The sequence below is a fragment of the Hetaerina americana genome, unplaced genomic scaffold, assembly GCF_022747635.1.
Source record: "Hetaerina americana unplaced genomic scaffold, ioHetAmer1.1.p SCAF_7, whole genome shotgun sequence".
NCBI lineage: Eukaryota > Metazoa > Arthropoda > Insecta > Odonata > Calopterygidae > Hetaerina > Hetaerina americana.
The window spans coordinates 56,189,790-56,311,685 of NW_027287316.1; the positions used below are offsets into that span (position 1 = coordinate 56,189,790).

Genomic DNA, 121,896 nt, shown 5'->3' on the forward strand with positions numbered 1-121,896 from the left:
TACCGCAATGCGATGGGGTTACAATACATTTTCAACATCATTTTTAAAGAGAATTCTATTCTGGCCCCTCCCTTTCCAACATTTTCCTAAAGTATTCCTCTCACTCTCCCTCATGGCCCGCCTTTCTGAATCCCATTGCGTTCGCGTACGGACGTGAGGAAGGGCGATGTGGGTAAAAAGAAGTCCGCGAGTAAGAACTACAAATTATGTTATGCAAAGAACAAACATTGTGTGACACGAAAGAAGTCAGCTATGAATTAATTTTCCTCCTTAACTTAAACTTATAATATATATAACTTAACTATAAACAGCGACACCTCTCACAACAATCGCGTGGTTGATTCCAACGACATTACCGGTTGTGTGCGTAAAATAAGAGGGCAGGGGATACCTGCAACAAGTTTCATTCGGCGACGTGAACACATCAATGACCCTCCGGCTTGCGCACTGATGGCATAGGAAGTGGTATTCTATCAGTTAGAACATTTGGCTATTGTCCGGGGGGTCGGAGTTCTATTCTGGGAGGCGTCTCTGGGGACCCTCAGCTCTACCCAGTCTGATATTCCACGAACAAGATCTTCCTGATGAAACCATAGAATTCACGGGGAAAGGAAATCGCACCCCACCCTGATACCCGAATTTCACACTTTGTATTAGGTGAGCTTTAATCTCGCAAACCAAACCAATCCTAGAGTTGATCATTGTGTTTTTACTGATTGTATCACACATTCCCTGCGAGAGAGTGGACTTCCAATGTTACCAGAAGTCTGCAAGGGACTTTCTAGAGAGGTTTAAAGGGTATCCATACAGACGCCCTTCTATCCCCCACAAACGAGCAATTAAGTGACAAAAATTCTTTTCATTAGCAAAAATATCTACTGCTGCACTACCACGAAAACGATAGGCACCAATATACCAGCAGGAATACCAAACAAAACAAGTTCCCGATTCCCGTCTACCTACGAGAAACATGAAAAAAAATTGCTTCTAAAAACTGAAACTACTACTTTCAGTGCTTAAACATTTTATCACTCCTCTAATGTAAGGAAAATGCTATTTGTTCAATTAAGCTGGTCAATTACTATAAACGATGACCCCAAGTTTTCGGACCAGGAGGTTTTTTTTCGGTGAGCGATGTATTTCTTATTCAATTGAAAATTCGTAGGAAATCTATCGATAATCTACAGATAAAAATGTCTTATATAGTACGTACAGTGAAAAATTGAAATCGCAAATATATATGCAGGCATAGAACGTTTTACCTTCTTTCCCCGTAAAAAAAAGTTATCAAATCAATAATAGACTATATCAATAATCTTTCAGGACTACCGTCAATAACAGAAACACCTGGCAGTAAATATCATTCACAAAGAATTCACCAACTCACCAATCAAATTCACCGTCATAGCTGGTGGCCTCCTGCTGCTACCCCTCGCGATGCATGCATAGAGAATACTCAAAACGTGTATGGACTGTAAAACCTTGGATATGAGTACTAATCAATAGACTGCCGCCTCGAGAGTAACTCCTCGTTTTCTTTCAACAAACTGCTTCTTTCATTTCTATCCTAGCATCGCCGTACCATCGCCCACCATGGCCCGGGAGTAATGATATCAAGCAATAGCGGAAGTGGGTCACCATCAAAATTTCAAAATAAAATGAAGTACCCGCGGGAGTTAGGGTGAAGCTATATGGCAACCATTGTATTTCAAAGGTCCGCACGACATTTTTTCGAGCCTTGCATGCCGCAATGGGAAAACTTTTGGTTAATGTAGGAAATACTTCATGCATTTGAACTAGTTTCTTACTTCACTACGAACATACAGTAAGTAGAGAAGAAATACTTTAAAAACAAAACTATTAAAATTATTGGAAAACGAGGATTTTATTACACGTTTCAAATATCGTTTAATCATTAAAAAAATATCACGATCGTGGGCTGCATAAAAAGCAGCGACAGGCCGCAGGTTGTGCACCACCACCATGTTCTATTCGCCATGAAGCGCCAAAAGGAACGGCAAAACAATTCCAGTTTTGAGGTTTAAAAAAACACACAGAGTTAGTAGAAGAGTGGGAGCCAATAAAATGAAGACTACGACACCAGTTCTATATGCATAGTAGGTCAGTGCAAGACACGGGCTCTTTTTGACGTAGTGTGAGGAGAGAGACAAGAGAGAGAGAAAGAGGAGGGATAAGTGTGGGATCGACCGTCTCCGCCCCTGACAACGTCACCAACAAAGAAATTGAAGACTAGAATGGCAGGGCTGCCAACACAAATTTATAATTGATTTAAATATTTTCTTATAACTCCAATTTCCAGATAAACAGAGGTAAACAATGGATTACTCGCTCGGGAACAGTGAAGTCTCACTTGAGAGAATTCGCTCATCTCCACTAGGGACGGGTCCAGGGTGAACTTAATAGGGCAAGGGTAATACGGAAGTATTACCCCTGCCCCCTTTAAAGTAGTAGGGGCGTAAGGGGAAGAATTTCCCTGAACAAAGAGACTTTTTCAAGGAGGAGGAAGTCGACAAGGATGTTGAGTAAGGATGTCAAAAAAGGCTCATCAAAACTTTGATATGTAGCGTAGTTATGTACGGTGCTGAAACGTGATCACTGAAGCAGGAGGATAGAAGTAGATTGGAGGCTTTTGAAATGTGGGTGTGGAGAAGGATGGACAAAGTAAAATTGACTGAAAGGAAAACAAACAAGGAAGTGCTAGGTATGTTGGGTGAGGAGAGTTGATTGTTCTGGAGAAATCATAAGGAGGCAGGAAAAGTGAACAAAAGGTGTATTGATTGGCAGTGGGATGTTGAAGATTGTGATAGAGGTAAGCATGTTAGGCAAGCGAGGAAAGGGCATGAATAGGATAGGGATGTTGGACGGGATGAGGGGAGGAAGGAAGTACGCAGAGATGCAGAGGGGCCTGCTGTAGAGTAGGATGCTGTATTGTGTTTAGTTAGGAGATATTTGGTAGTTGTGTCCATCCAAAATCTACCTTAACCTATAGATTACCTAATCATGAAACCTTAAGCCCAGAAGAAATGACAAAGCCGTAAATAAATGACAAAGAAGCTTTATAAAGAAACTGCATTATGATGAGGTATCCCATCATATACAAGGTCTGTCTCAAACGTGGTATGACATTGTTCCTGAATCGACGGATAGAAGGGCAGACCAGAAGGCATACGAGATATAGAAAAGCTGCTGGCAGTGGTGTGTGGATGGACAATGGTGCTACTTTTGAAGAGTGTTGAGTGAATGTATCAATTCTAGCATTACATTTTTTTAATCGATTCCGCCTTACTACTTTTGGAACAGACCCCTAATTCATAGGGCAGCAATACTTTTGATTATACTGCTTATTTCTCATGTGTATATGCTCTCACCATCAAAGTGAACTACGGTATTTTCTCATCGATAATGCCCACCTAATGTATAATGCGCACCCAGAACTTTGTAGTTATCATGAATTTTTACAGATACTGCACAACCAGGGCTTCATAGCTATCTTGAACGTGTAGAATTTATAGATGCCGCACATCTATAAATTCAAATATATATGCACGTAAAAATTATACATAGTGTGTGCAAAAATACATCTATATAGGATGTGTGTATCTAAAAATATGTCATGTTTGGATTTTTTTCAATTTTCATTACATAATGTGCAAAGTCATTTTTTCGATCATCCGAACATTTTTGTATAGATAACGCGGGCGTTATTGATGGGAAAATACGGTAATTCCTTCATTTTCATATGCATATTTAATGCATGTATATTGTACTACTCCCATTAAGGAAAGACAACAAGTCATACAGAAACATCAAATACAGAACAGTTTATACTAATAGACACAATGAATACATTTTGTATTTTGTTTTGAGTGGCAAAAAGAACATTATCTTTTTGTCGTTTGATTATTTCTTAGCACATAGCCTGTTAAAGTGTTCATTAAATAAAATTTGGAAACTTCAAAACAATTATCAATCCTACTATTTACCTAGAATAATTACTCATCAAAGTTTATTTTAGTTATCTTACTTGAACACATTTTCTATAAATGCATATGTTCCAGAAGACTACAACAATAGCGTATGATGTGCATGGAAAATTAAGCCTAATGAAAGGTGATCAAAATTTTACCAATTGATGGATTAATTAAAAAACTAAAAACTATCAATTCCTGGGATATTAAAGAGCAAGTACCTCATTCACTGTACAATCACCCCAGTAATCAACCTTAGATTCAATTGGTTAAGTGGGGAAAACCAAATGGCTCTTCATATATTCATGCAGGAGTATCAGATCCTATCCTGTATTAGATACAATATCTCATAAAGCACAGTAAAAAACCATAAACACAGTAATCAATCCAGAAAATTTTAATTTTTAGATTTTAATTTCAGCTGAAATTGATATGGAGGTATCATCTGAATTTGAGAGAGTAGGTAATCCAAAAATATATAACTTCGCAAAGAATTATTTTGAACAGGTTACCACCAGATAGATACTAATAAAATGTCATGAGTGAAATAATTTCTTCATAGTAGGTCAGTATTTTACAACAAGAAGCACTAATATTGCATTAAGCACATAACTTCAGTGCCATACAGCAATTAAAAGATTTATAGAATAGGGATAATGGTAAATTACAAGAATAATGGGAACAACATGTCAATAAAGGGATATCAAAAGTCATATATGAAATGATAGCAACAGTAAATAAGAAATTGGACTTCAGATGAGATGATTAACACAAGAGAAGGAAATGACTATGACAAAAGGAGCATGGTGTGGGATTCAGTGTGAGGATACAAAAATGATTCTAGAGAATGGGGGAAAATGATGTGATGTAATGGAAGGTGAAAAAGCTAAAAGGAAGTAAGATGGGAACATCTGCATATAACGTCAATTTTAAGGAGGGGAAATTATTTATTGCCCCACCAAAGACAGAATGTAATGAGAATCCATACAGTAAGGATATTAGACAAGCAACTTTAGACAGAGAAAGAGTATATGATGCATATGAGGATACCTTAGGTCCAAGTGTAATTGTTTGTGACATATAAAGAGCATTGAGGGACTTGGCATCAAAAAAGGCTACAGGAATCGATAAAATTCCTGCTGTACTACTTCAAGGTTTATGAAAAGGAGGAATGAAAGTTTTTTTGGACTACTTCATACCATTTATGAGTATGGTCAGATAAGTTCCTAAGATCAGTATTAGTTCCTATCCCAAAAAGTGGATAGGCAGCCATATGTGAAGACTATAAGAACAATGATTTAAATTAACATGCATCTAAGGTGGTGCTTAGGATCATTGATAAAAATGATGGAGAGGACAATTGATTACGTTGGGATGACTAGTTTGGGTTATAGAAGGAGAAAGGTATACATGAAGCCATAATTTAATGAGGTCACTACTAGGAAGTCACACAGTACAATCAGGAGGTGTTTGTTTGTTTTGAGGATTTCATGAAGATATTTCACAGAGTAAATTGAGCACAAATAATTCATGTATCTAATACAGAAGAGAGAATTATATTGGAGGTAGAGGCAACTTTCAACCTGTGCATTTCTGGGACTGTTCAGGAGCATGTAGCAGATGAATAGCTGGAAATGGTAGTTCTAGGCATGGGAGTGAGAAAGGGATGCCCACTGTCACCTGGTATTTTCAATAAATATGTGGACAAAATGAAAAGAGAGGCATAGGAATACCTGCAGACAAAAGTAAAAGCTTTGGAAATCTACAGGGTTCGTCCGGAAAATAAGTGTACTGATTTTTTCCCGCCGCTCCAGGCGCGCCTAGCACCTCTCTGACGGGCTGCGATTGGAGGGGGGTATGTTGGCAAGCGACGCTGAAAAAGGCAGTCGGCTCTGAGCTGTGGTGTAGTGAGGAGCTCTGTTAACGCGAACCTCCACGCTCGACCCACGTCACGGAACGCGATGCCGAAGTTTTTGGAGCAGCGTTATTCCATCAAATTTGCGGTAAAGCTTGGGAAATCGTCTACCGAAACTGTCGGTATGATTAACCAGGCTTACGGGGAGTCAGCCATGTACAGAAACATGATCTTCCGGTGGCACAAGATGTTCGTGGAGGGCAGAGAAGAGGTCGACGACGAACCACGGCCTGGACGCCCATCAACGACACTCACCGACGAAAATGTGCGAAATTTTCGCGATGTACTTAACTCTGATCGTCGTCTTAGTGTTCGGATGATAGCAGAGCAGTGTAATGTGCTCGACAGGCTTCGAAAACGAGTCGCCCGCGTCCGGCCAGCGATCAAAAACATCTGGCGGCTGCATCACGACAATGCGCCCTCTCACACCGCGCTTGTCGTGTCGGACTTCTTGGCCAAGCACGGCGTGGCAACGCTGCCGCACCCGCCCTACAGCCCGGACTTGGCACCACCGGACTTCTTTCTGATCCCGAAGATAAAGAGGAGTTTGAAAGGAACGCGATACGGGACTTTGGACGCCGTCAAAGAGGCCGTGACGACGTGTCTTCGAGAGGTTCCCGATGATGCCTTCGCGGGAGCGTTCCAGGAATGGGAACGCCGCTGGAACAAGTGTATCGACTCACAAGGGTCCTATTTTGAGGAATATTAGCTTAAGATATGTAAAAGTGTAATAAATTTTTTTTCCTGAGCTCAGTACACTTATTTTCCGGACGAACCCTGTATATAATTGGTCGCATTTCCAGATGAGTTTAATTAGCCAAGCTATAGTTAGTCAGCCAAAAGATTACAATCATTGACGAACTCATTAGAAAATCAGTATTATACATATGGGATGAAAATTAATGTAAACAAAACAAATGTTATGTTGCTTTAGAGAAGCAAGAACCCTACCTTAAAAATTAGTATTGAATGGAAAAAAACTAGAGCAGGTATAAGCAATTATGCTTCTTGGAAGTGTTTTGGACCTAGATGATTAAAACAGTAAGGAAATCAAATGAAAAATTATGTTAGGCAAAGAAGCCTTCAAAAAAAGGAAGGAATTCAGGACAGGGAGTTTGAGATAGGATACTATACAGACTAGTGAACGCTTCAAAATGGTACATGGTTTTTTATGGCATGGAAACATGGTCATTGAAGCATTATTGGCAGAGATTGGAGGCTTTTGAGATGCAGGTGAGGAGAAAGATAAAAAAGGTAAAATGTACCCATCAGATATCAAATGAAAAAGGACCTGAAATAGTGGGGGAGGAGAGAGCATTGTAGGAAAAAATACAAAGAAGATAGGAATGGTGGATGCAGAGCATTTTGATTGTAGATGGAAAGTTGACCTTGACAGATGGGGGATGTTAGACAGGTGAGGTAGGGGGAGGAAAAGGGTAAGCATTCTGGATCCAATAAGGGAGATAGAAAATATGCAGAATTGAAGAACAGTTTAGTGCAGGGAGCATTGTCAGGTTTTGTCCTGTTTGGCAAAGCTAAAAAATACTGGAGGGTACAGTGTGTCCATCAAAATTGTGTCTCAAATGGTAGACTAGCAAATAACAGTGATGCACTAAACAATACACTAACCAAATAACACATATGCACTAAACTGGAAGAGAGTCTAAGAGAGAATAAAAATCATGAATTGAAAAAGGTTAAAAATGATTATCATATTATAAGAAAAATCATAAACACAGCAATCAAACCCAAGGTCGGTTTAACAGTTGAGGTTTGAGTTCACCCAATACTAAGCCCAACAGCATTTGAAATTCACACATCAGGATAGGGAAGGCAGTCCCTTTCTCTCTGCCACCTATGGTTATTCAGGAAGTTCTGGTCCCTGAAAAGTCATACAGTTTAGGTTAAGCTAAGGGCACACAGAGACATGCCTGGGAATCGATCCTAGGTTCTCCGATCAGTAGTCCAAAACACTACCCCTGGACTACCACTTCCCATATTACTATATTATTGCAAGGTAGGAAATAAAATTTCATATTCTATGGAAAATGGACCTGCATAGTACATTCTCGACCAATTAACAGAAAATTGATTCACCACATGGGTACACTACATACCTGTAGTATTCTTAAGTTTTAACAAGTTCCAAAATGATGCAATGAAATATGTTTTATAGGAAGTGTAGGTACACAAGAGGAATTAGTTTCATGTGGAAACATAATTGGCACTAATTGGTTAATCTTATGATGCCCTCTATATATTTCCCCCCCATAAGCTCAACTCAGAAAAAAGCACACCATTCAATGCAACAAACCCAGGACAGGGGAGTTTTAAAACATGTGTTCTTACAACACACCTGGCTAGCCCGGTAGTATGTTCATTAGAGATGAACATCCTGAAAATGGGTGAGGTGAGATAGTAATTTATGTACAAGTTAAAATCATGATATCTTCCCCAGAAGCAAAAGGAATGCAATAATAGGGATCTGGAAAGGATGAGAAAGAAGTGAAATCCATAATGTTTTTACCTTGTTTGTGATGTACCTAGTATTGATGATCAAAAGACTACTGTATATGTCAATTTTAGATGATACCAGAAAACAATTACACATGATTGGCATCATTTTCTCACCCCTAAATTCTATTTATTCCCCAGGAATTATTATTTCAGTAGTATAAACGTTCTACCACCATCCAAAACACCCAAAATGCCAAATATTTCATCTTTTCCCTCCTCTTCCCCACTTAAACCACATTTTTGCCTTTATTATAGCTTGTTGCATCTCAATACCACCTCAACATCTCCAACATTCACTTTTTCTTCCCTCTTTTTATCTTCTTATGATAACCCATACTTGATAGATCAAAGGTTATGCACCAGGAGGGGTAACCCAATAAGGGTCTGTTATTCCATGAGGTGGATACAAAGAACCTTTCAACTGTAGCAGCCTGATCATTTACTTGTGTTCCAGTGAGGAAGAAAAGTGGTCGAGTGCATCCTTCTCTTCTACAGGTAAAGGTAAAGCTGGTGTAAGACCCTTGTAATCCCCTTATCTTACCTTGCATCCTGAAGGGCAGCCTCTAGATAGATTGCATCTCAATGACCAATCGGCAAAGATTTTAAATTCTAGAAAGTAATTTTCCAATTTTTTGTAGAAAATATATAAAATATTTATTTTCCTTGTAATTATCTGATCAACTTGACAACAAATAAAATGCAAATTTATTAGTTTTTAGCTATGCAATATTACTCTCTGAGAGTAAAAAGCAGTATTCACTGTAACAGAATAACAAAAATAGGATTCAGCCCACTATGCAGACACAGCAGTTGGTCACAGGTCGTCTCTGTGGCTATCACCTCACAAAGTTCTTGTACAGCTGAGTTAACAGCAGTGAAAATGGTGAAAAATTAGAATCACCATTGTTAGAATGGGGTTGTGAACAGGTAGGATGTGTTGAGACTAGGGAGATGTAGGAAAGAAAATGGAAAAATAGTGGGGTATATTAGATCAATGATTACAGCAAGATTAATAGCAGCAGGAACAAATGGCAAGGTTACTAGGTACATTTTCATAATAATAATAATGATTTATTTGATCAAGGACCATAGTAGTAGTTAATATATGATATAAGGCACAGAAATTAAGAGAACAGAAAATTAGGAATAGAGATAAAAAATATAGAGGTCAGTTATAGAATACTTATAGCACATACAAGTAGATCCAATAAATTGAGCCTTAAACCAGATAAGTTGGAAAGTATTCATGCTGAGGAATTCTATGGAAGCATAAGATCAATTGGCAAGCATGTCTGGATATACTCTGGAAGGTAGACCTAGATACTGATAGATAATCAGGTTTAGTAGTGCACAAAAAGGGAGATAAAAGTATAAAGATAGAGGAGTATGGTTTATGAACGAGAACAAAATAAATGTTTTCAAAGTACGTTGGTTGTCAAGAGAACCATTCTGCAACAGAAAGATCAATTAGCAAACATGCCTGGATATACTCTGGAAGGAATACATAGATAAAGATAGGGGATCAGATGCAGTAGTGCACAGAGGGAGAGATAAAAAAATCATAAAGGTAAAGGAGTATGATTTATGAACAAGAGCAAAATAAATGTTTCAAAAGTAAATTGATGGTCAAAAGATCCATTCTGCAACAGAAATCTGGAGAAAATGGTTTAGTAAAAAGTTATCAAGAAAGAGGAGAGTAAAAAATTGAAAATATGTTCCAGGGGATACAGAGAAAATCCAATTCAATCATATCATGATCAAACATAGATCAATGAGTTGGATATTCTCAAAGATCTGGGTGGTAGATGCAAAACCGAATCATAATTTGTTCCCAATGAAATGTAAGTTACATATCATTCATCAAGTTTTTAGTATCAAAGTGGAATTTAGAAGTTTTAAACAGAGCTGAAGGAAGGAATAACTATGTACTAGGAATCAGTAAATGAAACCATGAGGATAATTGAATAATAATATTGATAATTTATTGATCCAAAAGCATACCTACAATCCATATAATAGACAAAGTAATATAATCATCACTCAGCAATTTATCCCTTAACTTAAATCATGTAAGTATAGCTTATAAGGTGTGTGTTTTAAGGGAAAACTATTTTTGTGCCTCTTTTTGGTTCAGCATGACAGGAACTAAAGGAAAATCACATTCAAAGGCAAAATATTGATTAAAAGTTGTGGAAACTATTGCTAAAATTTTCAGCATGGAGTCCAGCAAGACTGGAATTATGTCATGTCGAGCTGTAACTCAAATGAATAATGTCATATCAAGTCAATTTGATGGCATAATTTGGGACATGAAAAAGTATTGCCTCCACCAAAGTAGTATTTCAATTTAGGCATGAGTACACGACTACAGCACTCTAAACTAATTAAATTCCAAAATAGCACAATGATCAGATTTTAAAGGGTCAATAGTATTAAAGCCCAAATTATTAACTTCAAACTAAGTCAGCACAGCATCATGTTCAGACTGAGAATTCTGAGTAGGTACTCTATCCAATTTACTCACCAATCGCTTCAGATTACATGAGTCTAGAAGGCTATATAGTTTCTCCTGCTTTAGATGCTTCAATAATTAACATGTTCAGTTAAGATCTCCTATGGTAATTCTGTTGACCTATACTCTTCAGCAGGTACCAAGTAACACAAAATTCAACCTATTTAGGAGACTACCAAAGCATCAAGATAGAGAATGTACACATGACTATCATAAAATTCATCAAAATTATGGGTTATGAAGTACACTGAAAACATCTCTCATCTACAAGGTATGGAAGGTAAACAATGAATTCATGAAGTTTGACACAAACTCCTCAGAAACTCTACCATTTGTATGCAAGGATATATAGTCACAATATACATATAAATATCCTGGAATAGAAATACAATCATCCCTAATTTAATGTTCAGCAAGGCATCTGGTTTCTGGTCAATTGATAGTCATTCTGAACTTATAAGAGATTGAATATTGGTGAATATTTTTTTCTAGCATAAATACATACTGAGTTGAATTGCCCTTTACACTGAGTAACCTGCCTGATCAGTTGTTACATCAACCCTAATGTTATCTTGCAGAAGAATAAAACATGTCTTACATATATATCACCTGCCCATAAGTCACTGGCATGGAATGCTTAATCTGAAGCTGGAGTGAGTGCCCTGACATTGTATTCAATTGACTGCAATCTCAAATCATGATGAATTCCTGGGAATGAAACTTCCCATTTCAATCACTGTAGTACCTCCATCTATCTAAGGGGTAACCAAGCTTTTTTGACACTTTAAGTCTCTAGCAATCACATTTTTTCACACTACAATTCTGTGGAGTTTTTTGATTATTGATTTTCCATGGCAATCGCTCAAAATTCCCCTATGATGCTTCAATGCACTTTCATTAATACTCATGGAGTTTGCATCCAAAGCTACAGAGTATTTCTCCAAATTACAAGTCTGTTTACAAGTCCTTGAAATTTACAAACACAAGTTCCTTTAATCTTATGATGGCAATAAATGGTGCAACATTTGCTACTAGCCTACATTACATATTACTTGGATTTGAAAGCTTTATATTACATTTAAGACTGCATTCAGAGGACATGTAACTCGACTTATAGCTCAGAGAAATGGGCCCCAGGTCATATTACACATCATCTTTGTCAGAATTAATTATAACACGAAAATCATCCTTAGAAATCATTGGTCCGGAGATCTAACAGAGTTCTATGAGTATTTCCAGAGGTACCAAAACAATTTATGATTATCTCATCAGTGGTTTCACTAACTAACTTGACAGTGACTTGGGAAAGGAATATTTGGCAATAGCTACACAACACTGCTGCACCCTTCCAGAATCCAATTTAACTCCCTTTATATCAGCATCATTTAATGAAAATATTTACTATTGCCATCATGAATTATAAGAACATCTTCATTGTATACAGTGTCCAAGAAACATGTAGGTTTCATATTTTTCAATTCAAGAATATTATCTTTTAAAATTATTCCCCTGGGAATTTCATTAATTCAACTAAAAGAAATGCAGGAAAGGTGGGAGGAATGTGAAAGATCACCATGGCAAGAAACCAGGCCAGGATGCTCAGATTTATAAGTATATTCAATTTAGGTTGTTTGATTTTTTTCCAAATGTACCATTTTCACTTCTCCTGGAATGCTTACTTAAACCATCAAAGTATTAACAAAGGAATTAACTTATTGCACGAGTTATTTATGATTCAATGAATTCCTTTATTCACAAAAATAAAATGTTGCTTCAACTAAAATTAAATGTGTAATGTAATTTTCTATTCTATCATCGTCCCATTACAATTTGAATAAACCAGTTGCATTATGAGAACAGGATAAATTGGTATTTAAGTACTTCAGGCAAAAGTTTCACCTATCACATGTCAAGTACAGTAGTAATGTTAACAGATAGTACATAAATGATATAATACTATCAGGGAAATATAAGCAGATATTTTTCATTTTAATATTTATCATGGAATAAAATAAAGTGATAGATCTCATTATCGTTTGCTTATCCTAGCTCTATTTTTCTAAACAATAATTATTTGGTAGGCTACTATTTAAGGTATATTTTGGATGGACAACAACTTAACATCATTACATTTCTTAGCTACATCTAACAAAATACAACTGGAACACCCTACCCTACAAAAAAATTGTAATTCATTTCCACATACATTCAACTTCACCTCATTCTATCCAAAATGCCTATCCTTTTCCGATACCCTACCTCACCAGCCTATCATCCTCCCATTTATCACATTCGTCAACGTTCCATCTACACTCAAAATGCCCTGCATCCACCATTCCTGCCTTCTTTGTATATTTTCCTACAATACTCTCTCCTCCCCCACCATGACAGGTTCATCTTCATTTGATATTTGATGGGTACATTTTACCTTTTTTATCTTTCTCCTCACCTTCACCTCAAAAGCCTCCAATCTATGCCAATAATGCTTCAATGAACATGTTTCCATGCCATTAAAAACCATGTTCCATTTTGAAGCATTCACAAGTCTGCTTAGTCTCCTCTCTCAAACTCCCTGTCACGAACTCCTTCCTTTTTTTGAAGGCTTCTTTGCCCAACAAAATTCTTCATTTGATATGTTTACTACTTTTACCATCGTGGTCCAAAACACTTACAAGATGGGTAAACAGTTCTAGCTTCTCTGGTTTTTGCCATCCTATTTTAATTTTTAACTTTGCCTTCTTACTTCTCTGAAGCATCATAACATTTATTTTGTTTACATTGATTCTCATCCCATTCCTATTACACTGATTTTCTCATGTTTTCATCAACGATTGCAATCTTTTTGCTGACTGGCTAACTAAAGCTTAATCATAAGCAAATGTAACTCATTATAATGCTTCCCCAAGCTTTTACTCTTGTCTCCAGCCCATTCCATGCCTCTCTTACGTCACCTACACATATTTATTGAAAATAATAGGTGATAGTGGACACCCCTTACTCACGTCCTCGCCTAGCACTGTTCATCCTGACTCTCCATCCACCACACACATCTTAGCATTTTGAGCCATGAACAGGTTTTTTCATAATATTTTTTACTGAGAATGTAGAGTATTCTACAACTTTCTACTAAATTATAATACTTAAGCAAAAATATGTCATTTTGTTAGATAATACTAACCTTATCTTGGGGGATAAGGTCCAGGAAAATTGTTATCACCACATACAATTTTTTGCCTTTAACTTTTTGGTGATTGGCAGAGTGCCCAAAGAGAAAGTTTCTGAAAGTGCTGCTTCAATGCAAAGGACTCCAGGTAGCATTCCCTAAAGCTGCTCCTTCATATAAGTGCCCATTTAGGAAGCAGCAGGGCACAAAAGGAGAATAGTAAAATGCAGGCCGCTCTGACCCAATTAGAGACTGGAATAGCACAAAAATCCTCTCCCAAAATTTCAATTCAGTCTCTGTTTCTATTGCACATACTTTTTCTGTAGGGCCAATTTATCCAATAGATACTTCAAAATTTTCTCATTGTAGAAATGAAACCCAAACCAAATAAGAGAAATGCACAAACTTCTTAACCTTTAAGTGGAGAGAGAAAACAAAACCAATGAGAAGGAGCACAATGGTCACAGTAACTTAAGTACAGCAAAATAGATGTCCCCTCATTCTGATGATTCCTGATCCAGCCAAAAAGTATCAGTGCATGAAAATAGAGAGGAAATTAGTGCATGTTGAAGAATTTAGTTAGAAATTCTAATTCCTCTACACAGACTAGGTCAACTATGAAGGGATATAAATGTGATCACAAAAAGAGGACAGAAAAAAGGTGTTCTCTATTGCAGCACTTTATCCTTTAGTTACTAGTATACACACAGTTCAGTCTGAAAATATTTAGCCTGCTAAAAGGAATAATCATATGCTGTTACTGCCTAGAAATGAGCCAAATGGGGATCGAGATGGTGCGGGGGCTTACATACTTTGCTTCCCACCCAGGGGGCCCGGGTTCAAATCCTGGTGGTGTTGAATATTTTTCAGAGGTATCTTGATCCCTTCTTGAGGTGCTTTATGGAGGGCACTTTGAGTGAATCCGCCATCCATCGGATGGGACGTTAAGCGGAGGACCCCTTGGTGCCTTTCGTAAAGAGTAGGCTAATGCGGACACTGGGTTTCTCTCCACTCTTCATCTTTTCCTGTCCATCCCCTACGGCGCAAATGACCTCAGCTGTCGGTCGCCTCCCCTAAATACTACTACATGAGCCAAATTCATTAAGTTTCATCAAATCATTCACAAAATCTAAATTGACAGATTGCCACATAATTTCATTAAAATTAACTACCCATTATTAAGAGAACTATTTTAACTTCTCATATATTAAGTTCATGACTGGAACTCTTCAATAATTACTATGGTAGAAAAATGCCAAAGAGACCTCTGGATTGAACAAAAATTATGAAGCTATGGATATAGTATTAATTACTTTCTATTCCATATACCCGTATAGATTGGATGGGGTCAAATTGGCTAACAAAAGGAACAAACTGAATTTCCAAGGTACTCAGAGATGCTACAAAATTTCTGAAAACAAGACATTTGCAATTGGAATTTAAAAATGTTTACTGAAGAAATTAATTTCAGTTTTGCATGTTGACGATTGTCAATATTGTGGAATTTCCATTTTGGAAGATGCATTTAGATTTAGAGATTAGCATTTGTGATATTATTACCTCAAAATAGTAAGAAGTTTTAATGCTCTGGGAGTGCATGAATTAACTTAAATAATAAATCACGCCATTTAAAGTGAATTCAGTTGAGAACTATCAATCATATCTCCGAATATATCCGTTCGCATTCATTTGATTGACAAACGGTTTATAGTATTCCCGTTAAAATAAACAGGAAACAGTTTAGCGACACCTTTTTCAAGTCATTCGGTAGGTCTTTAAACTGAAAATATTTTACATCTTACAAAACCGCACATTAAACAGCAGCGATAACAATACCTTCAAGGAAAACAACAGCTTTCCGACGACGCATGCGAGTATAACATTTCTCTCGGATTTAAGAAAACACGTCTCGAAGATTGAAAATGATCACCTTCCCTGCAGACGACGAAGTCTGGGCGAATGAGGTTGGTTGTGGGTGGGGATGGTGATTGGTGAGTGGGGGGAGGGAGGGGGAAGGGAAGCAAGGTAATCACCGTAAATAGGGGTCGAAAAGTGGTGGGCGGGGGATGGTGGCCTTGGAGGGTGGAGCAGCAGCTGAATGTGAAAGTAAATGGTGAAAGAATAAAAAGGTAGATATAAGTTGGGAGGGTAAACGAGTTAAAAGTGGACGGAGAGGAACTTAAGGCTCTTTAAAATGGAGGGATACTATTTACCTCTGCTTTTTACATGCAATGTGACCTTCCCTAATCCTCCTCCCCCAAAACGCTCATCCAAATGGAAACTTTGCCAGGTAATTCTAAGATCTGGAGACCTTGAGAGTGGCTGGACAAAATAAAATGGCAGTTAATAGGGAAAACTAATGGTTTTAGGACACTCCAACAGCCGAGATTAATATTTTCCTAACTTCTTCAATGAAAGACCCAGCATCAATGACAGTTAAGACAATATGTATCAGCCAATTCATCAATGACTCATCCACGGGAAATCCCGTGGGTGAAATCAAAACATCTTTATGCCCGAGTGGAGATTAGAACCGGTTTGGTTCGTAAGGAGGGTTTTCACGAGTGCGTGATGAGGTCGTCCGACCAATTGGCATAAAGGATTTCGATGCAAGCGTGCAATGCGGTGAAAATCGCCGCCCCCGATTGGACGGAAGGCCTTCGCACCGCATCGCCGGTATACATGAAAAAAATCAACCGGTGGGTGCAAGACTGGCTCAGTTCTGAATTTGGGACGACAACAAACTGCAGTTGAATGAGATATGCGAAACAAACGATCACAATTGACTAGATAGTGATGTTTGCTCTATCACTTAGCCAACTTCGACTGCACCGCAATATGGCTTCACATAATAATATCCTCTACAAAGCCTTTTAAGTAAAACTGTTTCTGGCGTGACTTGGTGGAAAATCTTCACATTGAAACTGAAAAATAACCAACTTGGCTTTTCCACATAGAAAATTTTAGTTTATCTATGACCTAGGCTGCATTATGGTATTATATCTTCAGGTCTGAAGATGCTACGCCATAACGAAACCTAGGTCGTAAATAAAATAAAATTTTCCATGTGGAAAAGCCAAGTTGGTTATTTTTCAATTTCAAAAAGCCTTTTGGTACAATCTCCTTTTCATGCAATCCATCGTATTATAACCCGAAAGTTCTTGAACAGTTAATGCTTTCATTTATCAAGTCACAGAAATGATCTTGATTTCTAGGTCAAACTATTTCTTGAAAGAACTGCGGGGCATGCCGCGACAGGTATTTTAAAAGAGTCGTTCGCTGATATGCACCGGATTGTAGGAATTTCACATCTTGCAAAGCATTCGCCTTGATTGTATTTCGAACCAGGTCACATTTTGTTTATTTAAAAAAATATTCATGAACTAAATTTAATATCTTGTGATAGTAAAAATATACTTTTCTACGTGTAAGTGCAATTCAAGATCACCTACAATCGACACCTATGGGCTGATATGTTAAAAAATAATTCCATGGATCATTACGTCTTTTCAAGGCCCAAATGATATCTCTGTGGTAAAATGAATAATACGTACGTAATTGTTGGAACTGAGCTCTGGTTTGATTTATGTATAATGAGATGTGGGCGTGGAAAAGAATAAAAATACCAAAGAAATAAATTCATAAAGATAATGGAAAAAAAGGAAAACAAAAGATAAAGTTCTCGGCATTATAAGGGAAGAATGGATGCTTTTGGTAGAAATTCGAAGAAGGCAGGGTAAGTGGATGCAGAATGTACTTAAAAGACAATGAGATATACGAAGACCTTAATAGATGAGAAAATACAGGAAAGGTGTTGTTGAAGAACGATTGAACAGCCATTTTGGATGAAAATAAGGGGGGTAAAAAATATTCAGAGCTAAGGACAATTGTAATATATAGTACGAGGTTTAAGAAGTATTGGTGTTGTGTTAGTTAGGGTTAACGAGTTGAGTGGTGTGTATTCCAAGGCCCAATGAAAACCTAATCTGAGCCGTGTGGCACCCCAAGACAGTAATGCTTTTTTAAATCCAGGAATGTCTCAAATAACAAGATAGACGCATAATCCGCTTCAGATATTACTCCGTATTTCACGTGTCCATGCTAGTGTACGCATATGAAGCGCAGAGTCGGAGAGGCCATGTTCAGGTGATTCGAACCCAGCAGTTGGTGGGGGACGCGATCGGCCGCCGAATAAATATTACAGCATTAATGATAGGTGCGAATGAGTAAGACGTAACATTTTAGAAACTGAAAGAAGGACATTAAGACGCCAGCATTAGTTGACGCTAAGCAAAAGCGCCAAGCATTTTGATGTAATGCGTGTCATACGACGCATGGAGTACTATCTGATATACACATGGTACAAAAGTAACGGAATACCACGGAGAAGTTCGCCATAGTCATGATTCGAACAAGGGATGGTATCTTAACCTGTTCACATAATATTGCACCTATGAAATCCCGTCCTGGTCTTATCCTAGGTCTCAGATTTCATTTACCAATTCATCAAACTGTCATGCGTCACTTCCGCAAATGCACGTCATTATTTGACAGTCCAGTAGTATGTTTGCTTTTCATGGACATATTTTTAGATGTTTTCCATGGTCAGCAAAAATAACCGTTATTGATCAATAATCGAATGACTCCAAATAGATTTATCCAAAATATCATCATACCATTTTAAGCGATTTTTTATGGTATTCTGATAACACAAAGTTGAAGGGCGACGACTACTATGCTAATCTTTAAGACGTCCTAACTAACTGGGATCCATTTTCTCCGGGTTTCAACCCATTCCAGAAGTCGCCTCTGCTGAATGAGGAGACAAATAGCTTCCACACACTGAAGGGTTACATTTCATCCACGTTTCGTGGGGGATATACCCAACCGTTTAAATTCCAGAGAGCGTGGCATGGGGTCAAAATGTTCCGGGGAGATGACCCGGCCGCCGAACTGGAGAGTTAGCATCACAGAATACAGATTAATGGTAATACTTTTGTAATTACGACAAACATAATGCCAGTCGTTCACTGATTTTATTTGCGCTGATTAAGACGAGGGAGGCGAGGCGGTTTTATGGGAAGACCACCAGGCCACAGGTAGCTTGGATCAAGGATTCCCGTGAAAAACACCAGAGGTAGCATTCAAGCTGTGTGCAACTCTCTGGCTTTCAGAACTTTGCGGGAAGCCGCAGGTGTCTAAGAAAAAAAGACAGGTCTCCCTAACCTGAACGTGTGAACTTCAAATTCCGTGGGACGAGATCAACTATCAATCATTAAACCAGCCTTCGGATTGTTTGCTGCTGTGGTGGTTGTTGAAATACGACATTCCGACAGTTCAAGAGCCGGTCGATTGGACGGGAAACACCTCAGCGTTTAAGGGGTTCTAATATCACATGAACGAGTATGGTAAAACGGAAAGTGTAAACGGATGTGGGAAGCAAAAGCTACAGCTCTCGCATTTAAATACTGCTCATAGAAAAATCTAAGAGAATTCGCAAGAGAATAATAACTCCAAATGACCAAAACCTATGACTGGTCTTCAAATTGGGTTACGCGGACCCCATAAGGGTACTACGGCAGTCAATACTAATGGGATGGGCCAAGTGACAGGAATAAATTAAAGAAGAAAATAAGTTATTTTTTTCTTTTCTTTGTACTAATGAAAATATTACGAATGCATTATCGTATATTAAATGTTTGTGTGTGTGTACACACATAAGGTGTCAACACTATAAACCTTGATATCCATCTTAGGGGTACGCGATCAAATATGTTTTGGACCATTGCTCTAGTGCACAGACATGACTACCAAAACTATTCCCAAAACTCGTGATCCTGTGTTCCTCGATCGTTTAGTTTTTTTTTAAATTCTCAATGACGTTTATTCGATGTGCCCTAGACAGGTAACGGGAATTTTCCAGCGTGTGGAAGTTTATCTTTATTAAAGTTTTGTATTTTATAGATAAATACGCTGATAATTTTTATTCAGTCAGTGATGTAAGACAGCTTGGGCTACCCCTGTCTGACTGGAAATAGCCCTGAATGAATTAGCGTGGCCATGCAGTGGACCAACTCTGAACAGTATTTCTTAAAGCTCCTTCGTATCGCACAAGAAATGTCAATATTCAGCATATCTGTATTTAATAATAATAAGTCCAAAATTATAGGTAACGATTTCATCGTTTTATTTATCAGACGATGAGTGCAAAAGTAAAATGTTGAGCGCCTAAATTAAAACCTTCCTCGAGCATTAATATCGCCACAGGAGTTTTGACGAAAGCACATTTTTCAGGAAATATTTTTCAGCTTTTTAATAACAAATTGAACCAAACGAAAACCTTCTCTTCATTTAAAATTGTCTTTATTTTATTTCCAATAACATATATGGAGGAACACAAAAGTCATTAAGTTCCTCGAGATGATTCACGATAAAAATTGAAGAGCTCCCCGAAACCAACAAATTCATTACTTTTCAGAGCATTCGTTTAATCATATTTTTCATCTAAGTACATGCATGGAAAAGTGTAATGATGTATCTCAGTGCAGTATAAATATCCCATTTAATCATATAGATGAGTAATAACGCCGAAAATGACATGATTATGTAAGCCCAAGTTGACACGATGTTTATCAATATCTCACCTCCACACAATTTTATACATTTCGGACGGAAGCTTTCGATGCCTTGTTCTGGAAGGCTTACGTCTATGTACGAGTACCATAGCGTTTGAATGAAGACTCAACGCAGTGGAACAACTCGAAAAACCCTAAATTTTGATCCTACCACATTATCATTTTGTAGTCTGCCAGTCAAGGTAGGTTTTGGATGAACACACAGACTAACCACCGCTACTTTTCTAGGCCTCACCCAAAACGACACAACACGACACCCTACACTATAATAAACCGTATTTCCACTCAGCATACTTCCTGCCTCTCTTCACTTCGTCCAACACCTATTCTTTTCCTCCCACCAACCTTTTCCTTGCCTAAAATTTTCCCCTCTATCACAGTCTTCAACATCCCATTGCTGATCAAAATGCTGTGCGCCCATCTTCGCCTGGATTTCTCCCAAAAACCATCTCTCCTCCCCCACAAGGCTTATTACTTCTTTGTTTTTCTTCATTTCCATCAATTTTACCATTTACATCCTCCACTCCCACACTCGAAAGCCTCCAATCTACGACACTGATCTTGCATCAAAGACTACTTTCTCTCGTCGAAAAAATTACGCTCCATATCAGAGTTTTCACCAATCTTTTCTTCACTTCGTTACTCAAGGTCCTTGTCATCAACTTTCTTTCTTTGCATGAGTTTCTTTGGCTAACGTGATTTTTCTTCTAATGTTCATACCACTGTCACCATCTTCGTCCAAATCACATCCTAGGAAGCTATGCCCTTATGGTCCACAGTAATCCGTGTATAATCATTATTAATGATGCGGACTAAATCTTCCGAATTCGGCCTTACGAGATTGGCCGACGAATTCGTCTATGTTCTGCCTCTGACAACGATTCCCCTCCGAAAATCTAGTACCGGTCGGTATATGGATGGGTGAGATAATTCTATATCGATGTTTCACCTTTTTAATTACTTCATGCCAATTGTATCACAAGTAGCGATAATTTTGTTCAGATATATGATTGAAAGTACTTATGTTTCAGCGAAGTTATATTTTTTAATGAATGCAATCAGTTTAATTATTGCATTATGTGTTTTTATTAGACCGCGATATCTATAATCGTGAATGATTCTCACGAAAGAAAATTTGCGCATTTGATAACATCATCCATGCCGAATATAAAACGGGAAATTGTAAAATATTGGCGAGCCAGAGTGTGGAATATTGACGTAAACATTTTTAAATGTCACCAAAGAGACTAGCATGTTCCGAATAAATTTGTGGCGGGCGCTCTTAAGATTTCTAAAAATAAGTAGGTACTACAATTCATAAAGTTAAGATTTTTTAAATAAAAGTTAATATTAAATTAAGAATATAGAAATTTCCAGGGACCGTCCATAACCTCCTTCATTGGTAGGTTAACTATACATATTTGGCGATAGAAGCGCTTCATATGTACATGAACAAGCCACCGATTTGAGTGTGTCAAAAAATATTTTTCAAAGATATTTATCTGTTTTCTAGAAAATATCCCCAAATATTTTTACCAGATATAAACTTTTATAAGATTGAGATTCAACCGTTAAATTTAAATTTAAACACTTAAATAAAAAATGTAGAATTTACAGAAACCTTAAATAGAAATTGCACTGGTTGACACGATATGAGTAAGCGGTGTTTATAAACTTGACATGTTAATAAATACTCATTTGCAACAAAACATATACCTTGGGGATATCAAACCTCTTTCGGTTAGAAATAATTATAACTCTGCTACTACTGCAGAATAATAATGAGAGAGAATTTCCCGAATCTTTTTTGTCATACTATTATTTTACGTTCCACGTTAATAAAATTCCTGCTTCAGGCATGGATGTGCTTGTTTGGTTAAATCAGGTTTTCCACTGCGGCAAACAGAGAAGGAAAACAAGCAGAAAAGGAATGGGAAAAACCAGTTTAAAACCCAAAAAAGTGTCGGACACCTTTGGCTGGAGATTACGAAGATATCAATGCAACGAAAGGTAAATTCGCAGCCGAAACTTTTGGCGTGGGCACACAACTCAATGTGACAATTCATCGATAATGTTGAAACGGTAGATAGTATGATCGTGTTGTCAGACATCGGAGATATTGAAGCTGTGGACTGCACTCATAATTTGTTCACCGCTAGGACGACCCAAGCAAAATCATTGAAAGTAAGCAAACATTTCTTCCCTGCCACTCAAATGAAGCCCAGACTTTCGCTGTAAGTAGTAAATACCCGAACAAAGAAGGACCTAATCGATCGTGTAGTTCGGCAGCCCGAAAAAAATCACTGCTAGTAGGGAACGGAAAACTATTTACCATGGGAAAAAAGTTGTCCGGTGAAAAAATACGTGACGGATAAACATTGAGTCGATCTTCATCCTCCATCAAACCTCTCTTTAAAACTTTATTTCCCAGAAATCAGGAAATAGCGCACATTCTTCCAGCGTATAAAACACCAAAAATTTGTAAAATCCAAATTACTTTAAGTGATTCTTTCACCAATTTTCCACGGGAAAGGATAAAATTAGGAAACTTTCTAGTTCCATCAATTTCACGAATCATCAAGCTAGAAAAACCCGTGTGCTATATTCCAGATGGATTCAAGGAACATTAATTTCATCTGGTATTCTCAACTGGCCACCGCTCGATATTTATTTTCAAAACAATATTCTCTAGAATTCTACAGGAACACTGAAAGCAGTGTGAGCACTCAAATCTCGATTATACCTGTACGTATATAGATACCGGATGTAACAATTACACTAGCTGATTATCATTGGATGGGAGGATAAAAAGATATTTTATGGCCTCGGAATGTGCTATGTGACCTTCTGATACACCTTTAATTCTTTGCTCTAAGTGGGCACCAAATAAAATAAAGAATATAATGTTGATTTGATAGATGCATCGCTATAAATCGTCGGATCTCCGCCCAGCGGAACTACGCTTTTGAATGCCATGCACGCGTTAAAATCACCAAATACTTATGTCAGCCATATCACGACGGTTTATCTACTGGTGCTTCTTCATAGGGATCCGATAGTTAAAGCCATACAAGACAACTTAAAGAGAACATTCACAAAGGCAATTAAAAAAGTTAGCATTTTAATTAAACTAGGAAATGATTAATTATGATTAATATTAAGCTCAGTTAGGAGTAGTAAAAGCCCACGAGTAGTAACGGATGCAAATTTGCTCAAATATTGGCTAACTTTTTACACTCAACAACCGGGTTTCCCTTAAATTTACAGGAACTCGAAATCATGCTGGTGTTATATTCTGTGAGTTCGAATAGCGTACTATTTCAAAAGAGAACGGTCATATATATAATTTAATTTTATAGTATTTTTATAATTAGTTTTCTAAAGAACTGCGTCGCCATTCAAGTGTCTTCAATAAGTCTATCCCTTCCCTCTAATACTACAATGACAGAGCAAATAACGAGCCGCTAATTCCCCCATGCCTCCCCTTGAATCTTCTTAAGAAGTACGCATCTGAAAAAGAGATTCCATTACGTAAAAAATAATATTTATGAATGTAAATTAACTATATGCAGCAATGAAAGTACATACAATTAAATTAATCATATGTACTCCAGTGTTGGGATCTTTGCAGCACAGCAATGGTTTCCTACTTTCTATTGAGCTTCCAACACAAACACCATTGGTGACAGCTTCATTTCTGAATTCTTTTTCATCAATTTTAATGCTTTTATGAGCGGCAATCTTAAATTATACCAAATTGATGAAAGAGGGTTCACAGCCTGAAAAATATTGAGATCATATGGTGGAATTCAAGGAGAAATAATTGAAAGAATAAAAACCGTTCTACCCCAAAGAATACATCGAGCCAAGTCATTATAACTAGACAGGCCTTCTGAAGTGTGTCGCATAAGTTTTCCGGCTTATTTACGCAGGTGTTGAACTTGTTTTGGACCGGCTCTCTTGTGCACTGCGAGCAAACAACAGTTTCTAATCATTAACGGAAACCGAAAGAATTGATCGCGCAATTAACTCTGGATTATTTCCAGCTCTCTGTACCATGCGTTACTAATTACTGTTGCCCTAAAAATTTCATCGGAGTAGGGTAGTTGGTAAATCTCGCCAAAAAAAAGGCAATGAAAAAAGATGTTTCCAAGCGGAGTTAGTTAGGTTGCATTTAAATTTTCCAGGAACAGGTGCACGCAAAGTGCGCAAAAAGAAAGGAATTCCTATTACTCAACGTTAAGTGATGCTAGACACGATCTGCCTTCCGGCACACATCCAGTCAAGTACTCCAACTCACCTTCGAGCGTTAATACCAACGGAAGGCTAATTATTTCATACACTTACACGTGTGATGAATTTTACTAACATACTGCTCCTAAAGGAAGGTTTCTGTAGTTACTGCAACGTCAGTTTCCATTCACCACCCTAAAGACGTAAAAATGTTGACGTCGAAAAGTCATATTACCCTGGGAATATCCGTATTAGGTATAGCATTAAAGTGACACCAGATAAGCTCTTATGAACGTGAGTCTGTTTTTTTTATCCTTTTCATCTTTAGGTCGTCATTCACTTCTTTCATTAAACGCCTCGCCCAGACAAGGTGGCATTTGTATTTTTATAGTCAGTTCACATTGAATAAGGATTATTTAACATTAGCATTCCTTCTCCAAGCGAAATCCATATTAAACATCCTCCCTCGGCCCTGATGCATCACTGATTTAACCTTTTATCTTTTTTTACTTTCTTCCTCCTCTGATAGTCTTTTACAGTTTCAAGACCTCACGACTGATACAAATTTAATGCAAAAGGGGAAAAATGAAATTACCGAAATTCGGAGACCCGATATGAGCAATCATCTTGAAGTCGAGATGTATCTTCCTAGCGCATTGGCTTTTTTTCATAAAGGCGTAACTCATCCAAGAAAAACTTTAAGTCGTTTTATGATGCACAACTATAACATATTATCGTTATCGTTTTAATACCGTACAATATTTTATATCCATTTCATCTTCAATCCAGGTTGTAAATGAAACTCAAGAAAAATCTTGATTTTTCACAGAACATTAATTATCACAGACTCGGTAACAGGTTTCGAAAACCAATATAGGACCATCTAATGTAAAACTAGAAAAATCCACTTATTTTAAATTTTCATTGCCATCCAACCCGATTATTTTGGGGAGAGATTGTTGTTTAAGCTGGACGAACTTCTTAATTCCGATAAAAAGCACCTTCAATCAAACCAAACCATTGCATGGCTATAAGACACACTTCGTCACTTCTAGTATAGCTTTTCGCAGTTTACGTCGATTGAATAATAATTTAATTGAAATATTGGCCCTCTGCGATTTTTATTCTGTGTAAGCAGAAAGTTTTGCCTTGCTATACTGCATGTTCCTCCGGGCAGTACAGCCATTGTTTGCGCGGTTGATGTGAGATGACTGGGAAACAATGGTCACCTAAAAAATTGAAATTTATGATGTTGGACCTGTTTTTTAGAATTCAAATAGCCTTATCTCTGATCTGTCTTAGTGCTCGGAAGTTTATAGTCGTCTTCTTTTTGATGTTATCCGGTCGCCTATAGATAATCTCATAGCTCCCCAAATGATTCTTGGATGGTGTTTTGTTTCCTTACAAAAGACTTCTGTGCTCTCAACATAAATGACGCCACCTTCTTTCATACAAGTGTGGTTGTCGACGGGAGAGTGGCACCAATCCTGTTTTGCGATTGCTCGCGAGTATTCTTTTAGTCTGATCCGAATGACCCTCATAGTTTGGCACATGATACCACGTAGTATTTTCCACAACAACAACACATTCGTATACAGCCAAACAATGATGGATGGTAATTCATTTTAAGGATGTCATGGCAGAGCGAAACTGTTGCCGCTTACGTAAAATAAAAAGTCGCCAAAATACCAAAGTTAGTTCACATAATTTATGCATACGAATAATAGCGTTTAATATAATAACAGGGGTGTCACTTTGCTCTTTCAACTTCACGACTCCAAAACCTTCTACATGAGGCGCTGGTTGCTTTTATTTTTGTTCGTTTTACCTTTGAATTTGATTCTTAGATAATGATATTTAAAAGCTTTGCAAACTTGATTGCTATTCAGCTATAGCGGCTTAAAATGTTCTAAAATCTTCTGGCTCCCTTAACCATGAGATCATCATAATTTTTTTTCAATAATTTTGAGCTGTTGCTGTATTTAGAAAACCTATTCGAACGAGAAAACATTAAAAAGTATGATTCGGGCCACAAAATAATTCACTACAGTGCCCCAACAGTGAGTACCACCATGTGCGAAGCAGCTGCATCTAGATGCAAAAAGATTCAGCTCCTACCAACTGTCACTCTGTTTTACTTATTTTACGCGGGATATATGTCCTAAATATACTTGTAAGTGATTTACACCGAAAATCATAAACAAATTCCATAAGGACAATTTTGCACAGGTCAATAAGTGACATCCTATCCCACTGCTCGGTGGAAAGAGAATAAATGGTGACCACTGCGGTCGGAGACGATGCGCCACGATGGTGATACACGCCTCTGCTCGTTCCATGAGGCGGTACCGCTTGCTGCATGGACTCGCCCTCGACATAGTCTGTTGAAAGGGCGTGGAAGACTACGGAACCGGAGATAATGAGCGTTCTTTGTTTACCAGATGAAGGCCAATGGAGAAGCTTGGTCTTCCGAGGCACGGCGACGCCGGAAACTCACAACGGTGGCTCCCGAGTTGTACCACCATTTCCCTAATCCATCGCCGAATGAAATGAAATCTAGACTTGATCTTGAGGATCTAAAGTGCGACTGAATTTACTGATTTTACTGCTAGGAAATAGGGTAACTAACTGACCTCACAGACTTGGCAGGATAGAACACTATTTGCATATTCACGGGTAAAGGAAGGATTGATCACTTCAAATGCGAGAATTTAACAGAGTGAAAAGCACTCGTCTTGAAAGGGATTTGAACCCAGATCCCTCAATATAGGGAAGAGTCACAGCCACAGATGCATCCTCTTGCATTACTATTTTTAAGGGGGATAAAGGAACAATTATGTTCTGATTTATTACCGTGCATACAGTGTCACAAAGGAAACGCAGACGCGAGCATTGCGCAGGCCTCGAGGTTAAAGGCAACGTTTAAAAATATAAGATTATAAACCTTGCCTTTGGACGCCAACACAAACCTTGGCAGATTCAAATAAAGTGAGAGGGATACCGCAAGAGTTACTTTGATTTCTACTGATAAGAACTAATGATTACTACTTCTGATGTGATGTTGTCTAATTCTACAATAGAGGAAAATTAAATTATCATTCAACTTCATTTATTTAGAAAAAAGCTTAATTTTTATGCTGCGCTATGAACGCATCGACTCACGATAGGCAGAAAAACACTTTCCATTTAGTCGCCACATGCATGTACATGAACTCAGGATGGAAGGAGGGGATCCTCCTCATCACTCTTTATCCCCCACACTCTCAGCTGAGCATACGTATAAGGTACGAAACGGAAAGCGGTTTCCTATCTGATGATGACTCTAAGCGAGCGGAAACGCGCTATATCAGTAGTTCCACTGTACGTGACATTGAAAAGTATCAATTTTATTTGTTTAATCAAAATGACTGTGCCTTCGATTTCCCTCCAGCTATTTAACTTTAATGGCAAGGTTTAGTGGAAACCGAGTTTTAGTGAGAATTAAATCTGATAGTCAACGTAAGGTGTATTGATTGTTAGTCTTCATTTTGTAAAAAATCCTAGTCTTTCTATTATATCATTGTTTGAATCTCTGACTGCGAATGGACGTTTTATTGTACCATGGTCAAGGGTGAGCCTAGAAACGAAAACTGGGAAGGGACAGAGTCAACTTATCCGCTTGGGGGAGGTATCTTTTCATAATGCTTTAAACTTTGTCTCATTATTGTAATTCACTATTTTTCACTTTCTCGCTATTAATCATAGCGTAGGTCAGCGGCACGAAGGCTTGCACACCGAACTTGTTTGGTTAGCACCAAGAATTCTACCCAGGAGGGTGAGCGATAAACCTCCTTTATTTCTTGTAATCAGGATTCATGACCCGAAATAAATCTAATCAAACCTGTACACAACCTATATTAAACGCCAAATATGATGATCATTCGCTTCCTCAGAAACTTTTAGCAATCCCTCAAACTCCAAGTTGACAAAATATGCATTGACTTTTCGGACATGAGAAATCATTCAGAATCATTTATTAACGAAAATGATTCTTGTAAATACACATGGAGTTCAATCCTAGAAAATAAAGAGGAGCCGGCATAAAACATTTTTAAACAGCAAAAATCTCGGACAAAAGTACTGCCTTCCTAGACATGGTCTCAGAATTAGAAATGAGCGTTAAATACTATGATATCCTAACACAACGACAGTCTTTTCATCCCCATCGGTCGTTGAAAATTACTTCCATACGGCTTCTTTTCCATTACATACCGAGCTTCTCTACCCCGTGATTTCACCCTAAATTAATTTAGAAATAATGTATTTGCCTACGATATGCTCATGTTTAGGGCTAGAATTGAACTTGAGGAGTAAACAGAGGAAGCTATTTCTACCTATCCAGGTTTTTAGTCGGCCAAATAATTTATACTTCAAAAAGATAATAGAGTAATACTTATCATCATACTTTATCTGTCCATCAATCGTAGGTTTTGAGTGCCCAACGACTGTTTCGCATCGCGTGTAAATCCCCTCGTTTACCCCACATTATTTCCTTCTCCATCTCTTCGTACTACTGCCCACTCACTGCCCACTACTTCCACCTGTCACTTCCATCTGATCCACTTTTATGCTCGCTGCTTCCTGAAGAGAAAATATAAAATGTTCGCTACGAATAAGGTTACGCACATTAAACAACAGGGAGACTCCCTCAAGATGAAAGGTAGTCATGCGTTTTCGTCAATCCCCGTTTCACACTGCCACAGCACAGAGGTGGTTCATCCCGGCAGGATTCCGCCCACGGAGGAAAGACTTCATTTATTTGAAAACAACGAAAAAAAACAAGATGAAGCCTCCTGCCGGTGAACCATCACCGCCTCGAGTTCTCCGAGGCGCCAGAAACCGTGACGTCACGCCCGCGAAAAGAGGCATTTTCGTGGGATGAGGGGAGCGAGATGTGTCGGCGGAGGGAGAGGGGAGGGGGAGGGAAAGGTTTCCGATTATGGTGTGGGGTGGGGGAGATAGGGGCGGAAAGAAGGGGGCGGTGGTTATTATGAAGTGAGCCAGCTACGAAGGCTCGGGAGAGGGGAGTGGCGGCTCAGCACACCTGAGGGGCCTCGAGACGGAGGGGGAGGGCGAGAGGGTGAGGAAGGGGCAGGCGAGGGAGGGAGCTGGCCGCCCCTCGCCTCAAACCGCTCCAGTGCTAAGGAGGTCGCAGCATGGATTGGTGATTTGAACGCTCGGGGCCCAAGCAGAGGGAAGCAATACGGGAGGATCTGCATCAAAAGGACGCCCTGGGTGCAGGGGGACGACCATGAGGACAATACTGGTGAGTCTTTGACAACGCCCCCCGTGTGTGTGGTGTGCCACCGCTTGCTTTGAAGCAATCATGGCATTGTGTGCGTGCGCGCGAAGAAGGAGCCGCGAGGCGACCTATAGGCAGAACCTATTTGTGGTGTTGAGTTCGTTCCGTCGGTCGTCGAGGTTTACCTTCTCCATTTTCTTACATCGTCGCATTAACCCTTTCCGACTAGGTTCGGGCAGAAATAAACGAAATCACCTTCGCCGGCCATGTCAACGGAAAGTGTGTCTGCGACCGCCTCTGCTGCAGTCGGCCCCTCCCCCCCCCTCCCCACACGTTCGTGGAACTCCCCACTTCCCAAATAGGAAGTGAAGGTCTTTCTCGTTCCAGGGAGAGAGAGAGAGAGTGAAGGAGTCGTGCTCGCTTGTGGGTGAAATGCTGGGCGATCGGGCGGAATGGAGTCGGTCGGGTCTGCAGGTTTGCAGGTGGCCCCGGGCGTCGACACAGGCGCCCGGGGCATCCACGGATAGGTGAAGCGTGGGATTACCAACTTGAAGCTGGATTCGGTTTCGAGTGCAACTACTTTCGTTTAAAAGACATCACAGGCTTTTAAAATGCAGTGAAAGTTACATAGTACAGATTTGCTGTCTTCTCGGAAGTTTCATACACTACACAAATTCACAATTATTGTATAAGCATCCACAGAGAAACGTCATACTATAGAACTTGGAACTTATTCTTAAAAGTGAACAAGGAAGCGATATTTTCCGGAAGAAATGGAAAATATTTAATCGCCGCTGCATGCATATGGACTAAACACTTGCCGCAATATCCTTGCGTGTGCGACTGAAATATGACGTACGGTCTATTACCTAAAATGCTGCACAAAGTAAATTACTAAGTTATTCTCCGGGGAGCTTGAAGAACCTAAATGGCCATCATTTGGTTTATAAGGTAATCAAAACAAGCTTAACATGCCACTCAAAGAGTCTCTTTTAAGAGCTTTCTTTTCTTAGCCTCTTTCGATGTAGACTCGTGATAAGATATACAAGCGTTCACTTTCAGATTGAGACTCACTTTTCTCTTCGCTCACTTTTAGCAACTCTTAAGATTTCCCCTACAATATCTCCTCCAAACTTCAGTCCAACATGATATTTTATTTTACTTAATGGATCTAGTTGTAATTATGAGAGATCGATGATTTTTCCTATTTTTCTAATTACTTTATCATTTGAAAGTACCCAAACTTAAGCAAAAGCACATTACATTATCGTTGATGGTTGAACAGCAGCTGTCAAGTTTCTCTGCAAGACACATTCATACACAATGGCAGCATTACGCCTATGTTGACGGTAATAGAATTTGTAAATGGTGAAGAGAGCGGGAATTGGTTTTGTATGCATCAAACGTTGCGTGAAGAGTTGAGTCCGAGAAGTACCTATGAGCCGCGGACTCATTCCCAGCGGCTTCTTTGTCTGTGTAGCATACTGATGGTGCTCGATTCATCGTGAGCCGAAACAACACCGCGAATCCAGATTCAGGGCGAGTGTCCTTCCCTTTTAAAGTCAAAGGGCCGTACCAAAGGCGGGCTCTCGTGAGGAGGAAACGCAGGGCACGCCTACCATCTTTGAAATTTTTGACCAGGTTAGAGAAAAAAAAGCTCACTCTGGCCGAAATAAAAGAAAGCAAAACAAAAGCGGCTGCCAAATTTGGAGCGATGTCAACACCCATCGCGTCTTGCATCGTGCGGCAAAGGTCTGGTGTTACCCGATATTTTCTGACGCGGCGAGCATGAGACGGCGCCGATAGTGTAGGATGCGTCCGTATTTTTTTATAATCTTATTTATTTTTTCTCTGTGGTGACCTTGAGATGCAATGAGGGGTGGGGGAATATGTCTTTCGCTTGGATACGTCCCTCGGGAGTTACAAAAGCCGTGGGTCGTCTCCGCAGCCACGCAACGCATAAATTAGCGTCCGCATGAGATTTTTAATGGCATCTCCAAGCGGGTTCACCGAGGAAGGATGGCATTCCTCAACGATTACGGGCAAGGCTCTTTGGTCGGAGGGGGAGGGCAGATAGGTGTCGTCAGAGCATCTTCACCGTATTCCACTCCCACCATTCGTCATTCACACTTCATCCACCCGTAAATAGGACTGTGCGATATTGCATCGTGAACGACCAAGTTGATACGCATCGCGCTGTGATGTTATCAACAAGTTGCGATATAAATTTTGGATGTGCGATAACTCTATTTCAAATATCGGGCGTCTATCTTTTTTTTAAATATGAGTACAATTAGGATAAAGGTGCGTCGTGTACAACGAGAAATTGCGATGTGATACCGGATGTGATGTGCATTTCTTATGAGTTATCCCATGGATATGTGCTTGCGATTTAAACTTGGCATGCCTGATGTTCTATTTGAAATAACTTGGTAATAGTTGAACTATAGGAGTAAGGTTTTTGGTGAATGCAGAGAAACTATTGGAAAAGGTTATTTAAGAATCGGCACTGAGGTGAAAAGACTACAAGGGTAATGAGGATATTTCAATATCAGAGAGTTCGAACAACACATTTAAAATACAGTTCGCCAATAACCTCCAAACGGAGTCCAACCATAAGAATCCAACGCGTGGGTGGGCAGACCGCCCTGCCGTGCAAATATTTGAAATGCCAAAGGTCATCAAGTCGAGAAGTATATGAATGCAACGATCGACACCTTTGTTATTTTAATATACATAAATCTTGCAGCCGTACCCGTTGCCCACCCACTCTTCCTATGACCCTCCTCCTTTCATCCCTCACTTTCTTTTTCTCGTCTTCGTCCCACTCATTCTGACATACACTCCTTCGCAGCATCTCCTACGCAATTCACGCACAGCGGTCGCCCGTCCACACACAACCACCTTTCCCCTCCTCCTCCCCCTCCCTCCCCCCCTCACACTCTCTCCGCTCCGACACACGCTATCGCCGTTAACGGTTGATACACCCAGTAGAGAGCAGAGAGGAAGATGGAGGGGGGGAGGAAGCGGACGCCGGAGGGGAAGGAAAGATTTTTCCTCCTTCGACCCAACCCATCCCTCTCTCCCCTCCTCCCCGGGCTCTTCTTTCGCCTCCCATTTCACTCGGAGCTCGGTGAAGAATTCCTTAACCGCCTCAGGAATTCTCCCGCAGCCGTTAAAAGAGGAGAGGGCGGGGGAATCGCGGTGATTCGCTCTCAATAATGCACTTTTTCTGCCCGTTCCGTCCCCCCCTTTTTCTTCTTCACCCTTTTTCCGGGCGCCCTTCCGAGGTATTCTCCGGAATTTTCGCGGAGAAGAGCGGGAAGGTGGATTCCTCCGAGTTCGCGGACTCCGCGGACTCCATGACGTTTAGGGAACAGGGACACGATACACGGGCAGTTTATTACTCCTGTGTGAGATATAAATAAAGGACTCCCGTACCTTGTACGCTTTGAATACTCTTGAATACTAGCCCTTCCCACGCACGGTCCGCTATATGAACAATCCAACGTTTAACATCACAGCAATTGTTAAGAGCATAAGGTTGTTCATATTATCACAGATGTCGAAACATCCGCTGTATCACGTCCCAGAGATAGCTTGCATGTTGCATTGTAGGTGTTTTCAGGAGTGAAATCAACCGGGGGGAAAGGGAACCAAGAGGGTATGGGGCCAGTGCAATGCCTTTCCACCCTGAGGGCCCAGGTTAGAATCCCAGCGGTGGCAGGATTTTTCACAAGTATCCCGATCCCTATTTGGGTGCCATGTGGAGAGCACGTCAAGGGGAGTAAGCAGTCCGCCGGACGGGACGCTAAGTTGTGGACACGTCGTAGTTTTCCTCTAAGAGAAGTCTGATTTCGGAGCCGGGTACCTCTCTAACCTACCCCATTTCCTCAGAATCTTACCTCTATCAAGTCACCCACCTAACCCTAATAGCGAAAATTACCTCAAATGTTGATCACCTCTTCTCATAACTACGGAGTACTTTTGCTAAAATTTGCTCGGTTGTTGTATTCTTGGTGCGTTTCAACAAATTATTGGAACTTAATAATCTTTACATGACAGACATCTCGGTAGGACTGGGCTCCCTTAATCACACCCCCCCCCCCCCTACCTGGCTCCACCACTGAGGAAGACACAAAGGCTTTTGTGTTATACGTAGCAAAAACGGGAAACTGGGAAGTGTATTACCTGAAGTATCTACCTAATCCATGACCACAAATGTTAAGTATGCAAGTAGTAACGAATTTTCCACCTATTTCTAATGACGCAAATTTCATTTGGTGCCGGTCGCCTTCCCTCCAAATTACTGCTGCTCAATCGCGAGTTCCCGTATTCGATATGAGGATCCAGCTGAAAGCCGCACAATAATTTCAGTTAGATAGACTTCATCAAACGAAGCCATAACATCAGGTTTTTCAAAGTTACAAGCCGATATGTAATTTCTACGATGTTATATAAAAATTTGAAATTCACATATTGGGTAATGTAGGCAAAGGCCATTAATTACAACAAGAAGGCCCCTTATGTGCAAATTACAAGAACTTGTAAACTTACTAATAGCTATGAAGCGTGGGTCCCAGAAGGAATGCGCACATACAAAAATGCCGCTTACTTCCAGGTAAAGGTGGGTTCTGAAAGTAACTTGAAAAGAATGTGCACATTTTCGCGAACTACTGAAACATGTATGCACGCCATAAACCAATTTTCCCATGCGCAGAGAGTTTACAAGCTTTTTCGAAAGATTCCTCAAAATACACTAATTATTCATGCTATTACACAAAGTAGGCATCATATTAGGAGGACGGGTACCTTTATGGAGAGAAAAATTAGTAAAATCGAAAAATCTTGATAACTATAAATATATTTTCAGAGCTACAAACATATACATTCCGTAAAAATTAAAATAATAAAACATTACTGTTAAGGAGGGTTTCATTAATTGCTCGTTGAGTACCATAAAATCAGGCAAATGAATTTCGCAATCGGAGTTAAAAAAACAAACAACCACATCAATCAACCCGAATATTGGTTTGACACTAGAGTATAGAACTCGACTAATAGTAAGCCCTATATGGCACGTGATACGCATCGCGAGCGCAAAGGGGATCAGTTCCTTTCCTAGTGGTTCCCTAGGAAGATCTCTGGCACCCGAAAATCACAGTTTGGATAATGCTGAGCGTACTCAGAGGCATCACCGGGACTCGAACACGGGTCCTCCGGTCAGTATCCCACAGCTCTACCTTCTGATTCACCAACGAGATATCAATTGTTTTCATGTTCAAATTTTTTTGCTTTCTATTTGACTGACATCGCCCCAGGGAGCTCATAACGAAGGGATTGAGAGCCACCGTCCTCTACTATTATCTACCAAATAAAACAATTCCAAATTCATAATGCATAGTATTACCCAACAAGGGATTAAAAATAAGCCGGCAAGAGGAACATATTTTCTTCCAATTTTTCGTGTATATCAATAATTCTATTAACCAATGTGAATGATACACATTCGACAAAATTTCTTCGGAAAGGGAAAATGTAGAATTGCAATGAAATCAGTCTAGTCGGGTAGCAATTTGACGCGATCCAAAGGATTAGAAACGGGAAAATTCCCAACAAAAGCTCGCCGATGATAATATGTGAAATATTTTAAATTATTGACGAGGATTTAGATCTTGGGCGCCATAATAACTTCGACTAATGACACCGTAATACTCACAAATCTCGAAATTACTGAACGACACGCCAACACAGCACTAAAGGTGAGATTCCAACCAGCGACCTTCACGTTACCAGACGACTGCACTGTCCACCAAGCTGGCTTCGTTTCAAATGAAATTCATTCCAATAATTTAAAAGGTGCTGGGCTAAGTTAACCTTGTAGGGAATCATATTATCCACAATGATTTAATTTATTACTAATTTTCCACAGAATTTATTAAAATTTCGTTGGTAAATTCAGTGGAAAATCGAGTTTTTTCAAGAGAATCAATTGTATCATTATAACATATTTCCAAAAACTGAAGTTGGCTTCAAATATTTGTATATTATGCATTATATTTTTGCACATAACCATTAAACCTGTGGTAGTGATGACAAGCCTTGCCAGTTTGAATGAGATTCTAACACCCAAATAAAATCGTGCCGTATATTTCTACTACACTTTAGAGTACTCAACATTGAAAAAAAAACAACAGTAAGCCAAATAAAAATAGCTTGACTACCTCTTTTCGTCTTTTGCAAATAAAATCTTAGCGTAATAAAACGTCATCACACGCTGACAGTGGCGGATTTTCATTTGTGGGGACCTGGAAGTTGAATTGTCTCTGGAACCCCTTAGCGATTCGCAGAAAGGTCTGTGTAACCGATTTAGTCATCTTTAATGTGCTTGTTCCACGACATGCTGAAGGCATTTCCTCGCCTTCACGGAATGCCCACTATTGATGAAACTTCGTCTATTATCTTAATAAGTAAGTGAAAAGTGTTTGCTCTTTTCTTAGAAGACAGTTCTCCCTTCAACATACAGGAGACTTTAATAAACTTTTATTTTTTGTTTTGCTAATCTTTTGCAATGAACTACAACGCTATATTGTCAACTTCAATTTACATAAGAATCCCTTCTCATGCAATATGCGTATTCCTTTTAACAGAGAGATACCATATTTGCTTCTGGGACCTTTCTGTAGTAGTGGCCCTATATCTTTAGTTTAATAAATTTCGTAGCTGATCCTACTCCCCGAAGCGAAGTAACCTCAATAAGTTTTGAATCAGTTTTATTAATATTAGAAATAATAACAGCATGATTCATTCAGATACCTACTCCTAGATATACCTGGAGGGGACATAACAGCAAAAAATATATTAAATTCAACATCTCCTTTTTCAGCCATAATATAAGATCTGCAGAAGTACGAGTGCGGACTGAGCAGGAAACTTCCAGGTCAAACATTACGCAATTATCGACCGCCATCATATGTTGCACACAAAAATAAATACCTATATAAATAGCCTAAGTAGAGTTGTCAATCATACCTCTAGATGAATAATAGTTCAGCACAATCAAACTTAAAAAGTCTCTCTTCCACACTTTTTATAAATCACTTAAAAATGTTTGCCGCTTTCTTCTGTTGCTCCTATCCCCCGAGGCAATGCTCATTGGAGGATAGGCACGGGAAACGGCTGTTGGAAAGAGCAGTGTTGGGTGTCGGATAGAGGGTATGGAAGAGTAGGGAGGGATAATCCATTCTTGGTTCCGCCGTGCAGCGACAGCGCTGCGTCACCGTATGGTGTCAAGGCAAAGAACGTTACCCGAGTGCATTGCTACGCGCCCGTAATTTTCTCCACTAGTCCGTCCGGCGATCACTAGAACAAAGAATCTCTCCTGCTCTGGCCTATCCTCGGCATCTTTCCGCGTGGGTCCTGAATACTGCGGGCCTTACGTGTTTTCCACCATCTGCGACACGTCGCCATAACGCCCACACCACCCTAATCGCCTGCAGAGGCGGGGCACGGGTGTGGGAGGAGTGAAGGGGAAAATGGGGAGAGGAATGAAAGGAGAAAAGCGAAGAGAAAAATAAAGAAGAAAGCCATGAGGGACGACTGTAGTGACATGACGGGTGAACCGCGGGAGAGAAGGTGACCACACCCCTGAGCACCGAAGTGTAGGGCGCCGTCGACATCCTGAGCATCGCATAAGACATCTTTAACTTCCGGACATTCAACGATAATCGGATGCGAGTAAGGGAGGTGTGGGAAGTCTTCTCCCGTGGAGGCGAGAGAGATGTGAAAATTCACCATTTTCACCGGCCTGCGAAAAAAATATGAGGAGATTTCAACGCGTGTATTTATCGTGACGATGCATCGATTGACGCGAAAAAAATTCACGCCGCCCGAGCACAGCCGGGTGAAGTTTCCGAAATCAAAGAGTTAAATCGGGTCCCAAAGATAGAGTCAAAATGTTTCACAATTCGTCCTCTTAAAAGTAGGAGATTTTCACCCGGGTGATCATTCGCAACCATTTTCTTTTCTAAATGTTAAAAAGCGAAGGAAAGTGTCTCTGCAGCAAGTCAACTCGTTTGTGTAAAAGAGCAACATTTCAAGAAGCTTAAGAAATTTATTTAACGACGAAGCAGCGAAATGTCGTCGTCTACATTCGAATTTTTTTACGCGTTTCCTTTAATCGTGCTGCAGAAGGTGACAGGATATGAAACCCGTCGGGACGTTGACTGCCTACTTACGTAATCCGAGCGGACTAAACGAAGTTTCTTTTCATGCCTTTCCCTGAAAAAAATGACATCGGAAAGTCCCACCATGTTTAGCCTGACACACACACAAACAACGTTGCTATCTCAAACATATGCCGGTAAACTATGAACCCAAGATGGATCCACTTTCACTTTTCCTCGCATTTTCCTACGCCGTCGTGGATGGCGTGTTCAGGCACTCCGCGGAGCGCAACACGCCGCATCCGAGCAACGGAAGTTGATTAGCGCACCTTTCATCTTTCCCCATCCTTTTTTTGTTTTTCGGCAATCCCGAGAACGACAACACTTTTAGACCAAGAAACCGTACTCAAGCGCGCGATAAGCGAGAGTTTTCTCCCACGGGTGGCCGCTGCTTTAGGTACGGATTAATGCGCTCCAATTATTGGAGCGAGTTGGTTATTATATGTATATATATATATTATATATATATATAATCCTTTACGTCGTCCTCCCCCTTCTTTAGAGGAGTGAGTGGGAGGCGTCCACTTGTGAAAGTTGTGGCCCAGAAAAGTTATGAAAACCGTGTGGGAGTGGGGGGAGGTGGGTGAGGAGGGAGTGCAGGCGGGGGATGGTAGGGAAGAAGGACGGGTGAGTGGCTGAGAGCACCTCCGGGAGTGCAGCGGGACGCTCGCGCCACTCTCCGATCCGGATTAAATAACAAAGGTGAGAAATTAACGCGCGAATCCCTTTTCTTTTGATCCTATTATTATCCTAACTCGGGAAACACCCGCGCCTTCCTCCTTAACATTTCGCTATTGTCTGCCCCTTAGATTCTCAGGCTCGCCTATCTTCCTGCAGCGGTTGTCACTTTCTGTGAAATAATTACATGTAGCACGATAATAACATCCGCTTACATACTAAAGTCGGATATCTCCTGAAAGTAAATGGTAGCAGAGACTCAGATTTCATTATTTTTTCCATCGCAACCATTGGCGTAAAATTAATATCGAATTAAGTTTTGTTTTACCAGAAAGGTGTGAATGCCTTTAGTCCACATTTAACATCGCACATTGTTCTAAGTAGCCAATAATTCGCCAATTGCATCAAATCAAGTGATCTGAAATATTGATGTGTGGCATTGAGTGTAAGGTCACCTGTCTTTAACTGCACATCTGTAAGGAATCATGACTTCATTATGAAAATAATATCATTTCTCAAAGGGCTTTCTAAAAAAATTAATACGTGCTTCAATTTGGTTTCTTTTTGCATTTATTATTCTGATCAAATACTAAAAGAGAAAAACTAGATTTAAAATTTATCGGTACTTAAGTATGTTGGTTATTTTAACTCAGGGAGCTTATCTGGCGATATAAAGGTTGATCATATTAATGAAATTAAGAATACAAAGTAACTTTCCACTGTTCTTTATTAGCGTACTTAAAGTGGAAAGTTACTTTGTATTCTTAATTTCATTAACATGAATTTCCACAAGGTTGAGCCAGAAACAATTGAATGTTGATCATATTAATGATATTAGTATCATACATGGCAGGCAGCACATCTTGTAATAAACCATTACAAGCGAAAATATTGAAAATTGCAGCCAAAATTAAAACTAGAATATGTTAGGAAGTTAGAATACTGTAGAAAGGGAATTTGTGATAAGGGTGCACTCTATCTTGGAGTCTCAAAGTATTTAGGGTCAAAAAAATGAAAGATCATATAAGTGAGAAGCAAAAGTGTGACATTCTTGTGGAACTGATTGTACTATAAGTATACTTGTTAACATATAAAAGTGGGGATTAGGTGGCACAGATGGTAAAACCAAAATTAAACCTATAAAAAGAGACGTTTCAGGCGTGATATGGTGGAATATCATGATTAATTAAAAATAGCAATTTTCCACAAAAATAAAATTTAATGCGACCGGTTTCAATGTTACTACATCATCATCAGGTCCCTGATGATGATGTAGTAACATTGAAACCGGTCGCATTAAATTTTATTTTTGTGGAAAATTACTATTTTTAATTAAACAAAATTAAACCATTTTCCCACCATTTTTACAGCTGTGGGTTTAATAAACCACCGTAGGATATGTTGGGTGACTACAATTGGAAACTGCAATGACGGATCATGTAAAAATTCAAATTCTTTTTAATAGCTCCAATTCTCTTAAAGAATTACAAAATGATTTATTCAATGAGGATTTATTTCCACAATATGATTTCTGAACAATTAGGAGTGCATGTATCTTCTCCATACATTTTTTCAAACACATTCTCTACCCACCTGTGATGTGCAATTAGAGGGTGAATCCCTGGAGATCTGGAGCAATGATGTTAGTGCCAACTTCATTAATGCCTGATAAGTCATAAATTATGTTCTAATCGCACATGGGTTAAAATCCTTGTGTTTGGAAGAGAGAAGTTGAAGGCAGACATACTTTGAGGAGTGAAACTAGAGCAAGTGGAATCCTTGATGTATCGGGGCAGCAGTAGAGATTGAGATGGGAGAAGTTTGACTGACATCAAGCCAGAAATAGCTCTAACCAAGGTATTCATGATGCAAAGGTAACAACTATGCTCAAAGGATGCATATAAGGAAGCAGGCTGACAATATTTTCATATGGATCAGAGACATGGGATATAGGAAAAGTGGACCAGCAAAGAATAGAAGCTTAAAATATTGCTGGAGGATAATGCTGTAGATTAAATGGACACAAATTGAGGTACAAGGAGGTATTTATAAAAGCAAAAGAGAAAAGGACATTAAGGAGAACTCTATGGCACAGAAGAACTAGATGGATTGGATACCACTTGAGACACAATGGGTTAGCTTGAAACATAATAAAAGGGAAGATAGAGTGAGGAACGCCAAGAGGCATTGGACAGATTAAGTAGGTAAAACAGGAGAGCTATCTGGGGGTGTGAGAATCAACACTAAATAGAGAAGAACAGAGGCTGAAGGAAACCAATCTTAGGATTGAAATACAGAAGATGATGATAGAATAATCATAGCCCAATCTGATGTCAACCATTAACTTTTAATGCTATCCACGAGAAAAGATAGATATGGCTCCTCATGTCAAATGCAATAATAAAAAAAAAATGTAGGCAGAGCTAGGCAAGGAAGGAGGGAAAGGTCATATACCAAACTAGAGTAACATAAAATATGGGTGAGCATAAATAGAAATTTCCTTTGCATAAGTTATGAACAAATAATAGTAGTAGTTTTAGGGGAGGCAACCGACAGCTAAAGTCATTAGCACCACTATTGATGGATGGAGATGGAAGGGTGGAGAGAAACCTGGCATCAGCAATAGACTACCCTTAACAAAAGGCGCCAAGGGGGCCGCAGTTTAATGCCCCATCCGACGGACAGTGTACCCACTCAAAGTGCTCTCCAAAAAGCACCATAAGTAGGGATTGGGATATCCCTGAAAAAAATCTGCCATTGCCAGGATTTGAACCTGGGCCCTCTCAGTGGGAACCCAGTATGTTGGCCACTGCACTATCCCGATCCCCCAATGAACAAATACTAACACAAAAATAAGCCTGTTAAATCCTTACAAGATAAAAAGCCTTTTTCAATGTATGAATGCATTTCTATTAGTTTTATTACAATAAAAAAAAGTTATTGTAACTTTGGTTGACCTCCCATGAATTTGTAATTATGCTGCAAGGAAATATCTTATAATTATGTGGTGATTCACCTCAAGAGAAGCATTGATATTTTAAGTTTTTCTATCAACCTCCTCCCTACGTATTTGAGGGCCAAAGAAGTCCTCAGGACTGATAAAACAAAAATCAAAATTTCAATTATGTACAATATTGGGTGCCCCTTAAGTGACATACTCAACAAGCCAATTAATAGTCATTTCATTATTTTCCAACCAATTTAATGATATATCAATTAATTTTAAGAAAGTTCATAGGCATGCTCTTGTAATCAGTAGTAGATCTAGAAACCCTCAGAAAGGTGTATAGAGGGTTTGGGAAATTTCATATATGAAGAAAAATTACCTTTACAGCCTTTTTTCTCAAAGAAAATTCATATATCACTTTAAATTTAAAACTTATCACACTAATTTTGAGATCTCAATGCACCATCCAGTGGATAATTTAATTCTTTGGGTATGATATGTATTCAAAATAATTATTTTGGGCACATAAGTATCATTTATTTTCATTTTGAATAAAGTTAAAATTTTTCCCAGCAGGGATTCATGTCCCCTCCCCCATTGGATCCACCCCTGTCCACAAACAAAATTTTATTAATACTAATCTCCCTTCTCTCTCTCTCTCAGTAGGTAACAGATATGCTTCAGAGTACAACTGCCATGACTTAACCAGCAAAGGATAAGCTTCCGAAACTGGCTAGTGTGCACAGTACCTGACCCACCTCGCACCACAAGGAGCCTACCTCCCAGACAGAGATGGTCGTCGCTCCGCCGAGACGAAAGGGCCTCTCCCCTAGGGACCCACCACTTGAGGATCACTACCCCGCACCCGTCCACAGCCCAGGCGGCCAAGCGGGATACACTAACCGTGCCCGTCACCTCAGCGACTCAGACTATGATGACAATGGAAGCCAGCGTGCCCCTTCCGACCGCACCATTTCCGAGTACATGATCGCCAATGAGAGGGTGGCAGGTAGAGAAGCTTACAGGGCGAGGGGCTACACGGGAAACCGCAGGCATGAGCGCCTTGATGCAAGGGAGGAGTACGACGCAGAAGAGGAGGATGAAGAGTACGAGCGGAGGAGAGGGAAGAGACCAGGGGGGCAAAGGGACGTGGAGGCAGGCGGGAGGCGAGATGGAGGGGACTACTACGCCAATGGTGCTTACAGGGCTCCCTCCGAGATAAGGTGAGCCCCTGATGGCTTTCAAAGGTGCTTCAAGAAAAGAAAAGTTAAAGAACAGATTAGGATAAAAAAAAATAACTCGAGGAATGCACATGGGCTGGACTGGTATGATGGCATATATAATTTTAATGACTTATCAACAGGGATGTGACTAAAACATTTAACAGTTAATGCCTAAAATATATGCTTAGACATCAACCACTTAAAAAGAGGCTGCAGTATGTGTATCACCTAAGAGCCATAAAATATATAATTAGCTACATATTTGAAGAATGATCTGGTATTTTCCAGGCGGATAATGTTTTCAAAGATTATTCGGGTCTCCCACCGGGTCCACGTTTGTAGGTTTGCCGACGTTTCGATGGCCGAGTCGTCCATTGTCTTCAGGGCATGATTGCATAAGGGCATGATTGCCCTGAAGACGATGGACGACTCGGCCATCGAAACGTCGGCAAACCTACGAACGTGGACCCGGTGGGAGACCCGAATAATCTTGGAAAAGCTACATATTTGTTCAATCTTACCACATACTAAAAGAGGCTGGTAATCCAGTGGGGAGAGTGCTGGGCTACTGACCAGAGGGCTCAGATTCGATTCCAGATGATGCCTCTTAACACCCTCAGTTGTACAATTTTTTGGGTATCACATCTTCCAGGGAAATTACAGGAGATGCAGGGAAAGGAGTTACCTGCCCTTATTACCATGAATGCGTGAATTTTAAATTTCATAACTATTGAGGGAAGAGCAAGTTCTACCTTTACCAATCAAAACAACCTTCAGGTTGATTACTGTAGGATTTAGTACCAAAGTTTATGCACGCCATTAATTTAGATAGTTTTCCTTGGGGTAAAATATAGCGACAAATTTTTCCAATGTCTATTTTCATTTTTAAAATACATTTTTTCAAATGTAATTGCCGTTCAACTTTACATTTAATGCTTAAGTACAGAAGTAACTTACACATCTTATCATTCTATAAATAACATGTGCATCAAATGGAATGAAATTATTGAGAAAGATTATTGGCAGGTTAGTAACTGAATTCATTTTATTTTGTAACCCAACTTATTGCATTCACCCACAATTAAAACTAGTGGTGTCCATATAACTAATGTATGTGGTAGTAAAGTTATAATTGACCTAAAACTGAAAACCACGAAGTTTTAAAGCAGTGAAATAGACAATGCAATATTCTTAAAAACCAAGTTGAAATAATGTAAAAAGTGCAAGGCAAGATTTGAAATTGCAGTGTAGTAACTCCATCCATATTGGTTACATTTGTGTCTTCATACTATTAAGAGTAATTCTCCAAATATCAACTGCATTTTTTTCATTCTTACCTGACTCTGATGGAATGAAAATTTTATGCCAAGGAGAATAAGTAATTCCCACTGTCAATGACACTGACTTCAATTTCCCTGTACATTTGCATTAACTACTCCCACCACACACTAATTCTGTTTTACCAGTGAGCACACAACAGTTAGTAAAACTTTAAAAGGTAAAAACATAATAGTTAATTGGGTTAATGTTGATAACTTCCAAATAAATACCAATCACTTACCATTTCAAATTCATTTTCCTCTGTGAGAAAGTATTCTCTCCGGTTTCTTAGTTCCATCTAGACCAGGATGTTCTCCAGTTAGCCTCCATAGTAACTGTTTGAATTCATTTAATTCATTCCCATAGACTTGGAAATCACTATAAGGAGACAGTATCAACTGTGAATCTACAAAATTAAAATAATATTTTATTCAGTGATGCACTTTTAAAGTTAACAGTTCCAGGCTTAACTTAGTGGAATTCCTTCATGACTTGACTTATTCCTTCATGACATGAGGGTAAAAGTAACAGAAACTTTACACTTCCACACACTTTTAATATCCTAGGACCATGGTTTCGATGATGCGCCGCATTGAAACCATGGTCATAGGACATTAAAAGTGGGTGGAAGTGTAAAGTTTCTGTTACTTTTACCCTCAATACACTTTTAGTCAACATCATGAGTGCATAGCATTTGCTTACTATTTAACTGAACATTGAATAACTATTTTTAATTAACCATTGAATATTTTGTAAATCTTGACAATACATCTCTATTTAAAAATATTGAAATACTTTTCTGAAACATTTACTAGAGATAGAACATGTAGTAGTTTAGGATAGAAAAGATTTTTGACAATAATCTTACCTATGAGCAACATATTCCTAGTCTAAGTAAGATATTTCCAAGCCATGTAAGTGTCCTTTCATATTGCATAATCAATTTGGAGAAAATTAGTTTTTTTCTTCAAAAGAGTCACACTACATGCAGGGTCCCAAATGAATCGCAAATAAATTTGGTTTTTGAACCCATCCTAGAAGTCAGAAGCCATGTTCCAAGCATAATTAAGCTTTGAAATCTTAAATAATACTATATAGTTTCAAATACAATTGCTAAATTGATTTTATGAGGGAAAGAGAAAAAACTGCAGTCATAGGAATGTTATTTACATCCCATTTGTGGAAATCACTAATTAACAAAAATTTGGCTTGAAGGATTACGCCTCAGAAACAACAATCACAGTTTAGAACAACCAACTTCCACCTAGTTACAGATTTTTCTGGAACATCGCACCATAGAAATATTGTTAATTTTTATTAATGACATATATATATATATATATATATATATATATATATATATATATATATATATATATATATATATATAAATATATATATATATATATATATAAATATATATATATATACATTTATATATATATATATTTGTGTATATATATATATATATATATATATATATATATATATATATATATATATATATATATATATATATATATATTTGTATATATATATATATATTTGTATATATATATATATATATATATATATATATATATATATATATATATATATATATCAGCAGTCATTTAATATTAGGGGAAGTCAAAATCAAAAGAGTAAAATCTACAGTTTGGTATAAACAAAGAAATAATCCTAAACAAAAATCAGATTACTAAGTCACAGAAAAAGATTTCCATGAAAAGTTGATTCACAAAGAAAGTTTCAGATGATATACTGAAGCACATTAAATTTAAAGAAAACAAATTATTAATGCATCAAAATCATTTCCTAAAACATTTCAAATACTTCTCATATTCTCTCTAAATCATGCAAATTTCTTAATCACATTTAATCAACACCATTACTGAAGGAGAATCCAATTCATCTTTGCTGATGGTTGACATTCAATTTAACCTTCAGACTTTTTTCAATGCATGCTATCTAAGTGAATGAATTCATGCACCACACTCAATTTTCCATCTAATTTTATTCCAGTGTTCGTAGTCACCCGCAGAGTCAGTACTCTTATCGCAGCTATAGGTCAGGTGGAGGAGCTAGTCGACATTCAAGACGTGATGGGGCACACAGTATGGCTCCTTCCGTGGTATCACACCGAAGTGGCAGGAGTGGACGAAGTGGTAGGAGCGCTGGCCTCAAAATGGAAGCAATGGCTGCCCCAAATCCCTTCTGCCCAAACATTAAAGGAGTCTGCTGCCTTCTGCTACTCATCAACTTAGGACTTATTCTTATTGCTCTTGGATTTGTCATTGTCATACAATTCTTCAGGCCTCTCTTTGTCTGGTAAGTTATAATATTAAGCAGCAGATGTTAAATTATTATAAGTTGCGGAGACATGTAATATTGCTAAAGCAAATGGTTATGCTTTGTTTGTTTAAATTCTCCTTAAAACACTAGCCCATAATTTTTTCCTCTCATCCGAACCCAGGTGTGCTCTCTCTGTGAAAATTTTGATTAAATTTTCTTTTACAGATTAAATAAACCTTTCCTTTCACAAAGTAGAGCATCAAACCATCGAATTCATTAAATTTTCTTTGTTTTCAGCACCCAATGCATGCATAAAATATCCATCATTGAAATAGTTCCTTCCATGTAAATCAATCCTCCTTAGCTTCCTGTAGGTGAAGAGCAGAGTCTCGTTCTCCTGCATGGCCAAGTCTTCTTTGCATAACTTTTTCAGCACTGGGACATTTCATTGTATTTCACTAAGAACTGCTACATGCCTAGCATATATGTTCTCAAGATATAAAGAAATAAAGACAGTTATCTATTCAGTCTAATGGCTTTATACACATGTTTCATAATGCAGAAAACATTACAAACACGAACTGAAAATATCTGCTGAACAACTAATTACTTTCTATATCGCATGATCAAGCTACTGATTTCCTGTTAGTGCTTGGTGTCCTGATTAAGCATGCCAACACCACACTGGTAGGTTGAATGAATGAATGTTGAAGTGTGTAATCTAATAGGCTTAAGTGTGTGGGCATGATGGTTTATGCCACATCCGATTTCAAGCAACAAGATTGTGGCCCTAGATTAAGGTGGGAGGTTAAGGTGTTTTCAACACCTTAATCTCCCACCTCTTGCGATCAACCCAATCTTTTCTTTCGAGCTTATTTCAGTCATCACTATTTCTTTTCTTTTGGTCATTTTCCACCCCATTATCTTATTTAGCCATCATTTAGAGGGCTCATGTTCATATCACCTCATGTTTTTGATTGCATAGTGTCCAGTATTGTAGTCTCTTAGATCATTTCGAGGTGCAGGGACCATGTGCCCCTATGACCTGCTCAAACTTGTTCCAAACCATTTAATACATAATATTCTAATCATCAATATTTTCCATACACTACACAGGATCCTGGGGATTGTGTTCCTGATATTTGGATTCCTGACCCTGATAGGATCCATGATTTACTGTGTGGTGATGTGCCGTGAATCAAGAAATCCTCGGGATTTCAGACCAGAGGATATGCATTGGACTCACTACTGGACCAAATCCTTTGGGAACACCGCCACTGCAGGGGGAACTGGCCCTGAAATCCACTACAGGGCAACAACCCCTGCCGTTACGGTGGATGAAAAATACCACCATCCCGATGACATTTACAGTGAGCGAAGCAGTTATGCAGGTGGCAGTAGGTTAGGGCATACACCAACCCCCCACAAGAAGCGGGACACTTCGTCTCCTGCAAGATTTTCTGACAGACACAGTGACCGGTACTAAAACACTTTTAACCACGGAGGTTTCTGGGACAAGGAAGTGCGACATTGTAATCAATCCTTTCATAAAGGAAATGTGATCCAAGTTGGTGCCTTTAGGTAGGTGTAATGTGGAAATATCCTTTGATTATATGGTGTAGGAGTGGAGGTGACTGATGAGACATCAATGCCTTGTTTAGTGGTGATGTTAATATTTTGTGTAAGACACCTAATATTTTAATAATCCTCACCTGAATAATCAAATTAGGTAACCTTTGTGAATTGTAGTGACTAACTCCAGGAGTAAGAGGTCAATGCAGTGATTAAAAAAATGCAAATGAGTACCATTAAATATTAAAGTATAGCCTTCACTTTCAATTGTTGAAAATGAAAAAGTTATAACAATTGTTGAATGCCCTAATTATTTATGTGAACTTCTTAGCATTTGATGCAACACATGTTATTATTAAAACAACAAGGACAATAATTGTTTTGCAACTGAAATGAAGTCTAGCCTAAACAGGTTTAATAGAAATAATAAAAAGAGAAAAATGCCTCACAATAAATGTTTCTTAAAGTCTGCTTAAGTTTGAGTCTTGTTCTATAAATACGTACATAATCCTTCCCTTTAGATATTACCATTTATAAAAAACTGAGTTTAATTCACTGATAAGAATGTCTCAGGAGCACTAAGTAGCAGTTGGCTTATCCAGCATTGATTCCCAGTTAATCTAAACACTCATCCCTGGAGACAAATGCCTTCAGAGTTACAGTTTTCTCTCTCTGGTCTACTTAGAATGTAGCAACATCTGAGACAAAGATGATTATAGCTTTCACATATCCTCTGGCTTAATCAATGTTTTTGCTCATTAAGTAACTTGATGACTACATGATTTTCTAATTTTTATAACTCCAAAGCAGGTCGTGACAAATAGAATGCACAAAAACTTGTATCAAATAATGCAGCTACAAAAGATGATTTAAAATCAAGATGATATGAAAATACCTTCAGATTTCTGTCAAATGCATAAAAATGAAATGGATTGATGCTAAATTCACTAAATTTACAGGTTTTGGGGTTTGAAAATAATTTTTCAACCTAGTCTTTAGTAATTTTACAAGTACTCAAGACTCCCAATTCACAATCAATAACTAATTAAATAATATTAGACCACATTATATATACATATTATATATATATATATATATATATAAAATATGTATATATATTCATATAGCAACAATTCTTAGCCAAATGAAGAAAATTTGTGTTAAATTAGTTGCACACAGGGGTATCATTTACCCCCTTAAATTTCATAATATATTTGAGATTTTGTTGAAGCAAAGAGGCAACAACATTTTTATCTTAAAACCAATATTTCTTAAGGAAAATTCAGTTTTCCAGATTTTTTCCAGCTCTTTTCTGACAATCTCATATTTTTATTAAATAACATGTTTAAATACCTCACAGAAAAATTTCAATTTGAATGTATTCTAATTCGATTCTTTATTAAAACCTAGCAGGTAATTTATGAACATATAAACAGGCAGCTGAGCAGGGAGTAAGTACCTTCTCAATCCTTTTGTACAAATGATATAAAATGCATAACTGTTTTTTAACCTAGGCAACTATAAACACGTGCCTCATGTACAGGATTATGCAGGAAAGAAAGTTATGCGGAGAAATTTTGTCCAACGAGATCCTCAAAAATGAACTCTGAAGTAAATGATTTGGATTGAGTATGAATAACATGTTTCCCCATTATTTAGGTTCTGGCATAAAATTAACATCTACTCCTTTAATACTCTCCTCTTAGAATCATCTTTTGTCGAAGGAAGTGAGGAATGAATTTTTCAATTGATTTTTTGAAATTCAGTGGAAATGGGAAATCATTGAGTCATTCATAGGCTGCTTTTAGGGATGTTAATATTTGAAACTTTGAATGCAAATCATCTCGGAATCCATCCATCATGTGGAAATTGACCACGCTCGGCAAACAAACTTTGAAAATCCCATAACCTTCACCAAGACAGGTCAGTTTCAGACCAGTGTATGAGCCTTTCTCTTTACTGAGCAGCAAAAACAAGAATGATTCATACAGGGCATCCTATCATCTGGTCAGTTTCAGATCAGTAAGAAGGGAAGTTTCGTAATCTAAAAGTTGGCTGGCTTGGATTGGAGTGCAATTTTCCACGTCTACCTGACACATTTGAATACGTGAACATTTTGCAAGGCTTCAAACAGCCAATGAGCTGTACTTCGTCCTATGCCAGCTGGTAGATACCATATTCAAACGAATACCACATTCATTTATTTTAAATAATGGCTGAAAAACATCCCTAGGTTTTTGTGTGTCAACTGTAAAAACTATTTTCTTCAATATACCCAACTGAAACGGGGATGCACTTTATATGCCATCACATATGGTAATTCAGGATGAACCCTGGGAGGATGTAGCACAACACTGCAGTTAAGGGCATGCTAGCTGAAGGGGTGATTTTGGGACTGAACGCTTTTATCTCTTTGTTTCTTGCCCTTTGATTTCCTTTGAGCTCTGGTGCTTAAGGGAGAGAATCCACAGGGGGATGGGGTGAATACCATGTAACAATGCTTTTTCTTCTAATTTTATGCTATGGAACCTAACACAGACAATATCTGGCACTGCCGTAAATGATTAGAGCTGGGCCACAAGACCATAAACTCAGCTAAAGATAAAATTCTTCCTTGGATAGTAATATTAATGAGATTCAAAAAAGGCACAATAGCACCCCAGGCCTGCTGAACAAACTATTCAGAGGGTAAAAACGATATTTGGTATTCATAAGATTGTCAATTACAACAGTCAACAAAGACAGCCTGAATTTGGGGAGCATTTGAGAGACCATTTTAATACCTTCCACCACAGCCACAGTATTTTAGAATAACATCCACTCCCCATTACCTATCCTTACCCTGCTCTACTTGATGGATAGTCCCACAACATTTGTCCTCTTAGACAGTGTTATCTGAAAAGGAGCTGTGGTTATTCTCAAGAGTACCAAGTTGATCAAGGTAAAGAAGAAGGAATACCTACGTGCATATGAATTAAGGTAAGGGTAAGGGGTAGGCCAAAAAACTTATTTTCCCTTCATTTCTAATAGCCAATCTACAAAACTGTGAAACCATTTTAAATAATAAATAATCATTCCATGAAACTAACATTTTTTTGGAAAACTCTATCAGAGGGCAAGCTACTATCATGTGCAAAGATCCTAAGTTAAAAAAAATTTATGAAGATTATAAGTACCACCTCTGAACATGGGAAAAAATGATTTTTTATGAGTTGGAATCTTACAAAGAGAATTTGCAGAATGTTCACATTCGATAAGTGTAAAATTTTGCAAAGTTCTCGCTCCCCCACATAAAGTTTATTATTATTATACAGAATTTGGTGAACATTGCAATAAATAATACCCTCCTCTGCAATATGGAAATATTTACAGTTTTTAAAGCCAGCATGAAAGGAATGATTAAGTGATGGTTAAGAGCATGCTCGTTTAAATTTAGAAGCCACTAGGAGTAAAAACCTGGGCTTCCCAGCTTCCACAGCACCCCTTCTTCTGAATACCTGAGGACATTTTAGAGGTACCAGTTTTGGTATTTTGTAAAAATGCTGTTTTAATTGTACATAGGTATAATGAAATGAGTACAGAATAAAATACCAAAATTATTTTCATAATTCTTCTAACATACTTATTCATTAAGAGATAATAGGAGCAAACTTGGTTGTCCTTGCTCTTTTGAAAGGTTTTCTGGGCTTATGACAATACTTACACTTTCGTGTATACTTGGTGAAGGATCATAAAATATCCATATACATAAAGGTTTCACCACAGTTTGACTACCTGATCTTGCAAACAGCACAAACAAACAAGCATTTAAACAAATTTTCACTCAATTTAACTTAAATATTTCAATGATTTATTTAAATTTTACACATCTATCACGGTCATCAAAATTTGGACCCTAATTAACAATATCAATGAGATAGGGCAAGCAAGCATTATATGTGCTTAATAGGAAAGCTTCCTAAAAGAAAATGTGATAAATCTATAAATTCTTCTATTTTTGGCCTTTTTTGCTAACATTTATTGCATTTAAACAATTGTTCTATTTCTTTACTTATAATCTTATGATGTATTTCATTTATAAAATACGAAACCACACGTCTAACAATTTGTCACCAACCTCAATTTTACACCTATTTTCATGTGACCCTTCATGAACATAAATTCGAAGTTTCACAGTAAATACACAAATATAGCCATATTTTTGTCTGAATTGATAATTTAGCTGTCTGTAATATTTTTACTGGAAAAGTACATCTGAGGGGATCGAGATGGTGCGGGGGCTAACGTACTGGCTTCCCACCCTGAGGGCGCGGGTTCAAATCCCGGCGGTGTTGAATATTTTTCAGAGGTATCTCGATCCCTAACTTGAGGTGCTTTGTGGAGGGCACTTTGAGTGAGTACGTCGTCCGTCGGATGGGACGTTAAGCCGCGGACCCCTTGGCGCCTTTCGTAAAGAGTAGGCTAATGCCGACGCCGGGTTTCTCTCCACCCTTCATCCTTTCCTGTCCTTCCCCTATGGCGCAAATGACCTTAGCTGTCGGTCGCCTCCCCTCAAAACTACTACTAAGTACATCTGATAATACCGCATTTGAAATGCTTAAGCTTTTTGAAAACTTTTACATAGTATGAAGAGGGAGCAAATGTTTTAGCAGAAATATCCAGCATGTTTGGCCCGTAGTCACATGCAAAGAAATGCAAAACCACCCGCAATTCAGTCACATTTTCATTCTTTCAAAATGTTAAGTCACATTTCAATTTAGAAAAATATTTTCACCCATTACAGATTAATTGATCAGCCAACAGCCTCCTCATTTCAGGTGATTGCTGCAGCTGGTTGTTAGTTTTCATTCAATATACTCATTGTAAAAAGGTGCCAGGTAATAAAGCATACAATCCCTCAGCCAGTGATGTCGTTCTCATTTCCCACATCAAATTTTTACCAGTTGTCTCTCTATGACTCTGTCAAACACTCATCACCTCCTACGTTAAATGATCAGGTATATCTTGATCAAAAGCAGCAATTGAATTAGACTATATTTTTACGTGTACTTATATAAAAATAATCCTGGTGGGTCAGTTCGCATGGTTTACAGCATACATCCCCTGGTATTGAGACATAAGTGACGGCATACTGGCTCTCATTTAAGCCCTTCCTCTTACTAGCTTGTTATTAATACTGAAAGCAGGTCTATGATTATTAGCGAATAACTGTATTCATTATCCATACTAAAAATGACTCGTACTTTTCCACAGATTTATTGTTTTAACTCTATTCATTATGTTTGACTTCCACCACATCACGCCTAAAGCTACTCAATTTGTTATGATTATTAGCCTTTGGTTCAGCTTGTCAAGGGAATGCTGCATGTGACAAGGGTACTGCTAAGACTTGAACATCCTATCATTTATAACTTTGAAATTATTATTAGGTAATCTACCGGTTAAGGTAGGTTTTTGGATGGACATAATTACTAATTAAATTATTTGTGACCCCTGGCAAAACACAACATCCTACTTTACATCAGGTGCCTCTTCAGCTCTGAGTGCTTTCTTCCTCCCTTCATCCCGTCCAACATTCCTATCCTGTTCCTTCCCTTTCCTCGTTTGCCTAACATTCTCCCCTCTAGTACAGTCTTCAACATCCCGCTGGCGGTCAATACCCCCTTCAGCCACTTTTCCTGCCTCCATAGGATTGCTCCCAACAAACCCCTCTCTTCGCCCACCATACCTAGTACTTCCTCGTTTGTTTTCTTCTCTGTCCATTTCACCTTCTCCATTCTTCTCCACACCCACATTTCAAAAGCCTCCAGTCTACGTCTATCCTCCTGCTTCAATGACCACGTTTCCACGCTGTACATAGCTACGCTCCATATCAAAGTTTTTACGAGTCTTTTCTTAACATCCTTACTCAAAGTCCCTGTCATCAACTCCCTCCTACTTGTGAAAGCCTCTTTGCCTGGCGCTATTCTTCTCCTTATGTCCTTACTACTTTGACCGTGTTGGTCCAAAACACTACCGAGATATGTAAACTGTTCTACCTGCTCTAGCTTTTGCCCTCCTATTTTAATGTTAAGCTTAGCCTTTTTCTTTCTAGAAATTCGCATAACCTTTGTTTCATGAATAATGATTCTCATCCCATACCTGTCGCACTGAATTTCCAATTCAGTAAGCAATGATTGCAGCCCCTTGGCTGACTGACAAACTAAAGCTTGGTCATCAGCAAACCTAACTGATTTTACGAATTCCCCGCCCACTTTCATTCCTACCTCCAGTTCTTCCCATGCCTCTTTGATCATTTCCTCTGCATACAGCTTGAACAGCAACGGTGATAATGGGCAACCCTGCCTTACACCCCTTCCTAACACTGCCCATCCTGACTCCCCGTTTCCCACCCGCACCTGAGCAGTCTGAGACATGTACAGGTTGCAGATTAGCCTCCTTTCCCTCCAATCTATTCCTATTTTCTGCAGATAACTCATTAGTTTTTCCCAATTCACTCTATCAAACGCTTTTTCGAAATCTACGAAACAGGCAAATACCTCCTGGTTGTGTTCTATATTCCTCTCGATTAATAATCTCATTACTGCAATGGCATCACGCGTACCTCTCCCCTTCCTAAACCCAAACTGATCATCCCCTAAGTAATCATTTGCCCTACTCTCTATCCTTTTGTTTATGATCCTGAGAACAACTTTAGCCGCGTGGGATATTAAACTTATCGTCCTGTAGTCCTCACATGATGTAGCCTTTACCTTTTTCGGAATAGGAACTAAAACTTTGAAATGTTAACTATGATTCCAGGAAACTTTGTGATTATTATATCATAATGTTGAGACAACACTGCAAGATGGGTTGAAAATCAAGATCAAGAATTAACATGATGAAATGTGGACTACCAGTAGCTCATATGCGAGATGTGTGCATGGAAAAGAACATGAAAAAGAAGTATACAGGAAGAATGGAAGAGTTTGGTACAAGAAAGCTTTCCTTTGTAACCTAAGATCTGGCTTTTCTTAATGTGAATGACCTAAAAGGGTATGTACATTTGAAGGGTAAGTACATGACATACTGGTTTCATGTTGACGTTCATGTTTATTTCACACAACCTAGCATTCATTGGTTTGCAACATTAATACAGACGACATCCTCAAAGCTAAAAAAAGTAAATTAACAAATATAGTAATAAAGCTAATTTTATACATTTTAAACTCAAAAAAGTTTATAACTTGTGCTAGCTCAATTTTACTGTAATTAGAATTGTGTCTAATATAAGAAGAAGAGCATGATAATTGATTTGTGGCTCTGGCGATGACTCTATGATGCCACATGACGTCTTGTTGGTGTAATAAACCAATGAAATATGTGTTGTGGCGAAAGGAATGTACATGAAACACTTAAGTCACCTATAAAACACAGAGAAATAATTCCAAGTAACCACTCTGTTACCAGATGGCCCAATTTTCAAAATAACCAATTTTTATAGGCACCAATACCACTGCATGACACCCAATGTGAATTGAATCGCTGTTAAACAAACAAAAATGTGATGATGGCCAGGTCAAACTTCATGAATTATAACCACCATGGGCAACCAGGCAAAATATGACACCCTAAAAATAGCCTTGGAACAAGAAAGCAATACACTACCCAATCCCAAGTTCATGGACCTGGAGGCAGCAGAGTTCCCAATTTATTGGCAACTCTACATATGATCCTATTTTAATGTCTTTCCTTAGAGCCACTTAATACAAGGGTAAGTCAATAAATAACTTGCAAAACTGAATAAAGGCGATAAATATCAAAGTAAGTTCCTATAATTAATTTAAATTTAATGTATAATGACCCTCTACATTCAAATACTTATCCCATCTCTTAACAAGTCCTTGATAGATGGCAGTAAAGAAGTATTCTGTTTGACTGTTGCAGCTACCAGTAACCTCTCCGACTTCTGCAACATCATTTTCAAAATGTCGGCCATCCAAATGATTTTTTTGGGGCCCAGACGGTTACAAATCACTGGGGGCTAATTTGGAACTTAACAATGGATATTTCAAGCATTCTGAATTAAATGTTTGTGACAGCTTATAGCAGTTTGCAAGAGATTTTTGCAACTTATATATTGACTTACCCTCGTACATAAACAATAGGTGTTTATTTAACACCTACTTACCAGCTTAGTGTAGAAATTCCATTAAAATTTTCCTTTGTCTATTTTAAACATTTAAAATGCACTTTCTCTACTTGTAATGTATGCATTAAAAACCATTTTGCACTTATCAAGATTCACACAAACAACTAATATTGAGGATATATGCAGATATGTGTTAAGAAACTTAAATGTAATCTTAAAATAATAAACATTTAATGGACCTCGTTCCGTTCATATTAAATCAGCTATTCATACTTAATACCATTCATACTCTTTTATTTCAGAAAAAATTATTCTTCAAGTCTACAGTTCACCTGGGTTAAATCTGGCAACTATCTCTCAACCTCTCTAACCTGACCACTTACACTGAAAACCCATTATTACATAAACTCTCAGTAGTTGTCATATAAAGGTCCCACTGTATGAGTAAATGGGAAAATAAGAAAACCATACATTTTTCCATAAAAAATATGAGAATTCCTAGGCTGCTGAGATTTGTGCTAACAGGGATTCACTGTATTTAGAGTGTGAACCAAAAAACACTCATCGTATTGGTTTGAAAGATTTTACATGGTGTGGGCCTTGCTAAGCATGGAACTGCAAATCAAAAGGTACCCAGTTGTATCCTTTTGGGCACTTAATTTAAGAGCTCAAACCCAAGTGCCCGACCTGGGAAACCTTTTGGAAACCAACCTCACACACAATATGATTTAATGTAGTTGTACTGATTGAGAGGCAAGCTCTACTCTTGCCCATCATAGCAAGTGAACTTCAAGTGTGGTATATGAAGACTATGACAGTTATTAGCTCCAATAAAAAATAGAATAAATAATGTGTCAAACAATTGTTACCTTTCTATTCAAAGCTTAGAGCTGGTTTCTAATCAATAAGCATCGTTTACCACCAAAATTCAAACAGAAGGCTCAAAATAATTTCAAGTCACCATCATATTTGTTAAAAATTACTTTACTTTCAGATGGACTCTTCCATTGTCTCATTCCCTCTAATCAGAATAATTTTTTGACAAAAAAAATGTCAAATCACATAATTCATCCCGAACTGATTCCAAACCGTCAACCATGTCAAAATAAATTGTACCACAAAACATATATCACTTATAGTGTCATCACATTTAATCACATTCACATCTAATAAATCAAAAATAGCAGTTCACTGATGTCCATGATTGAATGTCTTGCAAGCGTATACTCACTTTGGCATCCTTTTAAAAATTCCATCATAGCCTTGTCATAAGTCTTCAAAATTCCCTGAGCCTTGTGGGCATGCCTTGTGCCAATCTTCACTATATCACTTTCTATTGCCAAATAGAGTTGGAAATTTTTAGGGCACCATTTTCCAAAAAATTATTCAAATTTTAGGGTCAATTACAAAACCAATCCTTCCATCATCCACCCATATTCTGGGGGAAAATTCATCAGATTCCAAGCTTCTAAACAGCAATCCACATTGTTATCCATAATCATTCACAGGGCACAAAAATAAAAAACCTTGAAAGAAAAAGAGTAAATTCACAAACATGTTTTGATTTTATGTAAAAATTGCACATGACACATACAAGTAACTAGATTGACACATCGTAGACCTAAACCGTAAGACTGCAAAAGGATTTGTAAAACAATACCTTTAAAAATAGAAGAATGCATAACAGTTTTGTTTAATTTTATATCAAAATTTGATATATCACATGAATTGCACATTAAAAATATAAAGCGGAGTGAATTCATTCATGACAGATCCTCTTCTTGCTCTGCATACATTGACTCATTTCGCCTCTTGAATTTTTTGGGCCCACATGATTTCTTTTCATCTGTATTTACATCCACATCATCGGGATTACTCCTTATAATATCATCTCCACTAAATATCTTCATGAGAGTGGTGTCAGCGATGTCCACTGCAAGCAAGAGGACATGTCTTCAGAGGAATAAAAACCACAACACACAAACCACATCCTTCGAGAGTTAAATACTAAGACAGGCCTAAACTAGAAGTATTATTTCACTTCTATTCCAAAGTGAAATTTCAACTAAATGCAAATGTATCCTTATGTATCACTGCTGATGCTCAAATAACTCAAGAATTCCTACATTACTGTGGTTAACTGAGTGAAATCCATGGCTTTGTTGGACAATAGATAATGTCAACCATGTTAATTTTGAGGATACTGAGTCAGAACATTAAATTCTCTCAGCATTATTATTAGAAAGAGTGCTTTACTGTCCTGGAATAAATTGTCCCCAGATATCAGGGTAACACTGAAAAACCACCTTTAAATGTTAAGGTTTTTGCTGACCTGTATACAACAGAGTAATTAGCTTTCCCGAAGTTTCGGATTATATTATCAGATATGTATCAGATTGGAAATTTGTTATTAGCTTAAAATCCAACATAATAAATTTGACTACTGGAATTGAGGCAACTAACGGAAATAAAAATGCTATAAACTATACTGAGAACTTGAATGCATTTTATGGGATATTTTGAAGAACAATAGACTATTTAGTGAATGATCTTCAACATAACACCATTCCTTTCCCAACTCCAGCAGCTTGTGGGCTAGGGCATCATCATTCTTTAAATAGTTCATCTATGCACATTATTAACAATTAACAGGTAGAAAGATGGCCCTTTAGAAGTAACCCACAGAAATGCTTGGAATGACAACATGAAATGACTACATGGTAGATCAATCTAGGAAAGAAGTATTAATTTGTTTAGTAATATAAATATTCAAAACTATATAATGAAATTTAATACACTAAGAAAATGCATTCAACATAAATAGTATAATACAAATATTAAATATGGCCAGATTATTATTGCCTAATTTTTCACTTCTACCACCTCTTGCACTCTTCTTCATTACAATTCGAAAATCAATCAAGCTGAGCCTCACTATAACTTGGGAAGGGCACAAGGGGGAGTGGGTAAGGCACAGCAGTTCATTTAACAAGTGACAATTTTTGGATTCCTCACAGCTCTTGAGATTTTTGAATGAGTCCAAGAGAGGTCCTGTTCCCCCATGTGCAGGATTTTGGGTGTGAAATCATGGTTGCATTTGTTTTCCAGCAAATGTTCTACAAACATTCAAGCGTGTTTCTTGTTGATGAGAAAAATCTGGTATTCTTTTATCATGAAGTTAAATGTTCTCCCAGGTTTTCCGATGCATATCGCATTGCAATCACTACAGCAAATTTGCCAAACCCCAATGTATTCCTGATTTATCTTTGTTTGTCTGTTTTCTTTGTTTAACCCAAAAGTGTGTTATAAAAAGCAGCTCTGACTTCCTTTTTGGTTAGTAGCTGTTAGATATTAAGGTATATTCTCCCTAGGAAAGGGAGCATTTTCCACTTGAGTCCATCATTCTCAAGTAGTAAAGCTCTGTATATCTCCTTCCTAGCTATCCCTGCTCGGTTTCATCTGTAAAATGAATCAATTAACATCTCGCAATACCCAATGTTGACTACTATCTGTTTTACTTCATGAGTTCTTTGTGAGATGTGGTGTTTTGAATTATAATCTGAAACTTGGTCAGTCTAACATTATTTCCTAAATGTTGAGAAGCCAAACCTCCAGTTAATGATTGTGAATTACAGCTCAAGGATATTTTAAGTTACCCTAATTTTTAATGGATGCTCTTGTTTTGTGATTTTAGAAATGTTAAGAAAACTGTTTAATTGCATCTATTCACTCTGTGCACAAAATACAATTTCAATATAACTGCATCAATGTAGCATTTATTTGCATAAGGATATCCTGAGGAGAACAATTGTTGTTCCAAACTGTCCATTTACAGGATGCGGCAATGTAACCTCCTTTTTTTTAAGTGTTTTACATTTGAGAAAGGAAGTTATTTCATCGCACTCTGTTAAACTCTGCAAGCAGTGGGGGATAGCAGAGGGCCCATCATTAAGCCAACCAGTTGTTTGTGGCATTTGACTGTATAAAACACTATGGTTGGATTCAAATCTCCAATAGAGAACAGAGCTCACTTTTGACTGGAGCTGGTTCTCCATCTTTTACATTAAGTCATATTGACTTCACCTGTCCTTATCTGCATTTCACTTCCCCTTGTAATTGCACTGGCCAAGCCAATCCCATCTCCCCTCGTGAACACCACCCTCTCCATCCTGCCCTATACCTTCTACTCCCTCCCCATCTACTTGGGCATTATACCTGTACAGTTAACTCTCAATTATCTACGCTATTCTCTTCCCAGCACCTCAAACAAAAATTACAATCATAAAGATAGTTAAATTCTTTGAAAGTTTGATACACTTTTTCAATAAAAGTGTGAACTGCCTGGGCTTTCTTAAAAATTTTTAATTTCACTAAAATTAAGGTTGTCTACAGTACTTCATATTTTAATTGAAACACTTTTGTACTAGCCATACATTCCCATCATTATTTTCAATTAGCATTCATTAGCCCTAAGAATTCCACATTTTCCTTTAAGGTATGCCAATGCATATTTTCACTACGTGACAAATATATCATTAATCATTTACATTGCATTGTTATAATCAGTATTATCTGATGAATATGAATCTGTGTCAGAGTTCCTTTATCAGCAATTTGTTCTTTCCCGGCTATATTATTGGTTTAGCTTTCAGAGGAAAACACTTTGCTCTTCACTTGCAGGTAGTTCTGAATGGATAAAGAAAATAGGTAAATGACTGAAAAACAGGAAGCATTGTACTTTCCATTACTAAACAATGAGCATTAAAATCACAATGAATTCAAAAGGAAGCCGTAGCCGTGTTTTATGGATTATCTGTTCTTCATCATGCATTAATAACCATGGATAATCAACAGTTTATCCTAAGTGTATGGATATTGATTCTGATCAGAATTTGAATATTTATCAAAATTTATAATATTGGAACACTTAATATCTCATCGTAATAGGTTAGCATATTTAACAGTATATAAGATGCACCCTCATTTCAAAAAGGCACACACCAGAAGACAAATCTGCAACAGTCTGCACCAAAGCGCAACGCCCGATCAATTTATGTTACAGTTCCACCCTGTTTCATCATGATCACTTGAGAGTACATGCAATCATGGTCGTTTGATATCTCAGGCATCTCAAAAGCAAGCAACATGACATTCGCATTACATAATAGCGATGGGCTTATTAAAAAAATACAAACTGCAACATTCTTCTATAGAATAATTAATAGTGCATCTAAGTTAATATAATAAACTCAAATGATGGAGTCAAAATAGATAGTACTGACCATTTGGGGTTACAAAAACTTTCAGTATTGAAAGTTAACCCATGGGAGTATGAATCTTTCATAAATAAGATGTGGGTGATATTTTGCGGCATTATTTTGGAATAAAAAGCCATGTCTTGTGTGCCATGAAATACTGTATATCTTGAAAATATGCAAGAAGCTGCCTGGGACAGCAAATATCAAATCCAGAGATATGGTATAAAGAGCAGGTACTACCATGAAAAAGGGTGCTAATCAATATGTGATTCAGCATATTTTAAAACCCAGATGAACATACAAAAAGCATGCTGGGGGTACCATCATTTATGGAATCAATTAAATCTCTCTCACAGTTATTCATGCACTCTTCCATGATCTTGTTCTACAGTTCTTTGTTCTTAATCTAAATAAAATTAACCATAATGTGGGAACTCATCCAACTTACAGTGAGAACAACATGTATTCATCGGTCATGTTCTGTTGGAAAAATTGTATGGTGAATGTTTCATGTTAGTACATTTTTATGAGCACTGATTGGTTGTTGTTAATTTCTCACCAGAACTATTACTAGTGGCAAATGATCCTTCCTCCTCAAATGTAGACGACTCATTATTTCGAGGAGTTGGCAACGAGATTCTGCCCAGTGTCGGGGGCGAGAATGACAAACTCCTACCGACAGAGCCACCCACTGGCTTCTGATCATCACTGCTCAACTCCTCATCCTCATTGAGAGAGCTAAATGAGAGCTCACGAGAGCTGTCGAGGCACGGTTGATCATTCCAGCTCCTTCTATTGTAATTTGGTGTTCCAAAACTATCATCAAATCCATCGTTCATTGATGCCAGGAGAAGGGCCATAGGATCATCGATCCCCAGGAGCCTAAAATGGAAGATTTTATATGAGCATGAGTGTTTTTTGATGCCATTCCCATTTCTTTACCAGACAGCACTTGTAAAAATTCCCTGAATGAATTTCATAAATATTTAATTGTTAACTTAATTATTAACAATTTATTAATGTTAAAGTCATTGTTTTTGGCATGCAAAGATTTTCTGCTTACTTAAGAATCTTTATCGTTGTTTCTCTCTGTTGTTCCACTCATGTAATGACAGTAGCTTCTTTCAAAATTCCCTTTCAAGCTCACATGCTGTTTTTACTTATCTTTGCATGTTTTGTCATGAGTACATGAGCAATAAATATTTATCTTATCGACGTTATTAATATCACAAATATCAACCAACAACACATAATATAAACTTTTCACTTTTGCATGCAAGTGAGAAAGTTACAGATACTTAGTTTATAGTTCAAAAATTTATTGATTCTTGAGAAAACTCTCAATTTCATTTGAATAGTGGATGAAAATACATATCGTAAGTATCCATACATTAAATACCAAAGGAACTTAAAGGCCATGCTATGAGGATTTAAAGGCATGGTAGTCTATCTAGGTGATGAACTAAATGACTGGAGAGCTGGAAATTTGGTTGTGGGTGATACTTCTTGGCACCCTCAGCTTCTCCCAAGGTGAGTGATTTTTCAGCTACCAGAACTTCCTGGGACACCATGAGTGGCACAGGGAAAGGAACTGGCCCTTATTCCTATCCTGATGTGTACATTTCACAAGCTCTATAGGCCTTAGTATTAGGTGACCTGTAATCTCACCTATCAAACCAACCTTTGGGTGGATTAAGAACCTGTGGTTGGTACATGAGGATTTATTTTATGAATAAAAACAAAAGGCACCTAGGGATCAAGTAATTTAATATAACTTCCCATCCAATGGCTAACTGCTCTTGAGATCCTCTCCCAACAAAAGATTAGGATTCCTCTTAAAAATCCTGCCACTTCCAGGTTTTGCACCCAGATCCTCAGGGTGGGAAGCTACGACTCTAGCCACTAAGCCAACAGAAGAGTGGTCAATGATGTCATGGCATTTCCTTTATGGTTGAAAGGCAAGTGTTCTACACCTAGCCTCACTCACTTGCAACCAAAGGGATCTGTTTTTACACAAGCACTACAGCATGTTCCGTGTTAGCTACCTCTTTGATGATAAAAAATTTCCCTTACTTCTATGCAAACCTTCAACACCAGCCCAATAGGTTTGAGTCTTACACCTTTGTGGTAATTAGGTAATGCATGTAACAAAAAAATGAAATTTCCTAGTAGCAGTATTTAGGGGAGGTGACCGACAGCTGAGGTCATTTGCGCCATAGGGGATGGACAGGAAAGGATGAAGGGTGGAGAGAAACCCGGCGTTGGCAATAGCCTACTCTTAACGCAAGGCGCCAAGGGTTCCGCAGCTTTATGTCCCATCCGACAGACAGCGTACTCACTCAAAGTGCACTCCACAAAGCACCTCAAGTAGGGATCGAGATACCACTGAAAAATTTCAACACCGCCAGGATTTGAACCCTCACGGTGGGAAGCCAGTATGGTAGCCACCGCACCATCTTGATCCCCATGAAATTTACTATTCTTCCAAGATTTCTCAGACTTTTTTAGATTTTATGTGGAAGGGTTAATCATAATTACGAATTTTTGCATTTAAAATATATGGAAAATCAGAACACTAGCCTGCAGTGATTACAACATACATATTGATAACAAAACCTGCAATCCAAATAGCTTTACATCAAAGTTCAGGAAGCATATTTGAAACTAGAAAACTTAATCACGGAGCATAGTTGCTTAAAAAATATAGGTTCAAGAAATATTTAAAATAAGTTTGCAAATCATCTTACAACAATTTTTAAAAGTTTATCTATGCAGTGTTATGAAAGGTAAGGTAGGGTTTATTATATATACCTGCAAAATTCTGTTGTCTGAGGATTTATTTGAGCTTTAGGATAGCTGATATTAAATTCTAGAGATGAGCCATCTGTGTCAGGGTTATATGGGGTGACAGTTTGGACAAAATTTTTGGGTATAACCATGTTGTTTTCCATTCGCAATCTTAATCTGTCCTTTTCTTCTTCCGTTGGAGTGAAATTCCACCTGTTTTGATGATAAAAAAAATAGAGAAACTTTTTCCACAGGAGTAGTAAGATGTTTTCATAATGTCAGAACAGGTTGCAATTAAAATTTGATTTTTATTGTCATATTACCTACTATCATGTCCTTTTCCTGGCATATAGTTTGCACACTTTTTGACACTAGTAAGGTGATTCGTTAAGGATAAAATAGTCAGCCACTCTAAGTCATATTCAAGCGTTATCGATTTTGTTTCATCATGAGGAATGTCAAGCACCTAAGGTAAAATTATGTTAAATAACAATAACAAGTACACACACAAACAAGATAAACAAGGTTATGTTAACAAAGCATCACTTAAACTGTACTCATTTTGTGAATTTTTAGGTAATAAATGAAAAGTTAACAATAAAAAAACATATGACATGGTTCACGATCCCAATTATTAAATAAACATTTTGAATCTTGATGGACAACTGGCAAACATTACATTCAAATATATATATATATTTTTTAAAGATAATTTGTCAAGAAACTTAAGTTCATGGAAATATTCCACCAACCAAAAATTATAGCTTTACCAGGTGCCCAGCCATAGATTTCAGGACCAAAAATGCCAACTACATGTACTCTCTCCTTGTGCAATTATACCAGTTAAAGAAATAAGATATTCAACTCACCTGTAAAAATTGTCTCCGTGGAAGGCATTTATCAAGGGCTAAAAATTTTGTCACTTTGGTGGCTGGTCCTCCCTTTACCTATTAAAATAAAACAGGATGACACATTCAAAACCTGATGTAGCCAGCACACAATGAATGAACTTTCTCCATTTTGTAGTAAATACTACCTTGATCAAAAAGTTCCCGGAATAACCACCGTGTGCCGCTCCCATCGTTCCGATTTGAGTTCTGTTTTTTTTTGTTAAATTGGTACATCTGTTGTTGATATTCCCTTTAAATCTTAGTGTCATAACTTGACATTTGCAAAAGTTACGTAGCCAAGAGTACATCTATCTCTGTGTGTGTTGGCGATTTTTTACAATTTCAGAAATGGATTTAAATTTGCAACAACGAACTTGTATTAAATTTTGCGTAAAAATCAGATTTAGTGGCGCACGGACGTTGGAAATGTTGGAAAAGTGTTTCGGCAACGATTCTCTAAAAAAAACGGTCGTTTACCAGTGGCACGAGCGGTTCAGAAGTGGTCGTGAGTCAATCGAAGATGATGAATGCAGTGGCAGACCATCGACATCGAAAGTCGGTGAAAAAATTGATAAAGTAAAAGAAATGTTGGTCAATAACCGCAAATTAACCATCAGAGAAATAGCGGAGGACTTGAACATTGCCTATGGATCCGCCCAAGACATTGTGGTTAATGATTTGGGTTTCCGTCGTGTAGCAGCAAAGTTGGTGCCAAAAGACCTCAATTTCATGCAAAAAAGAGACCGTGTTGACGTCGCAAAAGACATGATTTGCGAGGCTGAATCCGATCCCACATTCATCAAAAGGATCATTACTGGAGACGAGACGTGGGTTTATGAGTACGACACGCAATCCAGACATCAGGCAAGTGAATGGCGTTCACCAAATGAGCCGAGACCAAAAAAACCACGTCGTTTTCAGTCAAAAAAGAAGGCAATGCTGACGGTTTTCATGGATTACAACGGTGTAGTGCATCATGAATTTTTGCCAGAAGGCCAGACAGTAAACAAAGAGTATTATTTGGGCGTTATGAGACGTTTGCGTGAAGCAATTCGCCGAAAGAGACCAGAAATGTGGGCAGAAAACTCGTGGATTTTGCACCATGATAACGCACCGTCGCACAGTGCTATCATTATTCGTAATTTTTTGACGAAAAATGCAACAAATACCATCCAACAGCCACCGAATTCACCTGATTTGGCTCCCTGTGACTTCTTTCTGTTCAATCGAGTTAAAAAACCATTACGGGGAACGCGTTTTAGCAGCCGAGAGGAAGTAATGGAAAAATCGCAGGAAGCACTGATGGACATACCGAAAACCGAATATAAAAAATGTTTCGAGGATTGGATCAAGCGCTGGCATAAGTGTGTTGCAGTCGATGGGGATTACTTTGAAGGGGACAATATAGATTTAGATGAATAAACTTGTATTTTTAATTTTCTGAATAAATTCCGGGAAATTTTTGATCAAGGTAGTATATTTTAAAAGATAAAATGTTTCTAAGAAAACTAATGAACTACCAATTTACATATACATACATTAAATAAACACACACAAATTCAATGCATGAACAAATTTTTCTTAGCTGATAACTAAACAAGACTAATTACTGAGTTAATTATTTTGAACACTTTCTGCTGATTAGCTTACTTTGAAACTCCCTATCCTGAGTTCTTCCTCTCCATGTTGTACTCCAAACAAGTAAAGGAATATCCACGCAAGTATTTACTCTTATAATTATTGGATGGTTCCCTATCACTTATTAATTTCTCTAATATCAGTGCATCGTTTACTCTTACTTGCTAAACGTGATGTTGCCAAAGGATATTCAGCATTGTTGCAAATACCATATACCGAGTTTGCACATAAACAAGCACATATATACATTCACCAGCTAATATAGTCTATAAATTGTCAAAATCGGAAATTCTCGTTGAAAGTTCACTTCCCAAAATATGATCATATATGACTTACATGTCTCCCATTGTAGTCAGCATTTATACATCTAGGCATAACCTTTTTTTTAAATATTCTGTAAATTTTGCTGACTTAGACCGAAATTCACATTTTGATACAAATGTTCTCCAGGTAATCACATGCCTTTTTTATTTATTCATCTACCCTACATCTTTCACAAATATTACTTCAGGCACCATTTCGTAAATTGCCAATAATTTAAATCAAGCATTCAAAACAGGATAATATCATAGCAGTAGATATATCTAAACGATTACCTCTGGATGTGGAACAAGGGCAGCAAATTTAACATGCAGATGGGCGGCAAACCAATAAGAGGGCTTCAGGCATGTCAGGAGTTCGCCATTTGGTTCACTACCAAGGCGATTGGTGATAACTTCATCCCTATTAAAAAATTAATTTGGGTTAAAAATATAATCACGCTAATTTTGTCACTAAGGAAAACCATTAGCAGGATGGATAGCATTATTATGGCAACTAAGCAAAAACGACATATTAAAATATTAAGTTCGAAGTTTCACAGCATTAATATTCTAAACAAGCGTAAAAAATTGATTGCGAATACATCTACACATTAGCTAAGTGATTGTGTTCATTTAAAAGATTTCACCCAATTTTTACCGACTCTTCTACTATGACTATTGAACATACTCTTAATCAGGAACTACTATTTCTAAAGATACAAATTCTCATTGTCTTTCCCTAGATTGCCCATACCGCCAAACTGAAAACCAGCATATCGCAACCGCTTCTCTCCTTTAGGTTGAATTGTCCATCTTTTCTATGACTTTCCATGAACTCTTTAAAAATATGTTTGCACTAAATATGAGGAACTAAAAACATAACGTTCAGAGAGAAAAATCCACTTTATCAGGACAGGCCAACTCCGCCACTGTAATGAAATTCAAGCTTTTTCTATTAACCGTGAAAAACGGTGCATCTTACTATTTCTTAATCAGTCATTACTTTAATTTGACCATGACTGATAAATTAATTTTAAAATCAAGGAAGCAGCGAGAATTAACTTCGGGAAACATACTTATGCTATCCTAATGAGATATTATCTTTTCAGGGACTGCCTAAAACCTCACCGTAATCAGTAAAACACCCCATAATGATCCAACATGTTGGCACGCAGCAGATAGACAACAGTGGGGAACGAAATAGCAATTAGCAATCTTGATTACTTACGTAAAAAACGGCTTTTTTTGGAGAAGTCTTGCTGTGTCACCATGCTTGCAAACACCAGTAGGCCAGTCGTGGGACAAAAAGACATCTATAGGCTGTTGGACCTAGGTTGACAAAACGAGTTGTAGCATGGATACATTTCTAGTAAATAAAAATTGTAAAAACCATGGCTATGTACCTGTTTCATTCTGAAAACTTCTACATTCCTGACGTGATAAGCAGATATTTTCGTATCGTCTGAGTAAGGTGGTTTCTCATAATGCCCCTTAAAATAATCGCGACCTTTGTAAATCCCCGATATACCTGCAATCCTCACTCCCGCTATATTTATTACTCCAGCATATCCCATGTAATAAATGTTAGGAGCAACCCAACCACCATAGGGAAGCTCCTGCAGGTAGTTGCTAGCTTCATGATTGCCACCAACAAAAACTGTTAAAATTGGAGCAATTTTTTCACCGGAAAAGTACCTGAAAATTAAATGCTTTCGTTTAGAAGAACTAGGCCTAGAATATCCACTCAACCCACGCTTAGTAAACTTACTTGTAGAAGGTACAGATTGCTTTATATTTAAGAGGTACGGCCATGCATTTTAGGTCTTGCAAATTTCTTGTGGATTGAAAATCGCCACAACATAACAAGAGATCCACTTTAATACCCTCCTTCTGCTGAAGATGCTCAATGGCTTCATATATTTTCTCCAATTCCCCATGAGCACAACCTTCCACAGCAATTTTCATTTTAACTTTGAAAAATTCGACTTTTCGCTAATTTTAGAAAGAGTAATTGAAGATTCCTAGTTATATTTCTTCATACTACACTTGGCAGACATGGCAATCAGGTAAATTTCATCAACACAAGGGCATTGCTATTTCAATGTCTGTAATAACTTCATGTGAAGTGAAAAGTAAATTTTAGAGAGGTCACATTAATACTATTGAGCAACATTTTCTTCGCAGAGAACACTGTGCATATTACCGTTTCAAATTGAATTAACTAAATTATTACAGTACTAACGATTCTTCATTTTCCTGTGGCCCTAATTACGCTCCTCATTTATTGGAGCGAAAATACTTGGACGGACTAGTTAACGTTCGATTATGATCGATAGAATCCTCGACTCAACACAATCGATGGATAGAATCGTTATATGGTATCCCTGATGTAAAGATGTCTTCTATGGCACCGTCTCAGGTAAATAATAATACACCGCATTACTTTTTAGGCGTTTCGTGAAATTTAATAATACCCGTTACCATGAATGCATGATGCGCATAAAATATAAATGTTTTAATTATTAAGGTAATAAGGTCCCTAGGTATGTTTTCTGAACGATAAATCGTCTTAACTTCTCTTTAAACAAAGGAGCAATGATTTGCAAACCATCTGTGCCATAGCAATTCAGCAGAATATCTTAAATTTATGTAAATTAATAAAATGACACATACTGATTCTGTTTTTGATACATATAGCGTGGGGAGAATATGTTTAACTTAACTATTTATTTTTACGTGGAAATGCAACCTTTGAAGTCTCAAGGATTTCGGGTGTTATTTAAAAAGGGATCATTTCTCTATTAGCTACTTTATTGACGGTTTAACGCCAAAATGTTGACATCTTCATCTTCCAACAAGTATATGATACCTTTGTTACATTCGCAAGCCATGCTTCACTTTAGTATATGATGTTATTTAATGTGCCACTCAGGAACGTGAAAAATGTTTTAAGTCTTGTACTCACTTGTTGTCCTTTTCAAATTAAATTTGACCCTTTCAATGGCCCCCCATGGTTTAACTTGTTTCAAAATATTTTGACACATTAACAATTTGCATTTTGAAGAGCCGATTGTTTAATTATATGGGTATTGTTGTGAACGATTGCGCTCTTAAGTTGAAATATATTATGGAAGCTTTCGATAATTCGCTAGAATAACTCGGATATATTTAATTATAGCGTCCAGGTATGATTAAACTCCTTTGGGAAGAGTCGTAATTGTTGGATCGATTCCATTATGGAGTCGGGCAGTGTGATGTTCTTAGGGTGCTCCAAGAAGGGGATTTATCGCGAAGTTAACTTCTTAACTCAAGAAGGCAACATCGCGAGACTGTAGACGTCAGTCGGTCAAGTGGGTCGCAAGTCCTTCAAAGAATTGATCCGTTCCTCAAATCCTCCCCTTCCCTCTACACCGGTAGTTTTTTGAATTGATACGTCTTCGGCCGAAGGTGTCATCGCATGTATCGGCTTTATAGTGAAGTAGTGACTTTTCGACCCCAAGAAATGTGTGAAAATGTCAAGCTGATTTGGAAACATTCCTTTTTGTCCTCAAAGCCAATAAGATGAAACCGGCGGAGACTAAACCTTGCCTGGATAATTCGCGACGAGAGGTACGGCCTTTTCGCAATCAAGTTTGACTTAAAATAATTTGCGCTAGAGAATGGGATCGAATGACAATAGGGGATCTCTAATTGCCGATGTGAAGGAAGCAAACGGGGCTGAATTCCATATTTTTTTAGTTTGGAGAGAATGGCTAATAAAGTGAATAACTGGGTTAATGGATTAGAATAATACGCCATATTGAATTAATAGAAATGTATTAAAGCTTTTGCGCAAATTCATTATTATTTAGGACAGGCATTCCGCAGATTTTTTGGAAAATGCCTTGGCATTATTTTCAGATGCCAATTAAGAGAATGGGAACAGTTTATAATTTTTATGATCTATTTAAGGCATTTGTTTGGCCTGTTGTATATTTCAAAAGAGTATCAGCGAAGTCTCATTCCCCATTATAAGCTGTTTCTTATTATTTAAACAAAATATTTTATTTGTAGTTCAACAGAGACCTGTTCTAATTAAACAGTCACAAACACTAAATGGCTAGTTGAAACACTACACCATTTAGTGTTTGGATACAAATGATGTTAATTTAGGATTTACATTTGAAACTTATTGAAAAGTGAAGGAAAATCTTCAAAAGTATAAACAGAGCTCAAAAACAAATGAGATCAACAGAATTTTCTAATACATGCATTATATGACTAAAAAATATAATTTCAAACATTTTTTCATATAATTTGTAGACATACTACTAAGCTGAAAATGTTGATTTTCAGCTTAGTAGTTAAATCTGTAGTCTATCAGTTTAATTAATTTTGATTTTAATTTATAGAAGTTCAAATTCCCAATTGCAAGTTTAAAATTTGGGTCTCCTCTGGGCCATACTTTCATTTATCTTTTTATTCAGAAAAAAATGATCGATAGTTATAGATCAGTCGAAAATTGTCTAATCGTATTTTTTTCTAGGGTTCTACTTCCCAAAAGATTTCTCTGACATGATGTGCAAAAATTAACAGGAAAACTTACAGCCATTGGTTTCATGTGCTAAATTCTATATTCAGAATGATATGTGTTTTTTTTAAGGTAATCTACCGGTTAAGGTAGGTTTTTGGATGGACACAACTACCAAACAAACATTTTATTACTCCTAACAAAACACAAAATCCATCATACTCTACATCAAGTCCCTCTTCATCTCTGAGTACTTTCTTCCTCCCTTCATCCCGTCCAACATCCCTATCCTGTTCCTTTCCTCGTTTGCCTAACATTCTCCCTTCTATTACAGTCTTCAGCATCCCACTGCCGATCAATACGCCCTTCATCCACTTTTCCTGCCTCCATAGGATTTCTCCCAACAAACCCTTCTCTTCGCCCACCATACCAAGTACTTCCTCGTTTGTTTGATGTGTTTTATGACACCCCAATCTTGGAAGAAATCCAAGATATTGATACTCACAATTTTGCTTAAAGATGTGAAATTTTTCACAATGTTAAATTCGCGATAGCAATAAAAGTAAAAATTTGAGAATTGAAACTTAGACGCGGTACAAATGTTGCTTATGATATTAGCCTGGCACATAAATGATAATTTGATGACAAAGATGTTGATAGGTAATTCTCACCCTGAGTGAAGTAGTTGTTTTATTGGTGGATTAATAGAATGCTTTTATTTTAAGTCCTAGCTGTGGTAAAGTAATAGCTTACTGCAATTATTTATTTGAAAGCCCCTTTCTCCTTTTCTTTATTTGCCTGTTAAAGGATATCTTGTCACAGATGGGTATGGGTCCTTCCCGCTATGTGCCTGTAATTTTGAAAATGTTTTCGAAATTATGAGGGATTTTATACAGTATTAGATGAACGAATGCCAACAAATTACGTAGCAATTGATGGTAATCAACTTCTTCCATCATTTCTCATAGGTGCAAATCCAACATGCCCCTATGAGCTCCCAATCAGGTTTTTTTAATTAAAGCCTTTCCCCACTAAAATCACCGACTGTCTGATTTATCAAATTCAGTAAATGATATTCATATGTCAATGGTTTGCCTTTCCCCACTAAAATCACCGACTGTCTGATATATCAAATTCAGTGAAAGATATTCGCATGTCAATCAATGGTTCTCATTACATAGACAGCTGAAAATACACAAGAGCCAACAGGAAAGTTCTGGTTGCAACTCTTTCACTCTCATCTAAATGTTACTCATGTTTATGTTATCGCATGCAGTGCAAATTTCAAAATATTGCAGTATTGTCTTATAATTAAAAAACTGTGGTCTTTGTAATGTACTTCAGAGGCGGCTACAGAAGGAGTTGATGTCTTTGATTAAGGAACCACCTCCAGGTGTAACTGTCGATTCTGATCTTACTGGGCAGGATCTCTCTTTGTGAGTTCCATTTCTATATGTTTTATGTCTGGTGGTGATTAATAATTGGGTGTGAATGCATGTATAATGATTTTATGTTGAGCTGTTGAATATTTTCACAGATGGATCGTTCATATGGAAGGAGCGGCTGGAACATTGTACGAAGGTGAAAAGTTCCAGTTGCAGTTCAAATTTGGGTCTAAATATCCATTTGATTCCCCTGAGGTAAATGAATTATATAGCAGCATGTGCATTATGATGAAAATATTATTTGGTATTTTTCACACATTTATTCTGACCATAATCATTTTGACACATTCACATGATCAAATATAACATATAAGTATAGAAATTGCTGTCAGCCTTTGTGTAGAAAGTGCCAGATATTCTTATCATCATGAGTTTACTTTATACTAAGTTAAGTTTGATATAATAATGATAATAATTTATTTGAAACTTAGAGATAACTTCAATGAAATTTTTATGTAATAGAAACAACGTTAATAATAAAATAGAAAGGTTTTACAATACAAATACCACAAAAATTACTTCCTCCTCTAAAATGTAAACGGATAAAAAAATATGCATTCAATTTTTTCAATAATTCCTTAAAAATTTAAGTCATGACTATTATAATCTAAAAACTCATTTGCCAATTGTAGACTCCATGTCAATTGTTAAACTTTTTAACCTCCACCCTTTTGAATTGGCCTCGAAAGAGTGGTGTATGTCTTGTTTTCCATGTTGGGACATTAATATCTACAATGCCTAGAAGATTGACTTGAGTCAACTGCTCCATTCACCCTGTTGTAGAGGAAAACTTGGTGTACAACCTTCCCTCATGCATTTTGAGGAGTTGAAGTATTGGCATTAATTGGGCTTTCAAGCAAAAAAGACTGAAGCTAATGATGTCCTAATTTTTTCTGAGAATTTTCAATCTCCAACAAAACAATTTTAGTAAATGGTGTAATTTTTTGCCAATTTTGCTAAGCGCTGTAGATTTTTAGCAAAATATTTGACCTCTACATCCTTTTGGAAAAATTATTTTCTTTGGCAGAAGCAAGCACCATAATTTTTTTGTTTCAAAATATTGGGGGTGGCTTCCTGACACTCCCTGCTTCAACTGATATGAAAACCTGTCTGGGATCAGAAAAAATAAATCCACTGATAGTGCAGTTAGTGTTATCATGATTAGGGAGGACTTAATAAAGGGAATATTACAGTAAGTGGCATGTTAATTTACAAAAGCACTTTCGAGACTATTGAAGTATTAAACTATCAATTGGATAACTATGATGATGTGGAATTAGTGTGTGTAGCATTGAAGTGGTTCCAAAATTACCAGAGCTAATGAAAAAATTAGCCCATCTAAAGCTTGGAGGTTCTTTGGTGGTTTAGCTATTTTATTTGTTTGCATTTTTGTTGCAGGTGACATTCATTGGGGGAAATATTCCTATCCATCCACATGTTTACAGTAATGGACATATCTGCCTGTCAATCCTAACTGAGGATTGGTCTCCTGCCCTTTCCGTCCAATCTGTATGTTTGAGTATAGTATCAATGCTCAGTAGCTGTAAAGAAAAGGTAATTCAGTTATTATAAATCAGTATTGAATAAGTGGGCTCATAATAATTATGCTTGTTCAAGTGAAGCCTTGGTTTTAGAGACTTTCACATCTATCTGATACACAGCTGATGTCTTCCTAGTTGCTAATGTCATTCTTTCAGGAACTGCTTCACATAGTTCATTATTGGTCTTCTTCCACAGTTCCTCCCCTTCCTTGACTAAGGGGTGACTCATGCAGTGGGTATATGTAGGGGGACCTTATCTTAATTTATTAAGTCGACAAATACTATTTCAACACAACATTTATGGCTCTCTTTGGTGAGCATTTGATCATGATTTTCCTCAAACGTATTGAAACTAATTTTAAGAGCAATTATAAAACTTTCATCGCAATGCCTTCCTAAGTAAGGTACTTTAGATTATCCTTGATAATAAAATTACTTGCAATTTCAATACTCCTCTTGTAGTGGTCATATTCCAGTAGTATTTGGCATGCCTCCATACAGTTTCCATAAAGATGCTCCAATTTTGTGTACTTGATTATTTACAGTGTCGTTTGTCAGGCAGGGTGGAAACCATTTTAGCCCATAATGTCCAAATGATGTTCTTCAGGAATCAAAAGCAAGTTGAAATGAAACATCATTGGCCTTCAAAAATGCCTGGATAGGTTATGGGAACTTAAATAATCTAACACCCTAAGGGTTGACCTCTGTCACATTGCTCCAAAAGCTTAATTTCTGCTTGACAGTCAATAATTATGATTGTTATTAACAATTCATGATATGTTTGAAGGTTTGGAAAAAAAGTGATTCACTTGCGTGATTGTCGAAACAGAAAAGTATGTAATATCCACTGTAGGCATTAATTAATAGGTGATTTCTACTGATTGTCTCGATCCGAAATTATTTTCTCCAGCATTGGTTCAGAAAATATTAAAGATATGAACAATTACTGTTATTCTCTAAATACTTGCGGTTAAAGATTTCCCAAGAGAAAGAAATTATGCATGGAGGAGAAGTGGTAATTTAAGCAAAATGGAACTTTTCGTTGTATCCCAGAAGGTAAAGTTTGCCGGATCAGCTTGCTATCCACTAAACAAGAGAAGCAGTGAATAGAATTGTAGCCTTAAACCTTAATCCAGCCCACAAATGTGATTAGATTTTTCATCAGGGTTTTTTTTCTCTTTGAAGCATATGCAGCCCTAAAGCATGAGTTGCCCATTCTCTGGTTCTGCTTTCATCTTTTAAGAATCATTTCACCTTTGACCTCATCCATCTCATTGTTTTCTTTTCTTATTACCAATTTTTCACTTAGGAATCCATCTTCACCCTTTGATGAACTTCTGTTAATACTCAGGTATATTTGTTCAACATTCTTCTGTGACGGTATCAATCTTATTTTATTTTCTCTGCCTCTGTGACTATCAATGCCTCGCATCTGTAGCAAAGTATTCCATACATGTAAGTTCTTTCTGATTTTTAAGCCTCGTGTCTAATTCATCTTTAGCCTTCCTGCATGATAAAGTAAGATCATGTTGATTTCAATTAACCACTTGGCACCATAAAGGAAGGATTGATTGATAGGTTACCATTGTTTGGTGATATTTCTTTTCTGCATGTCTTTTGTGTGTGTGTTAGTAGATTTAAATGATCACTAATCAATAATATTAATCACTCAGAAAACTACTGTAGAGGCTGAATGAGGCCAAATATTCACGCAGAAAATAAGATCAGTTAATTTTTACCTCAATTTTAGGTGACATTGATATAAGTATAAGTGTGAAAATAAATGCCCCTCACACTTTTCTTTTAATTTACGATTGTCGGACCAAAATGATGTCAAACTTGGTAAAAGTTATAGTCATATTTATACAAGTTTGAGACTACTTATGTTCATAGTTTTTTCTCCTAGAACACAATATTTTTTAAGAGCATCCAGTCATATGTTGATCTGTAGTTATTATACCAAATGTGAATTCAATTCTTTTTCAAACAAAATATATGCATGATTTACATGCAATCCTGAAAACTTTTCTTGGTGCTACCTCTTTAATGTGTTTCATATAACACCACTAAATTCGAAAATGTTTGTGTTGGCATTTAACAATGAAGTTTGCTGAACTCCTCTGTTAAATAGCAGGCATGAGCAATAGAGGTGTGGGTTTTTCTCAGGTCCAAGGAGAAGAAAGAAAAAACCATAATGGAAAGTATGACTCTCTCTGAGTGTATCCCTCAAATGTTTTGGAAATTGAAAGTGGGTGAAAACTATGATTTCATTGGGGATTCATGTCCGATAATTCTGTGAAGACATTTTTATTAACATGTTTTCATGAAAAGCTCGTAGCATAGTTCGTTTTGAAGCCAAAGTGATGCTCCCCTCTAATTTTCTTGCCTGAAATGCTTTTTTAAGTGCCGTATTGGCCGGAATATAGTGTGACCTTAACTATTTTCAAGTTTAATATGGGAAAGAAAAAGCTCGTAGTTTTCTCTTCCTAGCCATTATAATTTTCCCTAAACCTATAGTTCATGCAGGCCCTACTAGTAGAAGTTTTTTAAGGTTCTGAAACCAATTTTTAATTTTAAAGCTATTGAAACAGAAATCGTGTCATTTCCGACATGCTCATAATCCCACAAAACATTGTTTTCACTATCATCAATGCTATAGGATATACACCATGTATTTCTTTAATTTGTACTCAGTAGATTCGGTGGTGATTTTGTGCCAGGCTGTTTTGATTCTCTTCACTAGTACAGTGACTGATGATTTCTTAATCTTTCCCGAAAGATTAAAATCATGGTTTTCAGTCAGGTATCCCTTGAACTCTGAGTATGAGTATTCCCCTCCAACACATGATAGTGATGCACCCTGTCGCCCACTCCAGACTATGTTCAGCTGATGTAGCATAAGCCTTTTCTTCTTCCGCCCCTTCTCCTGGATGACTCACTCCTGATGATAAACTTTCCTTGAGCAATGTTTTACACTCTAAAATTACAGATGGAGTCAGTAGTGACCGCAGGCATTATGGTGATTCTAGCTTTTCATTGCCAGTACTTTTTATCAACACTTATTTAGCACCTTAAGTAATTGCGGTGACATTTTATCGCTTGTCAAAACAATGTGGAATTTGATTGGCACATCCCATCTGCCCAAGGGGGTAGGTGTGCTTTATGTGCATGCTTAAAATGTACCTCTGGTATGCCATCAACTTCTCAGCACAGTCATTGTTAAAATGTTCAACTAGGGAAGTTTGGCATGAAAGAGAAAGTCCTTCTCTTCCTATCATCATTCTATGCGCATCAAACGATGCTTGCTATGTAATTACTGCATGAATTCTTAAATTCCCTTGATACTTCTTAAGCTTTGATCGGTGTATCTTCTTGACTCATTGGAAAAGCCTTGCCTCGGTTTTCCCTCACAAAATCCTGGATGTGATTTTTAATGACTTCAGATTGACCTTTTGTAAGTCCTCAAAATGCTTCCCTGGTTGAATTAACACATTTGAATCTATCTAAATGATTTTACTGTAAAATATAATATATATAGTTTCTTCTGCAACACCAAGCTTCTTTAAAGCTTGAATATCGTTAGTTTTTCTTGCTTCTTTAGCTAATAAGAGTATTATAAAGTTCTTAGTATAACTTCATCTAATTCCTTTGTTCACTTGGGATTTGGAAGAAGCCTTTTTCTTTACATAATCAGTTTTTTTCTTTAACCACTATTAAATAAATAGAGGGAAAATGTCTGCAAAATGAAAAAAAAACTGGCATGAAAGCTATTTACCGAAATGGCAAGAACTTATGCTTATGAAAGCAAAACTGGCGAGACAGCAATTATGTCATAGTTAAGCCTTTTCTACCCTTAACATATTTCTGTTATTGAAGTTACAAGTACTCAAATATAGGGGGATCGAGATGGTGCGGGGGCTAACGTACTGGCTTCCCACCCAGAGGGTGCAGGTTCAAATCCTGGCGGTGTTGAATATTTTTCAGTGGCATCCCTACTTGAGGTGCTTTGTGGAGGGCACTTTGAGTGAGTGCGCCGTCCGTCGGATGGGACGTTAAACTGCAGACCCCTTGGCACCTTTCGTAAAGAGTAGGCTAATGCCCACGCCGGGTTTCTCTCCACCCTTCATCCTTTCCTGTCCATTCCCTATGGCACAAATGACCTCAGTTGTCAGTCGCCTCCCCTCCAAACTAATACTACTACTCAAATTTAGTGCAGGTGTGACTTAAACAGGCGTACGCTGAAGAAAAATGATTGCACCATATTCAGGCCAATATGATACTACTTGTTAAATTTTCATTTGAGAGAAAATTAAGACAAACATTAAAGACAAAACAGGAGTGAATAATACCTCCTTCCTGGATTTGCTTATCGTCCAATTTGATCATATTCCCATTTACCTTGCTATGGCCATCAGCATAAAATCCATTTCGTATGCTTGAGTTACGCCATTAGTGAATTGGAAGTCATTCTCTGGGCGTGATTTTCTTGACTATTCCTTATATATAATGCCAATTTTAATTAATAAGTTGCTTCATGAACAGTAATCACCTTTCAGATTGGGATAATTTTCTTCACAAGCATTATGGCATCAAATCAGATTGTAAAGTGATTGTTTATGTGCCCAACTGTATTATGTTTATACAATGTGTAAATTTTATTTTAATTTATATTTATGGTCTTTATATATATTGACATTATTTTTTCCAGAAAAGGCCTGCAGATAATACCCTCTATGTTAAGACGTGCAATAAAAATCCAAAGAAAACGAAGTGGTGGTATCATGGTGAGTATTATTACTTTAAAGTCTTAAGAGATGTTCATTGGCTAAGTTTAAAGTTCAAATGAAACACCATAGGATTACTTTTAGTGAGGAGAAAAGCACTAAATTGTCATCCAAGCTGCTTTGAACTTGCAGTCAGGGACACAGTGACGCAATTTCCAGTTTAAGTTCACATGTTTCTGATGTGACTAATGAGGACTACTTTGATGCCAAAACATTTATTTGTAAATGGGGGAGTGAGACACATTCTCATGTATGTTTGGACATGTATATGCGATTGTATGGTCATGAGTGAGGAATCCCTGTTGGGTCCATGTGCATCAAATTTCAACTCTCCTTGTGGCACAAGCATAGAGTACATGACAGACATGTTTGAATAATGATGAGCACTGTAGTGTATATAAACCTGTGATGCTTGGCTGAACTTAAATTTTGACTAGGGAAGGGGGTTGATCCACGTTACTGCTAACATTATAAATACTGTTCATTGGAAACAAAATTGTTTTGGTACATGCATATGATGGTGAGCCATTTATATCCGTTTCTTGTTGGTTTATTAATGTGTTTTCATTATAACCCTGGTTTAAGGAGTGTTATGGTCTCATCAATAGAAACATATTCAACTTAAGGTTCAATTTAACCTTTTCAATTCATCGTCATCAAGCATATTAGTAATACCAACCAGTCTCCAATTACATCTATATACATTTTTTTTTTATATGATGAAGATGTCAATTGCTTTGTATCTGTTATCTGAAATCATCCCACATACTCTTATGATCCAAAATCACTATTATCTGATTTGGATAATTCTTTAACTTCTAGCAAGGCACTAAATATGTCATAGCATTGAATATGCACCTTATGTTTTGTGAAATTGATTTAGCATTTATACAGTAAAACTTTGCTCTTCAAAATTCTATGCACCAAGTGGTTTTGGGTATGGATTCACCTTTAATGACTTAATTATTGTTAAAAATTTTTCTTCACCTATAAAAAATACTTAACATTGGCCCTTTGCTTTGATACTATAGCAATCTAATAATTAGTAATGTGAAATGATTTGAATTCCTTTCATAATTCTCTTCCAGATGATTCTGTTTGATCATGGCTGTGATGATATTAATGAAAATTGCTGAGATAAACTGGATATTAATCTTAAAGCTTGAAATATTATACTCGGAAATTCTTACTTTTTAATTTCTTATTGCTTACATCCAGCAAGATTTTTCCCAGTGTTTTCAAGAGAAGGCTGCAATATTAAGTTTGGTTTTTATCCTAGCCTGCAATGACAAAGAAGCTCTGTCATGTGAACTGATGGTGTTTCATGAAAAAGTGAGAAATTCATTTTTATTAAGTGGAGAAGAAAATTCCAAGTACGTTTTTATTCAGCGAATACATATCCTTCAGCAGTAGGATGGTTATCAGAGATCCTAGGACCTCAGGATTTACAGTCTACATTCTTTCTTATACCAATATTCTTTAATTTCTTATTCAAAGGTATGCAAAATCTAATGACTTTTAAAATCTCTCTAGGACTATGAAGAAATTTCTTTATTCAATGAGTTTGTTCAAGTAGATATTTTCATTGAAATATTTTGCAAATGTTAGTGAAATTTATATAGATTCCTCTCATTTCATATGTTTCTATCTACTTGGCATAAAATAAATAACTGGCTTTCAGTGATTGGGGCTCATTTCATTGCTTTGGAATTAATTTGGTGGCATCCATAGCAATTTATAGTGTTGCATAATGAAACATTCCACATAATCATAGTTTGAAATTGTGGCCCCGCTTGATACATATATTTGATAGATATTTGTGTTGCTTGGGATTATTGTTAAGCATAGTCAATTCCTGAATGAAAAATTAAGCTCAAAATGGTGAACATCTCAAGCTAATGTGGGAAAAAATACACTTTGGTTAACAAATTATTTCACTTCTTTTGGTCTTTCACAAAATTAATGTTTAACAATATTTTATTAAATGTATTATTGCGATGTAATCTTTGTAACAACTGCAAGTCTAGGTTTTCTGCACTGAAGTCACCTTTTTATTTATTATGTTGGCTGGTACCAAGCTTGCATTGATGTACTTAACATTTGCAAGTGCAAGAACCCTGAATGATGCTGTTAAAGCCTGTCTTCTTCCAAATCAAATAAGATTGTTGAACTTTTGACAAGGACTAGTAGGTTTTTTTAAGCCACTCATGTTTTGCATAAAGAAGACAGGCCGGAAACAAGGGATGATCTTGCAAAGGAAACCACCTGATATCCCTATTTTCATCTGTTGATAGATGACTTAAAAGAAAAAATGTAGTGTAGATAATGTATATAGAGTTTTCACATAAGTATTTAATAAAGAAAATACATATTTTTATTTATAGAAGTTGGTTTCTTGTCATATTTCTTTCCTGTCCATTTAATTTCTCTGTATTCCCTAAAAATTATCTCACTGAACCATTGCCAACCTGATTTAACCCTGTTCACTGAATTAAGGAGATGCTTGTACATGTGGGTTTTTTCAGTGTGTGGAACTCTTTGACATTTGAAGGAATAGATAAAAATCATTCTACACCTAATCCATTGAGGTAGGCTGGTGTCATACAGAAAATGAAGTCACCGAATTCACATTTAAAACCAAGTCACCCAAAGAAAAACTGCTGCCAAAAGGTGCAATATATATTACATAAAAAGGATTATCTGAAATTTGGTTTTGTTTACATCGATAATTCTTCTAAGCTGCAGAGTGCCTTATGCCAGATAAAGTAGTCAAATGAAGCAATATCAAAGTGAGTTATGCCAAAACCTTTCCACTAAACATCCTCGTTGCATACAAGAAGGGATTAAGATTATTGTAAAAGTCGACAAATTCAAATTTATTCCATGAGGCCAGCCTCAACAACTGCTTGAGCTCTAGTGCAATGTTCAAGTCATAAAGTTGGTAATCAAAAAAACCTCGCACAATTTCTGAAGCATTCATTTCACTGACTGATGAAAATTTTGTGAAAATCGTCCCTGATATTGATGGAAGTGTGGGAAATTAAAACGTACCATCTGTTCAATGAAATTCCATGGTATTAAAATTTCTCTAAAATAAAAAAATCTGAAGCTAAGAAAATGCAATGTTGAATTTTTACAATATAACAAATTATAAATTTTTAGCCTAAAAAAAAGGTAAGGATCATTTGGCCAGCCACAGCTTGTGTGCAGGTTAATTGTGGACAATTTGGTGGTGTGAATGACAGATTAAATTAATAATTAGCTATATTTTTTTTGCAATTACAATTGGCTATAACTAGTCTCTATCATCCATCTAGATCAGAGGTTTGTCACTCCAAATGCTTATTAATTAAATTAAATTTTTGGGAATAATGAAAGGTTTTTTACAAGAAAGATTGAAATTTCATCAAACTGGATTTGGACGCAAATATTAATTTGGACTGCTATTAATTAAGCTGGACAACCTTACTTTCAGGCATTATTTATTAACAAAATATCAAGAAAAAACAATAACGAGCAAACACCATTTTGCCACGAGATGTGAACTAAGTTTTGCCATGGGTGAAGTATCACTCACCTAGCAAGTAATTCTTGTTCTAAACAAGTCTGATAAGAAAGTCTAGAAAGTTTTATTGCTCCAACTACACTTAAAAATCACTTGGCACTGTTATCTTATTAAAATGATGTGCCATCGCTAAAATGTTAATATCTCTGTCTCATATCATTGAAGTTTTCACCATTCACGAGTTAAAATAATTTGAAATTGATTAACACAGTTATGTTTGTAACCTAAAACTACAGTTATCAGCCCAAATGTTGGTTTCATAGGTGAAGGTAGAGCTCACTATGCACAAAAACCTCGTAAGTATTAGAAATTCAAACCTAAGAATGGGAGGGGTACAGTTTCTCTACCTTTGTCTCCTGTGGTTTTCCAGGAAGATAATTGAATAATAACACAGCTTGGGTGAGGTTGTCCAAAGCCACTGGGAATCAAACCTAGGCCTTGTGATCAGTAGCCAAACACTAGGCTGTTTCTTGGCGATATGGTGGAATTACCCTTTTCCACGTCAAGGATGTAAGCCATCTTCACAGTCGAAATTATTTGGAGCATCACATTTTATAGTTCAGAAACATACTTAGTCGCCAAGGCAAACTAATAATAGGAGGCTTTTGACATGTGGTTGTGGAAGAAGATGAAAAACGTGAAATGAACAGAAAGGGAAACAAATGAAATTCTAGGCATGGTTGTGAGGGTTGGGAGAAATTTAATGAATGGGAAAAATCTGTTCACATGATATACTGGGAGATAATGGAATGTTGAAGACAGTGCGAGAAGGGAAGCAGGGTAGAGACAGAAAAGGAATAGGCATGCCAGATGGAATGAAGGGAGGTAGGAAGTATGTTGAGTTGAAGAATAATCGACTGTAATGCTTGTTAGTGATGTGTTACGAAGGGTTTAAAATTCTTTAGTCCCTGGACCCATCCAAGAATTATCTTGATTATCCCAAAAAACATCTGCATATGGAGGATACAGGCTCAACATCTACTAATAACGAAATGTAGATGATTCTGATGGAATGAGTAGAAAAGAATACCAAGAATAAGCACATGGTATTTACACTAACAGGATAGGAACAATAGGGGAAAGCTTGAAATAACTAAAAAATACAGGAGAAACAATAAAAATATTATGTATGGAGAGTATTACATAGGTATTGGTTACAAGGGTGACGCTTAAGATTCAGCATCCTAAACATAGGAGTTAACAGAAAAGTACAAGTTACACGAAAAATTTGTATCTAGAGTCAACATGGAAATATGGTAGGATCTATACCAGCAGCTATATAAATTTTCAGAGCTTTAAGCCTAAAATGTGATCAACTACTTGTGTAATTTGAAAAGACAATTCATTTATCAACAAAACAGTTATCTGCACAGAGAAACCCAAATAAATATCAGTGTAGGGCATAAAAGTAGACCTTAGTAGTAAATATCCTATGCTAGATCACAAAAATATAGTATGAAATGTGGCATGGATGAAGATAGCATAAAAAATGCAAGATATTGGGAAATAAAAAATACTTCAAAATACGAAGATTGACAAAGCAAGAGGAATAATGTGTGGATGTACTATCAAAAATTGAAAGGAAGAATTTTTATAACTTGGTAACAAAATGAGGGATGAATTTCGCAAGAAGACTTAATCTAGTGCAAAACTACCTTCAAAATATTTCAAGTTTGATAGGAGGAAGAGTTAAATTTCTCATGTAGGAGGATAGTCCATAGGATCATTGATGGAAGACTGTAAAATAAGGTGGTGAGTATTAGTTGGATTTAGAAAGCACATATCACTCACAGGAATACGCATAAGTTAAATGAGGGCGAGTGCAGTATGAATTTGGAAAAGATTTTGGACAAGAGCATGCATATTGAGAAGGATATTAGGTCAAGAGTTTCACTGAAAATAATCATCCCCAGGGAAGGTTGAAGTGATGACCAGAACTTTGATTGGAGACAAAGGAATTTTTTAAGAAAAAGGAGAGGAATTCAATGACAAAGAACACATTTTGAGAAAAGAAGATTCATGAAGGATTTACATAAATCTCTGATTTGCATTGTGAAAGGGATCATTCACTCCACAGACATATTTCCCCCTAAAATGCTAAAAAAAATTTGAACAAATGATTTAGCACCCTAACTAGAAGATATTAAATTTTTTTTATTATAAAAAGGCAGTGTGTTACAGCTTAAGAACATTGGGACTGACAGAATAGTTCAGAGTGATGCTTGGACAGCCTTAACTGAAATCAAGGCTCAAGATTTTCTGGATAGCAAAACTTCATCATCATCAAGGGTCATCAATTCAAGTTGATTTCTAGCAGCTGTCCAAACTATCCTGCTCCTTGCCAATCTCTTTAGTCTCCGATATACCATTGCACCAATGTTTCCCATTACTTGCTCCTTGCACTTCATCTTTGTTTGCCCTTCCCAAAATTAGAAACCACAAAATGAACTGAAATCTCCACCCTAAATGTGTGCGTCTTACATCACATAGGGCTAAGATTGAGATGAGCTTCACTTTTGCCTATTGAAACAAACCTTCAGCACAATAAGTGGCGGCATGCACATTAATATCTCTGACTTACTTTTAGAATGGCCAATGCCATTTCTTCCCAACCCAGAGCTACCCATAGCAGAGGTGATATCCTTACAGCATCTCCAACAGGGTGATAAAAATACTTTGACTAACATTTCAGACCATTTATGAGGAGGGGGTTGAAGTGATATTCACTCAATTACACTCATCAATATGACAAATAATAATGTTCATGATTGAATTAGATGAGCTAAAAGTTGCGTGCCTTTCTGAGACTTCAACCCAGCATATCTATTTAAGTCGCCGAGGTCAGTCTAGGCCAGATAAAACAATAGTTTCATACTAAATATTCCTCTCTAGAGAAGAATTCCAATTACTAAATCGATAATCTGAATAAAAGGTACTCTATGGCTTCTTGAAAATACTATGACATTATTTCCAACGTTACATAGTTTTCAGTATATAAAACTTCTTAATGTTTCATTGATTACTCACAGAAAAGATTGGATGGGGAGGGTAAAGAACAATAGTAATATTTACTTGGCGTACGCACACTTGTCATTATCACAATCAAAACAATTGCTGTCACCGGAGATTTAAAAAATATGCTATGATGTAATGATTTTTTTAATTACTTTTTACCATTTACTTTAAAACTACATATCTGCGCGAATGACCACAACTAGAAGTTAAAGTAAACGTTTCAAACCAGCTGTGCTGTCAAATAATCGTGCATTCTTGAATTCACCTCTCATGTCAAGCATGTAATACATCAAGTGGCCTTTAACCTTGATTGGCAACTGTACCCTTGCACTGTTACGACTTTCTGCTGCGCTAACCTGGAAACGGGGGAAATATTTCAAGATAGGTAGACGTTTACAATATGTGCCAGGATAAGTAGTTAGAAATAATGATACTCACATTTTCTAAACCGACTGTCAAAATTCGGTTGGTCCCTAGAGGTCCATAAGTAACGAAGGACACGCTCTTTCCTCCCTTCCTTAAAATTAAGAACCTCACGGACTTTAGAGTGAACATCCAACTGGCTGATAAAATGCCGTAACCTAAAAGAACAAAACAATTATTGTGACAATAATTAAAAATAACGTTTAAAATGTCTTTCGATTGCACCTTTATCCAACCTATGATGAAGCAAAACACAGCAAGAGAATTCTTGAATTTATTCTCTCCCAGGTTTATTCTTCTCCAAAACGGTTGATCCTCAGCATTGCGTTCGACAGGAGCATCACGAAGTTTAGTGAAACAAAAATGGCTGAGGTAGCTCCAAAAGAAAAACTGACAAAGAGCAAACGCATTAAGAATCCTAAAAAATCTGGGGTTCTCGTATTTGAACAAAATGACATCCTTGGACACTTTAGTGTTCACATCGTATGGTGAATTCTGTGTGTGTAGTCTTAGTTTGGATGCCTGTCGATTATTCATAAAACTAAAGTTAGGAGCATTTGCACAATTTAATCGCCACCAATTGATTTTCTGGTAACACCCCACCGGTGAGGAGTGGTATTTACAAGACACATACGAAGTGGATAGCCTCTTGATGGTTATTGTTCTCTGGGAATAAATCAACCCCTTTGTGGCGGCATAGCCTCTAAAAATATACGAAGTCATTATATTGAAGTATTACAGGTTTCCTTCATAAACAAAGAGTTCACACGTTCCTTTTCTTCACGTTAAAATCACCGGCCATTACATACACGCGCAACGAGTTTTCTTTGTTACTATTTCAGGTGTCGCTGATCGCATTAAGGAAGCTCTGAGAAGCTTCAAGACGGCTGGACGTAGATGTATGTGACTGTTTAGAACGGAATCATGGCATGCACCTTTGATCTTCTGGAAAATGATCTGAAAGAAAAAGCAGAGCAAGCAAAAGTATTGGTTGTAGGTGCGGGAGGTATAGGCTGTGAGCTCCTGAAGAATTTAGTTTTAACTGGATTCAAAAATATAGAAATAGTAAGTGTCGTTGAACTTCATTTGTTACCGGTTCATTCCCGCTTCTTTGAAATGTTTTGCTATACCATTACATATTGAAGGTTCATTTAATATTTTTGTATCCCAGATTGACTTGGACACGATTGACGTGAGCAATTTAAATCGGCAGTTCTTATTTCAAAAAGTTCACGTAGGGAAATCAAAGTCTTCCGTTGCCAGAGAAAGTGCGTTGTTATTCAACCCCACTGCCAACATAAAGGCGTACCATGACAGTATTACCAGGTAAATACCATGTTATTTTGACTCCTGGGGAGTTAAAAAGATGCTAATTTTATTTAAATGCAAATGTTGTACTTTTTCATTCAGCACCACATACAACGTTAATTTCTTCAAACAATTCTCGCTCGTAATGAATGCTTTGGACAATCGGGCAGCCAGAAACCATGTGAACAGGATGTGTCTTGCCGCTGATGTACCCCTTATTGAGAGTGGCACAGCCGGATACAGTGGTCAAGTTGAGGTGAGCATTCAAAGATATGTTAAAGAAAATCACTGTCAGTTCATGCAAGTTCAGTAATTCTAGTCATAAAAATTATTTGTGTCTTCTTTGGGAAATGCAGGTCATTCACTAATTCACACGACATGGAAATCATGTTCGTGATGCCAGTTTTTAGCCAACTGGATAATGATGCATTCCCCAGCTTTCTTGCGTTAATAATTGTGCAGCAGAATTATCATGAAATGTCATTAATTTCTCCACGTGTATTAACAATCATATTTTGCTTACATATTAGCATTTCAATTATGCACATTCGAGGACTGAATTCATCTTATTGCCCGTGATTGGAATCACAAATCACTAAAACAAGCTGACAAAAACGGTAGATATGTGTCATCTTTAGTACACAAATGAAAAAAAGCTATCATCATCATACTCTCTCGTGTCTATGTTAACTGTTTGTGACATAACATTTTGAAATCCACCGAATTTAATTTATTTGCCATGTTCATTTCCAGTAAGACAGTTATACCCTTGCATCCGATTATGTTGGCAAAAGATTGTCTAAATTATTTCAATTGCAGGTCATCAAAAAAGGGCTCACAGAATGCTACGAGTGTGTCACTAAACCTAGTCAGAAGAATTTCCCTAGCTGCACTATTCGAAACACTCCATCAGAGCCCATTCACTGCATTGTGTGGGGCAAACATTTATTCAAGTGAGTAAGGAACAGTGCATGTGGGCTTATCTACCATTCGTTTTCATTTGTGTGTGTTTATTTTCAAAATGAATAAATTTATGCTAATTTTCTACTCTTCTTGATGAAAAAGATTTTTGGGAATTGATGATAACTGTATAGCTTCTGCAATGCAGAAGAAGGGACTATCTAGTCTCAATCCCACCCCAATAAAGTTGTTTTTTTAATATAACTTTATAATTGGTCTTGTGGCTACAATTGTTAGTAACCAGGATGAATTATGGCTGCACAGTAATTTAGGGGGAAAATTAAAGTTTGGAATTTATTAAACACTTAATGAGAAAAAGATTACCAGGAATATGATGCAATTGATAATTAAATTATCACTCATCCTGGATGCTTTCTTTTTAGTTAAGTTAAACCTGGTAAAAATGTGTAACTCATGAGTTAATAGATGTTAAAAAGATGTTCCATACTTCTTACAAACATGTTTTAAAGTAACCAATAAGCATTATTATTAAATAAAACAGTTTCTGGCGTCTCTTGGTGGAAATTCTTCATATGAATTAAAAATTAAACCACTTGGCTTTTCCACGTAAAAAACTTTTATTTACGACCTAGGTTTCGTTATGGTATAACATCATCAGGTTTGACCTGATGGTTGGTTGTAATGGATCATAATTTCTAGCAGTGTGACTGATGGTTGAGGCCGAGACTTTGTGGAAATCCATTTCGAACAGGAGTTTCAGAAATAACTTTGCAGCTTCCACATAAAATAACTTATTTATTTTCTACTAGTTTCGCTACACTGTAGCATCTTCAGGAACGTACAAAGAAAATATTCTTTTTTCACACATATATATACTAGTCCAAGTTGGTGTGGGTTGGGTGGGTGGGGGGGGGGGAAACTGACGCGCTGCCTGGGTGGGGGTGGTCAGAGTGGGTGAGAGTGGTTGACTGTGAGTAGCGGGGGCTAGGGAAGGATTATGGAGGGACGGTTATTCGCAGGGGGGTAGATTGGCCGTAGGCGTCATTAGGGATGAGTTGTGGAATGTCCAGGAGAGGGGAATGGAAGGGAAAGAGGTGGTCGTTTGTTAATGTTTTCTTCTCCCTTAAGGCGGTTAAGATCTCCAATTGTTCCTTGATGTCCAACCTCTTTCCTTTCTCCTCTTTGTGTAGTAGCTTTGGTATGAAGTCTGCATTGTGGCCTGCGTTGTGGCCTGCGCTGATGAGGTGAGCTGCAAATTGGGAATTCCCTTTTTTGGTACTGAAGTCCCGCTGATGTTCCGCTGCCCGGACACGGAGGCTCCTTCCCGTTTGTCCTATGTAGGATGCCGCGCAGTCCGCGCACTCCAAGCTGTAGACTCCACTTTGGTCCAACTTGTTAGTGGAGTCCTTCACTTTGGGGAGCAGGCTCTTCATATTGTTTTCACTGTAATATGCCGGTCTTATGTTAAGGTTAGTTGAACAAAGTGGAATACTGGTTTCGCTATGTAGACGATATACTGTGCCTATGGACGGGAACCACAAGACAACTTAATAACTTCTTACACCTCCTCAATTCCCTAAACGACAACATATTCACACTGGAAGTGCAAGAAAATCAGAAAATTAGTTTCCTCGACCTAACCGTGTCCATTGAAAACGGAAAACATGCCTTTACCATCTTCCGTAAGCCAACCTGCACAGAACAAGTCATACACGCCTCGTCTAAACACGCAATAAACCAAAAATTGGCAGCATTTCATAGCATGCTACACAGAGCACTCAGCATACCACTGTCTAACGAAGAACTCACTAAATAAATATCCCTCATCAAACAAATAGCTATCAATAACGGCTACACTGAGACATTAATTGACACATTATTAGACAAAAAAACGAAAAAAGTTAGCCATAAAACAGTTTTACACTCCCCCTCCACCCACCGAAAAAGAAAAATGGCGACGTATTAGATATTTAGGTCCTACCTCCGGAAAAATAGGCAAACTCCTTAAAGACCTTAACATAAGACCGGCATATTACAGTGAAAACAATATGAAGAGCCTGCTCCCCAAAGTGAAGGACTCCACTAACAAGTTGGACCAAAGTGGAGTCTACAGCTTGGAGTGCGCGGACTGCGCGGCATCCTACATAGGACAAACGGGAAGGAGCCTCCGCGTCCGGGCAGCGGAACATCAGCGGGACTTCAGTACCAAAAAAGGGAATTCCCAATTTGCAGCTCACCTCATCAGCGCAGGCCACAACGCAGGCCACAACGCAGACTTCATACCAAAGCTACTACACAAAGAGGAGAAAGGAAAGAGGTTGGACATCAAGGAACAATTGGAGATCTTAACCGCCTTAAGGGAGAAGAAAACATTAACAAACGACCACCTCTTTCCCTTCCATTCCCCTCTCCTGGACATTCCACAACTCATCCCTAATGACGCCTACGGCCAATCTACCCCCCTGCGAATAACCATCCCTCCATAATCCTTCCCTAGCCCCCGCTACTCACAGTCAACCACTCTCACCCACTCTGACCGCCCCCACCCAGGCAGCGCGTCAGTTTCCCCCCCCCCCACCCACCCAACCCACACCAACTTGGACTAGTATATATATGTGTGAAAAAAGAATATTTTCTTTGTACGTTCCTGAAGATGCTACAGTGTAGCGAAACTAGTAGAAAATAAATAAGTTATTTTATGTGGAAGCTGCAAAGTTATTTCTGAAACTCCTGTTTACTAGCAGTGATATGAGGGCTGTTCAGGAAAGTGGACAATCGTTATTTTATTTGAATAATTTGTTGTGCAAAATTATTATGTAGCGTAATAAACTAAATTACAGTCAAAATGACCTTAGAACAACCAGGTCAAAAATTGTTGCTTTATACCAGTATATTTCAAATAACACTTTTCATTGTTTAACAACAAGCACATGGTTTAGGGCATTTATTTTTATCTTAAAAATGTCTATAATAGCATTGACCATATTATTCTTGAAAATAAGCTTGATTGCATCAAAATGGTTAATCCTTTTGACTGGAATCTCTTCTGGACAATGAATCAAAATATGTTAGCTATACCCATGCCTGTGGATCCATACTTATCAGCTTCAACCCATTTGAAGGCGGTCACTGTTTTATGTTCTACAGGGCACCATCCATAGCCCTCTATTATTTGTTTTGATCATAAATGGTCTCCCTGATTATTTCACTCAGAGAATTGTATGCTGATTATTCCTCCAGCCTAATATGTACGTGTAAAAATTCTGGTTTGAACAATTGTGTTATTACAACATATAGACATTGGGATGAGGAAATCGTGTGGCCCCAATAAAATTATTTTGAACAATGATAAGACTTCCTGTATTCATTAACATACCATGGAAGCATCTCCTTTCAATTTTGCAACTATTAATATCCATTTCTCGGTATCAAGTTCAGTAAAAGAATTTGGGCCCTGGATACATGAAACACTGGACTGGACTATTCAGGTGCCAGAGTTTACTAAGATACTGCCAATTAGTATATTCATGACCAGTATATCTATAGTACCTATTATCACACTCATTATATTGTGCTAAAGTGCATGTTAACTTGGCGTATGGCATTATATTGGAGGAATTCATCCATTTATTTTAAGGCCTTTCCATTAGGAAAGCAAGCAATGAAGGCTTGTGAGTAGAATATCTGTGCTGCTCTAAGCCACTCTTGTTATCCCAAAAAATGTTAACTCCTCCTTCGGTCCTCATGGTTTCATGTCTCTTCTTGCCCTCTTTGTAGAAATTCACCCTCACCTTTTCCCTGTAAATGCTAATGTTCATTATTATCTCACCCATGGGACAAATAACATTTAATGCAATCAGCATTCACACACCCCCTGCCTCAAGGAGCCACATCACTCAGTATCTGTTATTTTTAGTTAGACACCTCTACATACCTGGCTTCCTGACAGGGCCCGGGTTCGAAACCCAGTGGCATGGAATATTTTTCAGTGGTATCTTGATCCCTACTTGAGGTGCTTAATGGAGGGCACTTAGAGTGAGTATGTCCCCGTCCGGCCCATCTGTCGGATGGGACGTTAAGCTGTGGCCCCCTTGGCACCTTTCATTAAGAGTAGGCCAATGCCAACACTGGGTTTCTCTCCACCCTTCATCCTTTCCTGTCCCTCCCTACTGGCACGAATGACCTGAGCTGTTGGTCGCCTTCCCTTAATACTACTACTACTCTACATATCCAGCCCACTTCATCTTTGCACCCTTTTTAATGAAAGCTAATCACTGAGAGCAAAGGACACTAGTGTAATTGAATATTTGGAAGATAAGTTGTTAAATAGTTATTAATATGTTGTGTGTGTGTTCAAGATGATATCCATGGTTGTATGACTCTATGGAATAGGAATAAATTATTATTATTACTATTATTAAGCATGTTTAATTTGGCTATGGCAATGATTGAGCAACACTGTGTTGAAATTTTGCCTTAGCCTGAACCAATCATTGGCCGAGACCTATGTAATGGAGGCTTATGAAGCCTCTTCTTCCATATGGCACAGCTAGAAGATGGTTTGGGATGTTTGAAAATTTTCAAACATCCCAATCAATTTCAAAGGAAGGTGGACCCCTGAGCTCCTCTGCTCTTACCGAAGTAAACATTAACATTAATAATGCTGTTACCATTGTGAGAGAAGCTCATAAAATAATGTTAAGGATGCAATCATAATATTTAAAATTTTGATGGGTGCCACCCACGTATTGGTCAAAGAAAAATTGTCCATGAGATGTTTGTGCTTGGTAAGTTCCACAAAATCCACACTGTAATAATGATTATCTCATGGAAATCTGTATGAAGTTATTCCTCATCATATTTAGATTCCAACCTTAGCCCCATGTGACATTTTACGGTTCCTCCATGTGAAGAAAAAAATTTTTGGAAAGTTCTTTTTCGTTAGAAGCAGATGTAGTCAAATTGAACATGTTTCAACTTACAACAGCTGCTGCTGATGTAATACTGGAGTCAAACAAATGAAACCTCTGCCACACATGCATTACACATTAAGCTAATAATGTGTCGGGATTAATTTTTTCTCCGTAAAATCATGCAAATAAAGTTAATGCTCACTCCTCATTGAGCAGCCCTCTGACGTCCTGGTATCTAGGTATAATGGGTATCATGAGTGTAACCCTCATTATAGCAATTATCAAATCAAACCACCTCACTCCTATCTGACTCTATATCTGGATATGAATTCAGTCGTTTTCGGCACAACTTTTGAAAATTCATTGTCATTGTACAACTTTGTAATATTTGCCCAATTATGTTTAGGAGTAATTTTGTAATGAAGGTGACCTTGGGTATGAGCATGGATTTATATGTAAATTTTAGGATATGAGAAGAGGGAGAGAAATGTGTGGATTGGTTTGTGGTGTGGCAAGAGAGGTACCTTTGAATATGTGTTGGTTGTTGAGAGAGTTGATTGCTTCTTCCAGAAGGGAAGAGAGGAGATTGGGAAATGCTTTCGCCCAGTGATCATGTATTTTCACAAAGTTGAGCCTGAAATCATTGAATTCTGTCTGTGCTGTGAAATGTTTTCTTGATACATATTTTGAAAATGAAACTTTCTATCTGCCAGTGCTGTAAAATTCATGCTCTCTTAACTGTTTATTAGTCAACTGTTTGGAGAAGATGACCCGGATGAGGATGTTTCACCTGATACAGAAGATCCTGAAGCTGTAGGTATGTATATTTGAAGAAAAATATTACTAATTCATATAGACCATTTCCCCCATGGGGAATGGATTATTTAGATATGAAGGTCTTGGGTTTGTCAAAACCAATTTATTAAAATTATTATTAACTGTAAAAATGAGGTTAGAAATTGGGCATTGCTTTCTTTAGCAGCTCATGCTGGCATCACTGGAAATGCATATCCGAGGGGGCAAGTAAATAGTTTTCACTAATCATTGCTGAATTGGTTGGCACCAGGAGATGGGTTTACTATTTAATAGAACAATCTCAAAGGTATTTTCTTGAAAGTTGCTGAAAAAATTCATGAAATGTGCATATTACTTGTTGAAACAGGAAATGTAGTTTTAACTAGTATAATCCATGCATAGGGTGTGATTTGTAATCATGGTTATTACAATACATACCAATTATGAGGGAAATGGCACAAAGAGCAACAATGATTTTGATTGTTCCTTGTGGCATGCATTTCTCTTAAAAGCATTTTTACATAAATTTTCATCATGTGTCAATGACAAAGAGTTTAGGAATTTGACTGTAAAATATCGTCTACATCATTCTTATCCATAATTCATTTGGTTAGTTAGTTTTGGATGGGGGTAATCTAGTGGATGAGAGTTTTAAGTATGTTTGAATTCCACTATTATCGAATTATGTTATGTATGCAAATAAGACCTTATTCGTTAAAATTGGTTATTAGTGTATTCATCTCTTTCTCATATCTGTAGAAAATTTGCATACAACAATCACATTGTTTGACACTGCATGATAAAGTAATTTCCCCAAAATATGAGAGATGAAAAAATAATGCAATTTATCGCTTGATAAAGATTTATTTTCGACTAGTTTCGACGTACTACATCATTTTCAAGTGAAGCTCTCACTGCACTGGGTCCAATATCTATATTAAATGTAGGATGTGGGGAAACCAGGGTGTCTCCATGTGGTATGAGGGGTTGGAGGAGAGGCGAATGGGAAAAAGCAAAGCTCTTTAGGATGGGATAAAATGGGTAAAAGTGGCAGGTGGAGATTGAAGGCTTGTAGAGGAAGAGGAATAGACAAAGGAGAGGCGACACCATCCTCCTCCTCCGCACACCATCGGGATGATGGATGCCATAAGGAACCCAGATAAGAGGAAAAAACATCTCATCGCTACCGACTGGACTCGCCATACTCCGTTGTCTATCCATCATCGTCTACAAGCCTTCAATATCCACCCACCTCTTCAGCCATTTTCTCCCATCCTCAAAAACTTTGTTTTTTCCTACCTGCCTATCCTCCAACCCCTCCCAGAACACGGAGACACCCTGGTTTCCCCACATCCTATGTTTAATATAGATATTGGACCCTGTACAGTGAGAGCTTCACTTGAAAATGATGTAGTTCATTGAAACTAGTCAAAAATAAATCTTTATTAAGTGGAAAAGTGCAAGACGTTTTTGTCTCTGTCATTATGGAACAGTTCTACCACAGCACACCTAAATCTGTAATTTATATTTATAATATTCCCATTTAAATGGGTGCACCGTGATTTCTTGATTGTGATTTCCAGCAGTAGGTTCATGTTTATGCATGTCTTTGTTCAAAGCAGAATTCATTTATTTTGGAATAAAAAAAGTAAAAAATAATTTGCTAGTAATGATTCATTAGCCTAATAGGATTGCTGCCTTCAGTTAAATCTCTTAAAATGTGTTGTGGATATAAAATTATACGAGGGTCATCCGGAAAGTAGTACCCGTTCGTGCCGCATGAAGTGCTGACAACGCGAGTAGCCGCTGGACGAGGTCAGATAGCTTCAGTGGCTTGTCTGCCTTCTCTGAGCCAAGTTGCGTGACGCTAGCATTGCCTGTGTTGTTTCTGTGATTGTTTACAAAGTTTAAAAAAATTGAGAACGCCGCCAGTTGTGAAGTGAGGGCAGTGATTAAATTCCTCAATGCAAGAAACGTTCGCCCATGTGATATTCATCGCCAATTAAAGGAGGTGTATGGAGACAATGTAATGGACGAGTCGTCTGTTCGGCGGTGGTGTCGCAACTTCAACATGGGGAGGGGGAACACACACGACGATGAGCGTTCGGGGAGACCGTCTGTCATTACAGACCAACTGGTGAGCTCAGTTGACGAATTCGTGAGGAACGATCGGCGCGTCACAATTGATGACATCTGTGAGCATTTTCCCAATGTTTCTCGAACAATTGTTCATGAAATTGTTAAACACCATCTGCATTATGCAAAAATTTGTGCAAGATGGGTCCCTCGCGTACCTCAATGAGCTGGCGGCGAAGGACTATGCAGCAGGAATACAGAAACTTGTCACACGTTATGACAAATGCCTTAATTTTCTTGGAGATTATGTTGAGAAGTAGTTTAAAGTATCCTCTTTCAAATAAAATTTTTTATGTTTGTTAATATTTACTTTTGTGTCTTTATTTCACGAACGGGTACTACTTTCCGGATGACCCTCATAGAAGGATTTATCAGGATGATTCAAGGGTTAAGATCCAATGTTAAGATACAATGGTATAGTACTTCTCAGGATTGCTACAAGCCTGGTAGATGTAAATGTTGGGGAAGCTGACTGTGAAATTGAAAATAAATCATTTCACTGAGTAATTAGAAGTTTTCACCTGAAAAAAAGATAGCCAGGGAAAAACAAGAACATATTTGATGCTAGGGCTGTAACAGTCTTCATATGTTGTTCATAAGTCTGTCTTAATTATTGATTAATCAGTGTTGATCACAATGCCCTTAGCTCTCTTGAGCTATTAAAATGTAAACCTTTTGCATTTGATGCAGGTGATGCTGGTCAGAGGGCATTGGACAAGGTGCAGGAGCAGAAAAAAGATGGTGAATCGGCAACTGATGCAAAACCGGTTGTGGATCGCAAGTCTACTAGAGAGTGGGCTCGCTCTTGTGGTTATGATGTGAAACCACTCTTTCACAAATTGTTCCATGACGACATAAAATATCTTCTCTCACTTCATCACCTCTGGGAGAAAAGACGACCACCTACCCCACTAACTTGGGAAAACCTTCCTGATGCAGGTAAGATGCACCACTTTTGATTAGTGCCTTTGTTCTGACACCTTGGTGGGTGCTTTGGATAATCCCTCCCTTTCAATAATTCTTGAATTTGTTAGTGTTAAGTTTTTTTTCTAATTGTTCCCCCACTTTCCCATGGATGAACATCTTTATGCTCCCATGAAACTAAATTAATTTTTGCCAAATATAATTGATTCCACTATCGATGATGTTGATTTAATGGTAGCCAGCTAATGCTGAACAGAGACTAGGTGAACTTCCCTTCTTTTCTGTAGGCATAGGGTACTAGTAAATATATACCAGTCATTTTGGCTCCCTATTGAAGCTGAATTTGGTACATAACTACTCAGATTACGTTAAATTATTTTAAAAACAATTAGTCACAATAATATAAGAATATGCTATTGTTTTCATGAATGAATACTCTCAAATTATTTCTTTCTAGGCTCTTGGTTTCACTACTGTCTCATAGTTAACATTGTGATACAGAATGGTGTACAAGTAGTCATGCCTACTGAATACAGCTTCACTATCAGGATAATGTAATTTCTTTGGGAAAGGTCTTGAACTTCCATTATTATTCCTCAGTGGACAGTTAATTTAATGCTATAATTTATATTCTGGTGCATTAAAAAGGCCATGTATGTTAAGTGTCTAACAAAGAAAGTGAGCATGTAATGCATGCCAAATGGGCAAGATATTTTAATAATTGATTCCAAAATGATGACCTATTAGCATTTGAAATTTGAATAGCACCCTTTTTTGTTTCACTTAGCAATGGTATCTGTGGATAATGAATTAAATGGCATTTATAATAGATTAGACGAAAGATGAGAATTATGTATATTTTGTAATAGCACTTAGTATTTGAAACAACTTGAAGATGGGTATTTGAACAGATTTCGATTGCCTTTGCCATAAAAAATATATTTATAGTTATAAGATCTTATGGTTTACTTATAAGAATTCTTATTTAATTTAATCGAAAAGCAATCTCCAGTCTGAAACAAACATTTGTGGGTGATTAGATGTAATCACAAGATTAATTTTATCATGCATAATTTCTTGATTTTAAAAATAATCAATAATACATTGAATTTTTGAATTAATCTTATGGGCCTTCTTAGTTTTTATGAAGCTATACCAAAACTACTTTACTGCTGTGGAACAGGGTTTATAGGTCTGCAATTTATTAAAAGCTGTGACGTCCTATTGGGTGCCAATTTGTGCTTTGTCGGAAGAGGCAAAGAAGTGTATTGTGGCATAGTCTGTGTCCATCTAAAGCCTACCTTAATTGGTAGGACACATGAAAAAATATAATATCCTAGCCTTGTCATTGATTTCAATTTTCAGTTCCTGGAAGTAGTAGGGCTGAGACACCAACTGGGTTGAAAGACCAGAGAGTATGGAGCATTGCTGAATGTGCTGATGTATTTGGTGATTCTGTCAATAGCTTGAGAAAACAACTTGAGGTTTGTGCTATTGTGATAATTTATTTTATTACATGTCTTTCCATTGGAGAAATTATTCCTTTTTGTTAAGTGGAATAATTCTGAGGCCTCGAAATCTGATTGTTACAATTATTGCCATTTTCATAAGTGGACTTATCAGGCTCAAATTCATCTTACTCGTCATACATCTATTAGACATGCTTTTGTGGATTTCCATTGCAATTGCAGCTATTTAGATTTAATTTGTGTGACAGAAGTTCCCATACATTAAACAAACCAAATGATTCCAGATTCGTCCAAACTAAAAATTCCAGGGCTCACGTTGCTCATAAAAGTTCTCTATTATGTATAAGATCATGTAAATGCCCTTTGTCACCCATAACTAGTGTTTTTTTATTTAATGCATGAAACTTCATAATTTGTGCTTTTGCCAAAAGTTATTACTTGAATGTCCACCTGAAAAATGTAAATTTTGGATATTAATTGCCCCTCTATTTGTAAACAAAGGAAATTATAAGATGTGGGTTACATCATGCACACTTATGGTGGGAATTCCATGATTTAATAATGTTAATGAGGTGAAAGTCATCCAATTTTTTTCCGGGACTGGGATTAGAGAGAAAGATTTGGCTGAGCAGAAAATGTGGGCTTTTCTATTCCACATATGCTCAAGTGTCATTGAAAAAAGGCCTTTCTGGAATGCCGTAAATTCATGACTTGAAAAAGTGATCATTTATTTGACAAATTCAAGGAATGTGGAAGATATCTCAGTAGTAATTTAATTCTGTCATAAGATGTTGTTCCTTTCAAGCCTCTAAAAATTCAGTGTAAGAGAATGCTTCAGAGGCTTAGTTGGTTTAAGCACTCAGCCAGGCATCAAGAGATCTGGGTTCTATTCCCAGTCTAGACAATTGATTTTTACACTTTGAAATGGATGCGTTTCAGTGACCACACAATTCCCAAGTCTTGATGAGAATGCAACAATGTTTAGATTGTTTCCGCGTATTCAAGCAAAGTATTCCTGTAATGCACTCACATATATGTACTCAAGAAAGGCACTGGTATTGATGGCTAAAAATAATACTAAAAATAAAACATCTTTATTGGTGAGAGATTGAGATTAGAAATTCTCTTCTTTCGTCTTACCCTTGAAACAGATCTAATCCGGAGCACATAACATGCAAGTGCTGTTCAACCACAATTTCTTTCCCATAGTTCTGCGAATTCTTGGAATTTCATTGAATTTCCCAAGAGATTTTAGAATTTAATTCCAAAATGTGTGCCAATTCATAATTTTTATGGTAAGCATGGTGGTCATAGTCTTAAGTAATGAGTGAATATACAGTTCAGCATAAAATATTGCTTGCTTCATTAAAAATGGGTTAAGATCTTTCCTTTCCCAAGACTGGGAACCACATAATATTTGCATTCAAATTGTTTTCAAGTTAGCTGGATGAAAATCTGTATTTATATGCTGCTCATATAATATCGTGATTATAAGGAAAGCTGCTACTTTGAGAAGAGACTTCATACAGTGAACTCAAATTATTCCTGGTGTTACTAATTGGTTTAAAATTGAGTAATTAATAATGTTATTTTTGTTCATGAATGTGTCCTACAGATATAGTTTATATTGCAGAAAGAGGGTGAAAATGGTGTGCTGATTTGGGACAAAGATGATGATGTGGCAATGGATTTTGTCACAGCCTGTGCAAATATTCGTGCCCATATTTTTGGCATCGCTCAGACTTGCCGTTTTGATGTAAAGTGTAAGTAATGATTTTATGATCTCTTGGAGGTTCACTAAGTTAATGGACATATTATGTGTGAAATTTTCATTCTTTTTACTTATGCCTTTTGTTTTTAACACTCACAGCTATGGCTGGGAACATAATTCCTGCAATTGCTACCAGCAATGCAATAATTGCTGGTGTAATTGTCTTGCATGCTTTGAAAATCCTTCACAACAGAATAGAAGACTGCAAATCGGTAAGTATCAATCATATCTAATGAGCTCTTTTGTGATATTAATAGTAGTAGTAGTATTTATGGGAGGCGACCGACAGCTGAGGTCATTTGTGCCATTAAGGATAGATAGGAAAGGATGAAGGGTAGAGAGAAACCTGGCGTCTGCATTAGCCTACTCTTTACAAAAGGCACCAAGGGGTCCGCAGCTTAACGTCCCATCCGACGGATGGCGTATTCGCTCAAATTGCCCTCCACAAAGCACCTCAAGTCGGGATCAAGATGCCACTGAAAAATATTCAACATCGCCGGGATTTGAACCCGGGCCCTCAGGGTGGGAAGCCAGTACGTTAGCCCCCGCACCATCTCGATCCCCATTATTAATAGTTTCATGAAAATGTTCTTTAATGTAATTATTGTTGAACAAGACTAATGAATGTGTGTTAAAAGTTTGACCCATTGTTCGATGAAAGGAAGTTGAATATTTTTGCTGTTGTCATTTTACAAGTACATATAAGCATTTTAAGCATAGGCTTGCGGAATGAACTTTCTTGAACTGGTCCATGCAAACTCCAGAGATCTGAACACCCAATACTATGAAGATCGCCTAACACTATTAAACAAATTGTGTGTTTAGAAATTTAAGTGAGATTTCTTTAAATTTCTGTTTTTTTAATGTTTGTATTTGGTTCAGTAATGATTTTCTATAGTTCAGTTTGGTTTATATGATGATTGAGCTGTCATTGGATTAGTATTTGAGTATACCTCATCTAAACTACTAATTCATTATATGTTTTTGTTTTAAATAAATACATAATACTTTTTATCATTATTCTTGATTGGCTCTTCCTTGAATATAAATGTATTTCTCCATCTGAGGATGAGCATGGCTATCAGTCATTATTAAAACATTATGTATATGCCATGATTAAATGTAAAGATTTAACTCGATGGAAATTCACTTTTTGCCGGAGAGGTTTCATTTCATTACAAATATTTGCATATATGCCATTTTACTCTAATTCAGAAAAAAAAATATTGGCCCTCAACCTGTAAAATAGTTACGGAGCAACTGTGCGATCTTTTTTTCGTGTGGAAAACATGTTCTGTTATCATCAACAGATGTCTAGGCGTAGGCTTTAATTGCGATGAGCAACATAAATGAAGATCTTTGTGTATCAGTCACAATTGAGCACGTTCCGCATTTTAGAGAGATGACCTTCATAGGGATGTAAATCAAAGGAATAAATTAGGCAATTAATTCAAATATTTCCAGTATGTTGTTCTTATTTTGCAGTGTGTAATAGGTAAAACCTCTGCTGATGGTATGAGTCAGTCAGTAAGTTTTTCTGGTGTTGAACATACAATGATATATTTAATATAGTGCAATGAAGTTGGTGAATTCTGGACATGGCCATTGGTGCCATATGGTTTGCATAACCTTGCCTAAATTTGTGGCTTGACTAAAAGTTACTCAGGCTCTCATTGGCGTAAGAAAGGCTTTCAGAATATTAATGAAGGGGAAATGGCATTTGACATGGCTTGGATGCATGCATATCATTTCAATATATTTGGAATTAATATATGCATTATAAAATCAATCAGTAAAATTCATCGCAATTCCTGTTTTGCTGACCTCATGTAATTTATTTTCAGGTGTATCTTCGCTTGCAGCCAAATCCAAGGAATAGAGTGTTGGTGTCTGAGCAGGTTCTCAACAAACCAAATGAAAAATGTTATATTTGCTCCCCCAAGCACATGGTAATGATTTTCTATTCTCTCAACAGAATTGTATGTTTTAGTTCTCTTCAATACTGTCAAATGTTGTTGTGAATCTTTTTACATTTAACTATAACCATGTTCATCCATAGACTCTTCTGAAGGATGTTGTTTTTTTTAGGTGACCTTGTGCGTTGATGTAAACAAAATGACTGTTGGTGCTTTGGAAGAATTGGTTCTGAAAAAAGGCTTGCATATGGTGGCACCTGATATGATGATACATGGTCAGGATTCGGTCCTCATTTCAAGTGAAGATGAGGAATTGAATGAAAACAAGTCAAAGACATTGGCAGTAAGTTTTTTGTACTTTGGTGCTTACATATGTGCATTTTGGCACACAGCATATTTGTACTAAGAATGCATGTCTTTTTAAAAACTTCATTTGTGTTAGTGTTGATGATTAGTTAAATATGAAAAGAAGATAAAAAATGTATGTCTAGGTACATAAGTTTTAAGTAGTGAGGTCCTTCGAGAATGTTCCATTCAGAGATTGTTGTTGTGTTGGTAATGGCATTTAATATCTTTTTGAATGCAGAATGTTTTTTTCTCTCAAAAGTTTTGCCTTTCCCTGCTTTAAATGCATTTTGATTTCAATTGTAATAGCAACCTTCTCTTCTTTTAGGACTGCAAAATTACCGATGGAACCATTCTTGATTGTGATGACTTCCTACAGAATTATGATCTTAGCATAACTGTTTGTCATAGGTAAGCACCTTTCAGTTTATTAGTAGCATACCTGCATTAATGGCCGTATTCATTTAATATGATTTTTCAGTAGTTATTAGCTATTTAACATGAAATTGCATTATAAATTGCCTTCTGGTATGAATGAGTAATGGAAGTGGATTTGATCTTCAGGGAAATTAATAGAGATGATCCAGAGTTTGTTATTACAAGTGATCCAGATGTGGTAAAACCTAGAGAAGAAGCTACAAGTAAAAAGCCTGGTGAGTAAAATGGGGAATGTGGGGGGTGTTCGTGATTTGAATTTTATTCTCAGTTAAAATTTAACATTAATTATTCATTTGGCTAGTATTAAAACCGCAGTTCTTGCAAGATTATTGAAGATGTTCTGCACACAGAATTACAAACATACAAACTAAACCACTAAATAAACTAAAAGTTTAATTAAACCTTGAATTACAATATCTCCATCTTAAATTATCCATAATTGTGACTGCATTAGAATGGTGATAATTACTAAGCGGTTAAACTTTTTAATCATTCCTAAACCATGGCTAGGCGACCATGAATGTAGTGATGACTGGTTTTCTGTGAGATGTCCCCCTGAAGCAGTGACTAAAAGAAGTTTGATTTTAAAGAAATTTTCATTTTTATCGTCTTAAATTAAATCTCTTATGAGTTACTCAAAAATCTTTTTTTATTGATTGTCTCCTACCCCATCAAAAAGCCTTCTAAGGAAATTAAGAATACAAAGTAACTTTCCACTGTCCTTCATTAGCGTACAACTGGTTTCAACGCTCAAGCGTCATCATCAGGTACCTCGAGGTACGGTACTTGATGATGACGCTTGAGCGTTGAAACCGGTTGTACGCTAATAAAGGACAGTGGAAAGTTACTTTGTATTCTTAATTTCATTAAAATGAATTTCCACAAGGTTGAGCCAGGAACAGTTGAATATTTAAAAAGCCTTCTCTTTCATGTATCAAGGTTGGTGGTGACTTTGCTTTAAAAAAGTCAGGTCTTGGCTTGACGAACTTTGTTTTAGGCATTTATACAAGGCATCCTGCCTAGTGACCTATTGAGCCTGCTGGTACTAATACAGGAGTCGCCATTTGTATGGCATAATCATTCATAGACGTTGCCGATGGCAATTCTTCTGTCACAAGAAATTTCATCAAAGTGCATTGATAGAATGCTTATCTTTTTTATCCATTTTCTCGGTATGAGATATATCCAGGTGACCAGTTAGAGATAACAGCTTTGCTTGGTGTGTGTTCGTTCTAATACATATTTATATGTATTTGTTAATCTATTGTATTAATGTTGGATTAAGGATAGATACCAACTGTACACTATGTATGTACAATACATACATTTCATAGCTTTGCCTAAGAAAATTTGCCTAAAAGTCCCAGACCTCTAGAAGCTGCTCTTCAATTCCACATACATCTCCCTTCAATCTCAATGCAACTATTTTAGAGTGTAAAATCATTCTCCTTGACCGGGATTTGACTCCAGATCCCTTGATGTCCGGCCGAGTGCTTAAGCCAATTAAGCTATCGAGGCATCCTCTTAATTGAAAAAGTGATTTTTATTTTCTCATTTTCCTTGTTCTGAAAAGTGATTTTTTACACTGAAATTGTTGCATTGAAATGCAGATTAGCGGATGACTCCGTTAAAAGCTACTGTTGCAGCATCTCCCACAGTTTCTTGGAATTTCCCGTCAATCTGTTTAACATCTCTTAACCTTTTCCTACCCCTACCCCTTGCTAGCCTAATATCCTTCCATCTATCACTGTCATTAAAGTGTGGATTTCTCCAGACAACTCTCTCTCTCTTTTCACCTACCATGCCTAGTACTTTTTTGGTATCCTATCTATCCATTTAACCTTTTACATCTTAAATTTTTGTTGTCCCAGGTGTAACTCTGTGGAATTTGCATACCATATTGAAATGTAATGAAATAATTGACTTTGTAATTCCACACTTTTCTCACACTTCCACACACACAAAGTGTGTGGAATTACAAAGTCAATTATTTCATTACATGTCAATACTTTTACATCTTCTTTCAGGGACCAAGATTCCGAGCTGTTCAAATTACACTCCATTCCAAAGTTACCACTGTTCTTTTCTTAACCTCCTTGCATTACATAGCTGTCATCAACTCTTTTGTAATTATGAAATCTGCTTGACTGGGTGGAACATAGATTCAATGTTCCTCTTATCCAATTTTACGAAAGAAGTGATTGATCTATCACCTTGCTTCTGTGCACATCTAACTCTAATGTTGTAATATTTAGAAACAAAACTTGTCTAACAGATAGATTGGTTATTTTTCAGATGAAGAGGATGATGATGACCTGGTGTGCATTGGTGATGCAGTGACGGTGTCTGATTCAGATGAGGAGCACTTGCCTGCAGCTATAAAACGGAAGTGTATGCCAGGCGACAATGGAATGGAGGACAAAGGGAAGAGCAAGAGGTTGAGGGTTGACTCAAATGCTGTTGATGAGATAATTATCATGTAACTTTTTTACTTTTCAAATGTTCATCCTCGGCTGAGGACTTAAAAACAGAAACGTCTCCATTGAAAATACTCCATGTGATGAATTATTTGAGATTCCAGCAGTCATTGCCACAGATCATTTCGAGTGACTTGCCTCTTCACATTTCTTTCATAAGAGTAGTTGAGACACCCTTGTTCATTGGAAAAAATCTACGTACATTTTCAAAGATCTCCAATTCATTTTGTATTTTTCATTTACACAGTTCAGAAAACATATTACTACTGGCCTGTGTTGCATTGGTAAATGTTCAAACTATTGGCTGGTATCCAGTTTCATTTCCACATCATAGTGATTATTACATTTTTTTATTTCTCAGCGTAGATGGATGGTGTGTGTGTTGTGTTTATTTCCTTTTGTTAAAATGCAAATTCACAGTTAAAGGCTAAGTTCGTTTTTAATTTATGCAGTACCCAAGAAATGGAAACTTTTCATCTTTATATACATTGTAATAGAAAATGCATACTATTGTTTGTAATAAAAATGCTGCATTACCAAACGTGTTTTTATTAGATTTCATACAAATAATTCAAATTCTGGAAATATTACCCAGCGAGAGTTGTTCCTGCATAGCTACGGAGTGGGTACTATTAAACTTAGAAATTCACTGAAGAATTATGTACTCGACTCTCAGATAGATATATTGAAACAACTTCATTACACCAATCCCTCTACAAAAGAAATTAACCAACAGGTCTTAGAGGTTAAAAAACTGAAGAGAAGTTTTCAAAAACAATGGTGCATGATAAAAGGTAGATCAAGCAGTTAAGTTCTGGGCCTTCATTTTTGAGCTACTATTCCAAATAACCTCTCAACAAGAATTGTCAGCCAGATACAAAACAATTTGGGGACATGAATACTTTTGAGAAATTCCAAGAAACTGTGGGAGATGCTGCAACAGTAACTTTTAACGGAGTCATCCAATAATATACATTTCAATGCAGCAATTTCAGAGAGAAGATTCACAGATTTTATGGGCAATTATACATCAAGCTTTCTAAATTTGGCAAAAAACTTCAATGTTGTAGTTGTTATGTAGAGTCATGGGATATATTGTTTGCATGCTTATTTATTAACTGGTTATTGCGTCGAAGAATGTAAAAAAATTAAAAATGGGTCGTGGTAGTCCACGGGGTAGTGTTGGACTACTGACCGGAGGGTACCGGGTTCAATTCCTGGGCTAGGCACCTGCAGCTCCACCCAAGCTAAAGTGATTTTTTGGGTACCAGGTCTTCCTGGGAAACCATAACCAGCAGAGGGAAAGGAACTGGCCCCCCTACCTTGATGTCTGAATTTCACACGCCGTATAGGGCTTAGAACTGGGTGAACTCTACCATCACCTACCAAACCGACCTTCGGGTTGATTACTGTGGTTATGGTTTTATATATGTATATATATATATATATAAACCATAAACGCAGTATTCAAGCCTGAGGTCAGTTTGGTAAGTGATGATTGAGTTCACCCAGTACGAAGGCTGATGGCTTGCGAAGTTCACACATCAAGGTAGGGGGGCCAGTTCCTTTCCCTATTCCAGTTATGGTTTCCCAGAAAGATCTGGTACCCAAAATATTGGCACATCAGCTCCAACCATAGCTTGGGTGGAGTTGAGGGTGCCCAGAGAGGCTTCCCCAGGAATCAAAGCCAGGTCATCCGGTCAGTACTCCAAAGGTCTACCCAAGGACTACTGCGACACACTATATATATTATTAAGTAAATTACCAGTTAAGGTAGGTTTTGAATAGACACAACTACCAAATAAATATTTTGTTTCTCCAAACAACCCAACAACCTACTCCACAAGTCCCTCTTCTTCTCTGTGTACTTCCTCCCTCCCATCCAACATCCCTATCCTGTTCCTTCCTTTTCCTTGTTTGCCTAACATTCTCCCCTCTATTACATCTTCAACATCCTACAGCTGATCAATATGCTTTTCATCTATTTTTCCTGCCACCTTATGATTTTTCCCAACAATCCCGCTCCCTACCCACCATACCTAGCACTTCCTCATTTGTTTTCCTTTCCATCCATTTCACCTTCTTCTCATCAACATTTCAAAAGCCTCCAATTTACATCTGTCCTTCTGCTTCAGTGACCATGTTTCTGTGCTGTACATATCTATGCCCCATATCAAAGTTTTGATGACCCTTTACAAGGCATCCTTACTCAATGTCCCTGCCATCAACTCGCTCCTCCTTGTGGAAGCCTGTTCGCCTAGTACAATTCTTCTCCTAAAATCCCTACTACTTGGACCATTTTCTTCCTAAAGACTTCTGAGATAGATAAACTGTTCCATCAACTCTCATTTAGGCCCTCATATTTTAATGTTAAGCTTACCCTTTCTCTTTCTCAAAAATTGCATAAACTTATTTTATTAATAATGATTCTCATGCCATATCTATCACACTGAATTTCCAATTCTTGCAACCCCTTGGCTGACTGACAAACAAGAGCTTGGTCATCAGCAAACCTAACTGATTTTACAAATTCCCTGCTGACTTTCATACCAATCTCTAGTTCTTCCCATGCCTCTTTAATCATTTCCTCCACATATATGTTGTACAGTACCAGTGATAATGGGCATCCCTGCCTTACACCTAATACTAACACTGCCCATCCAGACTCTCCGTTCCCTACTCGCACCCGAGCAATGAGAGACATGTACAGGTTGCTGATTAGCCTCCTGTCTCTCCAATCTTTTCTTATTTTCTGCAATATCCTGATTAGTTTTTCCCAATTCACTCTATCAAATGCCTTTTTGAAATCTACAAAACAAGCAAATATGTACTGATTGTGTTCTATATTCCTCTCAATTAGTGATCTCATTACTGCAATGGCATCACATGTGCCTCTCCCATTCCTAAACCCAAACTGTTTATCCCCTAAGTAACCTTTAGCCCTACTCTCTATCCTTTTGTTGATGATTTTGAGAACAAATTTAGCCAAGTGGGAAATCAAACTTGCTCAAAGTCCTCACATGACTTGCCTTTACCTTTTCAAGAATAAGAACTAGCACGGATCTCACAAAGTCTTCCGGCCAGATTCCTTTCTCATATATGCTAAAAATTAGTCCATATGGACTCTTCCTCCCACATTTTCCTCAACCTTTTAGTATTTCCACAGGAATGTTGTCTACCCCCACAGCCTGTTTCAATTTCATCTAGCTTAATGCCATTTCTAGTTACTGGTCGATTATGCCTGGACCTAAGCTATCTTTATAGGTGTCATGTTCTCTTTTTAAGTCAAACCTTGCTGGCTGAAGTGCTTAACAACACAGTTCTTCTATATATTCCTTCCATTTCTCTTTGTTTCAGCAATTACATTACCCAATTTATCTCTAACTATTAACACTGATCTTCCCTTCTTACTTCCCGATAGTGTTTCAATCTTCTAGTATGAGGTATCAATTTCACCCTCTTCTGCAAACTTCCCTTATCCTCGCACTGCATCTTCCACTATGTTCCTTTTGCTTTATTTGTTACCTATCTCAATACAATATTTAACTCTTTGCACTTCCTTCTGCCTAACTCTGTGTTTACATCTTCCATTTTCTTCTCTAATCTATTTTTCTAATCATCTCATCCGTGATCCATGGTTTCCTAGTCCTTTTCGCATTAACGGTTCCGATAGTGTCTTTTGTGGCTTTCCATAACCCTTTCTTGATACTTTCCCATTTTTCTTTGATAGTACTTAACTCTTTACCATCCTCCATGATTTCCTATACCACTTGTTGGTACTCCTTCCTTTTCAAACCATTTAATGCTTCTACATTCCATTTCCTAACCCACCACCCTCTCCTTATCTTTTTGTAATGGATGCTACAGATCATAACAACTAAATTGTGATCAGAGTATGTATCCACAGGTGGGAAGCTGTGTGAATTGATAAAACTGTTCCTAAACCCATGCCTAACCATAATATAATCTAATTGATACCTTTCTGAGTCACCTGACATTTTCCATGTATAACTATGCCTTTTGTGGTGTCTAAACCAAGAGTCAGTGCTGACTAACCCCTTCCTCCTGCAGTTTTCAATCGCTTTCTCCCCATGGTCATTCCTCGTTCCTAAACCGTAGTCCCCCACCTCATCATCATCTCTTCCTTCGTCTACTGTTGCATTCCAATACCCCATCATAATCAAATGTTTTCCCACAGGAACACACAATTATGTCCTCTAACTTATCATATATCTTATTGCCTTCTTCCTCCTTATGATTGCTAGTTGGCTTGTATACCTGAACAATGACCAATTTCATCGTTCTGCTCTTTCTCTTCTAGTAATATTCTATCCATTGCTTACTCCATGTTGACTATGCTTTTTCCAACCTTTTCATTCAATATTATGGCAATCCCTTGTTGGCTCTCATCTCCTCCATTGTATATTACTCTATAACTATCACTCCAGTAATCCCCGACATCCTTCCATCGCATCTAGCGAAGACCTAAAATGTCTTATATTTCTTCTTTCCATCTCTCGCTTTATATTCTCTAATTTTCTTGTCCTCAACATCATCCTTACATTCCAAGTTCCTTTTCTAACTGATTCAATCTTCCTCTTTCGCATCTTCTGTTCTGCTGCTGTCAGTTTTGCTTTCCAAGGTTTTCGCGAGATGACAACTGCTGAAGCCTTGCCTCTCCCGCTGCCTGGCACTACACAGCCCAATGGGCTGATTCCGGTATTTGACAGGACTCATATTCTCTATTCTGTCCATCATTTAAGTTTTGGGAATAATAACTGAGGCGGGTTCCTATTGCATTCCTCAAGTTTTTTAAATGTGGCATCATCACTAAAAGGCTGCCCCACTAGGGTCAGACACTTTTGCAGCTGCCTCACTGAGGAACAGACACAGCATGAACTAACTTTCGCCTGGCTTCTGACCTTTGACTTATCTTATGTTGATCCTGCCAGGAGCAATTATGATTGCTCCCACTAACACAGCTCTAGGGGTCATCGGAATGCACAAGCCCTTCCACCACATCAAGGTTGTGGTCCATGGGAGGGGTGGGGAAATATATAAAAGTAGATTGGATGACTGCAACTAAAATTAGGAGAACTGATGGAGAATTAGCTTTGATTCTGTTATTTTATCCTATTAGGAAAAAGGGCCAAAAAATAATAAAAACCCAATAATGGGTTAGTTATCACTTTATTTAGTACTTGATAGTGAATAACAACCACTCTCATAAAAGTAGGTAGTTATCACAGAGTGGTTCACTGCTTTTGGAGACCAAGTACATTAGAGTGGGCACACACTCAGATATACTCTAGGACTACATTTAATCACGATAATAATGTCTCTGATTGTTGATGGAAATATTTTTATATGCTAAAAATGTTCTTTTTTAATGAATCTAAGTAAGGAAGAAGAGCTCTTTCATACTTGAGATGAACTTTCACCAATGTATTGCACTAGTAAATATAAGGGTAGATCAATGAGGAAGAGTGACCATAAATTTCTAATTCACATAATTTACTTGGGAAAGATTTAATTTTATGTTCTATTGTTAGCTTAATGATTAATTTATATGTTGTTTCATTGATTTGAATCTAGTATTACATTTGCAAGTTTAAACACTCATTTTACCTGTGGTAGTGATTCAGGTACGTATTATAAACAATACAAGGTATTGTATTGAAAGTTTTGCTTCCACCAGAACAAATCATCTGCCATGGCCTAGGAAAGGCAACAGGAGGATTATAGAGAGTTTGTGCTTCCCTAGAGTTCAGCTAGAAGATGGTTTATAATGTTGAAAGACAGGATAGTCGAATCTAAGGAAGGTGGACCTGGAGTATATTACTACCCTTATGGAGGCACACATTAACACCACTACCACCATTGTGAGAGAAGATCATTGAATAACAATAAGAGGACCATCAGAAAAAATGAAAATTTTAAGTGTCACCAAAATTTTGGTTACAGAAAAATTGTTTGTGAGATGTGCTTACATGCTGCAAGTTCTGAGATGCTCATACCTGGACGACAAATTCATTTGTGTGAAGGTTTGCTCGCAGTTGATGTTACAGGATAATGGGTTTCATTCAACATTTACCACTGCAGATGAAACTTTGCTACATCATGGGATCCTGAGAAATAATAGTTGATGACACCTGAAATTTCAGGCGTCATCAACATCATGAGAAGGCTTCTAATGGGAAAGTTATGGTCATATCACTATCAATCTTTAGGGCATGGTGTACCAACTTGTACTAATACACACAACTGTAAATTGATTATACTCTAGGAATGTGCTGACAATTCGCCAAGGTCCTATCAATCACAGAAGGCTACATTTCAAAGCAAAAGACAGGATGCTGCACCACAATACAAAGCAACACACAGCAAATGCTGTCCCTGAATATCTTGTGAAAATTAATGCAATTTGTTCCTAGTCCCCAGTAAGTTCCAGACTTAGCCCCATGTGGCTTTTTCCTGTTTCGCTGACCATTCGAAGCAGTACTTAAGGTTGGCTAAGGTGATTTTGAGGGAACTATCAAAAAATGGTTTCTAAAATGTCTTCCAAGACCGAAAAAAAGGAGGGATAAGAGCACTAAATCCAATGGGGACTAGGTTACTTTAAATTATGTCCATCAAAACTAAGAGAATGAGTCAAGTGTATGCTCATGAAAAAATATGCCTTTGATGAAAGGCCCTCGTAGATATGCGATTGCCCTGGAGCTCAAAGTATTCATAATAATTGTATTAAGCCCTCTGAGGTTCCATGGATGAGAAAAATACATCATTTTAACAAACTATTTTTTATTCTTATTCCACTATAAGTCATTAGTGATATTTTATACCTCATTTTTCAGACTTGATACATTTGAATACAGCTGCACTTTCAATTAAAATAATCACAAGGACATAGGACACACACCACTCCTGCTCTGATGAAAAACAAGGATATCAGAAGAAACACGACATGCCCTTTCATAACTGAATTAAAACTGAATCAAAATGGAGAAAAATATTTTTTTAGTGAGCTGATATTTAATAAGTACATACTGAAATACACCAGTACAACTCTAGAACACTTCCTGGATATATAAACAAAACAATTTTTCTGCAAACTCCTTGAAAATGAACCAATTCTTTGCTTGCTTGCACAAACTTAAGTTTTCCAAGGAGTAGCAATAAAACATGGAGAGATAACCGACCAATAATTGACATTAGATATTTTGATGCACAAATTAATAAGTAGGGTTAGAGACATAATTTGATGGTCAAAATACTACAAAACATAAAAACTGACAGGAAATTTCTGAACACATTATTTTAAAAGTAGGAGGTGATTGGGAACTGGAAATGTTACAAAGAGGAAAAGTATCTGAAATAAAGTTGACTTACATAATGACAATGAAATCAATCAATCAAAGGCTATGACCAAGGACAACATAAATTTTTTTTTTATTAATGGACCTTGCTTTGGATCTCTAGCAGTTCATTACATCATATCAGCGACGACATGCTACAACACCCCGATTTTTGTGGTCCCAAAACAAAGAGAAATTGGTCAAAAGAATGCCAACCAATCACAGAAAACCGACACAATCTTACCAAGCAATGTCATCTAACAAAACATCAGATTGGTAAAAAAGGGACCCTGGAAACTTAATCCAAACCTAGTAGAACTAATTATAACTTCAACCATCGCTAAGATACCAGGCAGTTTTTTTAGGGGTAATTCACTTGTGATCAATGAATCTACAACATAACCAGACCAAATATCAGGACAACATTACCCCACTAGTTCAGCAACAAATCTACCAAATCACACAAAAAATATAAGTGTTTAAATAAATAGGTATATTTTGAAGTACAATATGTACACCTTCAACAAATACTATAGCAAAAATTGTAGCGAACAATGGTAAAAACAACCTTGTAAAAAATCTAACAACATTGCTAATGTATCAATATCATCTTCTGGAAACATGCCATATCTGTACCGAATGAATGAATCTGATCATCGTAAAAATTGTTGATGGCAAAACAAAAACTTTACTCCACATCCTTTATTGCATAATTTTTCTCCTGAAGAAAATGAGTCTCAAAAACAACCCACACTGGTGTGAATCAAGTGATGAAATGTTCAACTTTCATGAGGAGGCCAAATAATGTTATCAATCTATCATCATTAAAGGAAATCAAATATATACAAAAATATAGTATTTTAAAATTATCATAATTAAAATCCCACACACTTAAGAGTAACACATGCAAAGAAATTGTTTCACTATTCAATGCAGACTCTTCATGATATAATGTATTAAACTTAGCTTGATTAACAGTTCTACATCCAAAAATCCCATTATATATTTTTTACGGAGCCAAAACAACAATGGAAAAAGACTCAAACATGTGTACACACACATGTAATAAACTGAGATATACGTCAAAAACTCAATGATTTACTACAATGTGTTCTTAACTTAGGACACCAAATGCAATTGAGTTATTAAGCTAATGTTAAACACATAATAAACTACAAATATTTATTAGGGCACCATTCTTTCCTACAGCACATTTATAAACATCTCATTTTATGTTTTCAAGAGGGTAAGACCTTGGTTATCTTCAAAACTATCACAAAATTATGGACATCAACATTTTATGCAAACCATCCCTGCAGGAAATCATGTAAAAAAACAACAGCATCAGAAGTAGTACAATGTGTAGGAAGGAACTTAGGAATTAAAAACTCTATACATAAAAATCAGTTTGGATCTACGACTCGGAGATTTGTGTGTTTTTGTAATTGTGACAAGCATGGAAGAATTGAAACAGTTAGAAGAAGTTAAAGACCAAAAACAGGCTGTCCTTTTTTAAATGTTTCAATGGCTGCTGCTGTTGCCACACTTTCAGTTGATGCTTAGTGCGGACAAACTCGGGAGAAATTGAGACATCCACCTGGCTGCATTCTGTTACATACATACATATATGGGGGGGCATGTGTGTGTTTTATGTCGGGTTGATGTCTCACGGGAAGAGGCAGTTAAATCCCTCATGAAACGATACAGCTACTCTTCTCTTGCACATTTCCGTTGGCCCGTTCAATCTCAGTGAGAACTGTGTGAAAAATATCAGTCACAGACTGAAAAGATAAAACAAAATGTATGATTTTCTTTGACCAATAAACTACTGGGCACAAAAAATTCATGATCAACTAAGGCATCAATAATCAAACAGTTATTGATTTGCAGTGACATGGGTTTGGGTTATAGATATGGAAGCGATAGAATTTAGTCTGCTGAATGGAAATTGAGGAACATTTATCAAAATCCTGCCAACATCAAAATATGCTTCTTCAATCAGCACACCTACAAAAACAATATCACTTGACCCATTACAGAGAGATTATCTCAAATCTGAGGTAGAAACACCACTGAAAACAAATTACATATATGATTAAATTAATTTTATCGCAATTATGCACAGCACATATCATAAAAGTTATTTGTACACTTAGAGGGTAAAAAAAATCACGATACTAATTTAAGCATAAGCTCAAGGATACTGGAAGATATTACAGAACTAGACACAATAAAAGCTGAAATCTACTTATGTTTGACAGCACACTTTCTGGTTGGACTGAATACTGAAGACCAATCTTACCCAAAGGATTTCCTATAATATTTATTATTTACATGCTCGATTTAGGACTAATAATAAAAGCTATGCAGAGAAAAATTTGAGTCATATTGATATATTTTAAAATACCTTTTTTCCTTTCTTGGATTTACTAAATCGCACAAACTGAAATGAATGTTTTACTGGGTTATAGAATTTTTTCCATAGGGGATATCTTAGACCTTATGATTTATTGGTCAATAATTTATTTTAGCACATCATGGCAAGACTATTATAATCCTCGTGACAGAAAACAGCAAATTTCATACATATTCTGATCAGAAGATACCATATGGCTACTATGTGCAATGAAAATTGGTTTATACAATGCCTTCTGAGAGGAAATCATTTAAAATCCCTCCATCACTACCTGTCCACGGAATGGAGTAGTAGTAGTTTTAAGGGGAGGCGACCGACAGCTAAGGTCATTTGCGCCATAGGGGATGGACAGGAAAGGATGAAGGGTGGAGAGAAACCCGGCGTCGGCATTAGCCTGCTCTTTACGAAAGGCGCCAAGGGGTCCGCAGTTTAACGTCCCATCCGACGGACGGCGTACTCACTCAAAGTGCCCTCCACAAAGCACCTCAAGTAGGGATCGAGATACCTCTGAAAAATATTCAACACCGCCGGGATTTGAACCCGCGCCCTCAGGGTGGGAAGCCAGTACGTTAGCCCCCGCACCATCTCGATCCCCACGGAATGGAGGCCCTCATGTGTTGCCCCCTACATTTTTCTTCATGCCTCATCCCACTAGGAAATACTCACCAGTAGAGAAGCACTAGCCTCACCCACTACCTTTTCCTTGGATATTCTTTACCTGGCCCCATTTGCATTCCCAAAACTCCTATTCCAAACACAACTTTAGAGCTAGTATGTTAACAGTATCAGAATGATATATATTTTCATCGATAGACCATCTAGATTCCTTCACACTCATTCCATTGGCCTTAACAACTATGATATTCTCACTGTCCCACACACCATATTTCCAGGAATTGGCTTAGATAAGAAACTTATCTTTACCCACCCCTTAAATATTTTAATTAGCAAATTCAAAGCAGGGAGACCAACTCCTGCTCCCTTATTATGCTGAAAAATCACCCATCAAAGAACGAAAAAAAAACTAAAGGTTATTCATTGATTGCAAATTTTTCCTATGTCACAGGTTGCCGAGCATTCAGTGGATTGTAGCAAAAACAACCTGCTATAGGCCGGAGCCACTTCAAGCTGGTTTTATATTACTTTATAGGAATGGTGCTAGTAGCTATCATTTATGAAGCAGTAAGGTTTACTACCTCATCGTCACCTGCTGGAATTTATACCGAACTGACATTTATTTGAGGGGTGTGGGAAACACAAAAATCTCCCAAAATCATTTTCCCAGCCATTAAGTCTGCAAGTCCAACTGGGTCTTAAACCTTTTTACCTAAACCAATTATGGGACCAGCAAAACCTCACCCTCCATTTACAAGTGCCAAGTGTTTTAAACAAATAGCCCAATGCTGGGCTCAGCATTTTCCCCATTTTCATTTGTCTCCTCCTGGAAGCCAAGTTTTCACTCTCAACTAAAATCATGTCTGAATCCTCTTACTAATACCTTATGGGCACTGGAAATTAATGACAATGATAATTTACCATGCAAAAATATTATCCAGCTTTTTCCCTTAAGGGAAAATTCCCTTTACCATTTTCCTAAAGATGTATTGTAACTGAAGATACAATGCATCTTTCACTGACAAATATATGTGGGGTATAAAGGATAATAACAGTAATAATTTGAGATTGAATATTTGAAGTCCAAGATCTTTTCAAATATGGTCCTTAGATGCTAATTAGAAAAAAATCCTCTACACCATAAAGCCTCTAAACCAAAAGCTAAAACTTTATCATCAACGGTCCAAATCCTTCTATCCAATTGAATCAACTTCCAGAAACCACAAACCAAAAATAACCAAGGAGAATTGCAGTTTCCATGATTAAACTCAAGGACATTTTCTTTAGCATGTTCAGGAGCCAACCCCATACTTCACACGACCACATTTTCTTTTAAGAATTCCCCACAGAACTTACACAAAGATGAAAGAGATAATATGCCGAAAGACATTAAAATGCCAACCTCTTGACAAATTCTTCTAACTTCATTAACAACAACTATGAATAAAGAGGGCACCACTCTAATAAAAAAGACGACATGATGATGAAATGCAATTGGCTCCTAAGCTCAAACAGAGACAGTATTTAATATGCAGTGGCTATGTAGTCATTAATGATGCAGTGAAAACCTCTATTTCTAATGCAGTTGGCCATGCCTTGCTGAAAGTCATGTCTGTGCAATTGATTGGAAATAGGGAATTGCACTGGAATTAATCATACAAATATAAATAAAAAGAATGCATAATTTACAGGAACATCAGCCTACTCTGCTGGCTATGAGTGTACAATTTGAACAGAGCAAAGAAGCACTTTCATGGGAAAGTACACACTGGCAAATTTTTACTAATGCTGGTACACATTTGCTTGGATTCGGCACTCCGTTGCTCAATACTACATTTCGCATCACTGTCTACTGGTGTCAGAGATACATCCACAAGGCTGGCAAACAGCAACATGACTGAATATCCCTTAACAGTAGAATGAATAGGGAAATAATTTTGACGTCATAGTTTTGAAATTGTTCCCATTAAGCAATGGATAGTGGAATATTTTATCAGCATTTGTAGCTTAAAAATTAAATGCTTGTAAGATCAGAGCCTAATCAACTAACACCCAAGATCCCTCTATGCAAGAGGCTTAAAATTGCTGCCGATTAGCTATAGTAAAAGTTAATACTTCCTTGCTTGAAAACATGGCACAAAAGGTTTGTTCCAAATAGTTTGGAAAGTGCGATAGTTAATTCATTAGAAATATAACACAATATTCTGCTCCAGATGTTTGAACACCAACCTAGTCCATCTATTTTGAACAGGTATTGTGCAAGTAAACATACACAGTTGATCTCTACATAATGCTTATGGTATGATAGTGCATGAAGTGTATAACCCTACTAAAGTGATTGGAAAATTAATGTTTTAAACCTCTGGTTCCAGAACCAAATAAAATATGAAGGCTAAAATATGGATCTCCCCGCTTGATACTTCATGCCAACCAGTTCATCATTACTATAAGTAGTACACCTACAAGAGGCACGTTTTGGGTAGATCCTGACTCTTACCACTCAATGCCTTGGTCTTTCTCAAGGCCTTGGCACTTACACGGCGGTGAAGGACATAATTTCCTTTTTATTACACTAATTAGCACCACATACCTTTGACCTTACTCAATTGTGTCAAAAATACATGTGCCTTTACTGTTCTCTTCCTGCTCACAAATTCTTCCTTCATCAGTGCCTTCAAATTTCCAGCACCTCTTAATTCTCTTTAATATTGTAATCCTGTCTTCTTTGAATTCTTCAAATGGTTTCTTTCCCGTCATCTCTCACACTTCCTCACTCATTTTCTTTTCCTACCCAAGCGCACATCTCTGAAGCCTCCATCTTCGTCCATCATCTTTCACACATAAATTTTTAGAAAACATACAACTCCACACTTCAAGTCAAAACCTACTAACCTCTTCCTAAATAATTAGTCTAAGTCCCTGTTTTCGATGTCCCACTCTTTGAAAATTACTCTTTCGCTAATACAATTCTTCTTAGAACGTCCTTACTACAGCGCCCATTCTCTCCCAACATACTAATTCAGTATTTTGATTGCTTTATATCCAACAAAAGTGCTGAAGGACCCGATTTAATAATTATGCTAACACCGTAACTTGAATTAAAAGGAAAAATTTGTACAACATTTTCTTAATTCACCAACCTCATTTTGTTTAGCAGAAGTCTCTAAGAAGACAGCTTTCCAGCTATCAGCCAACCTCTTCCCTTCTTCTGTACTAATCATTCTCTCTATATGGAGATCTGTTTTATTACCTACTAGTACAACAGGAACACTGCAACAAAAAGATTTAAATTTAAAAAAGGTAACTACGGACGGAAATAATGCACAGATGCAAGGATTACGCAATACGTTCACTTAATGACAAATTAACGATTTCGAAAACAAAATTGCAATAGGCTAAGAAATATTTAAATTCACACAATGGTACCAGTAATAATTCTTCCCTGCCCATTCTGAAATTCATCCTAATTCTTTGTCCCTTGACTTTGTCATAAAGTGACAATGCGTACTTACACATAGGAGGCATAGTTTTGTACTTACTGAACTTTGCCAGTCATGTCCAATAACTTGTCGCGTATAACCTGCACCACTTCAAATGACTTTGCTGATGTTATTGAATATACTAGTACATAACCATGTATATCCATTGAATATTGTGCAGGAAAAATGGAGTATTCATCTTGGCCAGCAGTATCCACAAGGCGAACTTCATACTCATCCCCACGGAATCTTACTGTCTTTGTAAATGCTATATTGAGAAAAACAAGATAACTAGCATAAAAACCTCAAAAGTTACATTTACTTGATGGACTTCCGTTTCGCGGTCGCATATTAAAAGCAGTACGCCGTAATTATTTTCGTACAGTTAATGTAAAAATGGGTGCATCCATCACACCTGGATTAATAAGAAATTTAACAGAAGGTGCAAAGGACTACAAAACCTAAGACCAATTAGGAAATATGTAATAGATGAGACCGAACTAAATATTAACGCATGCGGGAAAGTAAAAAATGCAAGTAAAAATGTATGTGCAATGGAAAAATCATTATAAATAACTAATAAACTCAATAATGAATTGAAAAATACACACTGTTTTCAATAGTTGGGTCATAGGAATCCACAAATTGTCCTTCGACGTACTGAATACTCAGCGACGATTTGCCTGTAAAAAATGGGCAAAGAATGAATACATCCATAGCCATTAAAACTTTCTTCGTAAAATTACCACTTCTGATTCTCACCCACTGATCTGTAGCCCATAATTGCAATCTTCCTCTGCTTTGGTGGCATTATTACAACTAAATACTATTTCGGCAACCAAACCAGAACATTCCCTGCACAATGCAAGTTATGTAATTTTTAATGAAAGACTTCTTTGGAAGAAACAGATGATTGCAATAAAAGTCCTACGTGAAGCTCTGAACGTCAATCATTCCATAACAATATCTCAACGAAATCCGTGCGTATCTAGACAATCAGATGGAAAATACTGCTGCGCAACAACGCCACTTCAGTGCTAAAATTACGATTTTACAGTTTTCGTTAGTTTTTTGTTTTCGCGGTCTCATTGATTCACTATGAAGATCGTCCCTTTTAACTACTAAATTGTGACTTAAACAAATCGTAATGTATGGATGAATTACTTATAGATATTATGGATTAGAGTTTAAAGGGATTTTTTACTTTATTTACTCTCACCAAATTGTAACTCTATTAAATCATGCTTCATACCATTGCATTATTTCTAATTCCAATTATACATAAGTTATTTTGGCAATGCAATTGGGTACAGGAGCTTTACTGAAATAAAATTTTCATATTATTACCATATTTACATAGCTACATAGCCATATTTACAATAAATAGTTAAAATTATCATGGAATAAATAAAAATAAGGATAGAAAATGATCATGGATAATGAGTATGAGCACTGTATTAATGCTTCTATTTACTATATTGCATTTCACTTCAAATGAATGTACCTAATTAGGTCCTTATTTAGGAAGTAAAATTTACGAAGAATGTGATGCTTAAAGACCATTTAATTTATAATCGGAACATTTGAAAATCAATTTCTGCACCTCTAACAATCATTTCGTTTTTCATATGCGAAATCTGAGAAATCTTATACAGACCATAGAAAGCAACTCAGTAGTTGATTTAAAATAATCTTATGGCATCATGTTAAATGATTTCATGCGTCAAAATTTTTCTATCAAACTATCTTTTACCTAGTTGAATATTTTATTAATATTCATCTCAGAAGTGAAAATATCGTAAATGGGCAGTCATAATTTCTCAGGCA

At 37.3% G+C, this 121,896-nt stretch overlaps 6 protein-coding genes across 9 annotated transcripts; 3 read left to right on the plus strand and 3 right to left on the minus strand.

The window, feature by feature from the left end:
• The first annotated feature begins 30,133 nt into the window (after positions 1–30,133).
• On the plus strand, positions 30,134–48,942 carry LOC139696271 (uncharacterized). Of its 2 annotated transcripts, none has more exons than XM_071594963.1 (4): positions 30,134–30,269; positions 42,759–43,318; positions 46,661–46,966; positions 48,047–48,942. In XM_071594963.1, the coding sequence occupies exons 2-4, from the start codon at positions 42,888–42,890 to the stop codon at positions 48,414–48,416; spliced, it is 1,107 nt and encodes a 368-aa protein (XP_071451064.1). In that variant the 5' UTR covers positions 30,134–30,269; positions 42,759–42,887; the 3' UTR covers positions 48,417–48,942. The 2 variants fall into 2 exon arrangements, with proteins under 2 accessions (XP_071451064.1, XP_071451065.1); XM_071594964.1 differs by having other exon boundaries at positions 42,762–43,318.
• Positions 48,943–57,538: 8,596 nt separating this feature from the next.
• On the minus strand, positions 57,539–69,800 carry ldbr (lariat debranching enzyme). Its single transcript, XM_071595868.1, has 10 exons — positions 69,277–69,800; positions 68,912–69,203; positions 68,737–68,837; positions 67,803–67,929; positions 65,548–65,625; positions 65,002–65,144; positions 64,703–64,891; positions 62,451–62,773; positions 58,294–58,566; positions 57,539–58,159 (listed from the first exon to the last, which is right to left on the minus strand). Exons 1-9 carry the CDS (start codon positions 69,471–69,473, stop codon positions 58,397–58,399), a joined length of 1,620 nt encoding a protein of 539 aa, XP_071451969.1. The 5' UTR covers positions 69,474–69,800; the 3' UTR covers positions 57,539–58,159; positions 58,294–58,396.
• A 21-nt stretch (positions 69,801–69,821) lies between these two features.
• On the plus strand, positions 69,822–82,165 carry LOC139696963 (ubiquitin-conjugating enzyme E2 W). Of its 2 annotated transcripts, none has more exons than XM_071595870.1 (6): positions 69,822–69,927; positions 73,363–73,454; positions 73,556–73,658; positions 74,862–75,017; positions 79,713–79,788; positions 80,877–82,165. In XM_071595870.1, the coding sequence occupies exons 1-6, from the start codon at positions 69,904–69,906 to the stop codon at positions 80,888–80,890; spliced, it is 465 nt and encodes a 154-aa protein (XP_071451971.1). In that variant the 5' UTR covers positions 69,822–69,903; the 3' UTR covers positions 80,891–82,165. The 2 variants fall into 2 exon arrangements, with proteins under 2 accessions (XP_071451971.1, XP_071451970.1); XM_071595869.1 differs by lacking the exon at positions 69,822–69,927 and adding an exon at positions 70,764–71,117.
• Positions 82,166–85,014: 2,849 nt separating this feature from the next.
• Positions 85,015–87,596, minus strand: LOC139696333 (transmembrane protein 223). Its single transcript, XM_071595052.1, has 3 exons — positions 87,028–87,596; positions 86,807–86,949; positions 85,015–86,724 (listed from the first exon to the last, which is right to left on the minus strand). The coding sequence occupies exons 1-3, from the start codon at positions 87,512–87,514 to the stop codon at positions 86,575–86,577; spliced, it is 780 nt and encodes a 259-aa protein (XP_071451153.1). The 5' UTR covers positions 87,515–87,596; the 3' UTR covers positions 85,015–86,574.
• Positions 87,597–87,689: 93 nt separating this feature from the next.
• Uba2 (Ubiquitin-like activating enzyme 2) lies at positions 87,690–106,666 on the plus strand. 2 transcript variants are annotated; one of them, XM_071594999.1, is made up of 14 exons: positions 87,690–87,856; positions 87,963–88,117; positions 88,202–88,355; positions 88,919–89,052; positions 94,683–94,750; positions 97,555–97,803; positions 99,154–99,272; positions 100,891–101,020; positions 101,128–101,240; positions 102,873–102,977; positions 103,117–103,287; positions 103,618–103,700; positions 103,854–103,942; positions 106,023–106,666. In XM_071594999.1, exons 1-14 carry the CDS (start codon positions 87,716–87,718, stop codon positions 106,208–106,210), a joined length of 1,899 nt encoding a protein of 632 aa, XP_071451100.1. In that variant the 5' UTR covers positions 87,690–87,715; the 3' UTR covers positions 106,211–106,666. The 2 variants fall into 2 exon arrangements, with proteins under 2 accessions (XP_071451100.1, XP_071451101.1); XM_071595000.1 differs by lacking the exons at positions 87,690–87,856; positions 87,963–88,117; positions 88,919–89,052 and having other exon boundaries at positions 88,205–88,355.
• Positions 106,667–113,204: 6,538 nt separating this feature from the next.
• Rheb (Ras homolog enriched in brain) lies at positions 113,205–121,084 on the minus strand. Its single transcript, XM_071594845.1, has 5 exons — positions 120,832–121,084; positions 120,681–120,752; positions 120,130–120,337; positions 119,731–119,860; positions 113,205–115,340 (listed from the first exon to the last, which is right to left on the minus strand). The coding sequence occupies exons 1-5, from the start codon at positions 120,878–120,880 to the stop codon at positions 115,251–115,253; spliced, it is 549 nt and encodes a 182-aa protein (XP_071450946.1). The 5' UTR covers positions 120,881–121,084; the 3' UTR covers positions 113,205–115,250.
• Between the last annotated feature and the right edge of the window lie 812 nt (positions 121,085–121,896).

Excerpts from the sequence above, each read along its gene's own strand:
- LOC139696271 (XM_071594963.1), top strand. The coding sequence starts at position 42,888 with ATGGTCGTCGCTCCGCCGAGACGAAAGGGCCTCTCCCCTAGGGACCCA. Across the intron at positions 43,319-46,660 it reads AGGGCTCCCTCCGAGATAAG|TGTTCGTAGTCACCCGCAGA; the intron begins GTGAGCCCCTGA and ends ATTTTATTCCAG. Across the intron at positions 46,967-48,046 it reads TTCAGGCCTCTCTTTGTCTG|GATCCTGGGGATTGTGTTCC; the intron begins GTAAGTTATAAT and ends TACACTACACAG.
- ldbr (XM_071595868.1), bottom strand. The coding sequence starts at position 69,473 with ATGAAAATTGCTGTGGAAGGTTGTGCTCATGGGGAATTGGAGAAAATA. Across the intron at positions 62,774-64,702 it reads CAGACAACAGAATTTTGCAG|GCTCCTGGGGATCGATGATC; the intron begins GTATATATAATA and ends CTTCCATTTTAG. Across the intron at positions 58,567-62,450 it reads TGCCACTAGTAATAGTTCTG|TGGACATCGCTGACACCACT; the intron begins GTGAGAAATTAA and ends TCTTGCTTGCAG.
- Rheb (XM_071594845.1), bottom strand. The coding sequence starts at position 120,880 with ATGCCACCAAAGCAGAGGAAGATTGCAATTATGGGCTACAGATCAGTG. Across the intron at positions 119,861-120,129 it reads GACATGACTGGCAAAGTTCA|TGTTCCTGTTGTACTAGTAG; the intron begins GTAAGTACAAAA and ends TTTTTGTTGCAG. Across the intron at positions 115,341-119,730 it reads CTTCTGCTAAACAAAATGAG|TCTGTGACTGATATTTTTCA; the intron begins GTTGGTGAATTA and ends TTATCTTTTCAG.
- LOC139696963 (XM_071595869.1), top strand. The coding sequence starts at position 71,070 with ATGAAACCGGCGGAGACTAAACCTTGCCTGGATAATTCGCGACGAGAG. Across the intron at positions 73,455-73,555 it reads ACTGGGCAGGATCTCTCTTT|ATGGATCGTTCATATGGAAG; the intron begins GTGAGTTCCATT and ends ATATTTTCACAG. Across the intron at positions 75,018-79,712 it reads TCAGTAGCTGTAAAGAAAAG|AAAAGGCCTGCAGATAATAC; the intron begins GTAATTCAGTTA and ends TATTTTTTCCAG.
- Uba2 (XM_071594999.1), top strand. The coding sequence starts at position 87,716 with ATGGCATGCACCTTTGATCTTCTGGAAAATGATCTGAAAGAAAAAGCA. Across the intron at positions 89,053-94,682 it reads TGGGGCAAACATTTATTCAA|TCAACTGTTTGGAGAAGATG; the intron begins GTGAGTAAGGAA and ends ACTGTTTATTAG. Across the intron at positions 94,751-97,554 it reads AGAAGATCCTGAAGCTGTAG|GTGATGCTGGTCAGAGGGCA; the intron begins GTATGTATATTT and ends CATTTGATGCAG.
- LOC139696333 (XM_071595052.1), bottom strand. The coding sequence starts at position 87,514 with ATGACTTCGTATATTTTTAGAGGCTATGCCGCCACAAAGGGGTTGATT. Across the intron at positions 86,950-87,027 it reads TGTGTTTTGCTTCATCATAG|GTTACGGCATTTTATCAGCC; the intron begins GTTGGATAAAGG and ends TTGTTCTTTTAG. Across the intron at positions 86,725-86,806 it reads TGACAGTCGGTTTAGAAAAT|GTTAGCGCAGCAGAAAGTCG; the intron begins GTGAGTATCATT and ends CCCCGTTTCCAG.